At 47.5% G+C, this 144179-nt stretch overlaps 2 protein-coding genes across 10 annotated transcripts in view; one reads left to right on the forward strand and one right to left on the reverse strand.

The window, feature by feature from the left end:
• The first annotated feature begins 14608 nt into the window (after nucleotides 1-14608).
• Nucleotides 14609-94438, forward strand: GAP43 (growth associated protein 43). The gene is made up of 3 exons (XM_037909194.2): nucleotides 14609-14931; nucleotides 59402-60008; nucleotides 93677-94438. The coding sequence occupies exons 1-3, from the start codon at nucleotides 14902-14904 to the stop codon at nucleotides 93763-93765; spliced, it is 726 nt and encodes a 241-aa protein (XP_037765122.1). The 5' UTR covers nucleotides 14609-14901; the 3' UTR covers nucleotides 93766-94438.
• A 32145-nt stretch (nucleotides 94439-126583) lies between these two features.
• LOC102937877 (limbic system associated membrane protein) overlaps nucleotides 126584-144179 on the reverse strand; it is a 1332442-nt gene continuing 1314846 nt past the window's right edge. For 4 of the 9 annotated variants that reach the window (XM_037909177.1, XM_043538686.1, XM_037909173.2 and 1 more), the window contains one exon: nucleotides 126584-126930. In XM_037909177.1, the coding sequence (XP_037765105.1) occupies nucleotides 126725-126930 (206 nt within the window). In that variant the 3' untranslated portion in view covers nucleotides 126584-126724. Of the gene's footprint in view, nucleotides 134116-144179 lie in introns of all 9 variants that reach the window. The other 5 variants (XM_043538691.1, XM_043538689.1, XM_043538690.1 and 2 more) reach the window with 2 other exon arrangements.

A 144179-nucleotide genomic window follows, 5' to 3' on the forward strand; every position in this document is an offset into this window, starting at 1 on the left:
CAGCTTAGTCCACAAGGATAATTTCTAACTAATATTTATAAGATGTGGTTTGCAAGGGAGGGGGCCGATGAATCACCTAGTTGCCCTTTGTAATAAGCCTTGTGCAATTGCTTCTTTGGCTGCTCTTTTTCCTGCCAACTGCCTGCCTTGTAGTGTCTGTTTGCTGCTTGCTTGTCACTCAAAAGGCACCTGTAGATTGGACATAACAGTAAAGTTACTACGCTGGAGAAATAAATAAGTGGCAGCTGCAGTCCTATACTAAATGCATGGCTCGATTCAAACACTGGGGTGCTAGGACCATGACTCTGCCAGAGAAACATGGAGATTTTCTTGAATGGCTGCTATGGAAGCTTGGCTCTGGACTTGGAATTTGCCCAAAGTGGAGGGCATGACTCTGACATTCCAGTCAGGAATGATCAACCTGTAACTTTCTAGCTAGTGGGCGCAAGTACCGCTGCATCCTACTGGGTGGAATCAACATTGTCCAAAAGTGTGTGTTTAGCCTTAATACTGCTACCGCTCAAGGAAATTCTCCTTCAGCTCAGGTGGCAGGGGGCTTGTGCTTTTGTATTAAACTGTTCCATGCTCATGGTGTGCAGAATATTGGTAACCGCAAAGTCCTAGCTTTCATTTAAAAAAAAAAAACCCTGGAAAAAGTGACGACGTAAACCACAGCAGCCTTGCCTTCCTGAGTCTGCAGACACTTGTAATAATAACAGAGAATGTGCCTCATTCATCTCAATGGGGTGTTAACTCTGAAACATAACAATGACTTATTAACATCAATGATTTCACTGACAATTATTTTAGCAGAAATATACAGCTAATACCCTTAGCCCACAAACTCAACCTGCCTCCCATAGCACTTTAAATGTCAAAAGCCGCAGCTGCCAAAATCTCCAGATTTACCCCCTGACAATTTCTATGATATAATTATACCTGATAAAGATTAAAATCTGTGGCACGCTGAAAACTGAATATGTGAGGAAAATGTAAAACCAGCTAAATTTAATGTCAACATCAATAACAGAGGCCATTGGATTGATTGTATTATTCAGTTTTCATATTTAATTATTGATTTTTTAATGTAAATGAAGTTGCCACAGAATCCAAGAATTTTTCTGTAGAACTTAGGTCCAGCTTGTCTCAAAGTATACAGATTCTTGACCACAACTGTGGTTGAGAGATAGTGTTACCATTCAAAATCCTGATTTTTTTTTCCAGTTACTTATAACTTTCTCCCAAAATGCCCTTTCTGGCAGAGATTTTTTTCACATTTGAGCTGAGCCCAAAATCAAATTATCATGGAAAGTTTAATTTAAAACAAATCTGTTAAACTACCTTGGAATTATTTGAATGTGAACAAAATATATGGGTGTGCAGCTGCTAAGGCATTTTTAATAATAATTTAATAACAGCCCATCCTTAAAACTTCAGACTTGGAATGTACATGGCCCTGAATGAGAAACATGAGCTTTACCCCATATGGTTTCAAAATGACCAAGTTATGGATGGTTTAGAAAGCGCTGTCATCATGTAGAGTATGTTTGTCTTAAACATGCAGCAAGATGCAATGTGGATGAGTTGTGATGTATGAAGGGGTGAATGGTGGAAAAAACACACGTAAGTGTGATTCATAATAATGCCATATTTTACGCTTGTTATAGTCCCTTTCAAAGGTAGATAAATATTTCAAAGGTAAATAAATATTATTATCCCCATTTTACAGGTGGAGGAAGAGGAGAGAAATTAAGTTGCCCAAGGTCATAGAATGAGTCATAGAGGCAGTCAGGAATAGATCCCAAATTCAAATGTAATAGAGTTATTTGAAATGACATTGGAAAAGGGCAGAAGTGCTTTCTCAGCTCCATTCAGCACAATTATATACCCTTTAAATAGCAGATACTCCAAGATGAGCCCTGCCATCAACCCTACAACAATAACCCTCTTTTGTCACCAGTGCAGCCGTATATACAGTTTTAAAGCTAATGGCATAACCATATTAGAGATATATGCACTTCCTTGAATGAATGGCTGTTTTCACAGACTCTAGAAGACAGTAGCCAGATGCTTGAACAAGAAAGGCCCTGCTGCTCTGTTCAACCTATCCTGTTACAAGCTATGCAACCTGTTTGGAGTGTCTAAATACTTAGGAATCTGGTACTCTGTAGGATTGTTATTTCTTTGTGCTTGGTGTTGTCTTATCAATTGCTATTCTATTCTCTGGTCACTTTTTAGCCTTTTCTCTTGACAGGGAGGAGGCTAATGTCATCTAAAGATTTTGGCCTTAGTTGGGACTACTATTGAATGAAAAGGCCAGTTCCTCCTTAGCTTTGTGCTGTACGTAACCCTGAGATGATTAGACACAGATGTGTCTTGTCTTTAAAAAAAAAAAAAAAAGGGATTTTTCACATTAAAACATCAAACAAAACCCAAGGAAATTCTATGGAAAAGCCATGTAACTACAACCCTGACCCTGTGACTGGTATAGCTCCAAAATTAGGAAAACTCAGAATTATGTTCCTACAGCAGCTATAGTTCTGAGATCTTGCACATATTCATAACAATGGGATCTTTCATTACATGATCACTCAACACCAGGTAAGCAGATTGTCAAATTCATCATTTTTCACTGAACAATATAATATAATGCAAAGACACAGCACGTTTCTCACCAGTGCTTCACTTTCATGACCATCAGTGGATAGGAGTTGCATAAATTAGGGTGGCAGGACAGACTCATGCAGTGTATTTGGTTGACAATATATGGTTTATTAAAATAAATGTTCACCCCTTCCGCACTGAGACTGAACACACCGGAGAAAATATAAAAAATTTCAAGACTAAGTGTACTTATCCTCTCTGCTGTATAAGCTAAATAAATTCTCTCCTCCTTCTCTCTCTCTCAAGCTATGGAAGATCATTCCACCACCCAAATCCCTTCTGCTGAGCACCAGATTCCTTCTGCCATCACCTGAGTAGGTAGAAAAGTTCATGTCCTCTCTGCTATTGGGCCTCACTTACCTGCTGCATCCCACTGCCTTCTTCACACTGTCTTTCTCCCTCCCTGACCTCAGCTCATACTACGATTTACCTCAACTCCTAGACTGAGTGCACCAGCACCTGTGGGCTGAAGGTCATGCCAGGAGGCTGGGGAAGGCTGGACCTGTTGGGAACATAGGTTGGGGGTGATAGAAGGGTTCTTAGTAGGAATATAGCAGGACTGGTTTCTCACAAGTGTCCCGCTACCATGCACACGTGACAGATGCTAGTTCTGTCACTTAATGCAGTTCTGGAAGGTACCCAAATACTATAGTGATGTGGGCTGTATAAGAACCTGAATAGAATAGAACCTGCTACAAGTCCAGTCACCCAGAAACCATCCCTGCTTCCCAGTGCCTTAACAAACACTTTGGAAACTAGCCAGGCTCCCAGGTATTAAATGTTACACTATCCAAATGGGTAATACTGATCAGCAAGAAACTCAGTACAGATAAACTGTAGATCTGGATCTAAACAGGCCCTTTTTCTGTAACTTTAGATGCACAAACTGGATATTTCTGCATATACACTGTCCCGGACCCTTAAAATTCCATCTGCCCTGCAGGGTTTTTCTAGACCACTGTAGTGACTTTCATTGAATAGCAGCAGGTTCCTGAAAGAACCCTCTAGGATCAGTGTATTATCTCCAGGACCATGTGCTATCATACCCCTGTAAATACAAGGGCACAGTTATAGTGGTGAGGGGGAAAGGGAGGTTTATGGTTCACAGGAAACCTTCACAATGAATTTCCAGACTGAATACAATAAAATGTATTGGTCAAATCCAGACCCATTCATATTTCAAGGGGTTGCAGTTTGACTCTTCCGATCCCCTACAGTTCTGTTTCTGGGATGGATCCAAAGCCACAATGAGACCATTTTCTGCTTCCTGTTGGTAGTCAGCCAAAAAAACTGAAATAAATTGCATGAGATTTTAGCTATATCAAGCCCAAGCCCTAGCCATGGGCCAGCTTCAGATCTGAGCCTGACTTTTAGGCTGAGCAACCCCTCTTGTGCTGGGTTTCTTTGATCCTCCACAACTGTGCCCAAATCTGGAGGACAATGGGTATTCTAAAGGCTATGACAGGAAGTTTGAGGATTCTACTGGGGGGAGTTTCCCCCTTTCCCAAGGAGAAATCCCAACTATCAATGAAGTCAATGGAAAGCACATACCACGTTTGCCTGGGTGATTGATGAACATGGGGCTTACACTCTCTTTGACCTAATATAGGTTAGAAACTGGACAGTTTTTTTCCACAGCAAGAAAGAGTTTATAAAAAGCCCCAACTCCTAATTCTTTCGGAGCTACAGATTTGGCTTGTGCAAACATTCAAGATTTCTTTGCTTGTGAACTTCTTGCTTCTTGCTGCTATCAAACTCCATCAATGCGACCTGCTTTCTCCCCCAGCCTCAGCCATTCCTCTTGATTCACTGGATGGTCATGAAACTTATTAAGTTACATTTAACACTTAAATGTTAAAAACATGGAGTACTCATTGTATGAACTGTCTGGTCAGCAAATCTCAATACCGTTCCTTGAGAAGAGAAGGGAAGGGGAGGGAGGCCTACAGAAAGGCTGCACACTTTAAAGAGGGCAGGACTGTATTAAAGCTTTGCTGGAACCCAAACTCTGATCCACTGCTTCAGTGGAGCTCCACACAGACTCAGAAGCCAGCTTGCAAGATTGAAGGATTAAGACCATAGATTGCAAGGCCCTTGGAGCAGGATCCTATATCAAACGTGCATTGTAAAGTGCCATGCACCCAATTGCACTAACTAGATACATTAATAGTAATAGCTAATGTGACATATGCGGTCTGATTTCTGTTGTGACATTTAACTTCATGATAGACAAGCAGACAAGATTTTAATTTTATTGAAGGATTACGGTTTCTAAGCACTACACTAAGCTGGAATTTAATTATAGTAAACATTTGCATTGTTGAGAATGCTGAGGCTGAATAATAATAAATAATGAGTTGTGAGTTATGTAGGCCATCCCCCATGAGTGTGCTAAAATCTTTCTCCCACCCCCACTATCATGTATTCAGTGCCACACATGTTACAGGAATGTTTTTTGAAAATTTTTAAAAATATTATTGGGACCTTTTCTTGTATCTTTATCCCTGGCACCCGGTGCCTTAGTTGCCAAGAGTAAACTGTACAGGGCTCAGAAGAAGAAAAAAATGATAGCGAATAAATGTAAAACACCTGCAAAAATTACCTAGAATAGTGTAATGGCAACAGGTGTATACTGAGTTGCTGAGTATAAGCAGCCAGCCAGTCATAAATAGCATGGGGTGGGTTACAGCACTCTCCCAATGGGCAGTTAAATCCTTTGCTAACATGAGAAAGTTCCCTGGTTTATTTAAAGGTGTGATTTAAAGCCATTTAGGATTTGTTTACACAGCAGCTGGGAGGAGTAACTCCCAGTGCATGTACCTCCCAGCTACTGTGTAGACAAACCTCGCTTTAAATTGGTGCAAAAACCCACATGGACACTCTTTTTTGTTTGTTTGTTTAAACCAGGATTATTTTAGTTTATTTTAAACCAATCAGGAATAAATTAAAGCTAAACTGCAATAAGGCACTCTTCCATTGAAATAAGGAGGTTCATGCAGGGATTTGCACTGATTTAACTAAATTGGTTTCTAAACTGATTTAAGGTTGTGACACTCCACAGAGGTACGGAGGGCACCTCACTACTACCTGCCCTTAGCACGAGGCAGACTTGTTTGTGCCTGCCGTGGGTCAGCTCCCTGAATCCATCAGCCTCCGGCAACACAAGCACTGCCTTCTAGGTCTCTGAAGGCCTCATGCTCTTTGTGTAGGTGGCAATAGGTACACACAAACCCCCAAGTCCTTGGAATATTCCCTGCAGTGTCAAGCCTGTGATCCACTGAATATGCACAGAGTTACCAGTCAGCTGTTCCCAAAGGAACAGTACACAGCAGCTTATAAGTTTCAGCTTAGGACAGCCCTTTGCTAACATCACAGCACTTAGATATAATTATAGTGAAAACAAGAATACGTTTACTATCAAAGATTCAAGTAACAGTAAGAATATTGGAAACAGATGGCTACAAAAAAGACAAAATCATAAGATGCTTTCCAGAGACTAAACTTAACTAATAGGTTAACCTCCTGTCTAAAGAAGTTTCATCTCACCCAAAGTTCTCTTCAGCATTTTGATCCTAAGCTGTCTGAGACCTCGCTTTCACGAATGTGAACACACTATCTGTTTACTTCCTAGGTGCAAGGGTGTTTTCTTCACCTTCTAGAAATACCTCCAAAGGTCATTGTCTTTACTCATAGACAGGATAACCCCCTATGGCTTATTTTTTCCTGTGTGCCCCTTTCCTGTTGATTTCACATCACTTTGTTAATATTTGACTTGGTATGTGAACAGGCATCCATTGTGCTAACGTACAGTGCTTAATTTACATCCCAGAGAGAGAGAGAGAGAGAGACTCCTCCTACCTCCAGTCTAAGACATGTCACCTTTTGGTAACCAGCTTTTAACTTTATATGTTTAAGAGCATAACTTTCTGGTACAGATACACAGCTCCTTATATAATACCCGTACATATATTTCACAATGATTTTGATGACCAGTGTGTCACCGGCTTTCATTTGAGACCTCACATGGCATTCTTTGGCGGACCAGAATATACATCCAGAATCAGGAAATTCCTGTAACCCCCCTGCACCCCTTTGTCAGTTAGCATTAACAGGTTCTTGGGTCAGAAGGTTGAATCATTGCAACTATCTTGTGTAGAAAATATCTATGTGATCTTTGGCAAGTCACTTGAACCCTTTCCTCTTCAGTTACCCCAGGTACAAAATGAACCTAGGTACACTGGGCCAGATTTGCAAAGGTAAAGAGGCAAATGGATGCCTTGTAGCATTTTCAAATGCACCCGTGCAGGTTAGGCATCTACATACCTTTGCAAATCTGGTTCAATGACTTCATCATGGAATATGACTACAACCTTAAAAAAGAAAGGCTACCATGTATGTCCATAATATATAAATCATGAGATCACCCAGTCCTTCTCTAAGCCAATGTAGCACTAATCACTTCAATATTTTTTCTATTCTAACTTTAAACATCCCAAATGGTGGGGCTTCCAAACCACTTCCCCTGGGGAGACTATTCCTCAGCCTAATACACCTCACTATCAGGACATTTTCCCTCCTATTTAGCCTCAATTTCCCTTTTCTTGGTTTCCTCTCATTTCTCCTAGTTACAGCCTAGTGTATCATGTAACAACCACCAGTAGGTGTCATTGCTGGTGGGATTGAACCAGGACCCCCAAGGGTATGTCTACACTATGAAATTAGGTCGAATTTATAGAAGTCGATTTTTTAGAAAGCAATTTTATACAGTTGATTGTGCGTGTCCCCACTAGGCCCATTAAGTCGGCAGAGTGCATCCACGTCCATAGTACCGAGGCTAGTGTCGACTTCGGAGCATTGCACTGTGGGTAGCTTTCCCACAGTTCCCGCAGTCTCCATCACCCATTGGAATTCTGGGTTAAGCTCTCAATGCCTGATGGGGCAAAAACACTGTCGCAGGTGGTTTTGGGTACATGTCATCAGTCGCCCCTCCCTCCGTGAAAGCAACGGCAGACAATCGTTTCGTGTCTTTTTTCCATGTGGCGCCATACTGCTTTCAGCAGACGGTGCAGTAGGACTGCTAACCGTCATCATCAAACGACTGCTTCCGCTGCCACTCTGCTCTCCTGATGCTATGAATCCATCTCGCAGGTCCTCTATGTGACCGTTGTCATCCACCGCTTCTGCTGGCACTCTGCTCTCCTGCTCTCCTGGTGGTCTCGCAGGGCTGCTTCCTCTGCAAATCTGCTCGTCTGCTCTTGTCTTGCCATACCACGGCAAGCATGTAGCCCGCTCAGCTGTTGTGTCCTGGCAGCAGACGGTGCAGTAGGTCTGCAAAACTGGGCATCCAGACACCGCTTCCCCTGCAACTCTGCTGTCCTGCAGACGCCATACCACGGCAAGCATGGAGCCCGCTCAGATCACCACGGCAGTTATGAGCATTGTAAACACCTCGCACATTATCATGCACTAAATGCAGAACCAGAACCTGCAAAAGCAGGCGAGGAGGCGATGGCAGCACGGTGATGAGAGTGATGAGCACATGGACACAGACTTCTCTCAAAGCATGGGCCCCGGCAATTTGGCCATCCTGGTGGCAATGGGGAAGGCCCATGCCATGGAATGCCGATTCTGGGCCCAGGAAACAAGCACAGACTGGTGGGACCACATAGTGTTGCAGGTGTGGGATGATTCCCAGTGGCTGTGAAACTTACGCATGCATAAGGGCACTTTCATGGAACTTTGTGACTTACTTTCCCTTGCCCTGAAGCGCAAGAATACCAAGATGAGAGCAGCCCTCCTAGTTCACAAGTGAGTGGCGATAGCCCTCTGGAAGCTTGCAACGCCAGACAGCTACTGGTCAGTCGGGAATCAATTTGGAGTGGGCAAATCTACTGTGGGGGCTGCTGTGATCCAAGTAGCCAACACGATCACTGAGCTGCTGCTATCAAGGGTAGTGACTCTGGGAAATGTGCAGGTCATAGTGGATGGCAATAGACGGAACACATATCCCTAACTTGGGACTGGAGCACCAAGGCAGCCAGTACAAAAACTGAAAGGGGTACTTTTCAATGGTGCTGCAATCACTGGTGTATCACAAGGGACGTTTCACCAGCATCAACCTGGGATGGCCAAAAAAGGTACATGACGCTTGCATCTTCAAGAACTCTGGTCTGTGTGAACAGCTGCAGCAAGGGACTTACTTTCCAGGCCAGAAAATAACCGTTGGGGATGTTGAAATGCCTATAGTTACCCTTTGTGACCCAGCCTATCCCTTATGAAGCCATACACAGGCACCCTGGACAGTAGTCAGGCACTGTTCAACTATAGGCTGAGTAAGTGCAGAATGGTGGTAGAATGTGCATTTGGATGTTTAAAAGCGCGCTGGAGCAGTTTACTGACTTGGTTAGACCTCAGCGAAACCAATATTCCCATTGTTATTACTGCTTGCTGTGTGCTCCACAATATCTGTGAGAGTAAGGGAGAGACGTTTATGGCGGGGCGGGAAGTTGAGGCAAATCACCTGGCCACTGATTACGCACAGCCAGACACCAGGGCGGTTAGAAGAGCACAGCAGGGCGCGCTGCGCATCAGAGAAGCTTTCAAAACCAGTTTCATGGCTGACCAGGCTACGGTGTGACAGTTCTGTTTGTTTCTCCTTGTTGAAAACCCGCCCCCTTGGTTCACTCTACTTCCCTGTAAGCCAAACGCGTTCCCCTCCCCACTTCGATCACCACTTGCAGAGGCAATAAAATAATTGTTGTTTCAAATTCATGCATTCTTTATTAATTCATCACACAAATAGGGGGATAACTGCCAAGGTAGCCCGGGAGGGTGGGGGACGAGGAAAGCACCGGGTGGGGTGGGGGAGGAGGGGAGGAGGAAAGGACACGCCACACTGCAGTTCAAAACTTATTGAATGCCAGCCTTCTGTTGCTTGGGCAGTCCTCTGGGGTGGAGGGCCCCCTCTCTCGCGTTCTTGGTCGTCTGGGTGAGGAGGCTATGGAACTTGGGGAGAAGGGCGGTTGATTATACAGGGGCTGCAGTGGCGGTCTGTGCCTTTCCTGCACCTCAACCATACGCTGGAGCGTATCAGTTTGATCCTCCAGTAGCCTCAGCATTGCATCCTGCCTCCTGTCATCATGCTGCCTCCACCTTTCCTCTTGATCCCACCACCACTCCTGTTGCTCCCACCACTTGTCCTCTCGCGCGTCCCTCCTATCCTCGCGTTCATTTTGTGCTTTCTTGGACTCTGCCATTGTCTGCCTCCACACATTCTGCTGGGCTCTTTCAGTTTGGGTGGACTGCATGAGCTCAGAGAACATTTCGTCGTGAGTGCATTTTTTTTGCCTTCTTTCTGCACTAGCCTCTGAGACGGAGATGCTAGTCACAGCATTGAAACATTTGCAGCTGCAGGAGGAAAAAAAGGGAGATTAAAATTGAAAAAGACGTATTGCCCATTTAAAATGAGGGGCTGATGTTTTCGGGTTAACGTGCAGCACAAACCCCACTAACCCCCCCACACACCCAATTCTCTGGGATGATCGCTTCACCCCTCCCCCCACCGCGTGGCTAACAGCGGGCATGATTTCTTTTCAGCTACAGGCAAACAGCCCAGCAGGAATGGCCACCTGAATAAAATTCCCTGAATAAAAGTCCCCTATTTCAACCAGGTGACCATGAATGATCTCACTCTCCTGAGGATAACACAGAGAGATAAAGAACGGATGTTGTTTGAATGCCAGCAAACACCGGGACCACACGCCGCCATGCTTTGTTATGCAATGATTCCAGACTACGTGCTACTGGCTTGGCGTGGTAAAGTGTCCTATCATGGAGGACACAATAAGGCTGCCCTCCCCAGAAACTTTTGCAAAAGGCTTTGGGAGTACCTCCAGGACAGCTTCATTGAGATGTTCCTGGAGGATTTCCGCTCCATCCCCAGACACGTTAACAGACTTTTCCAGTAGCTGTACTGGCCGCAAATGCATCCCAAATATTCAGGGCAAATTAATCATTAAACACGCTTGCTTTTAAACCGTGTATTATATTTACAAAGGTACACTCTCCGGAGGTGCCTTCTCCGCCTTCAAGATCCGGGAGCCCGGGTTGGGAGGGTATGGTCTCCAGGGTGATAAACAGTTCCTGGCTGTCGGGCAGAACGGTTTCTCCGCTTGCCTGATGTGCGCTATTTTCAACCTCCCTCTCCTCATCATCTTCCTCGTCCCCCAAATCCTTATCCCTGTTGCGTGAGACTCGCTTGCAGGAGTCCATGTACAGGTGTGGGGTAGTCGTAGGGGCACCCCCTAGAATTGCATGCAGCTCATCATAGAAGCGGTATGTCTGGGGCTTTGACCCTGAGCGGGTGTTTGCCTCTTGGGTTTTTTGGTAGGCTTGCCTGAGCTCCTTAAGTTTCACACAGCACTGCTGCGGGTCTCTGTGATAGGCTCTGTCCTTCATGCCCTTGGAGATTTTTTCAAATATTTTGGCATTTCATCTTTTGGAACGGAGTTCTGATAGCTCGGATTCATCTCCACATATAGCGATCAGATCCAGTACCTCCTGTTCGGTTCATGCTGGAGCTCCTTTGCGATTCTGGGACTCCCTGGTCACCTCTGCTGATGAGATCTGCATGGTCACCTATGCTGATCAGCTTGCCATGCTGGCCAAACAGGAAATGAAATTCAAAAGTTCACAGGGCTTTTCCTGTCTACCTGGCCAGTGCATCTGAGTTGATAGTGCTGTCCAGAGTGGTCATAATGGAGCACTGTGGGATAGCTCATAGAGGCCAATACGGTCGAATTGCGTCCACACTAATCCAAATTTGACCAGGCAATGTCGATTTCAGCGCTAATCCCCTCATCGGGGAGGAGTACAGAAATCGATTTTAAGAGCCCATTAAGTCGACAAAAATGGCTTTGTTGTGTGGATGGGTGCAGGGTTAAATCAATCTAACGCTGCTAAATTTGACCTAAACTCGTAGTGTAGACCAGGGCTAAAGCTAAAAGCATGAGACTCTTCCACTTCATTTAATGGTTTTAGAGTTTTAGAGTAGCAGCCGTGTTAGTCTGTATCCGCAAAAAGAAAAGGAGTACTTGTGGCACCTTAGAGACTAACAAATTTATTTGAGCATAAGCTTTCATGAGCTACAGCTCATTTCATCAGATGCATGCAGTAGAAAATACAGTGGGGAGATTTTATATACACAGAGAACATGAAACAATGGGTGTTACCATACACACTGTAAGGAGAGTGATCAGGTAAGGTGAGCTAATACCAGCAGGAGAGAAAAAAAACCTTTTGTAGTGGTAATCAAGGTGGGCCATTTCCAGCAGTTGACAGGAACGTGTGAGGAACAGTGTGTGTGGGGGGGAATAAACATGAGGAAATAGTTTTACTTTGTGTAATGACACATCCACTCCCAGTCTTTATTCAAGCCTAAATTAATTGTGTCCAGTTTGCAAATTAATTCCAATTCAGCAGTCTCTCACTGGAGTCTGTTTTTGAAGTTTTTTTTGTTGAAGAATTGCCAATTTTAGGTCTGTAATCGAGTGACCGGAGAGATTGAAGTGTTCTCCGACTGGTTTTTGAATGTTATAATTCTTGACGTCTGATTTGTGTCCATTGATTCTTTTACGTAGAATTTGTCCAGTTTGGCCAATGTACATGGCAAAGGGGCATTGCTGGCACATGATGGCATATATCACATTGGTCGATGTGCAGGTGTAGCCTCTGATAGCGTGGCTGATGTGATTAGGCCCTATGATGGCGTCCCCGAATAGGTATGTGGACACAGTTGGCAACGGGCTTTGTTGCAAGGATAGGTTCCCGGGTTAGTGGTTCTGTTGTGTGGTGTGTGGTTGCTGGTGAGTATTTGCTTCAGGTTGGGGGGCTGTCTGTAAGCAAGGACTGGCCTGTCTCCCAAGATCTGTGAGAGTGATGGGTCGTCCTTTAGGATAGGTTGTAGATCCTTGATGATGCGTTGGAGAGTTTTAGTTGGGGGTTGAAGCTGATGGCTAGTGGCTAGCCATCACCTTCAGCATATCCCTAACTTGGGACTTGGGAATATTCAGATGTGCCTAAGGGGCTTAGGAGCCTAAGTCATGTTGATTGTAACGAGACTTCAGATTTTTAAAGTTATTTAAACCCCAATAGGGATTAGGTGTCTAAATACGTTTTAAAATCTGGCCCTATGTCACTCTTGAAAGGGGAACTTTGACTCCTAAATCACTTAGGCACTTTTGAAAATGTTACCTTACTCCTTCTCTTCTCCCGGATGTGATGTTTTTGGCATGTGCAGCCATAGTGCAGACCTATATCTAATTTGATACCCTCTATCAACCCTTGGCCGGTTTCTGCAGCACCACTTCTCAGGTTTCTTACTTCTCTTAATTGTACATATTTTGGATTCTTTCCCCCGGATGAATTTTTCCAAGCTGAATCTCATTTTGTTATTTAACCCTTCGGTCTCTATGTACTGTTCGTCTGTGTCGGCTGGTGTTTGCAGCTCTTCCCAGTTCAGCATCGTCTGTGAATTTCATTATCATGCTATATTCCCCCCTTCCAGATCACAAACCCAGACCTAACTCTGTACCTGCTGTACCACACAAGAAAGTTCCCCTAAACTACATAAATAGACATAGATAGATAGATAATGTTTGAAAGCCTTTCTATTTACTTTCCTTTTTCCAAAGAAGTCCTACTGGGAACTACAGTGATGTCATAGCAACTGAATATGACTATGAGGGAATCTGCTCTGAGGATATTCCAGTAACCACTTATTATATATATTTAAAAAGTAAAAGCCTTACTTGGCTTGGGGCTACATTCCGCTCTTAGGCTGGTTTACCATAAATCAGAATTAGATCAATGTAATAGCTCAGAAGTAGACTTCAGTGATGTTACTCCCTGATTTATACTGGTGTAACAGAGATCAGAATCTGGCTCTTAGTAAATAAAGGAGGCTTAATCCTAATTTTGTTAGATAGATTATATCTACCTTTTCCTTTCTAGGGTGTTCATCACTGTCATATTTTGGCTGAAATCCATGCATTGCCTAGATTCTCTTTTCCATATTGTCAGACATAGTCACTCTGCTATAAATTCTGAGAAAGCACAACGTTATAGCATCTGATACGTGTGTATTTGGGCGCATGTGTGTGTATGTTAGTGTTTGTGGGTGTGTGAGTGTGCCTGTGTCCCTTATGGCAAGTTTTATAGAAATTAATAAAGAAAAAAATCAATGGGATTCTACAGAAATTATTTAAAAAATAAATAGAGAAAGACAATAGAGAACAACATCCGTTCTATAGGTTGCTTCTAAAACCACCTTATAATAACTCTATGGCAGGAATATAAGTTTCTATTAAATTCCATAGAAACCTGTAGAAAAGTTATGTTCCATTACATTCTATAGGGCATTTCCATCTGGGGCATGTGTGTAGGTATATGTGCATATCTGCCCACGTGTGTATGTGCATATCTGTTTGTGACTGTGCATGTGAGGGGGAAAGGAAAAGATCCACAAACATTCATACATATATTGTTATTCCCCACCTACCACAGCTCACACCTACAGCATGTCACCTGTGCATGAAATGCCATGGAAATAACCCCAGTAGCTGTCTTAACACACAAATCCTCTCTTGGCTGGGGCCCTGTGCTCTCTGCTTTAACTACTCCAGTGTGAATGCGGAAAAAGAGTGGCAGAAAAATGTAAGCCCTCACCCACTTCCCGTTCCCAAGCCCCCACAGACACACCTCACCCCACCCCCTCAACAATCTATAATGTTCCCTTTCCTGCTAGTCTCAGTACAGTGGGAAAGTCGTTGGGTAATTGGGTCCAGATTGGAGATGTTTAAATATTCATGAGGCTGGCAGGGGACTGGGAGGGGGTGGCTGCCTGGATTGTAGTGGGGGGTGGGGTGGGGAGGTGACTAGTCATTGAGAGCTAGTGAACAATTCTGGGAAAGATACAGAGAGAGAGAGAGAGAGAGAGAGAGGGAGGGAGGGGGAGAGGGAGAGGGAGAGACAGCCAGCGTGTGCATGTGTGATGAGCAATAGCTGTGGACCTTACAGTTGCAGCTAACTGCCCTGGTGTGTGTGTGTGTGAGAGAGAGAGAGAGAGAGAGAGAGGGAGGGAGGGAGTGGAGAGGGTGGGGGGGAGAGATAAGAGAGAGAGGAGGAAAAAGGAGAGAGGAGAAGGAAAGAAGAAGAAGGAAGGAAGGGGACAATACAATCATGCTGTGCTGTATGAGAAGAACAAAACAGGTAGAGCTGAAAATTTTATACTTCTTTCTGTGGAGAAATTTGCAGGCTGTTGGATGTGTGTGTATGTGTATGGGGGGGGGGAGGAATTTTTAACTGCTTCTAAGCAGATGTCTTCTGTGCAGTTCTTTAGCATCTTGCAATTGAAGGCTCTTTTCACACCCTTCCTGGTGACTGTCTTTCTAGTGCTGGTGATATGGGGAGAGGGTGGCCTATCTTCATGTTTGGGGAGAAACAAGGATCCCCCTCCCTTTTTTTTTTTAACTGTGGGCAGATGCATTGCATAGGGTTTTCTGTCTCTGATCCTGAGGGTGTGGATGTGGAAGGGGGAGGAGGGAAATGCGATGAGAGGTGGCTCTACCTCAAAGATGGGGGAAGCAATTCTTCATCTTTTGCCACAAAAATAAATAAATAAAAAGATACTCAGTGAACCGTGATCCAGGATCAGGATGCCAGCTCTCTGTTGCTCTTTGCTCTGAGAGATGAAAGCTGCTTTAATGTGTCTGTGCATGTGCTTTTGAGATGGCAAGGGGGACAGGTGCATTTAGTTAAAATAGTGTGAACAAAAATAAACTGGTAATTTCTTTCTTTCCTTTTTTTTTTTTGGTTTTAATAATATCAAGTACAATTAATTAATAGCAAAAGTAATTGGCCATGAAGTCAGGGGGGGAAACCCAGCCCTCTTTGCAATCCCTTTCATAGTACGACCAGTTAGACAACTGTGCACCAGCTGGTAAAGAGACAGAGGACCACGCCTCTATTAGCTCTGAGCTCCGATGGGATGAGAGAGACGAACGGTATGAACCTGTTGGAAACCAGTTCATTCTCTCTACTGGTACCACATGACTTTCCTTGATGGAAGTGGCAAGAGGGGCGAGGAGACAGCGAATTTTCAACAATAAAACATGACAAGCCAAAAATAATAATGAAATAAAAAAGCTGGCTAGCTCATTCTCCCCCCCCCCCCACACCCCTTCCATTTCAAACTGTTCACTTGAAAGCCAAAATCTGCTCTCAGTTACCTCAGTTTAACTCCTTTGACTTCAGTTGGAATCACTCCAGATTTGCACCAAAGTAGTCAGGGCAGGATTTGGCCCTTGGTTCATTTCAAAGGTATTATGACAACTTTCTCTGTAGGGATAATAACAAAGAGGAGGGATTCCTGCTTGTCTTGTAAATCTTGTCTCAGTCTTATAACTACAGAGCTGCTACTGGCACCTCCATTATATATACCTTACAGTGTCTATTACTGCAATACTCTACAGTAATTGCCCAACCCACTGCTGGAAGCTGTAGAGATTTGGACAATTACTGTAGAATACTGTATTTAGTTACAATCAAGATTAAGGTGAATTTCTGTGCCTCAATGTGTGTGCTCCCAAGCCAAGGAGTCGTATTGTAGAATAATTGGAAGCGGCAGGTAAATGGGATAGAAAAAGACCCAGCGTTATATATTTTTCCCTATGCAGATTTCAGATGCTCTGCAATTAATGATACAGTCACTAAAACCTGGAGAAGGGTGGGAGGAGGGACACGTTGCAACCAGCCAGCAGAGCACGTTTAGTCGGCCAATGTGGGATGAAAAGAGAGGAGGAGGAAGGCAGACGGAGAGGCAGAATGACAGAGCAGTGGGTGGAGAGGCACAGCAAATTTTAAAATAAAATAGCAGTCTCTGGGGGTTTTTTTGGAGGCAATAAGCTGGGAAGAGCCACAGGGGGTATTTTCACCATACTTTAATAGGCTGGGTTTTAGCACAAATGGTTAATACCCAATTTTACTCATTCTTTAAATCTTTTTATTATTACGGCATATTTATAAATGTATGATACACAGATTACTAGGTCATGCATATACACCCCTCCAAATTCAGTCACCCACCCAGACACACCCCTTCATCCCCCCATACATTCACACACACACACATCCAACCCTTCCAGCCCCAATACAACCACACACCTCCACACACAGCCAGACACACCCATTCATACTCCTACACCCACACATGCATTCATACATATTCACACACAAAAAATTGCTACAGTGACTACTGTGTAAAACTTTGGAAAGCAGAGCTGATAATAATCATCCAAAAGAAGCTTTAATTTGGATGGGGAAAAAAGACCTGGGTTTTCAGCCTGCTTTCTTCTCTCCCTGCCCCAACCTATCGCAAATGGAAAGAAATCAGATCAGGTTCTTCATAAGGAAACAGGAGCTTCCTTCCAAAATAAAGACAGCTTTCCTCTTTCAGGGCATTTTTCTGGGGAAGCTCCCGTCAGCCTGCCTTTCTGATTGAAAAAGAGCCAAGTGCTGAAATTACAAATACAGATTCAGAGAAATCTCTTTAAATTCACATATATATAATTACAGGGGTGGGGGTGTATATACACACACCTCTAGAGAAAGTGTGCGCACATATACATATATATTTGTGGGTGGAGATGACAGTGGAAAAGAACTAAGTAGCTGACTGACTGCACCTGCAAATGAGAGACCTACATGTCTAAATTCTATCATCTGTACCAACTGATTGCACCTGCAAATTTATACCCATAAAATCTGGAGCTAAACAGATGCAAAATGAGAGACTGGGTTGAAGAACCTTTGAAATTTGCTCTAAAGTTTATTTAATACTAACTATTTGGAAATATACTGTGCTATCTACTGTATCTCTTGATAGCCTAGCATGGATGGATAGATAGATAAATAGGAGAGCATTCCATATACCTACACTAGAATGGGTGGACATTATCGGGGCAAGTGCTCAGTACTAGATTGCATGAATGATTAAATGATAACTCACAAGCCGGTTTCCCACTTGTGGGTGAAATGATTTTCATTCATCGCCAGCCATGTTTTATGGCTTTCCCTCCAGTACTATCCTCTGTTCATCACACTTGTGCCTGTGAGAGACTGCAAAGGTTTGAACCCTGCCACACCCATGAAATGAAAGGCAGGAGGAGGAGGAGGAGGAGGCAGAGACAGTCTGCATTTCTTTCCTCTTCCACATGAGCAGCATGAATAAACAGGGCTGTATCTATAAAGATGCAGTTTAATGCAATTGGAGAGGAAGCAAGCGTTAGGGGACTGTTCCAGCAATTACAGCCAACCAGGTTGGTGTCTGCTCACACTGGGAGCCACAGAGGTGAAGAGGGAGAGGGAAAAAGAGAGAGAGAGAGAGAGGGAGGAATGAACATCAACCTGAGATTTTATTGCTTCAGGATATTAAAATGTCTCAGACCTCATTTAGAATAACTTAATTATGCCGCATGATGCAGATGCTGCAAAACTTGCAAGGCGTGTTCGTACCTTTAAATGCTAGCACAGAAAGAGAGAAGTATTTTTCCTTCTTAGAAAAGCTTCTGAGCCAGGCTGTCAGTTGATGTCAATTGTTGTAGAGCCACTGACTTCAAAGGAGAGATGTTGATTTATACCAGCTGAGGATCTGGCTCTTGTTTCTTTTGGTAACTGATTTTTGCATGTGAGGTTCATTGCTTAAAGTTCTTATGGCTCCTATTTTCCTTCCTTGGATAGTGTCTGCGGGGATTTCTTCTGAAATTAAAGTCTCCACAGAAATACCCGTCCCACTCTTCCCCACCTCATCCTCTGCTGCCTTACTGTGAGAGAAATTGATTTCTCCTAAATCACGTCACGTAACCACTGTGGATGGCACATGTGAGCTACCTTGGGGAATTAATTGCCGGCAGTGCTTCCAGAGGGGAAAATACAGCCATAATGCTTTGTGAGAGGGACACCAGTCTACCTGCCAATCTAAGTTTCCTGACACCACTCACAGGTGCATAGAGGCCGTAACAGAGCAAATAGCATTCAGTCATCCCCCATATTCACAGAGGTCTAGAGGAGCCATGTCACCTCCTTGTCTGAGGTTGAGAGGGTGTGTTCAGCCTGAAGACTCCTGGTCCCTCAAACTGAGAGGGTGTATACAACAGAGGGCTCTTTCAGCCTCATGCTGAAAGGGTCGGAATCATTTGTGAGCTCCTTCAGCCTCAGAACCCGATGGTGGTGCCTGTCCCACACCGAGGCAGGCTATATAACCAGAGGCCTCCCACATCTCCTATGATGAGAAGATGTGACTAACCTGAGGGCAACATCTGCATCACCCTGACAGGGCGTAGTGTGTGTAGGTTACACCCGCATGGCTGCCTCTGGCTTACACTGAGTGCACGTGTGCAACCAGAGTCCTTTCTAAGCCAGGGTCTGCGGAACAGACAGTGTAAAATATGGCGGTTTTGGCTGAGCTGTGCTCAGAAGAGGACCCAAGGTTAAATGTGGTTTTATACCATCTTATTAGAGTAACCTCAGGACTCCTCTAATTGCACAGCTGTCCATGGATCCATGGGGCCATTCCAGGACCTGGAAATAGTCAAACTATGGAGGCATATCAACCATTCTATCTTTCCCCCAGCCCTGCCGCAACATCACCCCGAGATACCCCATGCAGAGGGGTCTCCCAGCCGGCCACAGCTGCAACCTGTAGGCTCCGACTGTCCCATATTGCAAGGGTGTGTATAACCGGTAGGCGCTGCCTACCCTATATTGTGAGGTTGTTTGTAACCTGAGGGCTCTGCCAGCCCCATGCTGCCTGATTCTTTCATTACCTAAGGGCCAAGCTAAGAGGCCATGCAGACACAGTTACCAACTTTTACGCGGTAAATAAGCACCCCGACTTTCACAAGAAGCCAAAAATCAAGCTAATCCCATTTCAAAACAAGGCCAAAACAAGCCAGTCCCTAAGAACCTCAACACTGTATGTGACTAGATTCCCCCAGCGTGCTGTCTGGGACTGGGGTGGGCCTGCTGTGCACCCCTGACTCTCTCTCCCCTTCCCCCTGCTTGCCCCCCTTTGCCCCTGCTTGCTGGGACCCGATCAAAAAAAGAAGCAACAAGCTATAAGCCAAACAAGCAACAAGCTACAAGCCAAAAACTAGCCAACAAGCAACTCACAGGCCAATTAAGCCAAAAACAAGCCCAATTTCTGCGTTTTTTTCCACGGGTTTGGCATGTCTGCATTCAGTGCCTGAGGACTCTGCCTTCCCCATGCTGAAATGGTGTATAAACTGATGATTACTCTGGTCCCAAACTTAGAGAGTATATGTAACCTGAGGCCGCAGCCTGCTCCTTGCTGGCTGGGTCTGCATAACTTGACTAGCAGTCACTTAGTTCATGCTTTCCTCCACACTGTATCCCTCTTTAACTCTACCACTGTCCCCTCCTCCCAGTGAATCCCTGCACTTTACATACCTCTGGCTTCCCTTGCATCCCTCTGGGCTTTATCTCTACCTTACCTGGATTTCAGAATGGGTGATGGATCTGGTCATAGGTCCAGGCTACTGCGGCTGCCACCTCTGCATTAGAGCTTGTTTACTCCGTGCTCAGGGATACCTGGGAGTGCGTTGCCTGGTTCTTCCCTTTTCTGTGAGGTTAAGTATCCTCCCCAGGGGATATTTGTCAGACCGTGCACACTTGGGCACCTCTGAGCAGTGAAGTCCCAGTGTGCATATTCTAATGCAGCAGCTGTAGCCCACGACTCAGCATAGAGGATTCCTGACCTGCTGAGTCTGGCAACTGGATCCATTGTTCTGAAGCCACAGTAGGGAAGGCCTGTGGAGGGCGCTGTGTCAGAATGGAGTGGGGTTTTATTGGAGTACAGTGAAGAAGGATTTGGAAACTGAGGCATATTGTGGGATTAAATTTAATTGAACCCAACATCCAACCCCCTTCACCAGCTATCGTCTAAACTCTGATCCTGAAACCCATCCATATTCATTTCATGTTTTACCCCAGGAGTCCTCCTGAACATCGTGGGAGATTATGTGCACTCTCAGGACTCCTGTGGGCTCATGCTGATAACCACAGAGCTCAGTGGTTAATGTACAGAAATAGGCATCAAGAGAACTGGGTTCAATTCTCAGCCCTGCTGTTTGACTTGAGCCAGGGGCAGGCTGTTTGCCTGTCAGTATCTCTCTGAGAGACAAGGATAATGCTTTCCTACCTCAGAGAAGGCTTTGGAGACTAAATTAGTTAACATTTGTGAAGTGTTTTGAGACCCTGAAATGGAAGGAGCTGTTAACAGGTGAAGGGTTCTGTTCTCCATTCTAGATCGTTTGTGGAGCCCTAAAATATTTATCACCTGCGTGGGTTGCCTGACACAACCCATCTATTGCCCTCTTAATTCAAGGTTTATCAGACTTGTTCTTAGTGTGGGCCACACCTTAAGAGAGCATTGGCATCATGCAGATTTTCCTTCCATTTGCTGTCACACCAACCACCTCCCTTCCCATCTGTGATCATGCAACAGCCATGTAGCAACCTACAGCAATTGCTTGCATGGAAAAACAACATTAAGAAAGTAGTGATGTATTTTTAGCTTCTCGTAGTGCACCAAGGAATTTGTCCTTTTTAAATGAAGTTAAATCACACTGTCTCCTTCTGTTCTTCATTTCATCTCCTCTTTCCATCTGCTCTGCTCCCTGCTCTCCCCCTGCTCTCTTGCACATACTTCCCTGTCATGTGGTCCTCTCTCTTGCCCATGCCTAGTATTCCTCTATTCTGCTTCCCTTCTCCAGTATTCCCTGGGACATTCCTCTCCTAAGGACAGCTGTGGTCACTGATGGCAACTTCTATTTCCTCTCGTCCTCCACTTTACAGCAGCAGCCTGGAGAAAGGCAGCTCAGATAGCTCCTCCGCCTTGTTTCCAGTTGCTTTTACAGGCCTCAGGGTGCCTCTTTGCGAGGGTGCCTATAGAAGCAATTGGAAACAGTTACCTCTCAAGGGGGACAGAGTGCCACGCTATGTGAGTTACACCTCCACGTCTGTATATTCCTGCTGCCAGGCAGGGTGATAGCCTCTCCAACCCCACAATGGTCTCAACAGTTTCCCATGATGATAGAGGGGTAGTAACTGCAGTTTCCCCCCAGTATATCCCTGATGCTGGTATGGACAATATCTGCAGGCTCCCACTAGCATTATCCCTGTGCTGGGGGCGGAGAGGGGAGGACAAATATTCTGAAGCAGTCCCCTATGGCAGGCCAGAGGGTGTGATGCAGAGCAATAACAAGCGCTCTCCCCTCATTTTCCTGCCAAATCTGCTGGGGCCACCTCCACTACTCATCTCACTGTGGTGGTTGCAGAGAGCTCACTTACTCTCTTGTTGGCCTGAGAGGGGTTCTCTTGAGACTATCCTCCCCGTCTAGGGTTCATTGGGCTAGATTCCTAGAAAGGGAAGCGAGGAGATACTTATCTCCTTTCAAATTATAACCAATAAATGTCAGCCCCATTCATTACTCATCTACTTCTGAATTTCCTTGAATTAATTCCAGTGATAATCGCTGTACATCTCTATTTATAGAAAGCCGACAAGTCTCACAATATTGAACCGTCCTCCCTATAAGAGCTGCCTTTCTCTAGAGGCACAACTCTGGTAATTAATAGAATTAACAGGTACTGAGTCAACCCTGCCCCTGCTCTGAATACCCCTTGAATTTGGGGGGTTATTGGATCTAGACCCAAACTCTGCAGCTGGCTTTATTCTTACTCCTCCATAATAGGTTTAAACCAAAACTCTAGGATCAAGATCCCCTGTACTTTGTGGTTTGGGCCTATCATTAGTAATCAGTTGTCTCCAGAATTATTTAGAATTTCTTTTATTCAACTACTTAACAAGGTCCTTATCAATAAGCATCTATCCCTCACTCTGTCTGATTAAATCTAATCCATTTATTGCATGCTCCAGGCATGTTACAAATTCTCAATGCTATAAATACGGCGGCGAGGGAGGGGAGGGGCTCATTGTCCATTGCCCTGCACCACCTGCAGTCATTTACATCAGTGCAATTGGGCATGAAACATTACCATTCTGATCTGACAGCAGAGAATTAGGCCCAGGATCTCTGTTCTTCTCACTTGCTCTTCCATTCTCCCAACTCCCTCTTAAGGAGTAAATTCTTTTTGAATGATGCATTTTTGTCATTTTCCTTTTATTATTTTATTGCTGGAAAGTGGGGCCTAAAGAAATGAGCTTTGCATTTTGCTCCGGTGGCCATCTGATTAGTGGTTACTTTGATCTCTTGCGGAAGTGAGTTCCACAGTTGTGGTCAGCTGCCGAGAAAGCTCTGTTTTTCTGCTCTCGTTAGTTTCACTGGTGAGACTGACTATTCCTTTGTCCCTGATAAACCTGGCTCTTATGGGAGATCACATTCACAGATTGAGAGGTGCTGACATAGGTAGCTCAGACCAGTCCAGGGCAGGGCTTTGAATATGGAAGGAGCTGTTAACAGGTGAAGGGTTCTGTTCTCCATTCTAGATTGTCAGTACTGTAACACTGAACATGCCTTTGTATTCAATAAGGAGACAGTGCAGAGTGGAGCACTGGAATGAAGTGCTCTTGGCAACTTGTTTTGTTCAGTAGATGGCCCTCTGCATTCTGAACCAACTGGAGCTTTTTCAGGGTCAGCATTTTCCTTCCTATTTCATTGCACTGCAGTGCTCAAGCCATAGGTTACAAATGCATGGGTCACAGTAGCCAAGTTGGAATCTGATGGGAAGGGGCAATTTCTAGGTCAGCCAAAGGTGGAAGAGGCTGTTTTGTACAGCCATAGCTATCTGTGTAGGCATTGGCAGTGGGGAGTCCAGAAGAACCCCAAGGCTACATACCAGCTTGAGACTCTAAGAACAGATGTCCACAGCAGAGGATGATGTTTGGTGGAGGCAAGTCCTTTCAAGGCACCATAACAAACCTATAACAAGTTCTAAATGAAGAAGCAACCGGCCCAACCAGAACCATAGGGTCTGATAAAAGAGCATCCCTTTATAGCCATGGGGCAGCCAGATTAACAACTGGAAGAAAATGATCCCCAATTAACTGAAAGAACATAAAAGAAAGAGTGGCTAGGAAAAACTGCCCTCCAGAACAAAAGAAGAGGTGAAAAGTTAAAGATAATCCTGAGGGAATAAGCAGAACATGCACTGTGCCCAAAAGGCTGCCATCAAAGGTTGAATCTGGATAAATAAGAGAGGAAATTCCATTTTATGTGTTAGAACTAGATACATGGCAAAAAGGATCTCCCTATTTCTGTGCCATTGAACCACAGTATGCAGATGAAGAAAGGAAGATAATTATATGTTAGCAACAGTTGAGCCCAAAAAGATTCAAGGAGTTTTGGATCAGAGAACCCCCCTCAAAAAGTGTAGACATAGTCTCTAGATCTTCCTGAACCACATGGCTCTCTAAAACTGGGCTGGTTATCACAAAGAGAATGCACTTTCTTATACGATTTCTTGTGCTTTAGACTGGAGGCCTAGCTGGAAACCTTGTGAAAGGAGCCTGTAACATGGTAACTCAGGGCTTCCTGTCTGGTCAGAACCCAGAAGTGCAGAGGTGGTGCAAAAACAAGTCAAACTAACTTTTTGGAAGTTCTGCCTAAAAAAATTCAGGCTTCAATTTATTATTATTAGTAGTAGTAGTATTTATTATTATTTTATTATTTTATTTACTTTATTTATTACTCCATACATGTGCCTGTTGCTTTACAGGGATTGAGCTCTTTGAAGGGACTTAAGGGAGTCTAAATTGAATGTGAATTGGGCTCCTAACTCCCTTAGGCTCCTTTGAAAATCCTAGCAGAGTACCTGCCAATAAGATCTTACGATCGAGTGAGGAAGCCCTTGCAATCTATAAGAGTTGGGCCATTAACTTCAATGGGGGCAGAATCAGGCCTCAGGGCTTTTCTACACATGGAGCTATTCCTGAATATCTCCATGTGTGGACACTTTTATTCCAGAACAAGAATGTCTTGTTCCTGTTTATCTTAACCCACAATAGTTCTGTCACGAAGGGCCTCATGCGGATCATCCTCCATTGGCTGAATTTCATCCTTGATGATTTGTTGTCTCAAATTCATTACATTTTTGGTTCCAGAAGCTTTGAAGCTTCAGTTCTCTGTAGTTAACCTCTCTCTAGCGACCAAAAGCCTGTCTTCCAGATAGGGGTGTTTGTTGGGGCAGATACGTGGAACTGCATACGGAGATTTCCTTTTGATCATCATGGTGGTGGATTATTATATGGGATTTACCAGCCTGGGAGCTTCCTCGACCTGGCTGATACTTGCTCAGGTTGTTATTTGTAATACTCATTCAGAAATTCCCATTGGAGTTTTGTGCCCCTCTTGGAAGTGACCTGAGATTCTTAATCCCTTTGGCTCATTAGTCGTTTTGCCCATTATAACACCTCACATTGTGCCTCAGCAGTTTCTGGGAACCTTAAACTAAACATACTAAGACACAGTATAAAAGTAAAGAGGCAGCTGCTTCACTGGATACACGCTCATGTGGCTGGGAGTGTCCTCTCTCATGCTCTGGTTCCTGTGTAAAACCTAGAGAGATGTTTCTTCCTCAGTAATTCCAAAATCCTGGCCTAGATGGCGACCTTTACTGAACATCCTAGGTGGGGCTAGCAGCGCTGACTATAGTTAAGGTTGATTAACACTTTCGATTATAAGATCTTGTTTACAAATGCTTTATAATTTTGCCAAAGTTTATGTGTTGGGGCAGAAAATTTCCATGCTGGGTGTCTGCCTCAGGCTGAAATTTTTTTTGTTGTTGTTGTTGAAAATTTCAGTAAAAAATGTTCAGCTGTTTCTGAGAACAAGATTAGAGGACAATGTGTTCTTTTGCCCATGTTAAAAAGTTATTAGACCATTTCTTTGAGAAGTTCTAGCTCCTTTGTGCTTTGTAATGGGGATTTGACATTTTTTCCTGGTGTGTCACACTGAGTCTCAAGAATTTTCTTCTACTCTCCCTATGACAGTATGCTCTCATTTGATCAAGTCACAAGGCTCTGAAACGTGCAGTTTGCACATGCTTAGTAGAGGGTTGTTAGAGGCTGGCTGCTAAAATCTACAAATATATCCTCTACAATGCACATTTTTCCAAGTCCAGGCCTGCAGGGCTTTCCCAGCAATTGCTCCCCCTGCTGGCTGCCAGGAGCTGCTTTGGCACTGTAACTGAGATCAAGGGCAAGATCACTGTCTCTCCTGTGCTTTCAGTGCTCCCTCTGCTGGTGGCCTAGCAGCATGGAAGAGAAGGAGGATACAGCCTAACTGGAATGCAGAGGAGGAAGCCAGGGCAAGCAAGGGAAGCTCTGAGGGGAAAGAGACATGGGCAAGCTAGGGATGCAGCCTGGTGGGAAAGGAACAGAGAAGACTAAGAGCAGGTGGATCAGGGACAGCAGGTGACAGGCTGGGGTGGGGGAAGGGTGGAGATAAAAACATGCAGAAAAGAGGACAGGCAGGAGGGCCAGAAGCAAAACTGTCTGTCTGCACATTCCCTTCCTCAACTTGCATTTGAACCCAGAATTCTTGAGTCCCAGCTTTCTTCTTCTGCCTTCAAATAGTTGTGAAACCCATTGAGAAATTGTGTGTCTCATTCCTCCATGATGGTAGTTCCACACAGAGGATAAGAGCCTATTACTGCTACCAGATCAGGTCACCCTGCTGATGACCCATTGAGATTCAATAGGGTTCCACGTAATGGAATTTCTGTTTAGTCTGGGTTTTTAATATTTAATTAATTACTTAATTGTTTATTTATTTACTGTGGGGAAATTACATACAAAATACTGTGTTAAGGATGGACTGCCCTCCGGAATGAGTCAGAGTTGTGTAGCAGAGGAGGCTGTTGTCTGTAGGACCCCTGCCTCATTTGTTGAAGAAATTAGAAGGTGTGTAATGAATAAGGAAGGGGACTGCAGGAAGGAAAAGAATGGTCTCATGGTTAATGCAGTTGAACACTGCCCTGGAGAACTGGATTCTATGCCTGTCTCTACCATACAGTCAATATGCCTATGCCTGTCTCTACCATACAGTCAATACTCTAGGGCAAATATTTAACCAAATTTTCACAGCTGGCCACTAACTGTGTGTTCCTTATTTTCTGGGTGCCCAACTTGAGGCAGGGATAGCATCCAATTCTCCAGGGTGGCATTTGCACAAAGGGTCCAAATTAAGGTTACACGGAATACCTTAATTCTGGTATTTCCTAACTTTTGAGTGCTTGACTTTGCAACTTTAATGCTCTTTTTAGCATAGCTTTTTGTGCATAATTTCCTAAGTTTTCAATGAAGCAAACAGAAAAATTCCATCATGTGTCATCATATTGACACACACACGCCTCATCAACATGGCTGGAATCTTTAGGTTCGCCACACAAACGTCTGCCACTTGAGACAATGGAGAAACTGAGAGCAGTAGTAGGACCAGCACTAGAGGGGGATGAGACAATTTCAAAGTGGGTTTCACAGATATTTGCTGACAGTAGAGGAATAGTGAGACTCGGGGATTTGGGGTTCAATTTCAGACTCTGGAGGGAAACTCATTCTAGTAGGCACAGACGCTTTTTCCTATTCTCCCCAAGTTTGACCCCTTCTGCCCTGTCCCTTTCCCAGTTCTATATCTATTCCACCACTAGCTCCTTCTCACAGTTCCATTCTCCTCTCCTACCATGGGCGGCGGGTGAACCTCCCCCCTTTGGGGAGGCTAGCTCCCCAGCCCCTTTCTGCCTGAGGCCCCACCCCTACCCTGCCCCTTTCCCCCTCGCCCTCTGGAGCCTTGAGCCCTTCCGCCTCCACGGCCGGAGGAGGTCTGACCGAACTGTCCCGGTCTGCTGGCCAGCCAGAGAACCGACCTGAGCCACGGGCTGGCCTGAACCATCCCCAGCCACTGGCCAGCTTGAGCTCAAAGCTGGCCAGGCTGCTGGCCCGAGCTGAGCCCCTGCTGACTTCAGGGAAGAGGGGGAGTGACGGCGGGGCCCCAGGGCAGAGCATAGACAGGACTACGGCCTGGATTAGGGGAGGCTTAGCCTCCCCTGGACTATTATACCCGCTGCCCATGTTAGTCATTGCTAGTCTCCACTACTCAGGCTTCTGATCCTTGTTTCTGTCTGACTCCCTGTCTCAGCCTGTCCCGTTCCCAGTCTCCCCCACACTCCTACTCCCAGTCTCCTGGACAGCATATCCAGTTCTCCCCCTACTCCTGGCTACTCATCCCCAGTACCCTTGCCCAGCAAGTCCTAGCTCCCTCCTCCACTCCCTGATCTGTCTCTTTCTCTCTCTTCCACCCTCTGGTCTCCAGTCACCGTCCACACCCATGTTTCCCATCCCATCTCTCTACCTGGGTTTCTCATTCTGTCTCACTGTCCTTGCCTTCCCCCAACTACTTATCCCAGTTTCTTTGCCCAGCCAGTCACAGTTCTCCCCTGATCCTCCAACTTCGTGTCAGATCTGTCTCCCCTTCCCACACCTTCTTCTCCCTGCCCCACTGGCTCCCAGTCCCAGTCTCCTCCTTACCCTGCCATTCCCTGTCTCCCCACTCAGATCCCCCTTCCTCCTGACCCACTGGCTAACTGTCTCCCTGTGCCATTTCCATCCCCAGCTCCCCGACCTAGTCTCCCTGCCCACCCAGTCCCAGTCTCGCCTCTTGCCAACCTCCAGCCCTAGTCTTTGCCTCCCAGACTCCTTGTAGCAATCTATTGGCCCTGCAATGCCCTAGGTCTGGCTCTTTCCCCCTACGCATTTGAATCAGATGGCTTTCTGCTCCATGCTGCCTGGGTGTCAGCAATGCGGGGTGTCATTGAGACAAGAGAATAGACAGGCCCCCTGCTCTCAATTCTAGTGTCCAGTCTTACTCTGGCCTGGAGCACCTGGGAGCAATCATTACAGGGGAAGTCGTCCTGAGTCCCCCCATTCTGGTAGCTCTGGCTTGGAGCATGCCCTGTCACTTGGTGGGGATGGTGCATGAGCAATCTGGTCACATGTAGGAGCTGTTTGGTGGTGGAGCTGTATGCTCACCTGCTCTGTGGGGATGGCACATGTGCAGACTGGGCAGTACTAGGAGCTGGGAGATTCTCAAACATGCTCGGTGATGGCAGAATCTTCAAAGATTTTAGCTAGGGTTAAGGAAGTCTCAGCTGAGTATGTGTGAATTGCTATTTTTCAAAGGCTCGTAAGTTGGCCCAATTTGGGCAGTTTGTCACAGGGAAGGCAAAAGGCACGTTCTTGACAGCAAGGCCACCTGCCTGCCAAATTGCAAGTATCTCCTCCAAAGCATGGAGGCATTAGTGCTTTCCAAAGAAAGGGTCACCAGAATTGATCACCAGAATTTTGTTCACGCTATAAAATAATGTTTTCCCCCTAGCCTTGTTCTCGAAAATGTCTGAACTGTTTTGGCTGAAATTGTCCAGAATCATTCAGACTGAGGCAGAGCCCTGACATGGAAATTGCTGGCAAAGCTTCCACTGACTTTAACTGAAATTGGCCAAGTCTCATAACGCTCCTGTGGCGTAGGTCACTAGTATTATCCTCCTTTCAGATGAGGAAACAGAGGCACAGAAAGTTGTGGAATTACTTGCCTAAGGACACTCTCCCTGCCTTTATATCTGGCCCCCATCACATTCGTGTCTGAGGGCCTCGCAAGAATTAAAATAGAAATGACAATAACAGCCTTTTTCCATCCTCCAAGCCCATAGAAGAAATAGTTTGATTAGTGTAAAGGCTGTTTTTGTTTGTTTTTATTTGTTTGCCTGTTTTCTATTTGTGTGTGCTGATGCGTGGGTGGCATTTGTGTGTGAGAGCGTTCATCTGAAGAGCTTACAGAGGGAGGGCTATGGTGGAGAAATGAGAGAGTGGAGAAATCCCTGGCCATTCTTGCTGTAAGGGGAGTGCATTCCACAATCTGGGTCCTGTATAAGCTTTGTGTCCTCCGCGCAGGAGCCTGCCATTTTTGGCTGACAGTTTTATGATTGCCTGGGAACACAGCCAAGGGAGAGGCAATCTCTCAGTGACATGGGTCCGTTCCATGGGAGGATCTGAGGTCAGAGACCTCCAATAGGACTCAAGGGGAAGCCATGGCCGAGAGGAGAGCACCACGGTGGTATTTTCACAGTGACTCATGTTGCTGAGGTGACTGGATGTTGTGTTTTGTACCAACTAGAGTTTTTCCAGAATGTGTTGCTTCCTTCTTAGCTAAAATAAGTTGCAGTAATCAATTGTGGAGGTCATGTATGCCAGTATTGTGGCTCATAAGATGGGGCACAGTTTTCTGGCCAGTCACATGTTTCTTTACCACCACAACTATTTGGCCATCCAGTAACACTGAGGAGCACAAAAGGCTTCAAACCAACTTAACTGTCTGAAGCCAGACACCCTCAGTAGTGGGGGATGAGAAGACATGTTCTTTGAAGCACTTCCCACTGCCTACCAGAAGAGCAGGCTGCTTACCATGTATATGCTGATTTCAGCCAGGTATTCAGAAAGCCGTGAGATGGTTTGATGTAAAGGTGGCGTAGAGCTGGGTGTCATCCACAGAAGAACGTGTACTACCCCATAATGGACCATGATGGAATCTCATAGGGGAAGTTTCTTCCTAGGTTTATACACTTAATGGTTGTCTTGTGCCATGAATGAGGGTTTATACCCCTTACAAGTGTATCCTAGCTCCTATTTTGCAGAGCTCCCATTACAGTGGGTTGAAATTGTGCGTCAAGTTTGCACTCCCCTGGCTAGTAATAGGTTCCAGGCTCCACACCCCATCCCCCCATGTCTTGGTTTGGCTTGGAGACTCCTCCTACTGCCTTTGAGGAGGCAGGAATCACACCAAAATGATGCTCAGTGCAAACACTCCTTTTATCGATAGCAGTCACTTTGGCTGGCAACAGACTGGGTCAGAATCCAAACCGCCCCAGCTGCAGTCTCTGTACAGTGTGAATACAGTGTGCCAAGTCCAGTCTCTGCTGTGTTTGGCATCTGCTGCCGTGGTTCTGGTGGTGGCCTGGACTTCTCTTCAAAAATGTCAGTGTTGGTCAATGATGAGATTAGTCACATGGCTGAAGTCACACAATTGAAGTCACATGCTAGTGCTTCTGACTCACTGATGGAGCTTACCGCCGTGTTTCCCAAAACGTTCAGCAGAAGCCATCTGGACTTGTTTTCTTAGAGTGGCTGTAGTTCACTCTGAGCTACTTAGAGAAAATGTTAGATACTGTTATAACTAGGGGGTCAGACACACTTCATAGTGTGTGTAGACTGATACTTATTGCAGCCCTCCACATTCTCCCGATAGTCTGTGCTTGGTATCGGCTGTGCCCCCCATTCCCTCCTCCTCCCATACCTAGGCCCCTCCTTCTCTCCCCCATACCAGTGGCTCCGTGTGCAATCCATTCCCACTTCCCTCCATGCCCTCCATTCCTTTCCTTTTCAGGAGCTCTGTGTTCCACCATTCCAGGGTCCCCCACTCTCCCCTCTCCAGGGGTTCTATGTGCCTTGTCTCCCATTTCCCCAGTTCCCAAATTCCTGCTCCTTGACAGGGGCTCTGTGTGGCTTCCCTTCTCCCATTCCCTTCCTCCCACTCTTCGACCCATGATAGGGGCTCTGTATATACCCCTATTTCCTCCTTTCCCCACCCCCCACCAGGTTTCCCAATCTTCCCGCATTGCAGGGTCTGTATATGAACCTACCTTACCCCTTACCCCCACTTCCCCTTCCCCTCCCATGCCAGGGGCTCTGTCTGACACCCATTCCCCCTCTTTTCCCCCATGCTAGAAGATCTGTATGCCCATTTCCCCCTCACCCAATACCAGGGTCCCCCAACTTTCCCCACCCACACCAGGGATTCTGTGTGTCCCATTCTCCTGTCCCCTATTCTCCCCCATGTTCCAGGGGCTGTGTGAAGACCCCCTTTTCACCATCCCCTCACTATTATTCTTCTTTCTCTCTGAATGATAAATCATTCAGGGTGTCCACATCTTAAACTATTAGGAGGATGAGCAGAGTTGAGATGGGGTGTTTGTGACATTGCACTCTATATGACTTTATGAAAATATGCTAATGAGTGTGAATATAATGTAACTGGAATATGCTTCATGCAAAAGGTGTCTTGTAAGGTATCATTACAAAGCTTATAATCTAGTGAGTGTGGTCATCCTATTTGTATAAGTGTATCATTCTTTATCTGAAACTAGAAATATGAAATATAACTTTGAGGTCCTATTGTAATTATGCAAAGTGTGGGCCATTAATGGTGGCTTGGAATCTTGATCACTCCCAATAACCAGGACAATGGCTGTAGATGGCTCTGTTTACTTGCAAGCCTTCCTGTGAGTCAGGCTGGGAAGAATGAAGGCTTGGGGTCTCCCAGGACATGTGACCATGTCACCTGATACTGGAATCCATCTTAAACCTGGTGCTTTTCCATTTAGAAGGAGGGGTGGGGACCCAAAGAGACAAAAGGTTCCCGCCTTGTGCCAAAGGGGGTGGAACAAGAACAAAGGGGGCTGGAGTCATGAGAAATCCCCTAGCTACCACCTGAGTTGGAACAAGGACTGTACCAGGGGAAAGGATTGGGCCCAGACTAGAAAGGAGTCTAGTTTGTAAAAGGAGGTTATTGGAACATCTCTGAGGGTGAGATTTATCTGTAATCAGTTTCTTAAAGTATTAGGCTTAGACTTGCATGTTTTTGTTTTATTTTGCTTGGCAACTTATTTTGTTCTGTCTGTTATTACTTGGAACCACTTAAACCCTACTTTTTATATTTAATAAAATCACTTTTTGCTTATTAATTGACCCAGATTAAGTAATTAAGTCCTGAGGAGCAACAGCTGTGCATATCTCTCTATCAGTGTTATAGAGGGCAAACAATTTATGAGTTTACCCTGTATAAGCTTTATACAGAGTAAAACGGATTTATTTGGGGCTTGGACACCATTGGGAACTGGATATCTGGGTGCTGGACACAGGAGCATTTCTTAAGTTGTTTTCAGTTAAGCCTGCAGCTTTTGGGGGATGCGATTCAGACCTGGGTCTGTGTTTGCTGCAGGCTAGCATGTCTGGCTCAAAAAGACAGGGTACTGAAGTCCCAAGCTCCCAGGGAAACGGGTTCAGAGGAGTCTCAGCACATCAGGTGGCAGTTCACAATGGGGTTTCTGTGACCCAACGCATCACAGTGTTGCTATGCTGGAAGGCATTAGTGGGTCCAAACACTTGTTTGATCTATAGACCACTGCAGAGGTGTTTGAAGATGTGGCTGTGCTAATCAGATGGCCGGGGCTCCATCTGCTCCCCATTTCCCCTCCCTCCCCCCCCCCTGGTTTTCCAATTTTTCCCAAATCAGTGATCTGTTCCTTGATGCATAGAACATTCCCTGGAAGTTTGAAATGTATTGGATGCAGCATTCAAAAATTATTACGTTAGATACCGCAATACTTACAAACAGTAAAATGCTGTCAAGTTGGGTATAAAGTCTCACAAGCTCTTTCAATCACTAAGTGTGATCCACCCTGGGAAACCCATATTTGAGATTATAACAGAGTATCCCGTTACTATGGTTTTATATTGGAAGTGGACTGCTCAGGGAATCTTAAGAATACTGTTCTAGTATCAGATCACAAAATGAAGAGGTCTTGGACCAGCAGCAGTCTGAGAAGCAGAGAGAAAAGTATTTTTCCAGAAGATTAAATATTATCAAGGGCTGAAGTTGGACAGGCTGGGTCAGGCCCGGGGACTGCAGCATGGATTCTGAGCAGATGGCCACCTCCCAACTCCAACTCAACAGTTTTGCCCACAGACCTCTGTGCTGCCCCAAACTTAATAAACTTAACTGGTACGGTAACATGTTTATTAGAGCCAAAGGCTGGGGTGTAGGTGGCCCAAAGAGAAGATCTACTGCCAATTTTGGAGGGAAAGTTTCTTCTGCTGTGCTGTTTAAATATAGAAACAGGGAGCCTGCCATTTTAGGATGTGGGGGCCCAGTTACAAAGCGAGTCTGAAGTAGGCTGTTTGGGGCAAACCCGCTCCTGTGCACACCACAGGAGGGTTTACTGTGCCTCAGTGTAGAGGACGATTTGTGGGGAGCACAGAGATAGGCTGGAAGAAGAGTGGCATTAGGCAATCCACAATTACATGGATCCACTGGCTGTTTTCCCCATTAATGGGGAGGACACTGACCATAGAGGCTACAGTAGCCCTTAGGCACTAGTAGCATGGCAGTGCAGCTATGCGTCCACTCCAAACCCTGGAGGGCCTTCTTGGTACACTCTCAGTCTTTCCTTGATGCCAACTACTATGTGCTGTGTCTCCTACTAGGGTTTACCTTGCTGCTCTTTCTGTGCTCTGTGCTATGGTTCGAACCTGTCTCTACTGACAGGGAGACTCACTCTTTGACACTTTCCCTCCCAGGTCTAGTCCCCTAGTCTCCAAAGTCTTGCACATAAGTCCCTGCACCTCAGCCTGCATTCAGAGTACAAGCATGGCCACTGAACCACCAGACTGTAGACCGTCTTCTAGGTACTTGGCTCCAAGCGCTTCCTGGTTTCAGGCACAGCCAAGAGCACCTTCCATCCTGGAATGCACTGAGTACCAAACAGAGGTGCCATACAAACAGACTGCTCTTTGAGAATTAGTTTCTGGGACCTTTGAGCAGGACAGAAATGGCTAGGAGAAACTGATCACAACTGAATGGTTAAGAGAGGCAAGATTTTTAAGGCATTTTGTTTTGAAACAGGAGATAAATTTGGAAATAATGGAAGTAAAATTAGTATTAGATTTAGTTATATGAAGTACAGGCAGGTGCTGTTCAGCGTTCCACCTGCCCTCCCTCAAACCTCTGCCAATGCCCCTCGCTCCTGACCTGCAGCATGGGTGTATTATTCCAATTTTACAAATGGGAAATTGAAGCACAGAGAGATTAAGGTCAAAAGTATCCACGAATTTTGAGTGTCCAATTTGAGATGCCTAGGACCTGAATACTTATTGTTTTATAGCACTTCAGAGCACAACTCCCATAGACTTCAGTTGCAGCTGTGGGCGCTCAGGACTTCTGCAAATCAGACTCCATGGTCTTAAGTCAGGCACCCAGAAAATGAGGAACACACAATTAGTGACCACCTAAGAAAAGTTTGGTTTAGATGACTTGCCCAGCATGACTTAGGAACTCTGCCACAGAGGCAGGGATAGAATTCATTTCTCCAGGGCAACATTCAACTGCCTTAATCATGAAAGCACCATTTCTCTTCCTGCAATCCCTTGCCTCATTCAATACCTTCCAATATAGTCCAGCATGGAGTGTGCTAGTGCACACCTTTCTCCACCATTTCCAAGGGCTCTAATACAGCTGGCAGCTGTTTTATTTCCACCTAAGAGGCCTCCCCTGAGACCTCTCTGAGCTTCTGGTCTTTTACGAGGACCTCATCAGGACCTGGAAACTTGTCTCAGTGACCAGGTCTGTAGTGGCCACCTAGGGGGAGGATCTCCTATCAGAACCCCAGCCACACAACCCCCTTCACCATGTACTTGTGGTGGAGTCCCCCTTGGTGCGCCGGAGGTTGGTCCTTGCTGGTACCACCAGAATCGGAGACTTCCTGGACTACAATCAGAGGAACTAGGTGAACCTGGCAGTGCTTGGCCAGTGAATGGGGTCGTCCAACTCGCCCATCCGCAGTTGTGTGCTCCATGACATGAGGGCAGCCTTGCTTCCTGCTTTGTTTTCTTTCTTTGACCAGCTCCTGCGGGAGAGTGCTCCCTGCCCACCTCTCACCCCATCCCTCTGGAACTCGTCATCGGCCCCTTCCCTACAAGCATCGCTAGCCGCCCCTAAAACACCACCTCCAAACCACTCCCAGAGAACATCTATATGCGCTCGTGCTTCACACCATCCACTTTCTTGTCCTCGTGTCCTGCCCTGACATCAAGTGGTGGGATCTCACCTAAAGAAGGAGAGGAATTGCAGTGGGCCAGTTTATATTCCACACTGGTCCCACAACCCACCGTGGTTATTAGTTGGCAGCTCCTCCATGGGGCCATCAGCATTGCCGTGTGCTGGCCAAACTCCCCCAACACCTGTCCCTTCTGCAGCAAGAGGGAGACTCTGGTGCACATCTATGTAGGGTATGTCAAGTTGCAGCCCCTCTTCTGGCTCCTCCAGAACTTCCTACTGAAGTTTTGGCTGCACTTCTCCTGCACCTCCTCATATTTGCACACACCATCCATGGCCCCACAAAATCTCAAGACCTCCTCATCAGCCTCCTTCTGGCACTGGCTATCATACTAAGATGGGGAAGGTAGGTGGGAGGTCCTCTGTGACTGTGCAGCCTATCTCTGGTCCCTTATCTGATCACGCCTTTGGGCAGAGTTCCTCGGGGTAGTGTCCACTGGCTCCCGCAATGCCTTTGATGAACAGTGGGTACTGTCAGAGGCTCTCTGCTCAGTGTCACCCTCTGGATCCCTCATTATTAACCTTTGTCCTCACTTCTGCTCCCAGTTGTTGTTCCCAGTAATCAGTTGTAGCCTGGCTTAATGGCTCCTCCCCCTTCATTGAAGGGGTGGGCCTTTAGTTCTGGACGCAGGCCTAGACCCGCCTGTTTTAGTACTACAAATAGTACACACCTTCCAGCATCATGGAGTGTGCTGGCACATGCCTTCCTGTGCCACCTCTGAGAGCTCTGATGTGACCGGCAGCTCTTCTATTTCCACCCCTCAACCCTGGCCCTTCAGAACTCATCATTGGACCCCTGCCCCACGAGCCTCCCCACCCACCCTCAACACGCCACCTGAGCCAGCTGCATGACATTCAGCCGTCTGCTCCAAACCACACCCCAACAATGTCTGCACAAGTTCATGCTTCACATCATCCACTTCCTTGTCCTTGTGTCCCAATCTGATACCAAGCGGTGGGTCCTGTTGCCACCTCTGGAGGGTGGGGAGCTCCAGTGGGCCAGTCTGTACTCCACTCTGGTTCCACGACCCAGGGCTATTAGCTGGTGTCTCCGCATGGAGCCATGAGCATGGCCATATATCTGGCATGGTTTGCAGAGTCCATTGACACCTGCCCTTTCTGCAGTGAGACGAATGTGTAGAGTGCACCAGGCTGCAGCCCCTCGTCCAGCTCCTCTAGAACCACTTACTGAGGTTGTGGCTGCACTTCTCCCCACACCAGACCAGACACCAGCCTCCTACAAACCTGATTCATTCCCAGAGCACATCTGTTCTGAGCATTTAATGAGGCAGGGGTCTGTGGACAAAATAGCATGTCGTCATGTAATTAAAGACTGTATCATAATTAGAGCTGGTTGAAAAAACTTCGACGAAAGAGTTTTCTGTCAGAAAATGCAGTTCCATCCTATTCTGACATTTTCTGAATTCCAACATTTTAATTTTTCATTTCAAAACAACTTTTCATTTTGATTTTTTTTAAGTATTATGTACTATAATACAGACAAAAACAAAATGTAATGTTTTGAGGTTGTGAAAACAAAACATTTTGGTTGATCCAAACTATATATATATATACACAAACACACACATATATATATATATGTATATATATATATACACACACACACATATATATATATATATAATATTGGAATTTTCTTTCATGGAGAATTTTGAAATGTTCAGGGTTAGTTCCTAATCGAGTCAAAACCAAACTTCAAAGTCCTGCACAAGATGGAATTTCCATTCTCTCCACAGCTCTGAGCATAATCCATATGCACGAGGGACCCAAATTAAAGTCACACAGGCAACCTTAACTCTGGCATTTCCTAAGTTCTGAGTGCTTCACTTTGCAGCTGTAATAAAGTTCATTTAACCTAGTTTTTGTGTGTGTGTAATTTTCTAGGTATTAAAAAAAAAACAGAAAAAAATCCCAAATTCCATCATGTGGCATCATATTTTCCCACGTGGGTCATCAGCAGGGTTGGAACCTTTAAGACTGTCTACGTGAACACGTAGTTTGTGGCAAACTGGGATGAAAATCTACCCCCTCACTAGCCTGCCAAGCACTAACTCTCCATGTGGATGCCCTAACAGTTCCGCCGTGTGCTTTGATCCACCTCCCTTTGAAGTGAGAGTAGATTAAAGCACACTAAGAAACTGTTAGTCCATGTGAGCAGAGTCTATGTGGACAGTTAGTGAGTGGCAGGCTAGATTCACACTCTAGCTTGCCACGAATTAATTCATATAGACAAGCTCTAAAAGCCAACCCCAATCTGCCACTTGAGCTAATAGCATAACTGATAGCAGTAGTATGTTGTCATCCTCTATGGAGACCAGCAACAATACACCTACTTTGCCAGTGAGTTTCACGGATATTTGCCGACAGCAGAGCAATAGAGAGACTCAGGAATCTGGATTCTATTCGAGGCTCTGGTGGGGAGTGTGTTCTGTTGGGCAGATTCTTCTTCCTGTATTCACAAGCTTGACCCCTTCTTTTCCATCCCCTCCAATCTGCCCCAGTCCTGTCTCTTCCCCACCCCTGGCTCTTTATTCCAGTCCAGTTCTTCTCACCTAGCCAGTCTACACTCCATAGGCATCTCTTTCCATTCCCAGTCTTTCCCAGCATGTCCTGGTCTCCCCCACACTCACAGTCCCAGTCTACTTGCCAAGCCAATTCCAGTTCCCCTCCCTGATGGCTCCTCACCCAATCTCTTTCTCACCCGCTGGCCTCCAGTCAACCCCCTCCGCCCCCCTGCCACACATAGACACCCCGCTCACTATCCCCACTGGTTCCAAATCCCAGTCTCCCTCTCTTAGCTTCTTATCCAATTTCAGCACCTCCCCCATGCCAGGAACTTTGTTCCAGTTTCTTTGTCCAGCCAGTCCAACTTCTCTCCCTGCATCCTGTGTTCTCATCAGATCTGTTTCCCCTCTCCCATCACCACCTTCTCTTTGCCTCACTGTTCCCAGTCTCCTTGCCCAGACAGTTCCAGTTTCCCCCTACCCCAGTTCCTGTTTCCCCCTCCCTCCTGCCTCTACCTGCCTCCAGTCCCAGGCTCACTGACATGCTCCTTGTCCGAATCTGCTCCCTCTGTTCCACCTCCAGGCTCTAGTCCCCTCTGCAATTGAATCAAGAAGCTTTCTCCTCCATGCTGGAGAGGCACCACAGGAGAAACAGGTGCCCTGTTCTCCGTTCCAATGCCCGACACCAGCCCAGCCCACAACCAGTGGTGGATTAGTCACTGGACCAATGGGGTCTGTGCCCAGGGACCTGGCCAATTGGGGGGCTGGGTGGGGGGAGCAGGGCAGGCCCCCACACCCTGACCCTGTTCCCCAGCAGGAGTGCTGGGCAGGCAGAGTGGGGCAAGCACCTGTGCCCCAACCTCTTTTCCTGGCAGAAGTGCGGGGAGTGGGGTGGCAACTGCAGGCAGAAGGGGCGGGAGCCCCCCCCCCACTTGTCCTGGCCTAGGGCTCCACAAAACCATAATCTGCCTTTGCCTGCAACAGCCCAGATCTGCAGTTGCAGGGGAAGTTCTTGTATCCCTGGGCTGGGTCCAGCATGCCCAGTGCAGAAGGAATCTGGGGAATTTAGCTACAAAGTTCTAACAGTTCTCTAATGAGATGTGCATGAACATGTGTGAACTGTGGTTTTTCAGCAGCTTATAATCTGACCACATTTGGACAGATTTTCACAGGAGCTGCAAAAGGCACATCCTTGCCACAAAGGCCACTTCCTCCCACCAAATCTCAAATCCCTTCTCCAAAGCATGGAGGCACTAGAGCTTCTCAAAAGGTCACCGGATTTTTTTTAAGCTGGGCAACATCTTTTCCCTTAACTTCATTCTCAGAAACAGCCCAACACTTTTGGCTGAAAATTTTCCAAATGCATTCAGTCTTGAGCCGGACACCTGGGATGGAAAACTTCAGCCTGAACACTTGAAGTTGGGTAAAGTTATAAGCAACTGATTTATGTCTGTAAAGTACTTTGAGAATCTCAGTTGGAAGAGGGCAGAGCAGTGCAGAGGGTTGTTACATTTTCCTTGTGCCTTCAAATCGACAATGGCTTCTGTAACCAACACAAAAAATAAATGAATGCTCATATTAATTCTACAGGGATCAAATTATTACTTAACTTAAGATATCAACAGGTTTTTTCTCCAGGTTTGCTTTAACTCTTCATAGATACCAGTTATGGTTAGTCAATGTCCAAAACCATTGAGGAAGGTACTTGTTTGAAAGAATGCTAAAAAAGTTTGTGAACACATTCCTTGCTCGCACTGGAACTGATCAAGTGGTACTTGGTGAATTTAGCCCTTTTTCCTGTTTGCTTTCATTATTCATAAGTATTCAGCAAATTGTTTATGCAGACAGATGTCAGGCTATGGGTTCCTTGCAAATTGTTCACTGTTAGTAATATTCACTGTTACTGGTGCTTGGTTCGTGACACTCACATGACATTATTTCTGATTATTGAGTGGATAAGAGAATGGTGGATAAAGAATCGCTAACAGGAAGTAACAAATGGTGCACTTTCCTGTGTGAATTTCCAGACAAATAATCATTTGTGTTAAAATGTATGATACTTATGGGATTGATAAGCATATTCATGAACAAACTGATGGTTATCGAAACATTGGCATACAACTAAATATATATGTCCAGGCAATCATTTGACTAGCTCTACTAATTACTTATTCAATTCAGGTTATTTGTCTGGGAACATATTAGGTATTGTTATTCTCTTGGGTTAACAAAATTGGGTTGGTAAGAACCAGCCTTGTCCTGATGCTACCTCTGAGAGCAGAAGTTAGAGCAGGATTTTCATTTCTGTTTGGAAAGCATCTAGCACATTGTGAGTGCTACCATAATAATGATAACGATAATAGTAATAATACATAAATAAGCCAGGCTGACCTCTGGAGTATGTGAGTGCCTTTTCCTCTGCAAGCTTGTATCCTGCTCATGCAGTTTGTTTTTGTATCTCACACCATCCCATTGGCTTTTCCAGTTGCCATTGCTTGTTTCATTGCTTCATCTCCAGATGTCACCAGGGTAATGTTACCAGGATGTAGTAGTAATAACACCAGTAATAACTCCAACACAGTAAATCATCACAAGTTTGGCCTATCTCACAGTAATCTCCTTCCATCTGGACCTGAAAGCTCAGAGCCATGTGAAAATTAAAGATAAGAGGACCCTGGTGCAAACAGTTAGTCAGACATATTGGAACCTCAGAAAAATGGTTGACTTCCTTCCACCAGATCTTATTTGACCTAGCCTTGTTGAGCCATCCCCGCATTTAATGTCCTCAGAAAGCTCCTTAATGTTCTGAATAGCTTTCAGGAGGCTGGACAGCAGACGAGACACAGGGCAGTCAAACTCAGGACTGTCCTGTGACAGTGAGGAGGGATGGTCATCCACCTTATGAATTCTCTGAAATATTTTCTCTCCAGGTGCTTAGCTAATTTCTTCACCATCTATGTTCACGGTTGCAGCTTCCCTTGCTGCCCTTGAGAGTCAGTTCCACACATTGTTTTTATTTTTAGATACATGGCTAATTATTATTATTATTATTGTAAGTATGGTGTGTTTTGCTATTCATAGAAACTGGGAAGACATTTAGTCATTTCTCAGTAGAACAAATGTGACTTCAGGAACCGAAAAAAGAGCTCTGAGGAGAGGTTACGGTAGCAGGGCATGATCAGTTTGAAGGAGAGAAGACTGATGTGAGAGATGAGGGCTATAGATATATGAAGGGATGTTACCAAGAGGGCGGAGACCAATTGTTCTCACTAGGTACCTAGGACAGAACAAGACAGAACAAGAAGGAATAGACAGGCTTAAGCTGCAGCTGGGTATATTTAGTTCAGCAATGAAATAAGCTGCCACAGGAAGCTGTGGAATCATCATTTCTGGAGAGCCCCAAGATTGAGATGGGATACTCATCTATCAGGGAGGGTTTAAGAGCAATGAAATCAGTCCTGGATGACCCCAAAAAAGAGTCCATTTCAACCCAAACGTATCTACAATAGTTGTTCACTGACTGTACAGTCTGTGGTGTGAGTCAGTTCTTCACTAGTAGTTGCTCCCAGGTTAATTACTGCAGCTTCTAAATAGTGATGTTCTTGTTCACCTCTCTTGGCACTTTCTCTTCGTGGCTGTGTACTGGATCTCAGGTAGAGAAAGACCCTATTTCCAAACCCCACACCTGTGGCTTAGTCAAGATGAAAACTTGCCCCCACTTCCAAAGTATACTAGAAAGAAATGTAAAAAGTTTCATGCATCGTACCTCCCACACCATGCACTTGTTCCATCTGGAGAACCCCCGTGCCTAGTTTCTTCTGCTAACTCAGCATGAGATGCTGGACAAAGCATCCTAAAGGGACTGTTTTGATGGTGCCTATGTACTTCAGTGGTGGGTGGGTTATAAATGCATCAGATGGATCTCTGTCTATCTAATCTATTCGGGAAGAACACATGACAGTAGAACTCACTTTTTGAAGCTACTATAATGCTTGCTGATTGGAGGCTGGACAAAAGCCAGTAGAATTGAGTTTAGGCCTGAGCTGTTCAGAGCCAACTCAAGCCCTGTTTTAATAACAGTTTGGAGGTGGAAGCCCCGTGAGCAAAGAACTGAAAAAGTAGAGAGCAAAGAGGCACTGGGTAGGGAGCTTAGGAGGAACTTCTGGAAGAGTGTAGCAGTGGTAAGAGGTGGGCTGATGTGCACAAGGCCACTGTGAGCCTTAAATGAATATACTTCAGGTCCTTTCACTAGCTCTTTACTTAATGCGTCCCTTTAGATCTGACTTTGCAGAGCCACCAAAGTGTCCTGTCCCAGCATACACTGCAGATCCAGTTAGCATTTTTGGCAGAGCTGTGTGCTCCGTGCAGGAACAGAGTGGGAGCAAGGATGGTTTAAAGCCACATTTGCATTTCCCATATTCCAGGGCCAGCCCTGAGGCTGTTCAAACTCACATTCAACTGACTAGGGCCACAAAGGGTTGTTCCAGCAGCCAAGAATTGACAGAGCTCTGCTGTACTCGGGCCAATCCCCGCTTTCCTCTGGCCATCCCCTCTGCATAAAGGGCTATGAGAGGGGCATGACATAACACTGTCATACTGATTCTCTGCTCTCAGGGATTACCCCTGTAGCAGGTAGCCAGGTTCACCAGTTTCCTGGTCCCTTTAAAGCACTGGAGCAGCATAAACTAAGGAGCAACAGAAAATCAAGCCCTGGTTCTCTTGGGTAACCTGTGATGGATTCTTTAGTGGGGGCATGTTGCTCTATTTTGGCCCTTACAAAGTCCTTATTGGAGACATAGATCTTACAAACACGTCTCCTCTCAGTGATTTCATACCCTGATGCAGTGATAGTCAGGAAAGGGGCTGGAGAGGGCCATCTTGAGTATTGTACTCTACCTTGCCCTGCTACAGCACCTTCCATTTAAGGATCTCAAAGCCCTCCACAAGCATTAAGGAGTCTAGCTTTAGAGTCCCACTATGAGGTAGGATGGGACAGCAGAGGCAGAGAAGAGCAAAGTGACTCTGTCAAGGTCATTCAGGATGTCCATGGCAGAGCCATGAATTAGAGCCTAGGTCTTGTGACTCCAAGTTCATTACCATAACCATGAAACCATTCTCCGTCCTGATTGGTGAATGCTGGGAGGGAGAAACTGGCTGTGTGATCTTAGGGTTTTCAGGTTAAACTGCTGCAGAACGCAGGAGGAGTTAGCAGAATCAGTTTTGTTCTCATCATCCTGGCTCGGTCTCATCTTGGTTCTTTCAGGAAAGTTCTTGAGAACACGGAGCCCTGAATTTACGACTGTGTTCCTCTAGTGTTAATGCAGACACCTGTGGCTAGATCTCGTCATTCCTTTGCCATTAAGTGGAATCTTTAATAACCAGTGTTTGTTTTGTTTCTTTTCTTAATTTTAACCAAAAGCCAGCCTCTGTCATGCGGTGTATGTCTATTCAATTCTATTCTGATAGCTTCTCATACTGCACCAACATCCACAGTATTTGAGTGCCTTTTTCTCTACAGGTTTGTATCCTGCTCAGATGGCTGTTCATATTTTCATCCCATTGGCTTCCCTAGTTGCTGTCATTTGCCTCATTGCCAGACATCACAAAGAGGAATGCCACAAGGATGCGGTTGGTGGGGATGGGAAGGTGCTGAAAGCAGAGGCCCTAGATGCCCCTGTGCTATCTGTCCACTACTAGCAGAGCCAAGGCCGTGTAGGTGAGGTGCTCATTTAGCTTGGGATTTGTGTCTCCCCGTTAGTAAAGGAATGAGAATTGCTGTGCCCTCTCCAAATTGTTTGGGAGCAACTGGCCACTAGGGACCTACAGGCTCTCCAGTGGAAAAAGAGGGCATCGAAATAAATGGAGCTGCACCCACTTACACCAGCCAATGTTGAATTTAGCCCTGACTCTCCAGCAGCACATGTACGCAGCTGCTTCTCAGACGAAAGTCTCCATTTTATTTGCACCACTTTTGGTGCAACAGGTATGTGGGCTCCACTCAGAAACCTTTTCAACTACAGTTCTCCTGTCGGGTGAGCCTTACCCAACAGATTGCAGTCGCGTGTGTCTGCGCATCTTGGGAGCGGGGAGCTTCTCTCTTTGCCACATGATCATGAGATCAGCTAGCAAAGAGCGTAGTCTCCCATTCTGAGCTCCCTTAAAGGGCTGTGCTTTCCAGTGAGAGAGTTATTGCAGCAGCTCTGCCACTGCTGGCGACCAGGAGCCATTATCACTTACAAATCTAATACCCTGGATATCTAGCGTAGATTTTACTCCCATCTTTCCCCCACACTCTGGTGACCAAGCAGAGAGGATATCTGGGGTCTACAGGCCTCCTTCGCTTCCTGGACAGAGTTGAGGGATGGGAAGGTAGCGGGGGCGGGGGGAATATTTTCCCTCCACGTGCAGTTAAAAACATCAGAAGTGTAGGCCGAGAGTGATTTCATAAAAATGGTGGCATATGGGACTCCAGCATCCCGGATGTGCTGCTGCTGGGGAGAAGTCAGATACACCAGAGAGGGTGGTGTCCTGCCCTCCCTGCTCACAGGGACTTCATTCAAGTGCTGTGTTGAGTGAACACCCTTTCTGCCGTCGTGTTTGGAGACCTGCAGGGGAAGCCTTCCACAACCAGAGCAGGTGCTGGGATCTTCTGGGTCAAGCGATGTGCATAAGAGTGTGTGTGAGTGTAGAGCCCGTCTCTGTGTCAGTCCAGGGCCAGCTGGGCACCAGGAGTGAGAGCATGAACCAGGGATGCCAGCTGCCCTATCAGTCCTCAGGAATCTGAACCTAAGCTCTTGAGGCCACTTTGGCACCAGCAAGGCCAGCCCCTAGTCCGCAGGAGCCGGAACCGGTGCCAACTGGGCCAACCAGGCCCCCAGGAGCTAGAAGCTGTGCCAGCTAGGCCAGCCCTGACCAACAGGGAGGCAGGGAGGCAGAGTCTGTGCTCAAAGGGTAAGTCTACACTGCAACCGGGAGCGAGCCTCCCAACCCTGGTAGACAGACTCGTATTAGCTTCACTCAAGCTAGCAAGCTAAAAATAGCTGTGTGGATGTTGCGACTCTGGAGGAGACTTGGGCTAGACACCCAAGCTCAGACCCAGGGTGTCAAGCCTGAGCCACAACATCCACACAGCTACTTTTAGCGTGCTAGCTCGAGCCCCGGTAGTGCAAGTCTGTTTACCCAGGCTGGGAGGCTTGCTCCCACCTGCAATACCCAGAGGCTGCCAAAAGAGCCAGGCAGGCCCCGTAGGGAACTGGAGTCCATATCAAGGGTGCCAGCCAGGTGCCTCAGGGAGCAGGAATCCGTAAGTGCAGGGCCAACAGGATCTGCTGTAGGATTTCAAAGCACATGCACATCAACTTTTCAGAGAAAATGAGGGTGATCTCTTAGTGAATGAAGGGGTTCAGATCTGGGGAAGGGCTATCAGAAGCTAAGCAGGCTTGGACCTTGCCTGTATTTGGATGGGAGATGTGCAGGTTGTACCTAGGGGCTGCAGTGTGTGGGGATGGTGCTCTTCTCTATGAGTCAGTACAGACACCCGTGTCCCAGAGAGGTGCTGGGGCATTGTGCTCTTTCAAAAGAGAAGGGAAATTACGGCACCAGCCACGGGGTATAACTAAAGATCCCACATAAGAAAAGAGATGGTAACCTGGGTGTCCTGGCCAAATCTCAGTTTGAGGAACTACAGGGTGCCTCCTTCAGTTCCCCGAGTAATTTTAATTAGATGCAGTGGTCTTCTTCACTTCCTGTCTGAAACTGTGGTGTAAGGTTGTTATCCATTGTTAAGCAGCTGCTGTGGTTAACCACAGAAGTGGCTGCATTTCAGGCATGGGTGAGGCAGTTTTTGTATCTGTAATGTTTGTAAAGCACTTTGGGATGAAAGGTATTGCAGAAATGTCACCAATTCATTATTATAATTCCCTGTTCCTGAGAGCAGAGAGGAGGGCAGTTATGGATACCACAGTGTTTCTTCCTGCACAATTGCTGTGTCAGAACGAGGTGGTCTTGTTCAGCAGTGCAGTAATGCACAGGAGACACTTGTGTAACCATGAAATTGCTCTCAGCCAGGCTTCAGCTGACACACGAGAAGCATGGTCTGTGTGATGCCCTAGTTGTGTAATAATAATATACTCATGATAATATTTTGCATTTGCAAAGCACTTTTCACCTATAGAGCTCAAGATACTTTACAAAGATAAGTATCACTATATCCGTTTTACAAATGGAGAAACTGAGACACACAGAGGAGAAGAGTCTTGACCGAGGCCCCACCGGGCGTCAGTGGCAGAGCTGGGGATAGTACTCAGGACTCTCACTGCTGCTCTGTCTCCGGGACCACCTTCCTAGTGGTGACTGTCACTGCAGGGGTGCCATGTGTCAGTTTGGCCCATCCTGCTTCAGCCCAGACCCAGAGCGGTACTGACAGTCTTCAGCGAGAGGAGGGAGAAAGGACAAGGATTGAATGGGGAATTTCAATAGATACCTCCCAAGCAAACAAACCTCAACCATTCCCCTTTGCTCCTTTCTGGTATGTTCTCCAAAGATCCCCTGGCACGCTTTGAGCACTGAAAGGGGATAATAAACCTGCTGCTCTGGCCAGTAGTCCCTCCTCTCCCTTTACGGAGCAAGGTCTAACATCTGAGGCCATGGCTACACTAGCAATGTAGCTGTACTGATGTAGCTGCACCACTGTACGATCTCTCGTATAACTGCTCTGTGCCAGGGGGAGAGAGCTCTCCTATGGACAGAATAAAACCACTGCTGCGAGCAGCAATAGCTATGTCGGTGGGAGAAGCTCTCCCACCGACACAGCATTGTCTACGCCTGCGCTTCTCTTGGTGTAAAGTATGTTGCGCTGAGGTGTGTTTTTTCCACACCCCTGAGAGACAGAAGTTATACCAACAAAAGTGGTAATGTAGACATGGCCTGAGACCGTGTGAGAGCTCCTACTGAGCATGCAATGGCTGCAACATATTCCTGCACTCTCCCAGCACTCCTTTTATCTAGCTCATTGCAGTCCCTTCGGGATAACCTGGAATAGAAAAGGTTTTATAGATGCTCTAAGTTCGCGTGACTGGGCAGCAGGCTGCCTTCTTTTCCTCTCCCCTGTCTTCCAAAAAGAGAGCCCCATGACTGTCTAGTGCAGTTTGCGACCCATATCTATTGTCTGAAGTGGGGAAGGGAAGGGAGCAGCAATGCCCAAAGCTGCCACACATTAACACATCAGTAGCCAAATCAATATCCTTCCTGACAAGGCTAATCCCCCGGAGGGGCACTGCCGCCAGCCACGCTTGCAGGAATAACCCTGCCGTTGCTGGGGAAATGCTCACATGGGGGTCCCTGCAACCAGTGCATTGCAGATGGCGTTCAGGGCTCAGTGCAGCGAGACTGGGCCTGCCATGGAAAGAGCAGCAAGTGGTGCCTGAGTTGTGGCAGCAATAGTCTTCTGTTCACACAGGTCTGCTTCTGCTGGACCCGTCCAGCTATTCCCTCTCCTCCTTTTCATGGCATCGCTCTCTCTCTCATACATGTCAGAAAAGCATCAGTTACTCTTTTATCTGTCTGTCTCTCGCTCGAGGTCTCTCCATGTGCCTTTCTCAACCTGCCTCTTCCTCTTCTTTCCTTGTTTGTTTCCCATTCTGACTCTTGATTTTGGCCAGTTTCGCTCTCTCCATCCCTGTCTCTCCTTTTCTCATCTAATTGTTGTCTCTCGTTCCTTTGTTCCTGCCCTTCTCTCTTTCCTTCTTCTTTCATCTCACTTCTTATCTTCTTCCCCTGCAGCTCCCCCTTTTCATTTCTCTCTCCCCCTCTTCCCTGTCCAGCTGCCCCGGGTCCCTGCTCTGTCCCTTGCTGTTTTCAGCCTCGGTGACTCTAATCCTCTTTCAGTCTCAGCTTTGCTCCTGGCGGCTTCTCCAGACAGAAGGCAGAAAGGGTGTGGCACCTGTCTGTGTCTGTGCTGGGAGGGGAGACTCTCCCCCAGGCAGCGGCGGTGGCTGGCGCTGCGGCAGGAGCAGAGAACCAGCTGCATTGGCGGAGCCTGCTCTCTAGCTGTTTCCCAAACCACTGGGAATTAATCCGCGCCTCGCTTTCCCTAATTGCTTGGGATGTTTGTTTGATTTTAACGAACCTGTAAACGCTTTGTGGGAAGATAATTGCCCCTATTTCCAATTATATAAATTAAAAAATAATAATAATAGAGCAAATACAGCCCCATGCTCATACAGCCAAGTGTGGGAGATGCTGGGAGCTGCTCAGCTCCCTCTGATCACTAGGCTGAACAGTGGCATCTCACTGTCTGCAGTGGGCATCCGAGTAAGTTCAGGGTTAACAGGCAGTTTAAAAAGAGGATTGAGGAACCAGATGGTTGGCTGCAGGCCTTTCCTCTCCAGAGCCGTGAATGCAGTGGTACATTCAGAGAGAGGGGAATGGGCGAAAGCAAGTGGGACGGAAATTGCTTCCTTCTTTAAAAAGAGTTCCGGAGAGGTCACAACACCTTGGCCTTCGTGGAAGCTCAGTGACTGGCTGCACCATATCTGAAGGAAGCATTAGTCATAGATTAGCACCTGGCCTCTGGCCCCTGGCCTTGGCTGGAGCTGGAAGCAGGGACGGCCAGATCTCATGGGGACAGTAGTTCTGAACTGCTGGAAATGAGAATCACCCAATCGCAATGTTTGTGTGGAGCCTCCATAGTGAGACCCAAAACTAGATAAAGTCATCGAATTTTGAGTTTCCTTACAAAAGTAAAATGCAGGCTAGAATTGCCAGAGTCTGCAAGGATTTATGGTTCGGGGGTTATTAATAATAATCATTTATATTGTGACAGCAACAAAGGGCCTGAATGCACTAAGAACTATACAAACACATAGGAGAGCACAGTCTCTGCTCTGAAGCACTGGGAACTCTATAGGCCCAAGTCACAGCGTTTGGATCTGGCTCTGAATTTCCCCAAAGTTTAGTGGTCTCAAGATCCAGGATTTGGTCAGAGCCTATCTTCAGGTGAAGTCATCTGAAATTCCATTGATCACTCAGCTTGTGAGGGGAAGGGCACAAAGTACATTTAGGATTCCCGGCATCCAGTGAGCTGGCCTTCCTCAATGCAGGACCGTTTGAGGCAATTTAAGACAGGCAGCCACGCTAAGCAAGATGCTGGCTGAGGGCACTGCCTCTCTGGTGTTCAATCCCTTCCTTGTTCGGCCACCAAATTGTTTTCAGTTGCATATTGCAAATGCACAAATGGACAAGATAGGTGAGGTAATATCTTTTATTGGACCAACTTCTGTTGGTGAGAGAGAGAGATGCTTTCAAACGTACACAGGGCTCTTCTTCAAGTCTGCCCACAGGATCATGCACACTTTCTCCTTGGGCATTTTACGCCATTGCACCAGGAGACCGTTCTCTGATACAACCCATTCTATTCTGTCCGATGTGAGGGTGCAAGTGTCCCATAGTGAGCATATGCGATTTCTTGGGCATTCTAACAGCCACTGTCCTGTGTTTTATCCAATAGGGAGCATGCACAGTCTCTGGTATTGGCAGTACTTTTAATAAGGTCAGGAAAGCCGGTTGGAAAATGGAAACAACAACACAGGAAACTTTGATGAAAATGAAAACAAACAAAAAATGTTTCATTTAAATTTTCAGTGGAAAATTTCAATCTTTTCATCGAAAATCGAATTTTTTTTGGCCAAATAAAAAAAAAATCCAGCCCAAAACTGCTGTAAATTGAAATATTTCCAGCCAAAAACTGAAAAGAGTTCAGGTTTTTGGTTTTCCAGCAAAAAAATAAAAATTTTCAAAGAAAGGAGTCACTTTCAATGAACATTTTTGTTTATCTGGAAACCCAATTTTCTGTCAAAAACAGTGTCAAAGGAAAATTTTCATCTAGCCTTGACAATCAGTTAGCCCTGACAATCAGGCATATTTAGGATCCTTTCTTCACTTACCCAGCGAGACTCTAGGGTTCTTGACATGGGAGGATATAACATTTGACTGCCATATTAACAGAAAGACTCACAAACTGAAAGGAGTTCAGAGGAGAGAAACAAAATAGATGAGGGGGTTGGAGGGACTGATTTGGGAGTGATTAAGACGCTAAATATGTCTAGCTGGAGTCAGTAATGGACAGAGGAGAGAACATGATAATCTACAAATGTTAAAGGAGTGTGAACACTTCTATCTGTCTATCAGGGTTGCCCACCTTCCCGGATTGGCCGGGAGTCTCCCGGAATCGGCCTCAATCTCCTGGTGACTATTAAAGGCAATCTGGGAGATTTTAATAGGTCAAAGTCCGGTTAGCAGCGCAGCGGGCCTAAGTCAGGCTCCCTACCTGCTCTGGCTCCGTGCGGCTCCTGGAAGCAGCTGTCATGTTCAGATTCTAGGCACAGGGGCGGCCAGGGGGTCTCTGTGTGCTGTCCCTGCCCCGAGCAGTGGCTCCGCAGCTCCCATTGGCCAGGAACCACGGCCAATGGGAGCTGTTGGGGAGGTGCCTTCAGGCAGGGCAGCACACAGAGCCACCTAGCTGCCCCAGTGCCGGTAGCTTCTCGGAGTCACCCAACGGTAAGCGCCACCTGGCCAGAACCTCCACCCTGCACTCCCTCCCACACCCAACCCCTCTGCCTCAGCCCTGAGTCCCTTCCTGCACCCAAACTCCCTCTCAGAGCCCATACCCTGCACCCTTTCCTGCACCCCAACCCCCTGCCTCAGCCCTGAGCCCTCTCGCACCCAAACTCCCTCCCAGAGCCCGCAACCCATACCCTTTCCTGCACCCCAACCCTCTACCTCAGGCTCAGCCCGGAGCGCCCTCCCACACTCCGAACCCCTCGGCCCCACCTAGCTTGACCAGACAGCAAGTGTGAAAAATCGGGACGGGGGTGGGGGGTAATAGGCGCCTATATAAGAAAAAGCCCCAAATATCAGGACTGTCCCTATAAAATTGGTACATCTGGTCACCCTAGCCCCACCCCCCAGCCCAGAGCCCACACCCCCTTCCCCACCCCAACCACCTGCCCCAGCCCGGTGAAAGTGGATGAGGGTGGGGGAGAGCGAGCGATGAAGGGAGGCCGGATGGAGTGGGGGCGGGGCCTTGAAGAAGGGGCGGGATATGGGGTGTGGCCTCGGGGGAGGGACGGGAAATGGGGTGGGGCAAGATTGTTTGGGTTTGTGCGATTAGACAGCTGGCAAGCCTACTATCTATCTATCTATCTATCTATCTATCTATCTATCTATCTATCTATCTATCTATCTATCTATCACTAACACACTCCATTCTGGGCACCAGAAAAGAGAGGAAGAACGTTCTGACCATGAGATCCATTCGGCTGTAGAATAGTCTCCCAGGGGAAGGGATGGAAGCCTCATTGGTTGGGGCATGTGAGGCTAGATGGGACACCATCATGTTAAAAATACAACAGAGAACTATCGGTCACTGGCCCAGGGGGAGGTGAGCTAGATGAACTAACAGACCTTTTCCCTCTCTAAATTATGTTTTGACCATAATAGCAATACTCACTCTGGAAAAAGGAATCGTTCTCGTTTCCACACACTGCAGACAGGTTGAGCAGGGAGGGGCAATCCTCTATCCTGGTGTCTTCACACCATTTAACTGGGTTAAGCAAAGCTGTTCTCGGTGCTAAATTGCTTCCTCACTTCAGAAGGCGTGAAAGTCTTTTCTATCTCTCATGCATTCACGCTTCGCTCCTTCTGCAGAGACAGCTGGTGCAGTCTTTTCTCATGTGCTTCTGTCCTCAGCTGCTGGGTCTCAGACAAATTATCTTGCTTTTCCCATAACACAGCTCCTTCCTTTCTGCCCTTATGCTCAGGCGCCAGCTCATCTACCTTTTGGGGCACCACTAATGCCTCCCCCCTATTGGCCTGCAACTCATTGAGTCCCTTTGTCCTTCAAGTCAGAGGTCAGGAGGAATGTGTTTGGCTCCCAAGAGGAAAGGAAGATGGAGAGTTGGGAAGGAAACCAGAGTGAATAGGTATGTGAGAGTTATGGACTTTCCCAGTGGCTGAACAAGAATGGGAAGGAAATGAAGGAGCAATGGCTGACTTGACTACAAACAACAAAGACAAAGGAAAATCACTCACTTTGAGGGAGAGTCCCTAATGGCACCAAGGCCTACCTTACTGTGTGCTCTAGTCAGGAGTAGGACACATGGAAAACTCCTGGGGAGCTGCCATCAGGAGCCAGATAGAATGAGGAAGATTCCCCATTCACATTAGGGCTCTTTACATTTGGCACGGGAAAGAGGGTATGGAGGAGGGGAGGCTAAAGTGAGAGACACCCTCTCCCAACTTGCAGAAGGGATGCTGACACCATCGGCCCTCTGCCACCCTTGCCATGGGTACAGCTTCTGGTCCATTTAATGTGTGTTGATTTCTCTTCTGGTAATACTTGAAAACTTAATAAACCCAGAACTTCTGGGTAATACACCCTGAATCCAGGGACCAGGGAGCTAGGAACCCTAGCTGTAATGCATACAGTCCAAAGACAAAAAGGAAAGGAAAGGAAAGGGAGAGTAATGTTTCCAGGTGTGTGATGGAGTTGTCTCTGGGAGTGACAGGTAGGAAAACAGTCCCTTGCAAGCCAGTGTGGGGTAGAGGAGACTCTAGTAGGAGAGGTAGAGAGGTGACCCCTCCCGGTGTGCCTCAGGTGTGCCTGGTATGGGGCAGAGGCGGTTCTGGAGTGTCACAAAATGGAGCAGAGGCAAATCAGCCAATGCTCTTAAAAAATGGAGCGATGTGCTACCTGTCACATACCTCCTTCAGTGGCAGGCTGTGGGGCCTTTAAATGGGGCTGGAAGGTCTGGTGGTACCTTCTCCATCCCTAGCAATAATCTTCCCCCTCTACAAGTTTTTGGCCAAGTCAGCTCTGTGAGCAAGAGGGGAAACCTTACTGGGGTCAAGGGCCAATGTATTTTGCATGCCTGGAATTCTTCAGGCTGCTGGCTATTTCCAGCTGATAGACACTCCTCCTATGTTGGGATAATTTATCTTCTTGCCTCCTGCTCCCTAGCTACCTCTGAGAGGGAAACTCTGACAGGAGCTGCCTGCCTGAAAAGGGAAGCCTATCATTTCAGTTTGGGGTGTGTCAGACAGAGGCAGACAGAGATGCGGAACAAGATCATGTCTCTGTTCAGAAGACAGACTCTGCGCTGTGTAGATAGAGACAAGGCAGCTTAGCTGTGTGCTTCACGAAGAACTTTCAAAATCCTGCACACTGTATTCATGCCAAAGTCCCATTGTCTTCAATGACTATCAATGGACCAGTCAGTATTTCTGACTTTTCCATCACGGTAATGTCTAGGGTTCAGGTTAGGGTTAGAGAACACCTGCTGATGATGTCAGTGCATAATTTGCACATTTGGTTAGTTTCCACATTGTTTAAATATGTCTACTACTAAACAGAATTCACTTTATACGTAAGCATGTGTACAGTACCTAGCACTGTGGGACCTTGATTCCTGATTGGAGCATCTAGGCACTGTCACGGTACAAATAATAATTATTATAATTATTATTAATAATAACAGTAAATAAGAAGCCATGAAAATAGCACTCGAATATCACGAATGTGGACAGACAGAAAGAGAGAGAGATTTCCCTTTTCCACTGGATTCCTCAGAACCATGTACATGTCCTGGAAGGACTGACTCACCTCTTCATTCTTCCAAGGAAGATAAATTGTGTTCCAGGCCATTCACTGTATATGGGTTATTTCTGACCCAACCTTCATAAGTAAGGTATTGGTTGCAGTGGGTGTAAAACTCAATGATGAAGCTCCAATGCTTCTTTTCCTGACAGCAGAGGTTTTCCTTGGCCAAAATGCCTCCCTGCCCCAGTGGTATATGCAGTGTGACACATGCACTAGTTAGCAGCTGTGTTCCACCCCAGAAGTGGCTGCATTCCAACAGCGCTGCACATACATGGTTTGTGAAGTACTTTGGCATGCTCCAGGAGGAAAGTGATATGGAAATGTAACGTTATTCCTCAGTGGCTTCCGGGGTAGATGCTATAGAAATGCAACACTTATTAGTGAGTGGCTCTAGCGATATTACAAATCACAAGAGCCGTGTTTGAACCACTGTACTCCTGAGCCTGAAGTGGTCTAATTATTATTATTATTATTGGATTCCCCTCCCCACACACTGACCTGAAATCCCTCCCATGCTTTACCTCCTCCCACTCTCTGCCAAAGACCTCCTTTCATTTCACATATGAAATGATACCAAAAGCACGTCTGTGTAACACAATTTGCAGCGGTGGACTTTTCATATCTGAGAGCAAATCAAGGCAATGGGGAAATGATGTCATCACAGCAGGGCTAAGAGTGTGATGTCATCTTGACAGCAGTTCGCTTTAAGTGCTGTCGAGGCAGGCCAGGCTCTGAACTAGAGTTCTCTTTCTAGCCACAGGACAGATACAGCATGGTCAGCAGCGAAGCAAGCCCTGCAAAATAAACCTCAATCACTGACCTGGAGGGACTCTCCTCTGAGGGGGCGAGAGGAGAGGTCAATCTCCATGACCTTGGCTAGGACTGCTGATAAGGGAGACAATTAATGTAATTGCATTAGTGGGGGTCACATATTGTAAATAACTGGTTAATAGAGCTGGGCAAGTATCGGATAAACACATGGCATACGCTACCTTCTGTGTGTGTGATGATGATGATCTGGGAGTGCCTGGGGTGGGAAAGGGCAAGTGGAATGGTGGGAAAGGGATTCAGTACTCCATGCAGGGCCCATGTAATATGGTGGTCAGAGGACAGAAGTGGGGAGCACATTAATTAACCCTTTCCTCTTTGTGTGTCCCTTTTGTCTGAGGACGGATGATTCTATCACCTTTTCTGATGAGTGTGGGAGCAGCTGGATGCTGGGGGCTAGATCCTTAACTGTGTTGTGGTTATGTTCGATGCAGCTGGCCTTAAGCCACCCCAGTATCCATTCCCCTGATACTGGGCTGTCAGGGAGTTGACATGGTTCCTAGTCTTGACACAGCCTGGAGCGGTCACACACAGAGACCTCTCCATCGGCTGGAACACTGTGTGGTGCCTTTGTGCTTTCCTGTCCCTAGTGTGCCTGTGTGGGGATGAGATGGCTCAACGCCAGCTGAGGTTTTTCCCAGACTGTTTGAGGAAGCTTTAAAACCCCTTTGCGCCCAATGGGAGGCTTACATAGGGCTGAAAGGTATGACACTAGGTATCTAATAACACACGGACACAGGCAGCTTTGCAAATGCAGGCACTAGTTTGATGCTCACAGCAGCTGATATAACATGTTAACAGGCTCATAGACTCCATGGTCCTGTTCACACCATGTCACCTGGCAGGCTGGCCTTACCGCTCGCTGAAAGTTTGCAGCGCTGTAGCACCTTGCACCTGAGGCACTTAATGCGCTCTGGAAACATTAGTAAATGTAGATTCACCCTCTCCCAACACAATGGGCATAACTGTACCCATTCAATAGATTTTTGGGGCATAGTCACACCCCATGGTCACTCTCATATTGATTGGACATGGTCAGCCCTTATGGTCACTCTGAGTGATATAGGTGTGGTCACACCCTATGCAAACTCTCACATGTTCACGGGAGCATCTTCTGTCCCCTGGCTCACTCTCACGTATGGATGTGGGCGTGGTCACTCCCCATGCTCACTTACTTCTATCTGAGTATGGTCACCCCCATGCTCATTCTCTAACCCTGGTGTAGTGTGGTCACGCCCTATGCAAACTCTTACATCTTCCATCCCTTGGCTCACTCTCACATATGGATGTGGGCGTGGTCAGTCCCCATGCTCACTTGCACTCACTGATGTGGGTGTGGTCACCCTCACACATTGATGTAAGCACAGTCCATCCCCTCACTGACTCTCACATAGATGTGGGCGTGGAAGTCCCCCAGCTCGCTCACATGCGGTGGGCGTGGGTTACTCCCCAGACTCACTTGTTGCTGTGGGTGTGGTCAGACCGTGCTCAAGTTAGTGTGCGAGTGGTTACGCCAAATGCTCACTCTCACACATTGATATGAACATGCTTACTCCTGCTCACAAACTGATGTGGGTGTGGTGAGTCCCCACACTATTCTTACACATGGATGGGGGTTGGGGTCAGTCCCCTCACTCACTCTGACGTATATGTGGGTGTGGTCAGTCTGCATGCTCTCTCATTGACTTAGCTGTGGATGTGGTCGCTCCCCATGCTCACTCGCATACACTGATGTGGGTATGGTTGCTCCCAACCTTCACCGTCATATTGATGTGGCATGGCCTTCCCAGGCACACTCTCACTGAGGTGGGTGCGATCAGTCCGCATTCGCACTCACCTTGGTGTCAGCATGGTTACTCCCCATGTTCACTCTCACACACTGGCACCGGTCTAGTCACCCAGTGCTTACCATCACACGTTGATGTGGGTGTGGTCATTTCCCACATTCATGTTCACTACTCAGTGTGGGCATGGTCAGTCCTAGCCTCATTCTCACATTAATGTGGACATGGTTAGAGCCCTGTGGGGATACAAAATTTGTATCTGCATCCGATCTGTGATCTGCAAAAATGGTCTGTGAATGTCCACAACTGCATCTGCTCATATTGGTGTGGGTGTGGTCCATCCCCATGCTCACTAGTACACAGTGTGGGTGTGGACCTTCCCCATGCTCACGTGCACATGTTGGTGCAGGTGCAGTTACTTCCCACACTCACTCTGGCCTGGTTTACACCTAAAACTTAGAGAGACAAGGTGGGTGAGGTATCTTTTTATTGGACCAACTGCTGTTGGTGAGAGAGAAAAGCTGTGTGTGACTTGAAAGCTTGTTTCTCTCACCAATAGAAGTTGGTCCAATGAAAAATAATATCTAAGTCATGTCAGTTCCAGGTGATCTAAAACTTAAGTCAACCTAGCTGCATCGCTCAGGGCTGTGAAAAAATTATGTCCGGTGCAATGTAGTTAGGTTGACCTAACCCACTCCTGTAGATGCAGGAGTTGATGGTTGATGTACGAATGTGCAGCTGTAGGGGTTTGTGGTGTGGACATATGCTCTGACACAGTGATGTTATATGGGCAGTCCTCACATTTATTCGCTCACAATTGATGTGGGTGTGGTCACTCCTCATGCTCACTCTCACATTGATGGGGATAACGTTGATGTATGTGCTCAGGCTGTGCTCACTGTCACATATTCATGTGGGCGTGGCCACACCCCATACTCACTCTCACACATTCATGTAGGTGCAATTTGTCTGCATGCTCATTCTCATGCACTGATGTACCTTTCTGTTGACCTAGCTCCATCTACACTGGGGTTTAGGTCGGCACAGGTGGCCCTCATGGATGTGGAATTTTCACACCTCTGAGCTCTGTAGCTATGTCGACCTAAGCTTTAAGTGTAGCCCAGGTCCTGGTGTTTGAAGACGTGTGTTGACAGTGTAGAGGCCATTGCATTACCAGTTTCCCTCTCCTCTTTAATAGCTCTTTTGATAACTATTGGATTGGAATATTGATGGAAAAGTATCCCCTTGTCAATATGCAGTTGAGCTGTTACCTACTCAAGTGCTGGTAAATTATCAATAGAAGTACAGTACATATCATAGAGTGAAATGAGCCATTAAAGGGTAAAATCTACCCTGGTGCATGAGACCAGCATGAGGACTGTATGGCATTGTATTGCTTCTTAAGACTTCAACATAGGAATTACGACATAAGTGGTGTATGTGGCCCTCTGCTCAGGGGGAATTAATAGAGATACCAATTATCTTGTAACACTGGATGAATTATCACTATCTACTTATTTTCCTTTCAATGAACCTGGCTTTGAAAGCACAAGCAGATGAGAATGGGGGCAAGAGAGGGTGGTTGTAGATGGGGTATTTGCGAGGCATATATTGTGTGAGCGGGCGTATTTGTGTGTCTGTGTGTCATCTGTGGTGGAGCATCCCACAGTATAACCCTTCAGTGGGATTCCCCCAGGGCAAAAGACACCAGTGACACTGAACTCAACAGTGCTAGCACCAAGGCCTTACACAACGCTACCCTGAAAGCAGTGTGGGTTGTTTTTTTAGGGTGGAGGGGTGGTGGATTTGAAGAGTCAGTAAAAATAAATAGAGCATGAACATTTCTAAACCGATAGCAAATATCTGGTAAATATCACAAATTAACAGGGGGGAAAAAATCACATGAAATTAAAGAGAGGCAAACAAGTTAGCTCAGGTCCTCCGCTGCAGCCAAAGAGCACTCGGCACCGCTGATGGGCTGAAAAAGTGGCTTTGAATCACCTTTGCATAACTCCAGGGGACACTCTTGTGGCCAGGTATTGTCAGGGTGTCGGGATATCCCTACCCCGCTTTTTCCCTGGCCATGCCCCTGTGCTTAGGTCAGAAGGAGTGGTTCTGGAGCCATGGCAGGTGTTGTATATCGCGCTAGTCACTGCATTTTTATCAACAAGGTTTTTCAATGGAAAAAAATGACTTTTTGAACAATACACAGCGATTTACATGTTTTGATTTCCCAGTGAAATGATTCAAAATAAGAAAAAAATCAGTTTGAATCCAATTGAGTCTAAACAAAAAAAGGTTTTTCTTCTCCATCTGAAAAAACCCCAAATAAATTAGGAAACCCTCGCTAAAAGGTGCTTCACATCAAATCAAAATTCTTTTTATTGGTTTCAAATCAGTTCCAAACAAACGTTTGTTTCAAATCATTCCATCAAACAATGGGGACGTCTTGGGGGAAAATGTCAAGGGAAATGCAAGTTTATTTCACTGGCTATTTTCCACAGAAAAGAATTCAACATTTTTGCGCAGCCTTAGCTGGATACCACTGAAGAAGCTTCCTGTGTAGGGGAGAACCTCGTGAGCCCGAATCCACCATGTTAAAACAACTTTGTTCTGGGGTCTGGTGTGAAGTTGCTAAATTGAAGGACAGGATCTGGCTTGCTGTACAAAGGGAATATGCAAAATAACACCCCCCCACACACCCCCACATATAAACAACAGTTTGGTAGTTTTGCCACATTGCTGCCACATGAGGATAAGGGTGCTGCTCTAGCATGTGCTCTACTCTTGATAGGCCTTGCCCAGCCTAGTGAAGGGGAGTGAGATGCCATCAATGAAACGAGCTTTCACTGCATGTGGGAAATTCTTTATCTGACTCCTTTCCTCTCTCCCCACCCTTTCTCCTTAAAGGTTGAAAAAAATGATGATGTTGACCAAAAGATTGAGCAAGATGGCATCAAACCAGAAGATAAAGCTCATAAGGCAGCCACCAAAATCCAGGCCAGCTTCCGCGGACACATAACAAGGAAAAAGCTCAAGGGGGAGAAGAAGGGAGATATCCAAGCGGCCGATGCTGAGGCTGCTGAGAAGAAGGAAGAGGCCCCGTCTGATGGTGTGGCAGAGAACAAAGAGGGCGACGCTCCTGCTGCCACAGAAGCTGCTCCGTCTGACAGCGCCCCGCCTGCAGAGGGCAGCAAAGATGGCAGCGCTCCCTCGGAGGAGAAGCAGGGGGAAGGCACTGCTGACGCTGGCTCAGAGCAGCCAGCCCCGCAGGCAGCCACTCCTGCCTCCTCCTCAGAGGAGAAGCCCACTCCCACTGCCACTGAAACGGAAAGTGCCACTAAAGCTTCCACTGATAACTCGCCGTCCTTGAAGGCTGACGAAGCCCAAGACAAAGAGGAGCCTAAACAAGCCGATGTGCCTGCTGCTGTCACCACCACTGCTGCAGAGGATGCTACTGCCAAGGCAACAGCGCAAACGGAGACGGCGGAGAGCAGCCAAACCGAAGAGAAGACAGGTAAGTGGATGTCAGGGAGCAGGGCTCTCTAAATGGCCGGGGAGGAGACGGACTCCAGTGTAGGGAATCTTTTTAGTGTAACAAGAGTCTGAATCCAGATCTATGGTGAAAGCAGCCTGTGAAGGGATTTTTTTTAACCTCATTTACCTTGGTCCTGCCCAGAGACAACCCCCTGAATTCATATCCTCAACTTTGAGTCTTTTAGGGCCTGGTTCTCCACTGTTTTGCCCTTTGTGTCAACATTTACACCTGTGCAAAGTGGGTGTAAAATGCCATCACTGATGTGAGCAACCAGACAATATTGATTTGGTAAAATTTTACACCCACTCTGCACTCACTTGGCACAGGTGTAACATCCCTTTCATTTGGATGTTATCATCCCCTTTAATAGTGAGGACATACATGCACCAGCTCCACTGTAATGACCAGAAGTAAGTAATTTATTACAGCAGATATTGATTTGATTATTTTCACCTATTTTGTTCGCCAGTTGTCAGTGAACTGTTTACAATATTCTTGCATCTAATCCAGAGGTGGGCAAACTACGGCCCGCGGGCCAGACCATACTGCCCGGCCCTTGAGCTCCCGGCTGGGGAACCTAGTACCTGCCCCCTCTCCTGCTGTCCCCCCTCCTTGCACATGCTGGGCGGTGGGGCTGCGAGCTCCTGCCAGGCAGAGTGGCTGCAAAAGCCGCCAGCCTGCCCCAGTGCTCTAGTGAGCGGCTGTGTGGCTGGCTCTGGCCGGGCGGCGCGGCTGCCAGTCCTAGTGCTCTGAGCAGCATGGTAAGGGGGTGGAGAGCAGGGTGGTTGGATTAAGGGGCAGGGGGGTTCCAGGGGGCAGTCAGAGGACAGGGAGCAGTGGGCAGTTGGATAGGAGTGGGAGTCCTGGGGGGCCTGTCAGGGGGTGGGGGTGTGGATAGGGGTCGGGGCAGACAGGGGACAGGGAGCAGTGGGGGGTTGGATAGGGGGTGGGGTCCCGGGAGGGGGTGGTCAGGGACAAGGAGCAGGCTGGGGGGACTGGATGGGTCAGAGGTTCTGAGGGGGGCAGTCAGGGGGCGGGAAGTGGTAGCGGGCAGGGCCCAGGCTGTTTGGGGAGGCACAGCCTTCCCTACCCAGCCCTCCATACAGTTTCAGAACCCTGATGTGGCCCTCGGGCCAAAAAGTTTGCCCACCCCTGATCTAATCGGTATTCTAAATTATTTGCAAATTTCTTCAGTAAATGTTTCTTGGCCTGCAGATCAATGGAACTGTGATCATTACAACTGAATATACAATTTGCAGTTCATGGTCTAACACAAGTAAATAGCTTAGCTTGCCAACACAGAGTGAGTTGTAAATTTCACCATTGAATATACACTTTTTTAAATTAGCTTTCAGTGAATATTTGAATATTCATGCACAACATTTGCTTTTTATTCATATTCATTTGATATTCTTGCTAGCGAAACTCAAGCTCTCGAGTATTTTCAGAAACCAAAGGCAGAAGGTTTGTGACCATGGACAAATCAAAATTCCCATTGGAATGCTAACGAATATTGGTAACAAAATCTCCTTTCCCACTATTTGATCAGCTTTGCCAGTCACAAACTCACACAACTGGTGTGTCCGAGCATCACAGAAGTTAGAGAGTGGGAAAAAAGATACAATATGTCTTTTTATCCATTTCCCTGACGTGGGATTGTTCCCTGCAATATGTGTTTAGGCATGGCAGAATTTGATTTTTATTTTTTTTATAATTTTGACGGCCAATATCCATGTTTATTTGTAAGCCTTTTTCAATTTTTATTAATTTAAATGTTCACAGTTGTGGGAAATTATGTGTGTGTGTGTGTGGGGGGGTCAGATAATTATTTGATGATGGTAGATACTGAGATTCAAAACGTTAAGGCTTTATAACCATTAAAACACTAATTGTCAATATCACATGCCAAAATATACAAAGCAAAGAGCCTTAAATCGAACTTTAAGTTCTCAAGTGGCATTTTGCTTATTCTGCCTATCTGTCATATTTTATGATTATTGATGGAAATATTTTTTCATCTCTTTGTTTGCATAAGGTGAAATCGACGTTTTCTAATCCTTCCAAGTCTAAATACGTTCCACAGTACTTTGCCTAGTCTAGTTGCGAAGGGCTTTCACTACAATAGGGCTACCTCAAGGGAGCTTCCAGCGTTTCCTAGCTCTCATGGCTAGGAAATGTTCCCTGATACATAGCCTACATTTTTCTTTTCCTAATTGCATCCTATCACTCCCCGGTGTCCCTCTAAACAATGCTTCCCCTTCCTTGGCGTTTACTCCCTTCCTAGACTCAGAGACAGTGACCATGTCCCTCCAGTCATCGTTTAGTTATGCATTATCCTGCCAACTCCCAGCAGTGCTGTGGAGGCTTGGTCATCCATGAAAGAATGAGGACTACTAAAACATCTGTCACTCCAGCACTCTGCCAGTCCAGGGACCGATCTCTCCAGCTTTTCTCAAAATCTCCTCTTTCAGCTCTATCAGGCTGTTTCTCCCTGAAGACATTCTCTTGGCTTTCAAAGTTCATCTTTTATCATGTCTGTGGTTGAAGACTAGCACAGACCTATGCAGTGTGAGGCTGCCAAAAATAAATAAATCAAACTGGCTACTGGCCAGCATCATTGGTTGGCTCATTGCTGTGGCACGCTTGGCTGCTACTCCTGATGAAGCGTAAGTGCAGGTCATTCTACATTTGTGTGGTGTTATTCATTTGGGTAGAATTTTGCTACACTTGTCACGTCATCTATGGGTATGTTCCTGGGGTACCACTAGCAGTGGATGAGGACATCTGACCTACATCCTTGGGAGATCGTTTGCCTCTGCATCTGAGTGAAAGAAAGAAAAGGAGGGACAGAATGAATGAATGAATGAGTTAATCAATTAACCAAATAGCATTACCTCTAGTGCTTAAAATTAAACATTTCTGCAGTGGACTGGAAGTAGGGCAGCTCCTCCAGAATAGTATTTACTCCACTAACACACTCATCATCCCCCAACTGTTCAACCCTAGATACTCTATTAATCTTGTCTTTTAGGTAACTGCTTTGGAAACTGACTTTAACCAAGCAATCCTGTGTCCGGTATTAATTTACTTGGTGCCTCAGGGCTCGATATTTATTATAAAGCACCTTCTAAATAATTCTGATTAGGGCTGCTGGACCATGAAGCAAAGATGTGGGGTTCTATCCAGGATAAAGCATGAATGAGACACAGGGCCAAATTCAGAGGCTGATCTAAGTTAGAATCCTAGTTGCTCTCCTAGACCCCTTCACACCCATTTCCCTGTGAGTAGATTTATGTTGATGTCACTTACAAGCTGAGGAGCTGGGAGAAGATGTAAGTTAAGATAGGAGGTGGCCTACTTAAATTTACACTTCCTCACACTCTCCTGTTTGTTGCTTTTCTTGCCACATTCCTGGCTTCTGGCCCATTAAAAAGTCTGTCCTACTCAGTGGGACAAAGTCAGGAGGGAAGTGTGAGGAGTATGTACGTTACATATTGGTAAGGAGGTGCATGTCTAAGGCCTAGTCTATACTACAAAGTTAGGTCAACATAAGTCGCCTTGCATTCACCTATATGTGCATGTGTCTGCACTCAGATTTGTCTCCCGGTGATGTAAGTGCCTGTTACAGCGACGCAGTAAAACCGCTTCCTCAAACCGCATGGAACCATTGTCAATCTAGTGAGGTCAATGCGGTGCAAGTGTAGACACCTGTGTCGACCCTAACAGTCCTCCATAATGCCCAATTCCTTGAGACAGTGATCGCTTTGGTCACAATTTTAAACTCCGCTGTCCAAGGGTCATAGAGACCAGAAGCCACCCACTACCCTCACCCATTAAAGCCCCCTGCATATTTCTGAAGTGCCTTTTCCTGATTGCCCACCTCGTAAGCACAGCAACCGGCTCACCTTTGTTGAGTGCAACAGGTGCCCAACGAAACCATGCTGGCTCCATGCACACTGAGAGATACTGGATGCGCTCTTGCCTGGCCTACACTGGGAGTACTGGATCTCCTGGGCCTGTTGGGAGAAGAGGCTGTAAAGCACAACTATGGACCACCCATACAAATGTGGACATCTATGAGCAGAATGCAGGGGGATACAGGAAAAGGGGTACAACAGGGATCAGCAGAAGGAATTTTGCCAGGGATACCACAAGGCCAGGGAATGCAATAGATCTGGTGCTGCACTGCAGACCTGTTGCTTCTACAATGAACTGCATGCCGTACTTGGCAGAGACTCCACGGGCACCCAGCAGAACACTGTGGAACCTCGGAGAAGCCCAAGACAGTGACCGCTGCTGTGAAGAGTGAGGAGGAGGAGGAGGAGGAGGGAGATGTGGCTGGGAACTCCAGCCTTGCTGGGAACCCGGAGCCGTTTGAAATTCTGCCACACTGTAGCCAGTCCCGCCAAGCAAGTGCGGGTGAGCCTGATGAAGGGGACGGGAACTCAGGTAAGTGTGTGCATGCATTTTTCCTTAAAATGTTGACATTTAAAGAGGGCGCCCGGCCCATCCCCAAGTTACTAAGACACAGGTATCTACTTTTCATTGTTTTACTCGTATGAAAAGAGGTAGCGGTACAATAAACAGAGGTAGAGTTGGCATCTACTTTTCGTACCCCTATTGGACTAGGTGGCAGGGTGAGTGTGTTCATGCGGAGCTCTTTGTTTAGGTATATAGGCATGTCTCTTAGATCCTCCTAAGAGGTCTCCATGAAACTTGCATGGAGGTACTTTGCAATCCTCTCCTGAAGGTTTCTAGGGATGGCAGCCTTATTTCGTCCTCCGTGATAGGACACGTTCCCACGCCACTCCGCAGTGAGTTCAGCTGGCACCACTGCAGTACACAGGCTAGCAGCATACAGACCCAGGCAGCTTAGGGATGCCAGCAGCAACTGTGTTCTCTGTGCCTTTGTGACCATCAGGAGTAAGATACCAGCTGTGGAAAATGGTGCCAATATCCAGTGCCATTGTCTTATACTCATGCCCACGGAATAGGGACTGAAATGTTATAGCTTCATGCAACAGAAAATCCGTCCCCATGTCCATCGCCCCTGGTGGGCCACACTCACTCTGGCTGGGGCTGGAGAGCCGTGCTGTGCAGAGGAGCTCCAAAGCTGAAGTGTCAATAAGTATTTGTCATTAAAAGTGTTTGTGGGAATCAGGGAAGGGTTTTTTGAAATTTATCTTTCCCTTTCCCATGTGGCTGTAAATCCAATGGTACATCTGTCTGTTTTTATCAGCAGCTTCTGGCACGGCGGCCCCGAGGGAGGCCCCCGCCACACCCGCCGAATGCCTGGCCCTGATGAGCAGGAAAAAGAAGAGGACTAAGGAGAACACGTTCAGCAAGTTCCTGCAAGCGGTGCTGCATCAGCCCATGAGCCTGGAAGGTCAATATGACTGACGGTCTGGAGAAAGACAGAGAGGAAAGGAAAAAGGTCCAGGAGTCTCAAGAGGTGTAAGAGCAGGAAATGCACCAGGACATAATGAGTCTTTTCAGGCAGCAAACCCAAACGCTGCAGACCTGACTGACCTACAGCTCCCAAAATCCTGGACTCTCCACTTTTGCAGTCCTTGGAGAACTCCACTGTCGCTGCTCCCTAACTGCCCAACATACCACGGGGCATCATGGGCCACATCATTATCCCTACTCCACTCCACTCCAGAATACAGCAAGGAAACCCACAGCTTCACACACACTGACCTGTGAGCACCACAACTGGTGTATGCGTAGCTGCAATGGACTACATTTATTTACTCACAGGACATAAACATTTATTTCCTTTATATTTCTAATGTTTCACCCCATTAAGTTATGTTGAAAATTTGTATAACATTGCCTATGGTTTCTTTGCCCACGGATTTTCTGCACTGTTTTTTTTCCACTCAATAAAGTTCAATTTTGGGACAACCAAATTATCTTTATTAACTCACAACACACGTTGCAGAATTCATGGTGGCACTCAAAGCAAACAGCACTTGTAAATGCACCCCAAGCACCACAGAATTCATGGCTTAAGGAAAACACCCTGTCACATTTATTAATATACAGTAAGCACTACACAATTCTTAGCAGCACGCAAAGCTCCAGGCCCAGAGAACACTCTGGCAGAGAATACTACTGTGGCTAATAGTTAAAGTGCTCTTTCAAAGCCTCCCACAACCACATAGCTCCAAGTTGGGCTCTTGTAATAGCCCTTGGGTCTGGCTGTTCAAAGTCAGCAGGCAGTCACTCCACCTCCACACTGGTGGCAGCTTTTCCCCCTTTGACTCACAGATCTTTTTTTGGTGCTGCAGAGGTGGCCAGTGTACAGCTTCTTGAGCTGTGGAGCAAGGGGGTAGGCTGGCTCCCCAAGAATCACTATTGGCATTTCAGTATCACCAAAGGTAATCTGCCAGTTGGAAAAGAATGTCCCTAATTGCAGCTTTCGGAACAGTCCTGTGTTCTTAAAGATGCGAGCATCATGCACCTTCTCTGCCTGAGCAACACTGATGTAGGTGAAGTGTCCCCAGTGATCCACTAGTGCTCACATAACCACAGAAGTAGCCCTTTCTGTCGATGTACTTTGTGGCAAGGTGCTCTGTTGCCAAAATAGAGAGATACATCGATTGCCCCACCGCAGTTGGAGAACTCTATTGCTGCAAATCCATCCGCTATTTCCTGCACACTGCAGAGAGTCACAGTCCTGCATAGCAGGAGACGATTAATGGGCCCCATGCGTTTGTATGACAGTGGCACCCACTGTGGATTTTTCAATGCCAAAATTATTTCCCACTGACCAGTAACAATCTGGCGTTGCAAGCTTCCAGAGTGCGACTGACACTTGCTTCACCACTGTCAATGCAGCTCTCATTCTGGTGTCCCTGAGCTGTAGGGTAGGCCATGCTCAGCACACAGATCCAGGAATGTGACTTTTTGCATCTGAAAGTTCGGCAGCCAATGCTCGTCAAACCCAAACCTGCATTATGATGCTATCCCACCAGTGAATGCTCATTTCTCAAGCCCAGAAGCAGTTCTCCACCAGCTGCAGCTGCTCTGTGAACACCACCACCAACCTTGAATGGGTTTTCGCTATGTCCCGCTGCAAATGGTCCTTGAAGAAATCCTCATGTTCCTGGTTGTTGCATTACTTCCTGAGGATCTGCAGATACAGCAGACTCATGCCTTGTGTATTTGCAACATTCAGGAGAATAGTGCAGAGCTCTGTGGGCACCATGATTCTCTCAGAGATGGCAGAGATCGAAAAGTGCTACATGGGATTGTGGGATTGTTTTAAAAAAGCTTAAAAACTAAGGGATGGAGAAAATTGTATGCTGAGAATTTGACCTCTATCTCCCAGAGATCTCTGGGCAAGTTATTACTATACCACAAAACATTGCAAAAATGTCCCAAAATGTATTATGCTGGATGGCAGCGCATGGCATGCTGGGATACCTACCCATCATCTACCACACTTTGCATCAACACACGCCCTTCTGGTGAGTACACACTTCACTGACACAAGCAGCCAAGTATGCTTATGTCCGGGTGACATAAAACCTGTGGCGTCTGCATACCAACGTAATGTGTGTCAACCAAAGTTTGTAGTGTGGACATGGACTAAGTAAGTGAGCCATATGCTACTCTCAGTTGCATGGGTTTAAATCTGTAGTGTCTCCACTGAAGTCAGTAGATTTACTCCAGATTTAGACAGGTGGAAAGAGAGATCAGACTCCAGTCTGTTTGGTCCGAGGGAGTCTACGATAGCTGGTGTAACATTCACATGGTAGGGTGCAGGAGAAGGTGTGAGTCACACCAGTTTAGACTCCCTTTTGTCTTTCCTAGATTGTCTTGAACTCACCTCTGAATTTGGCTCACCCTCACACCAAAAGCACTCTTAGAACATCAGGTAAGAATACAGTGAAGCACAGAAATCTCAACTAGTAAATGTACCTAAGGAAGCAAATTGATCTTCCTTTGTACAGAAATGAAGAATGCTCTCCTGCTTGGTGAAATAGCCTTAAAATGGAGCAGTCTCCCTGCTGCAATGGAATAATCAGTCAGCCTACAATCACTTTACAAGTCTGGCAGGTCTGCAGTTCCCAGAGGGCTCTACACCCCTGCACCTCTGCACACTGGCAGTCACCACTTCCACTCACTTCCTTAGAGAATGTAAGTCTCCAGAGGCACTTTTCAAGATGTAAAAGCTTTGTTTTGAGTTGTATCAGAATACTGACCCAGGGACAACCCGGGGAGCGTTGCCTATATAAAGATTTGCCTATGGGAAGCACTGTCTATTGTAATGTACTTGCTAGTGTGTATGGTCTGATCTACACTGGAGGATTAGAGTGTGTAACCGAAGTGTTAGCATTGGTCTATGCATTACTGGCGTGATACAGAGCACCTTTACTAGCATACTTATTTCAATTGCACTTACCGCTGCATCTACCCAAAGCAGCACAGGAAAGTGATGCAAGCACATTTCCCCCCGGGAAACGGTGGTGTAATTGTAACTTGCAAGCTAGTTTGCCAGAACTTCTTGTCTACTGCCGTGCTCTATCGGTACGAGCGAAGCACAAACATTAGCGTTGCTCATAGCATGCCTCAGCGCTATAAAGCCTGAGCCTGATTTCCTGTTGCACTGTAGTCTCCTTCTTAGCATATGCGCAATGTGCCTCAGGTGGCATGTGACCAGGATTCATCACCAGATTTGGTTTGCTGGTTGGATCATTAGCTTCCCCGGCTTGGCCCGGGCACTGTAGTCCTTTGCTTCAGTGCACAATGGGTGTAAAATGCTTATGAACACATTTTGCACTGGTGCAAATGACAACACAAGGTGCAGAACAAGGGAGCATCAGACACCACATCTTCAGAAGGTTTGTAGAAGATAGGTGGATAGACGCTTGGTGTACTAGGAGCTAATATGCAGCATACCACAATTTTTCAGAGTACATGAGCCCTATGTGGCCCCCACTTCTCCTTTATAGGATGGAGCATCCTACCTGCTCCAGTGTGTGCCCTAAAACTATCACTGAATGAGGTTCTCCTTAAGCAATGTGTGTTGCAGTTGTATGTTTGGAGCAGAAAGACCTGAGTTCAAGCCCTGCTTATATTCATGGTAATAACTGTGTTTAGTAATAACTATATGGGATCTGGCTATGGAACAATCTGCCCAATGAGATCAAGTGAATCAAGAGCCTAGCTATAGTTGAGAAAGCCTTTCCACTGTGATGCTCACAATTCAAGCAACCCCCTTTTATTCCTACCAAACAAAAACAAAACAAAAACCCCTAGCCCAGGCAGAGTATTGACCCCCAAAAGGGAAAAATGCCAGAGACTCCACAAAGTTCACTACGTACTTCACTATTGCTATCGATTTTAAATGGAAGGCACTCATATACTAAGGTGATGGTTGGCAATATAAAATCAATGCTAGACAGATAGAGTGATCACCGTGAAGTGTAGCTAGCTGCTGCGAGCTGTACAGTCATGGCCACGCAGGGCACTGCAGTCATGGATTCTCTGTATACCATGAGCTGCTAGGCTGAACGTTGCAGCTGAACACGAAGCATATCAAGTATCAGTTGGGATTTATTAGTCAAAGGAGCAAATCCAAGAGAGCCGTCAGGGTTAAGCAGCTCTGCACTTCGTGCTGCAATTTCTTTAAGGGGAAAGCCCTAATTCCTCCATAAAATGATAGGCTTAGGCAAATTCCACCCAGTCAGTGTGATCAGATTATCTGAACAGTCCTTGAGTGCTTTGTAATTGCTGCAATTAGAGTCAAGAAAAATTAGTGGCACTACAGTGATCCCTTCCAATCCATGCAGCAGCCCCATGGACTTGGCTAAGGTGGACCTATGCACTCTGAAATTATGTGGCCATGCAAATGGCTGCATAGGAACATAGGAATTGCCAGCCTGCATTACAGCCAAAATCCATCATGTCCAGTATCCAGCCTTTAACAGTGGCTAGTACCAGATGCTTCAAAGGAAGGTGTAAGAACCCCACAGCAGGCAGATGTGGGTCACTCTGACCCCTATATTAGGGCTCATCCTGATCTCTGATAGCTAGACATTGGTTTAAACCGTGAAGCAGGAGGTTAATATCCCTTTGAACACTTCTGCTATTATGATAACTCAGGATATTCTTGATAGCCATATAACTATAAGTCCCTTTCTGAATCTTGCTTAATTCTTGGCCTCAACACCTTCCTGTGGCAGTGAGTTCCACAGTTTAATCACACGTTGTGTGAAATTTGCCACACTTTAATTACATTGCCTCCTTGTTCTTGTATTATAAGACAGGGATAACAGAAGCTCCAATCTACCATCTCATTTTTATCATGTTCCCTCTTATTCATCTCCTTTCTAACAGAAACAGTCCCAGTCTTTTCATATAAGAGCTTTTTCGGGTTCTTGATCATTCTGGTAATTCTTCACTAAGCACTCTCCAGTCCAGCCTTTTTGAGATGGGGTGACCAGCACTGCACATAGTGTTCCAGAGGAGGCTGCATCACAGATTTATGTAATGGCATTTTCATATCTTCTATATTGCTCTCCATCCTATTCCATGTGCATCCTAACATCTTGTTTGCTTTGTTGACTGCAGCTGCTCATTGTGCTGAGGTCTTTATTGAGCTCTCTATAGTGATGTCCAGGTCCCATTCCTGACTTGATCTTTCTCCCTTTTGTAAAAATGCTGCATAAATCTTGTATTGAGCCATATGATTGGCTGTAGAGTGGGCCAGTGGCTAAAGAGGCCACAAAATGTAGACTGGAGCAGGATGCTTTCGGAGCAGTTGGTTGCAGTGCTGAGTCCTGCTGGGGCACAGCGCCTGCTCTTGTGGAGAATCAGAGCTCTGCAGGAAAAGCACTTATTTGGCTCTGGCGCTCCCAAGATGCTCAGCAAAGTAGTTCCTTCCTGCATTCCTTAGGAGCTTTGCCAAAGTGAAACAAAAGCAGGCTGGCCCCAATTCTGTACTCCATAGGACCTCTATAGCTAGGGACATTCCTGCCCTCTGGAATTCCAAAACTCCACAAGAACAGGGTCTCGCTCTCCTTCTCTGGATTTTAGAACTGCTTCAGGGCAGGCACCTCTTCCAACAAGCTCCACCCACCCAGTTCAGTTTTATCAACTCTTCAGCCACAGCCTCCTTCTGCGGACGAGCCCTTGCGCCAGGGTCAACTCTGAGAAGAAACCTTCCTTGGGCTGCTGCTGTGCATCTCTCACGGAAGAACAGGAGCTTCAAGTTAACTTGTGAGAATAAGTTGGATGGTGGAGGCTTGTAGGCTGTGCTAGGCTGTTCTCTGAAGGCTTGGCTGGTTTGTGGCAACAGGCTGCTGGTGAAGGTGGTCTCTCCACCATGCTGGGACTTTCTACCTAATTCCATGGGCCTTGCTGTATAATTCTGAGGGGCCTTGCCACATAATATAGATCTAATGCACTTCACAATACAAGGGGTCTTGGCTTTAGCCTTTTCTTCCTGTGTCCTTAGACACTTCATTCAATCCATGGGACACTTGGATGGGTTGTCAGCTGAGTTCCTAGCATTCAGTAGCCCATATTGTACAGCTGTCACCTGTAGGGCTGCATGCAAAGGCAGAGAGCTATGGAAGCCTGGACTGGGATAAAGAGCTAAAGGAAAAGGCTGTTTTTTTAACCCTGGCAACAATATGACTCAAAGCGTTCATGTAAAACAGTTATCAGTGATCACACTTAACTACTGGTCATGGTACCACACAGCTTCCATCCAACCTTTTAGCTAACAGTAAATGTCTCCTTTTCATCATGAAGGAGAGCAACAGGCATGAAGAGCAAGAGATGGAGGTGAGGGGATGTTAGTGAGGATGACTGGATGTGACCCTGACCCGGGTGGAGCTATAATACTTGCTGAAGAAATAAGAAGTCCCTCTTGCATTTGAAAGACATGTGCTATCTCGTGCAACGCTGTATAGCTACAGAAGGCCATATAGACACAGTGCTGAAAAAGGTGTGAGCAGCCAGGACCTGTCGATACTAGAGTTCTCAACACTGCTGACCCCAGTGTTGTTGTAGCCCTGTTGACCCCAAGATACTTGAGAAACAAGGTAGTTGAGGTAATATCTTTTATTACACCAACTTCTGCTGAAGCCCCGAAGAAGGGCTCTGTGTAACTTGTAAGTTGTTCTCTTCTATCAACAGAAGCTGGTCCAATAAAAGATATTACCTCAACCACCTTGTTTCCGTAGGATGACTTGACAGAAGAGCCATATATCTTGATACAAGGTCTTAGGATCTGATTCTGGACTCCTGCCCTTATTTAGTCATTTACAGCTGTACAAAGTGACATTCTTCCTTTGCACTAGTGTAAATAATGACACTAGAGGCAAGCCAATGGAGAATCAGGCCCATGTTACACTTTGCCATCCTACCACAGTACGTTCCCCTCTGGTAAGTTCATGGGAGTCTAAGGGAGTCTATGGGCTTGATTGTCCTACACCCTCTCGTGAAAGATTTGTATGTTTCTTCCCCCATCTAAATGTTGACATCATGAATTCTAATGTGTGGCATGATATAAGTTAGCCCACTTTGGAAGACACTGGCTTTCTGCCTTCCCTTTCTGTTGGAGGAGACAAGAGGCCAGTTTTAGCTCTTTCAAAGCCCTTCAGACACCTGGCTGTTTTCTGATGCATGTTCTATTTGGCTTGGTGTTGGCCATTCAGATGAAGAATGAAGGTCAAAGGGGGAATAAACCACAGCTGACCCTATGATAACAACACTGTATGTGTGTGTTGGGATCTGTTTTGTTGTGGGGGAGGCATGTTTTCAGAGATGTGTTTTGGGGAGGAGGTTGCATGCACTGCAGTTTTTCTGTGTTTTGGAACATCTGTGTGGGTTTTTTGGGTATATGTTATTAAATCCCAACATGAATTGGAGCAGCAGCTGCACAGAGAAACAATTTAGATGTCACCATGGAAACTGCTAGATTGAATCATTTCAAGGATACCCTCCATTCCCATCCTTTTCCATTGGATCCTCTCCCATTTGGCTACACTTTGGTCCCTCTGTTTCAGTTGGAATCTACCACTGCTCCACAGAGATGCCAGGGACTGCACTGCAACATGGGGAGATGATCAACGTGGATTCCATGAGCTGTTGACCCACTGTAATAGAAATGACTTTCCTTCATTTGAAATCAGCTCTCATTTTCTCAACTTTTATAAACCCCACTACAACATTTTATGGCCCACAACACTGTAGTAACACTTATTGCTAAAGCCTTTTGAACCATTATGGTAACATTTCTTTTATACGCATTGCAGTCACGGGTCATGTTTGGCCACTCACTGTGGCCCTGATCCCAATAGTCACGATTATTCATGATGACAACACATTACTTACTATTAATTATTAATAATATATCACACTTCTTTCACACAACGCTCTCAAAGCTATTTACAAACACTCCCCCGTTGAAAAAAAGCCATGTCTGGGGCGGTACATAGCAGTTGTTCGGTAGTAACTTGCCTCGCTATACAACCTTTTGGGAAAAGAAGTAAAGAATATAAGATCCAGTTTAAACCGCAGAGGAATTTAAGGAAGCAACCAAATTGGAATTTTGCCAGTGTTGACCCCCTTGCTGAGAAAAGTGCCATAGAACCTTTAGAGACTACTGGTTGTACAGCTCATTGAAAGATGGCGCCTGCAGCAGACACGGTGTGCCTTAACATGATGGGGGCACATTGGTTAAGTACCAACTCACAGAGAACAGTGTCCCTAACTGAATCAGCTGCAGCACTTAGTTGTTCTTTGGAGAGCTCCATCCAAGTTCTGATATTTAGTGAAATACCATAATATATGGTCTTTCTGGTCAACGAGAAGCTCTTTAACCTGCCAAGACCTGAATTTAGACTTGCATTGCAACATAGGATGCTCTTATTAACACCTATGGTGGGCCATGGAGTTCCTTGAGTTCCTGGCACTGTTTTAGGAGCCAGACTGTAGCACAGTTTAAAAACTGAACTCTTAATTCAGTTCAAGCAGGTAAGTAAGGAGGCAACTGATGTTCAACTATTTTAAAAGGTATTTATTTGTAAATTCTTTGGGCCAGGTTCTCGGCTGGCTTCAGCGGAGCCACTCTGATGTAAACCAATTGAGGGGGCTGGCCCTTTGTCTGCATGTATATTCCGTTGATCCTTTGCGATATTAGGGCCCATCCTACATCATTTGCGCACTGCAAGCTCAAACGGCAATATCAAAATAAAAATTGTTACCAGGTACGTAGCACTTTGCAGCTGTAGCTCTCAAAGCACTTATGGGGAAGAGTAAGGATCATTATCTCCACTTCAGAACTGGAGACACTGAGGCACAGAGAGGTGAAATGGCTTGTTCGTTGCCAAACAGTATTTCAATGACAGAACCATGATTACAATCCAGCTCTCCTGATGCTCAGTCCAGTGCCCTGCCCACTGAGACCTGTGGCCTCCCTAGGTGGAATGCCCATCAATTGTAATAGAAATTCTGCATGCATGGCATTTGCAGGACCTGGAGTACAATACGAATTTTGGGTGAACAATGGACCCTTAAATTGCTTAAGCAGTTTTAATACACGCATTTAAATTCATCTTAATTGATGATCCTTTGTGGTAGCTGCAGCTATCAGCTCCACCTTCTCTTCACATTCTGGCCAATGGACCATTGGATGGCTAGAGAGTGATCAGAGTTCAACTAGGGATGGCAGATGAGAAGGGGTGGCTCCAAATTTCTCAAACTTAAAATATCAGGGGTTTTGTGAAATGAGTGTGTGTGGGGGGGTCTCTGTCTAGTTCTCAGTGGAGTGAGGTCCACGTCACAAAACCCACCACCACTGTCACCCTTTGTGGGCAGTCTCAGCGGGGCAGCCAGAGAGCATGGGCCATGCAGATTGAACCCCACTCTTGCCCATAGAGGGCACTCTTCTAGGGCAAGGGTGAGGCCCAATGCCAGGGCAGCATGAAGAAAGACATATCACTGCTGTAGGGTTGCCAGGTGTCCAGTTTTGGCCTGGTCGAAAAGGGATCCTGGTGGCTCCGGTCAGCATGGCTAAAGCACCATTAAAAATCCGGTCGGCAGTGCAGTGGGGCTAAGGCAGGTTCCCTACCTGCTGTGGCTCTGCGCGGCTCCTGGAAGCAGCGGCATCTTCCCCCCTCCAGCTCCTACATGTAGGGGCAGCCAGGGGGCTCCGCATGCTGCCCTCGCCCCAAGTGCTGACTCTGCAGCTTCCATTGGCTGGAAATCTCGGCTATTGGGAGCTGCCGGGATGGCGCTTCAAATGAGGCAGTGAGCAGAGACGCCTGGCTGCACCTCCACACAGGAGCTGGACGGGGGACATGCTGCTACTTCCAGGAGCAGCTTGAGGTAAGCCCCGCCCATAGTCTGTACCCCTGACCCCCTCCCATGTCCCAACCCCCTGCCCCAGCTCTGATCCCTCTCCTGCCCTCTGAACCCCTTGATCTAAGCCTGGAGCATCCTCCTACACCCCAAACCCCTCATCCCCAGCCCTTACCCGCCACACCCCCAGCTGGAGCCCTCACCTCCTGCACCCCAACCCCCTGCCCCAGCCCAGAGCTCCCTGTGCACTCCAAACCCCTCAGCCCCAGCCCCACACCAGAGCCCACACCCCCAACCGGAGCCGTCAACCCATCCTGCACTCCAACTACCTGAGCCAGCCCAATGAAAATGAGTGAGTGACGGTGGGGAGAGTGAGCAACAGAGGCGGGGGAGGGGATGGAGTGAGAGGGGGCAGGGCCTTGGAGGAGGGGTGTGGCGGGGGGTGGGGCAAGGGTCTTTGGTGTTGTGCGAGTAGAAAGTTGGCAACCCTACACTGCTGCCAGTACAGCAACTGTTCTTTGGATAAACAGCAGACTTCAGTCTCAAGGGGCTTCAGCTCCCCACTTGTCATGGCACTCAACAGATACACAATGTGAAAGAAAACGTTTCTTTGTGTCTCGAGCTAGAAACCTTTTTCAGGTCTGCAGCCAAACAACTGTGAGAAAGATGGATGGAATCACTGATTTTTACCATAGGGACTAAAGGGAAAGTAATAGCCAATCCTGAGTGATGGAGAAGACAACCCTACCACCCTTTTCTCTACCAAATCTCCTTTCCACACTTGTGCTTGTAAAAAATGAGCAAAGGGGCCAGCCTAGCTGGGGAGTGACAGAGGGATGGGCTACCACATGGAAATTCTGTGTGACATTCACCCAGCCCGGCTGGCTTGTGGTGGAGACATGTAGCCTGTATAAAATGCACCTGTCTGTATATTCAGGGACTTACACTACATGGACCTGTTGTATAGTCTTGCCTGCAGTGTCCCTTATGGAAGACACAGGACAAAGTTGTAATGAATTGAAAGGAGACTTGTTACCAAAGCTGCTGGACACAGATAGACCCTGTGGTTCTGTCTGGCTCTGTAGTTCCTTGAATGACTAACGCAACCTGTGCTGACCAGTGTCACCGCACAGGGTCTACTAAATCCTAGCGGGGATAAAGCAGTCATGGGAGGAACTGTTAGTGCACTATATCACTCATTGTTAATGAAAAAAAAAAAAAAACTTGTTTCCTTCACTAGCCAAAAGGACTGGTGCTGTAGTCAGGTCCTGGTGTCAGGAAGCAGCACTGATAAGACAGATGGCTATTCCATGGGATCGCTACATTTCTAGTGCCTATGTGCCCGAAAATCCAGGGAAGCCTACAGGAACCTTGAAAGAGTGAGACATATGGGAAGATCAGTAGGCAACTGCTTAGGGGATTTCTGCTGTGGTCAGTCACCAATCCTGAACTGCTTGCTCATTCAGGTTTCTGTTTCCATGCAACTGTGGGTCCCCAATGCCTATCAGAAGCCTTTGGGTCATTTCCTGTAAATCACTGCTGTAGCCAGAGCCCAGAAGTCTGGAACCTCAAGTCACCCACCACACTCTGACCAGTGGAGACAAAGACAGTACTTGGGAGGAGGAAATGACGCCATAAGTGGCTGAGCGGCCACTGGGCTGAAGGGAAGAAATGAGCAGGGACCAATTAGGTGAAGACAGTCAATCACACATTTTCCTAGCTTGGTAATGCAATCTAGGGCCTGCCCTGATAGAGTCACTGCTGCAAAGGATGACTGGGTTTCTGTAATTGCTTTTTCCTTGACTAGGGAAAGAGGCAGTTTCAAGGTCAACCAGCTGAGGGCTATTGTCGTACTGTGTGCACATCTGGGCTATTTTTCCATAGGAGAAACAGGGAGACCTTAATCTTCACTACTAACAATCTTCTGGGCCTTGTTGGTCACCCTCCAAACATAGATCAGCCACTTACCTCTTTAAGGATTCTAGGCAGCATAATCCAGAAATTATTTCCTGTGCTAAGAAATACAGGTAGTTTCACAGGTAGTTTCCATCCAGCCCTTAGAGGAGGAGGAGTTTATTATAATGCTACAGGGCTTCCTGTTCCAGGCTTGGCTGTGGGAACACACACTCCTTATCTTGATTTCCCTCTCACACGAGTGTCACAACACTGCAGCTCTACTGACTTCAGTGCAGTTACTCCTGATTTACCCCAGTGTGAGAGGAGAATCGGACCCAGCATGCATTCCGGTGCCCAGTTCCGCTCGCTGATAATGTTAATTTTAGAGTCTGTCCATCAACTTTAGCAGCAAGGAGCACCTCCATTGGGCTATGTCTCCTTGTTGGACTCTTCATTTGGGTTGCTTGGGGCATTGCATCCTAGGCCCTACCTAGATCAAGCCTCCCAGCGTTAGCAGAGCTCAGTTGCGTTGTTATGCAGACTCACGCCACAGCTAGTAAGAGAATTACACCAGTGCCCTCTGCTGTCCAGAGATCTGCACTGCACTGGGCAACAATGGCGAAGCCTTGTGTTTTTCAATGTGTGGGCTGATTGGGTAATTAAAGAGCTGGACTTGCCATTGCACTCTGGTCATCTAGAGCTGTTTTTACAGCCGCCTAGTCAGGGATGGTCGCTCATTGAGCCTGAATTCATTAACCGAATAATTGAAGTCTTATTGTAAAAAGCCTGTCAGCCAATTAAAACAAGGCAGCTATTGAAAGGCAGCTGCCCCTTATTTGCTGGGTGCAGCATTCAGAAAGTTCAGAGGGTGGAAAGTTCTTCCTGCAGGGTACAAACTGTGAGAGGTGGTTTTAAAAATGCCCAGATTCTAATTCAAATTGGAATTCTTTATGCCACTGGCAGCCATCTTGATGGAAAAGAATGCCAGTGCAAACATTGGTTAGGCCTCATGTGGAAGACTTTTCAGACAGGCCTCCCTCCTGCTTTGTCATTCCTACTCTGTCCTATACCCTAGAGTCCCAGTTGCCAGGCCCCAGCTGCAGTCATCTACACTAGTGTAAAGTGATTGCTGAGCAAGTGTAACATGCACTCATAGATTCATAGCATGTGAGACCCAGAAGAGACCATTAGATCAGCTAATCTGACTTCCTGCATAACACAGGGCACAGACTGTCCTTCAGTTACCCTTTCCCTGGGCCCGATAATTTGTGTTGGAGGTGTAAAAGATAGGCAGCTGAGAATCAGTCCCAGAGGGTACAAACTGGGGATGGTGTCAACTCACTTTTCTGAGACACAAACTGTAGTAAAGTGGTCGTGATAGATTTAACTGGGTTACCTAGAGTATTGTGGGATGGAGCCATGCTCCATTCATGTTTAGAGCAGATCTAATTCCTAGAGAATATCTAGGTTGGAGGCTACCCCTGGTTTCCATGGCAATCTGGCTTAGCGGAAGGCTTGCAGGTTTCGTGAATCCCCAATTTATGAGCCTTGTAGAGTGTATATTAATGGACACTGGGCAGTGAGGTGGATCATGAATGGTATGCATCCGTTGGACTGGGGGAGGGGAGGTGGGCATGGGGTTGTATAGTAAGGCTGAAGCAATTTGTTCTTTTGTCAATCGGAGATGAGGGAGGAGTGGTGTATGTGTGTGGGGCAAAGGGAAAGGAGCTCTCATCAGTTCAGAAGGCACTGGAAGAATTTCCAGAGCTTTTTGCTGCCAAGAGGGAGCACCCTTTTCCCCATATCCAGTTGGGGAGAGGAGCACATGCAAGGCCTGTGTCCCATGTTGTGGTGACAAGGCTTATCTATTATGACAAGGAGGAAGTTGTACCCAGAGCTGGATTGACCCAGTGAGAGCACATAGACCCTACGATTTTGTGCACTCCCCTCCTGTTCTTAAAGCTTTTACCCTGGCTCTGCTATCAGTGGGTTAGAGCGCTCCCACTGGTGCTACCGCCTCTTTTTAAAGTCAGCCTTGGCTCTCCTCAGCTAGCCTTTCTTGACCCACAGCCTGCCTCGTCACCTTCACACAACTAGCACACAGCTACAGACCCTCCCATAGGAGCTGCAGCAGGTAAACAGGCACCTGAGGATCCTATATGTCTACGTAGCTTTCATCACAGCTCCCCCACACCGGCTTGGCCTCTCCAAAACAGTGCCCCTAAAACTGCTGTACCCTCAGCCTCATGAGCTTGTTGGCTAAGATAGACCTGCTTGGACAGCCAAACTCCTTATGCACTTGACTAATTTCCATGGTAAGCACATTGTGGTCTCTTCTGGGCCTTTCAGTTCCTTATAATATCAAGCCTTCTCTAATTTCTTTACTGCATCTTCTTCCTGGATGACAGGCTGAAGAAAATTGGGCACTTCAACCACTGCTCTGCCTTGACACAAGTTCCCACACACATCTCCCAGAGCATCTTCTAGAGATGGAAGGATCCCCAGAAATAGGGCAGAGATACGTTGCACAGAGGGGCACTGCTACATGGGATGGGGACATCTTTTCTAATGTGTGTGCCAACAGCAGCTTCCTACCACTGTCAAATGTCACATTCCACAGTTGGAAGAAAACCTGCGTATTCAAGCTGTTCACACATCAAAGTATTTCTCAGAAGGAGTAGGACGAGCAGGTTTTACGGTTTGTAGGATACCTAGCAAGATCTTAGGGAAGAGTAAGAGATCAGAAAATAGGTTGTGAATCACCTTTCCTTCAGGTCCCCCTGCTTGGGAGCCAATCAGGTCATGACTTGCCATACCCCCCTGTCCTGGTGCTAGTTCTGAAAAAGTGGGCCATTAGCAAGCTTGCCCAACCTCAGGGTTTGGCCTATGACAGGGCTTTTGTGGAATTTCTCAGGCTCTAAATCCCTCTCTGGACTTTTGGTTCTGCAGCGGCTGTTGCTGCAAAGGCCATGGCTACTACAACAGTGAAAATAAGACTGAGGTCAGGATGGATGGTCTAATGGGTAAGGTAGTGGACTGAGGAGACATGGGTTCAATTTCTGGTTCTGTCATAAACTTCCTATGTAACCTTGGCCAAGTTACTCAATGTTGTGCCTCCATTCCCCATCTGTAAAATGGGGCTAATGGCACTTGCTCACACCCCAGGGTTGTTGTTTGGAATAGATCAGAGAAATGGGTACTATCTGGGGAGGTCATAATGCAGGCACCACAAAGGTCAGAGTTCATTTTAAGTGTGTGTGTGTGTGTGTGTGTGTGTTATATATGTGTATGTTATATAAAACATACCAAAAAACTATATTAAAATTAAGGTTCCAAATCAAGCAGCTGAAAATTAGGAAATGCCAGTATTACAGTTGCCTGTGGTACTGTGGAAAAACATCCTCAGGGGACTGGCTGGGTCAGGAACGTGATTAATGGGAGCCTTTACCACTTTAAATCCAGCTCAGAGAGTGGCCAAAAGTTGTTGGCTGCTTTTCCCCCCGTAGACAGTGGATATAGCAGGGGATTGGGAGTTGGATCAGATCTTGTGGGTACTATTCCAGTTTTGCCACTAACACGATGGATGACCTTGTCAAGTAATTTCTTCTTTCCATTCCTCAATTTCTCCATTGTAAAATGGGGATAATGATACTTTTAAACCTCACAGAGGTGGCTGTGAGAATTAATGTCTGTAAAATGCTTTGAGATTTTCAAAATGATTGAGGAGGGAAAAATTCCCCCTATCGCTCATGCCACAATCCACTACTACAAGATTAGCCTCCATCTGAAACACCCGTTTAAGGACCATTGTGCAAATGTTCTCAGTACAGCAAAACATGCCTGGCCCTCAGGATCTGGAGAACAGGAACACCAGGACCTTCAAAGGATCTCAAACCCCATTACCCCACACCCTCCAAACCTCACTATCAGTGGGTTGAGGAAACATCTGTCACAGTTTAGGGCATGATTCCCCCTCCATGGTCCAGCAAGGGTACCCAAGCTAGGCTCCTGCCTTCACAGCCGTCAGATCTCTTTGGTGGAGACCTGCATCTCTCTCCCTTCTGATTAGGGTTTTTCCAGGCTGCACAGTTCCCTGTCTATGCTGTGACATTCCCAGCAAGCCAGACAGCATAAACTGGCCTTTGTCTCTGCTGTGCTTTCTCCTCTGAGGCTATGAACAATTGTCCACCATTATAAATTATCACACAACTCTTTCTAAGCAAGCACATTTATTCTTAAGGTGAAAGCATTACAGAGAAAACATATTAAAACAATAAAAGAATTTACACACATGCTAGCAAGCTTACCAGAGATCACCACAACTCCAACAAGAGCTCTGGTAAGTGATCAGTCCTTCACACCCACAGAGGGGTTCTTCTGTGATTACAATTTCATAACAGCTTTTGCTCAGAGCAAGAACACACATGAATAAGTCAGTATGTCCTTTATACAACTTGGGTCTTTGATATTCAGATTCCAGGAACTGGTAATCAGCAGACAATGGTTCTCTCCTCGGGGCGTAGCTGCAAATGGTTGGGTCCAGAGGTGGAAACTTACATTCACCTTCCCCCAGGTATTTCCTAGAAAACACACTTAACTTTTGTTTATCCAAAAAGTTCCTTGTTGTTTAAAACAGTCATTTGAAGCTGAATTCATTCCCAAGGTTTGCATTGACCATGTTTTCCCCTCAAAGAAGTTACGTCCAATCCCACAATAATAAATAAACTTTGCATTCAGTACAATGGACTCCAAAGATACTTAAACTTGGTTCAATAAGGTTTTTCAAGGATATTGCAGGAAATTGCTCAAACTGTCACAACATCCCCTGAGAACACCATGCACTTAGAAAAAACTCAAAAACCATGCACTGGAAGGAAGCCCACTGCTTGACTGGTAACACAATTAATGGAGAAGAAGAAAATAAGAACCTGAAACTCCTGATGCTGAATGCAAAGTCACCCATCAACAGAACCAGCACCATCCAAGATCTCCTTTTGGATGAAGGACCTGGCCTTGCTGGCATCACTGGGACATGGTTCAATGCCACCTGCAACCCTACACTAGCGTAGCTTGTCCCCACACTTGGACACACACAGGACACTCCATATGTCAAAAACTAAGACAGACCCCAGAATGCACCAGGAACAGCAAAGAAGAAGTACAACAACAGTCCTGTTGCCCTCCAGCCTAGGATGCAGAAGACGTTCCAGTCTGGAAACAGAAACACTTGAGTGCATCTATATGGTCTGTGAGGCAAAGGACAAGAGGAACCTAGGACTCCTAGTAGGGTACAGGCCTCCAGTTGGAAACCCTGTCAACTTACTGGAGGAACTTGCAGAACTCTTGACCAGCAGAGTACTGGAATCCCCCAGATTCCTTGTCCTCAGTGATCTCATCCTCCACATAGACAGGGCTACTGATACAACTGTATTTTATCTCACGGCTTATATGGGATTCTGCTAGGCAGTCTCTGGATCCACACATGCAACCGCACATACGCTGGACATTATCTTCAGCCTAGGACTGGATATTGGAGAGGTCACCAACATACCACTCTCTTGTCTCATCACTGCCTCCTCCAAGCAGAGATCAGAGCCTTCCCTCCTTCCTGCCAGGACAGTGAGCAACCAAAGCTGGTTCACCAGCTCCTGCCCCCAAAGACTCATGAACTACCTTGGTTTTCATCTCACCCTAGAAGAACAAGACACCCAACTACAAGGCCAAGGTGCCAATGAGTTAGTACAGCAATACAATCACCTGCTGTCCACTACCACTGGCCACAAGCCATCCACTCCCTCCAACAATGACCGTATGGCCACGGACACAGGTAAAATCTCCATGCTCATACTGATAGATCTCTCTGCAGCTTCGATACAGCGTACAACAAGGAGTAGAGAGGTTATTTTACCTCGATATTTGGCACTGGTATGACCTCTGCTGGAATACTGTGTGCAGTTCTGGTGCCCACAATTCAAGAAGGATATTGATAAATTGGAGAGGGTTCAGAGAAGAGCCACAAAAATGATTAAAGGATTTTTTTAAAAGAAGCCTTATGGAGATAAGCTAAATAGATGGAGCTCTTTGAGTCTAACAAAGATAGGGTTAATGGGTGACTTGATTACATTTAATAAATATCTAAATGGGGAACAAATATTTAATAATGGGCTCTTCAATCTAGCAAACAAAGTGACTGGAAGTTGAAGCTAGACAAATTCAGACTGGAAATAAGGCTTATTATTTTAACAGTGAGAGTAATTAGAACAATTAACCAAGGGTTGTGGTGGATCCTCCATCACTGACAATTTGTAAATCATTTAAAGACTGGATGTTTTTCTAAAAGATCTGCTCTAGGAATTATTGTGGGGAAGTTCTATGGCCTGTGTTTAGACAGGAGATCAGACTAGGTGATCCTTCTGGACTTCGAATCTATTACTCTAGGTACTGCTACAAACACCTATGTGACATAACAGGGGTAGATGGCCCAGCACTAGAATAGCTCCAACAGAACTCAGAGTAAAGATGAATAGCTGCTTCTCCTTTACAATATCTACATGAGTCCACTGGGAGAGATGTGAGATGCCATGGGCTTGGCTGCGAACAGCATGCCAATGCCATTAAGCTGCATATCTCATTCTCTACTGATGCTACTAGAATGTCTACAGGAAATGAGCTATTGGCTAAAGACCAAGTGGCTCATGCAGAACCCATGCAAGACTGAAGAGATGCTGACTGGAAGGGAAAACACTTTGACAAGCTTGTCAATACCTTGTCTCCACCTTTCGCTGAAGGCACACAGCCCCCATTCATCAAAGTGGCATGAAGCCTCTGGGTCTTGTTTGACTCCTCACTAAGTTTGGCTGATCAGGTAGCACCAGTATCTAAAAATGCCTCGTCCCTCTTACCGCTAGCTAGGAAACATCATCCCTTTTTGTACAAGGACCTGGACACACTGATCCATGTGTTTGTCATCTCCAGGCTGTATTTCTGACACTCATTGTACCTGAAGCTGAAGCTGAAGATGGTGCGCCAGCACTAGCTGGTTCAGAATGCAGCTGCCCACCTTCTCCATGGCTCAGGCCTTGGTGAGCACACCAGGCCTGTGCTAAAGCCCCTCCCCTGGCACCCAGTCATTTCCCAAAGCCACTGTATGGCCTTGGTCCTAATTTTCAAAGCAATTAATTGATCAAGCCCCAGGTGCATCAAAGATTGAATTCCAGTCTATGAGCTACCCCCAACAGCTCTGCTCCTTTTGAGAACTGCATTGTCCCAGAGCCCAGAATGAAGCATATGAGAACTGGGGATACAGCATCTGGCTATGGAATAGCATGGGGGAAGCTCGCTGGCTGCTCTCCATGCTGCACTTTTTCTATGGATAGGGTCCTTTAGCCTGAACCAGGGCTGCCAGGCTGCCCTCTTGCACAAGCGCTACAGTCACTTAAAAAAAAAGAGAGAGAGAGAGAGAGAGAGAGAGAGAGAGAGAGAAAGAGAGAAGAAAGTACTTTAGATACACCCACCCACAGATATATGCTGCAGCAGGTTCATTCAGCACGGCTATGTGGCTGTGTGTGCCATGGGCGGGGGAGCCTCTTCTGTGACAACACAGTAAATTGAGCTAATACCCATCCCTTGGCATCTGCAGCCCTTGCCAGCTGATGTATATTTTTATAGTACTTTCAGATCTACTGAATGAAGCTCCATGAACCTCCAGTCTGATTCCCTCAGTGAGGTGGTTCAGTATCATTATGCCTGTTCTATGTGGGGTGCAAACTGTACTTGCACCTTCAGACCATGCTACCTTGGTCATGCTCTGTGGGACAAATGCTTCCTCGGCATAAGTGCACTGAAAGCAGCAGTGTTACAGCCAGATGACAGTGGCCCACTCTGCAGCTGCACAAGGTTTCTGTTCCTCAATCGTTCTTCTTACTTGAAAGATGCTCCCCTACCGCTTTCCAAGACAGTAAGCCACCAGGCCTCCCCTTCCAAGTACCATATACAGCATCCCTGAAACAAGCCTCATTGCTGATTTTGCTGCTGCACCAAATGAGGAAGGTGCTACCTTCCCAGAGGCTGCAGTTGCCTATGGGAAATGGTGTGAGGGGAGACTCTCCATTGAGGGGGGGGGGGGGCTGCTGCCTGTAAAGCAATTCCCTGGTGGGTGTGAATGGCTCAGTTCTGGCACCTGTTTCAGGGCAGAATGCGTTGGTTTGCCGAGGGCGAGCGAACATACTGACAACACAGAGCAGTAAATAGGAGTGAAAAAGCAACCTGCCAGCAATAGCTTAGCCAGTGCCCCTCAGCTGTTGGGTGTAGTGCCATATATGTGCATGTGGGAGGGATGGCAGTGGAGGGAATGAGGGGAGTCAGTTCTTCCCTTGCCCAAGGAAGCAGAGTGTTTGTAAATGTGGTTGTATCAGGATTAACGCCACACATTCACAAAGAGCATCTCTCCTTTTTCCCCTCCCCTTCCCCTCTCCTGATCTCTCTGGAGAGATTCCCCTCAGCCAAAGTTGGAGGGTTTCCATGGCAACCAGGCAGCTGGTGTCTAGACACTGTGAGAGATGCCTTGCAATTGAGCTGCAATTCTAGGCCTACCCCCCCCCTTCCTTTCCATGTACTGCACACGTGAATGTCCAACGGTGGAATGGAGTTTCCTTTCCACAGGCTGTGGGGTGTGTGGGGAGAATCCCAAAGCCACCTTCTCCTCAGCTTGAGGAAACAAGAAGGCAGCTGCTGCAACAGAGACAGATCTGACTGTCCTCTGAGGATTTAGCTGGGTCAGAAAATGTGAAGCAGCGGACAATCTGGTCTGCTAGGACCAACAGCATTGTCCCTTTCTTCTCCCTGCCCAGCTCAGAGTCTCGGCTGATATGGGGCTGAACACAACACGGAGAGGAGAATCAGGATTGGGAGACCCAAAGTGGAATGACTATTAGTGATATGTGATTGATTGCTACCTTCCCTGAAGACTTGACCTTCCCCTTCCCTCCCCATCTCTGCCCTGGGACTCCCTCCCCCAGCATGCTCCATGACCTCCTTACCTGTGAAAGCTTCTAAGAGCCAATTCAGGGAGCCGCAATTTTCTACTCCCCCATCCACTCCTCTCTGATGTCTTCCGGGCTATCTGGGCACCACTGCCATCTGCTGCTGCATGTGCCAGGGGATGGAGACCCCCTTGTGTGATCACTAAGGATGCTCTGAGCTCACTGGCTGTCTGATGTCACCAGGCTCCCTGCATGGAGGGGAACTCACAATACTCCAGAGGGGAGCCTGAGCCAAGATGGAACTGCAGAGGACGCGGTGGAGAGCTACCAGCCCCACACACCTTTCCCCCTCATTTATAAGTGTGAAGTTACAAGAAAGGAATAGTATGAGTAAACAGGTAGTTTTTATACATCATCAAGAATTATACTTACGTACATCTGTTTATAGGAAAGGAGCCCTCTATACAATGGACAGACACTTCCCCCCAAAAAGCTGCTTTATTGTTCCCTTTCAACTGAGAAGGTGCTGTGGGCCAGCATATCAGACAATTGTGAAGAATAGCAGGAAACACTCTCCATGGAGAGAGACCCATGATAGATTCTGTTTCCACTCTCACCAGTATTGAACAGGCCTACAAAGGTCACTTAGTGAAGCAGACTGGGCCTTCACAGGGATAGTGGTTTCCATGGAGCTCTTAACCTGCTACGTGATGTATGAGGCGTTTCAGTGGAGGGGGACTGGGCCAAGGATGCATTTTAGACAGAGATGGGGAAGGGAGAATGGTATCTGCAGTGGCTCTGAGCCTGAAATGGATTCCATTTCAACAGTCTCAGACTTACCATACTCTGCCTGGAATCAGCTTCTGAGTGGCTGGATCGATGGATGGATGGATTTGGGTAGATGGATCCAAGCTGAGAAGTTCAGCTCTGGATCCAAACATCATCACAGCTTGGAGTGGCTGAGATCCTGGGTTTTGACTGGGGCCCATCTCTAATGCAGAGCTTCCAAAATTCTGAAAAAATATAATTTAAATAGAGCTGCCTCTGGGGTGGAACATGGCTGCCGATAGCAGTGCAGTACGACCCTGAACAACATTTGAGAGCAGTGAAGGACTCCAGGAGGGGGAAAGGTAGACCACCATTGTGGTTCCCAGAGGCTGGGGCCAGAGCAGAGGTAAAGGTGAATGCAGGCTGGTTGGATGTGGAATACTGTAATATAAGGAATGAGACAATAGTTTCTGAGCGAGGAGCATGAGCAGTAATTCTGAAAACCGTGGAAAAGCGACTAAGGCAAAATCCCTGAGTCGGCTGTATTGAACTGAAAAGTGTTTGTGTAACTTCTTTTCTCTTGGTGTTGTCTGTGGCAATTTAAAGATCTGTAAGATAACAGAAAGGAAAAACAAAACAAAACCAAAGCCACCAGCCACAAAAAAATGATCATTGGAGAGGTTACTACTACTATGGTCACGTGCTGAGGTCTGCTCCAATTTAATTAATCTTGGCAAGTCAAATGGAGCTGGGCAGGTCCCAAGAGGCAACGTTTACCCAGAAATCCACTCAACCTAATTTCACTAATGTAGGGCAGTGGAGGGACTTGGAGCGGGGCCTGCAAGCTCAGCCATTAGAATGTGGCGTAGGCGAAAGCAGCTGGAAGTGCCACCATCCAATGAAACTGCTGCCTGCCTGCCTGCCTAGTTCAGCTTTCTAGCAACTGTAGCTGCTTATGTTCAAAGCGCTCACTTGCCAGTGGGGTTCTCAGACACAGTTCTCACCCCTTCCAGGAGATAAATGGAGCACTGAAAGGCAGGAGATTTTTCTGAGTTCATTTCAGCAGGGCTCCGTAATTCAGTTCCATGCCTTACGCTACCTAGCACAAAACGTGGAGGGTCTAATCCAGAGAGGCGATGAGCACTTACCACTGCCAGCTGAAGTTAATAGGGATGTAGGTTCTCAGCCCCTCTCAGAATCAGGCCCAAAGTCCACGCCAGGAGGGCACAGAAATATACTTCAGCTTCAATCTACCAAACAACTCCATAGTTTAATATCGGTGCAAATGTACCGTGTCAATTTAATGCCTCATGCGAGGGCTCTGAGGTGGCCTGGTGGGTTTCTGAACCAGGTTTTCTCCTCCAGAATCCAGGATTAAAATGAGAGTGGTTGCATCTCAGCTGAATCTTGAGTCTGACATTTGTCCCTATCCCAGAATCACCACACATATGGGAATAATTCAAAAAGGCCACTCCTTCTTTGTCCTCCCTTGCTTTATTTTTTTGCATATTCCAAGCCCCTTCAGCTTCATGTCACTGCCCTTCCTGTTTCTTCTCAATCTCCTGGTGACTCCTATTCCATGTTCTGACATACCCCAGGGCCTCTCCTCTCATTTTCTGGGTTCTGGGGCTCCATTTGCTGTCTGTACATAGCCAGCCTCTCCTGCTCCAGCTGATGGCCTCTCCTGCCACATCTCTAGCTATCTGAGCTTCTCCTGCTCTAGCTCCATGTATCTCAGACTCACCAGCCTGTTTCAAAATAAACCAATGCCTCTTCCTTGTTCCAACTCCACCCACAAAAATGGAGAGGTGGGGTTATGGGAGAAGGTCTCACAATGACAATGCACTGAATCTTAGCAAACCTGGCAGGAGCAGGTGTGGCAGCTTCTGCGAGGGTGGAAAGTTGGCCATCCAAAAGGAGCTGCATCTGGTGCATTTCAATTTTGAAAAAGAGAAGGAAAATGTTGGCTGAATGGGCCTGATTCTCCCTTGCCTTGCATCTTGTATCACTATTTATGCCTATACAATGAGAGTACAACATGGGTGTCAAATGCCACCGCCTGTGTTGCTGACAGGCAAATTACACATCCACACTGCACCAATGTAAAGGACAACCCAAGGTGCAAGGGAGTGGAGAATTAGGCCCAATATCAAGAAAAGCCTTCTGACAAGTGACAGCTAATAGAGAACTGTCTAGTAGTCTCCTAAGGAAAGGGGTGGAAGCTCCTTTGTGTGGGACATTTAAAGGTAGACTGGAGAATCCCTGGAGAACACATATCCAGGAACAAGCTTGCACTAGCGAGAGAGGCTATTTTACATACTTTTAGGAGTCAGATCCTAAGCTGGTACAAATTAGAACTGAAATCAATGGAGCTACATCAAATTACACCAGCTGAGGATCTGTCCCTAGGTCTTTTCCAGCTTTGATGTCTAGGATTCTGTGATGTTGCATTTCTGTGCTTTGAACCTGTTTTGCACACAATTGTATATCTTTGTGCTGTCACCTGTGATTGAACCTCATTGCTGACCAGTAGGTTCTGATTTTTCACTGTCTTCAAATTCAGTGAGGCACTGCCACAGCTGTTAAGCAAAAAACACATCCCAGCAGCCGGGGCACATGTGCTCAGAACACTTCCCCTCCCAGATGCTCCCTGCTCAGATCCAAGCAAGAGAGAGACAGATAACTGAATCTTGCTTGCTAACACTCTTCATGGAGCAGGTTTCTCATTTATTTATGTGAATTCAGTGTTGGTAAAAGGTACCTGGTACTGCCCTGGTGACTGAAGCCTTGATCCCCTTGTCCAACTGAGCTGTGCTTGGTGCAGGGCCCGAGTGGGTGACAAAGGTGGCTTTATGTCACTTTTGTGGCTTCCTGATTCCAGACTGGGCCAGGTCAGTCCCAGTATAAGTTAGAGCAGTCATGAGGCCAGGCTGTCAATAAAGTCCCTATGGCTCTGCCTATGACCCTGGTACTGGGTGAAGTGAAGTGGGGATAGTGTTGAGCCACCACCCGAGTTCCATGCCACCTGAGGATTCCCCTATGCCAGGAGTATGCCGGGAGTCAGATCTGCCAGCTTTTCAGCCCCTTTGTCCCACTAGAGCAGGGGTGGGAAAACTACGGCCCACGGGCTGGATCTGGCCTGCCAGCTGTTTTAAGCCAGCCCTCGAGCTCCCGCTGGGGAGCAGGGTCTGGGGCTTGCCCAGTTCTGGTACTCCAGCCAGGGCGCAGGGTCGGGGGCCGCTCCACGCGACTCCTGGAAGCTGAGGCATGGCCCTCCTCTGGCTCCTACGTGCTCCAATGGCCCCTTACGGCGCTCCAATGGGAGCTGCAAGGGCGGTGTCTGTGGATGGGGCAGCGCGCAGAGCTGCCAGGCCGCGTCTCCGCATGGGAGCCGGAAAAGGGACATGCTGCTGCTTCCGGGTGGTGCTTGAGGTAAGCGCCACCCGGAGCCTGCACCTCTGAGCCTCTCTCTGTTCCCCTACCCCCTGCCCCAGCCCTGATCCCCGTCCTGCCCTCTGAACACCTTGGTCCCAGCCCAAAGCACCCTCCTACACCCCAAACTCCTCATCCCCAGCCCCACCCCAGAGCCTGCACCCCTAGCCAGAGCCCTCACCCCCCCACATCCCACTCCCCCACCCCAGAGCCCACACCCCCAACCAGAGCCCTCACCCCCTCCTGCACCCGAACCCCAATTTTGTGAGTATTCTTGCCCCGCCATACAATTTATATTCCCAGATGTGGCCCTCGTGTCAAAAAGTTTGCCCACCCCTGCACTAGAGCAATGCAAAGGGGCCATAGTGTGGCAGAACATTGTGCCCTGAAGCTTTCTGTTTATCCACTGAGCAAGATTAGCACAAGGCAGCATTAGTGTGAGCTTCCATGCACTGCTCTGAGCCTGCCAGTACCCCACATTTAGATTCTGGTATTGCATTTCTTGACCACGCAAAACTGTGAATGAAGCCCATAGGTGTTTTAAGTGACCCCTAAGGCTTCAGGACCAGGACCTTAATTGCTAATGTAAGTAGAGAGGTGTTATAGCCTAGCGGACTGAGCATGGGGATTGACACGAATTCTAAACCAAGCTCTGATACTGTGCAGCCTGAACTAGTCATGTGAACCATTCTGTGCCTCAGTTTCCCCATCTCTGTAAAACTGAGTTAATTTTTACTTACCTCTCTGGGGAATTGATTAAGTTAATGTTGGCACAGCACTATATAAGTTTTCACTGTACATAAGTCCAATGCAGAACAAAATTCCAGGGGTAGTTATGTTGTTTGAACTGGTTCACCCACCCCTAGCTTTGAGTGTGTGCATGCATGCATGCTTCATTCACCCATCCTGTGTATGCTTGTAAGAAAATCTGTAGATGGCTTTGTTTCAGGAGGCTCAGATGAGCCCTTGCAGAGTCTACACCACTAGCAGATAAAGATATTCTTGTGGCTAAAACTCACCTCTAGGTGTTAGCAATCCTGGGTTCTATTTCCCTTTCCCATTGTGTGACCATGGGAAAATCACAGCTTTACTTTGTGCTGCTGTTTCTCCATCATAAAACCCTCAGGTAGCCAGCACTAGAGATGAGTGTGTGTGCGGGGGGGACGGACCCCACCAATGTAAAATTGTTGTAGCTGCAAGAAAGTTTAGTAAAACCATTAAAATCACTTGACCTGTTTGGGCTCCCCAACACTGCGTGCATCCCATTTAAATCAGCAGCCTATTTCACTCCCCGTTGATGGTTGCAGTTGTACTAATTAATGCAAGAGAGGCCTTGCGAAGCTGTTGGATTTTGTTGCTTAGGAGCAGGAGAAAGCAAACATGTATGTGCTTCTGCTGGCTGGAAGTCTGCAGCCCCAGGGACTTAGGCAGGGTTACTGGGCCAAGGTGCTGCCCAGCAGATATTTTTGGGGGGAACTATTACAGTAGGAACTCATTGTGACACCTGGGTTGGGGGTTCAAGCAACGTAAGTGCAATAAAAGCACTTAATTGGCACACGAGGCAGGGGGTTTGCACACATTTTAAAAGGTATCCTTAGGGACATAGGGTTAGGGAAGGTATTTAAAAGAGCTAGGTTAAGGGGTCTTGGCTGTTTGCCAAGGTTGGTAGTAAAAGCATGTCTGCCATCTGATGGCACTGAATAGCTTAGCAAAACCATCCAATTCCTATGACTATCCACATGCCAAGAGGCATCCTCATTGATGCTCGGCAAGGAGTCCTAGTCCAGTGCAAGAACTGAATGGGCTACATGTGACCAAACTCCCCTTCACAGGATAGTCACTGCATTTCAGTGCTGAGGCACATCAGTGGGGCCAGAGGCGGGAGAGGAGAGGGTTTGCCCTGCCACTGCCCTTTCTGTGCTTCTTACACTGCTAAACCAAGCACTTTAGCTTGCAGCGGTGTCAATTCACTACCTTTCACCAGCATTACACTGATATGAATGTTTTTAAAGAAACATAACCAACCCTATACACACTGAGGGACAGTCCTGAAGTCAACCATTAGGACAAGTGGTCCTGATTCTCCACTCCATTGTGTCTTGTGTGGTCAGTTACCGCTGTGCAAAGCAGACCAGATTCTCCAGTGCATTATGGCAGCTTTGTGTCACAAACCACAAAAGTGCAGAGTTCGCTTTATAGCCCCAGCGAGCCCCTAGGCTCAGACAAGATGCCTGGGTTTCAGGGATGCTTTAGCAACAGTTCAGTCAGGTCCCATACTGCAGGTGAATAGGCTGGATGGAATGGATGGGTCCATTCCAACTCAAATCATACCACTTCCATCTACTTTGTCCCCTCCATTCCCCCCAGCCCCCGGCCCACTTCCTGATCTCTTGTCTAATACGTGTCTAGAATGTCACTGGTTAAAGTATTTTACTTTAACATTTCATGTGAACTGAGGGCTGGTAAAAGTTGTCTGATGGTCTTGGAGTATGACGGCCTCCAGCCACAGAACTGGCACAGCTCCAGGCAGATGTATCCTTATGGAAAAGACCTGGAGGAGGGATTAGAGAATAAGAACCCTTCTATAACTTCTTATAGCATTTAATAGAAAACTAGCGCCCTGCTGTAGAATTCTGTACTTTTTTAAAAAAACCATAGATATAGGTTCCTGTTTGCTATTCAATTCTATAGGGTTCTCGAATAATTTCTGCAGAACTCTATCATATGTATAGAGAACCTTGGCCTCATCCCTATAAAAATCTATAGGACTTTTCCATGTGGATAATGTACACTTCCAAACACTTAGGAGTGAGTGAAGAGTGAACCTATTTAAGAGTAGACTGGGGAAAAAACATTAGCTAATGTATAGAAGGAAACAACCTGCAACTGGCTCTAGGGGTAGGGCAGGGATTTAGGATGAACTAGGTGATCTAACAGGTGTGTTGCCTCTCTACAATTGTATTTGTATGGTTGAATCACTCCTTTAGCCTTTCTGTTCTGGCTCCCTAATTCAGAAGGTTAATTAATCATGGTGTTGGTTTGTGGGAAGCATATACCTGTCCACTAAGACCTGGACAATATAAATTCATTTCACACAGTCACCCACACGTGTGCCAGATAAGAACTGTCAGATTTTGGCCCATTTGGGAACAAGGACTTGGAGTCATTCAGGCCCCCTGCAACAAGCATGTAAAAAGTACACTATAGCTCAGGCAACTAACCCTCACCTCTCTCTTTCCCCACTAGATGCTGTAGAAGAAACCAAACCTACTGAAAGTGCCCAGCAGGAAGAGGTGAAAGAAGACGAGAACAAGGCGGACCAAGAAAATGCCTGAACATTAAGAAATGACTCCCCACTGCCCCTCCCTCCCTCCCCCTTTCCTGTATCCTTCTTTCCGTGCCCACCCTAATCTTGATTCCCACCTCCTGCTCGCCCCTGTGGGCCTGTCCGTCCCTCCCCCATCCCACTTAAACCCTTTTTCTCTCTGTGTGGCAAACATTTAAAGAAAAAAAAGCAAAAAAAAAAAAAAAAGCAGGAAAAATCCCAGTCGAACAGTGTGGCTTAAACATTTCTTTGTTTCTTGGTGTTGTTATGGCGAGTTGTTTGGTAATGATGATGATCCAATCATTTTGGGAAAATTCTTGCACTGTATCAGAGTTCTTTGATCTGGCGCGTGCGTGTGTTTGTCTGCCCGCCGCGAGCGCTCTCTCTCTCTCCCCTCCGCCCTCCCTCTCTGTTCCAAGTGTGTGTGCAATGTTCCGTTCATCTGAGGAGTCCAGACTTACCGATTTAAAAACGAAAAAAAATTCTTTTTCTTCCTTTTTCAATGTGATGGAATGAACTAAAGAGAACAAAAAAAAAAACAAACAAACAAACGAAGGAAAATTAACCCCCCCGTTTGTTTTCAAAAATAAAGCAAAATGTGCCAATTAGCTTCACGCGTGGCTCCAGGCTCCTTTTTCAAACTGAACGACGATGATAATAATAAATGAGAATAATGATCATGATACCACTGTCTTGCGTTTGTATCGCGCCTTCTGTCCTGATGGAGCTTGTAGGGAGACTCTTGCTGTGGCCAACATGTCTTCTGCTCTAGCCAACACAACACAGCAGGAGAGTGGAAATGCCATCAGAAACTACTGAGGGTATTTCAGGAAGGCAGGTTGGTATTAGGTTGGATTTTGACTTGGGCATCAGGGTTAATGTGCTGGCTCCTGCATAAAACACACCAAAAATACCCCCGACCTACTATGGGACCCTTAGGGTTTGATCATGACAGTCACTCAACACCTCACGGTGAAGACTTTAGGATAGCTCAGGAGCGGCCTGGAGGCTCTCAGCTCGATCCTCAGTGGTGACTGCTTAAGAAAGAAATCTGTAAAAAGAAAAGGAGTACTTGTGGCACCTTAGAGACTAACCAGTTTATTTGAGCATGAGCTTTCGTGAGCTACAGCTCACTTCATCGGATGCATAGCATATCGTGGAAACTGCAGAAGACATTATATACACACAGAGACCATGAAACAAAACTTCCTCCCACCTCACTCCCCCGCTGGCAACAGCTTATCTAAAGTGATCCTCAAGTAGAGCCATTTCCAGCACAAATCCAGGTTTTCTCACCCTTTCCCCCCCCCCCCCCCCACACACATACAAATTCACTCTCCTGCTGGCAACAGCCCATCCCCCTTTGAAACCCCTCTTTATAATGCGCATGATAATCAAGGTGGGTCACCTCCAGCACTAATCCAGGTTTTCTCACCCCCCCCCACACACCCCCCTTTTCCAAAAACCACACACACAAACTCATTCTCCTGCTGGCAACAGCTCATCTTACAATGTGCACAGCAATAATCCAAGTTTAACCAGAGCGTCTTGGGGGGGGGTTTGCAGGAAAAAAAACAAGGGGAGACAGGCTACCTTGCATAATGACTTAGCCACTCCCAGTCTCTATTCAAGCCCAAATTAATAGTATCCAATTTGCAAATGAATTCCAATTCAGCAGTTTCTCGCTGGAGTCTGGATTTGAAGTTTTTTTGCTTTAAGATAGCGACCCTCATGTCTGTGATTGCGTGACCAGAGAGATTGAAGTGTTCTCCGACTGGTTTATGAATGTTATAATTCTTGACATCTGAGTTGTGTCCATTTATTCTTTTACGTAGAGACTGTCCAGTTTGACCAATGTACATGGCAGAGGGGCATTGCTGGCACATGATGGCATATATCACATTGGTGGATGTGCAGGTGAACGAGCCTCTGATAGTGTGGCTGATGTTGTTAGGCTCTGTGTTTGACTAGGAATTGACAATGTGCTCCCTCAGCAGGCCCGGTGCCATTAAAAGGAGGTGTCACCCCACAGCTCGTCCCCAAAGGAGCAGCTCTGGGGTGAGCCAGCAGCGCTCACCGGCTGCTCTCCCTTCTTGGTGCAGTAGCTCCCCTGCTGCATTGTAGAGGAGGGAGGGGAGAGTAGCTCTAGCTGGTCCATGGCCTGATTCGCTGCTGGGCCCCTGGGACTGCCTGAGCCTAGGGCAGTAGTTCCAATATTTATCAGGGCCTCTTGACTTTTTAGAAATAATATGTCTGGGGGACTAGGTTGGACACCACTCACAGAGACAGGCTGCTCGGTGACCGTGTGGCCAGGGCTAGAATTGGTGAGATAGCAGCCATCCAATATTACCAAGAAAGGGAAAGGCAGCGTATTTTTCAAATAAAGGGCTGCACTTTTTCAGCCCCAGCTCTAATCAGGGCCTAGGTTTATGGTCTCATCTCCAGCAGCACAGTGCATCCTAGCAGCCGGCTAAGGGACTGTTTTGGCACAGACCCAGAAGCGAGAGGCACCACCTCCTGAGTCACCAGTGCCACTTCCTGCCCTGGGTTTTCCTTGGCGATCACCAGCTGCGTACTCCTTCGGGCCAGCCTTTCTTAATGGATGAGATCTGACAGGCTCATCGCCCCAAGCAGCGTGGGTGTCAGTATCTGCTGTTCTCTTTATGAGTTGTAAGAGAGAACAATTTAAATGTGTCACTGAAACATCTTTTTACAGCCCCTTCTGTAAAAGCTCTTTTAAGACTGTAGTAACGCTTCAGAGTGGTGCGCTTTCATTGTCCTGATTATTGTCACCGGCTCCCCCATCAGCTCTTACTGTGGCTTCTTGGCAACACTAGATAACCATGGTGCCCCCTTATTGTGTAATATTGCCCTTGACAGGAGATGGAATAACTGGCCTCACAGCTGTAACACCAAAAGAAAGGCTCCATCTGGCTGTGGATACTCTGCTACCCACAGTACACGTGCCACTGGCTGCCTCATGCAGTGACAGAAGCAACGGCTTCAGAAGAATGGCTCACCGCTCCTCTTCTGTTTGTTACAAAGAAGGAACGCATGTCCCTTCACCGTCTTTTCCTATAACCCTGAGGTAAACCCAGTGGTGAGCTGGAGCTGGTTCGCACCAGTTCGCTAGAACCGATTGTTAAATTTAGAAGCCCTTTTAGAATTAGTTGTTCCACGAGGGACAACCGGTTCTAAAAGGGCTTCTAAATTTAACTGGCCAAAAGTGATGCCTTAGGTGCCGACTCCATGGGTGCTCCAGCCCTGGAGCACCCAAGGGGAAAGTTTGGTGGGTGCAGAGCACCCACCGGCAGCTCCCCGCCCCACCCCCGGCCCCAGCTCACCGCCGCTCTGCCTCCTCCCCTGAATGCGCCGCCCTGCTCCGCTTCTTCGCCCCCTCCGCTTCCCGCGAATCAGCTGTTCGCACGGGAAGCCGGGGCAGGCTGAGAAGCAAGCTGTGGCTTCCTGCTCAGGCCCAGGGAGGCGGAGGTGAGCTGGGGCAGGGGGGCGCAAGGAGGGCCGCCCGTGCCGCAGCAGGTAACCTGGGGGGGGGCACGCAGGGGTACCGCTCCCCACCCCAGCTCACCTCCGCCACCCTCGGCCTGAGCGGGAAGCTGCCGTCTGCTTCTCAGTCCTCCCTGACTTCCCGCTGAACAGCTGATTCGCAGGAAGCCGGGGGTGGGGGCGCGGAGAAGCAGAGTGGGGCGGTGGGTTCAGGGGAGGAGGCGGAGTGGAGGTGATCTGGGGCTGGGCGCGTGGTGGGGAGCTGTCGGTGGGTGCTCTGCGCCCACCAATTTTCCCCATGGGTGCTCCAGCCCCGGAGCACCCAGGGAGTTGGTGCCTAAGGCGCCACTTTTGATGTGATCAGTGGGGGAGTGGCCGCTCCCCCGCTCCCTCCCTAGCTACGCTCCTCCGCCCCTAGGAGCCAGAGGGACCTGCCGGATGCTTCCTGGGAGCTGCCCCAGGTAAGCACCACTGAGACTCCCCACCTCGCCCCCCGGCAGGTCCCTCCGGCTCTTAGGGGTGGGGTGGGCACCCACTACGGTGGCCCACGAAACCCACCTGCCCAATTCTGGGGGCAGTCAGGGGACAGGGGAGGAGGGTGGACAGGGCAGGGGTCCTGGGGGGGCATCAAGGAACGTGGGGGGTTTGGATGGGGCAGGAGTCCTGGGGGGCGGGGGTGGGCAACGACCCCCTCGTGGGGTGAGGAGGGATCCCATTGTTAAGATTTTGGCAGCTCATCACTAGGTAAACCCAAACTCTAATACACCTATTTTAAAACAATGAACCCAGGAATAATGATAATGTAAACAACCCATCAGACAGAGAACTTCTTATAAATAAAAGACACGAGCTTAAAAAAGGTGGGTTGGGAAGAGGGCTAGGCACTTTAAAAAAAAGGAAAGGAAAACTTCATTCTCAACTCCTCCCCTATGTACAGAAGACCTGCCGTTCTGTTTTGCCACACTAAAGGTTTATCTACACGTAGAGCTGGAAGGTACACCTCCAGGTATCTTTTTCCTAAAGCGAGAGCAGAGCTAGAGTGTGTATGTCTCCTCCAGCTAGCACTTACACCTTTGGCTTGAAGTGTAGATATACCCTAAGAGATTTCATGACTTCAGGAATGATTTCTCTTCTTACATGCACTGCTGTAAATCAGGAATCACTGGACTGAAATCAATGGTGTTACACTGGTGTGAGAGAAGAATTACGACTCCTGAGGTATGCCTGCACTGTGATTAAAAAAACACCAGCAGCACTGAGGTTCAGAGCTCAGGTCAGCTGACTCAAACTCGCAGGACTCAGGCAGCAGGGCTAAAAATTGCAGTGTAGACATTTGGGCTCGGGCTGCAGCCCGCGCTTTGAAACCCTCCGAGTGCGGAGCGCTAAACCAACAAGATGCCAGTTTAGATTTGGTATTGGTAAGTAGCGAGGCCCTCATGAAAGAATTGGTTGTAGGGGATAACCTTAATCGGAGTGATCATGAGCAAATTAAGTTTAAACTAACTGGAAGGGTAAACAAAAATAGATCTGCAATTAGGGTCATGATTTCAAAAGGGCAAAGTTTAAAAAATTACGGGAATTAGTTAGGGAAGTAGACTGGATTGAAGAACTCAAGGATCTGAATGTGGCAGAGGCTTGGAATTACTTTAAGTCAAAGTTGCAGAAATTATCTGAAGCCTGTATCCCAACCAAGGGAAAAAAATTCATATGGAAATATTTCAGAGCAAGCTGGATGAGCAAGCATCTCAAACAGGTGACTAAAAGAAAGCAGAAAGTCTGTAAGCGATGGGATTGATCAGCAGGGAAAGCTACTTTTTGGAGGTCAGAAAGTACGGGGTAACGTGAGATTTGCAAAGGGAATTAAGACCAATAGTAAAAGGTTCTATAGCCATATAAACAAAAAGAAAAGAAGGAAAGAAGAAGTGGGACTACTAAAGCACTGAGTATGGGGAGGTGATTAAAGATAATGTAGGCTCAGTCCAACACCTAAATGAAAACTTTCCCTCAGTTTTTAATGAGGCTATTGAAGAGCTTAGAGGTAGTGGCAGGGTGCCTGATGGCAATGAGGATATGGAGGTAGAAATTACCACATCCGAGGTGTATGTCAAACTCAAACAGATTAATGAGACTTAATTGGACGGGGGGAAGATGATAATCTCCATCCAAGGATTTTAAAGGAACTGGCACATGAAACTGCAAGCCCAAGAGTAAGGATTTTTTACTGAATCTGTAAACTTGTGGGGGAGAGGAGAGGTCATACCCTATGACAGGAGAATTGCTAATATAGTTCCTGTTTTTAAGACAGGGGAAAAAATGTGATCCAGGAAACTACAGGCCTGTTAGTTTGATCTCAATTGTATGCAAGGTCTTGGAACTAATTTTAAAGAGAAAATAGTTAAGGACATAGAGGTAAATGATAATTGGGATAAAAAAAAGCTGGGGACTCATCAGTTGAAAGTGACAGAGGAGGAGAAAAACTCCAGTGCACTGGTCGATCACAGGATGACTATGAGCTGACAATGTGACGTGGCTGTGAAAAAGGCTAATGCGGTCTTGAGATGCATCAGGCGAGGTATTTCCAGTAGAGACAGGGAAGTGTTAGCACCATTATGCAAGGCACTGGTGAAACCTCATCTGGAATAATGTGTGCAATTCTGGTCTCCCATCTTTAAGAAAGATTAATTCAAACTGGAGCAGGTGCAGTGAATGGCTACTAGGATAAACCAAGGAATGGAAAACCTACCTTATGAGAGGAGACCCAAAGAGCTTGGTTTGTTTAGCTTAACCAAAAGAAGGCTGAGGGGAGATATGATTGCTCTCTATAAATACATCAGAGGGATAAATACCAGGGAGGGAGACAAGTTATTTAAGTTAAGCGCCAATGTGGACACAAGAATAAATGGATATAAATTGGCCATCACCAAGTTTAGTCTTGAAATTGGATGAAGGTTTCTAACCACCAGAGGAGTGAAGTTCTGGAACAGCCTTCCAAGGAAAGCAGTGGGGGTAAAAAAACCTAACTGTCTTCAAGACGGAGCCTGATATGTTTGTGGAGAGGATGGTATGATGAGACTCCCTACGCTGGCATGTAAAAACAACAAGGAGTCCGGTGGCACCTTAAAGACTGGCATGTAGCTGATCTGCGACTGATAGCAGCTAGTATCTCCAACAGCCAGGGGTGGGACACTAGATGGGGAGGGCTCTGAGTTACTACATGGAATTCTTTCCTAGATGTCTGGTTGATGGGCCTTGTCCACATGCTCAGGGTCTAAGTGACCGCTGTATTTGGTTTCAGGAAGGAATTTTCTCCCTGGTCAAACTGGCAGAGACCCTGGGGGTTTTCATCTTCCTCTGCAGCATGGAGCATGGATCACTTGCTGGGGTAAATGGTGGATTCTCTGTAACCTGAAATCTTTAAATCATGATTTAAGGACTTCAGTAACTCAGCCCGAGGTTAGGGGTCTATTACAGAAGTGAGTGGGTGAGGTTCTCTGGACTGCAATGTGCAGGGGTTCAGACTAGATGATCATGATGGTCCCTTCTGATCCTAAAATGTATTAGAGGCTATTGACAAATTTCACCCACGCTTACTCCCCATCCATTTTTCAGGTATTACTCTGGTCATATGTGAAACCCTCCATTATTAGATATTTTATTAAAACTTCTCTGTAGAGTGATATGTGGAGAAAGGGCTAAGGTCAAGATTTGCAGGAAAGATTAGTGATCTGGGGAACCTGGATTTTGGACCATCCGAAAGAGGCCCAATTTGCAGAAGTATTTTCTGCAAACCAGGCCCATTTGAGATCTCTCAAGTTGGGCATGCAAAACTCACTAGCCTCTTTTAAAAATCCCAGCCTGAGTCTTACTTTTCTTGATGCAGAAGGCTGTAGTAGGGTAATTGCCTTGTCACTATCTTAGTATTTATACTCATTTCTATTCCTAAAGAACAAAACTCACCCCTGCACAAAGGACCCACACAAGGGTTATGCATCACCAAAGCCTTGTTTTGAACAGTGACACTGACAGTAATGCAGTGGTGCCTGAGGGCCTGAAGGAGACACATACAGCCTGTATAGGGTATAGAACTGTGATGTATCTCCTTGCTACTACAAAAGAACCTGACTATTAGAATGGCCTATTTCCAAAGCTCTGATGTGAGGCCCTGGGCAGAGTCCCTCACCAATTGTGCTTGGTGTTAGGAATCTGTCCTTCCTCAGCGATCCATTGTTCACACATGTCCTGGATAGTGTCCTAAGGCTAAAAGCTTCAGAACTTAGCAGAGAATGTTCCAGAGAAGTGAGAATCATACTGATGTCTGTATTGGAAAAATTGGTCCAAATAAAATCTCTTTTTGGTAGATATGCAATTATTTGCTCCCAGAGCCCAAGGTTATCCGCTGAGGCGATCTCCCCTTCCTTTATAATAGCTCTCCATTTTATGTAGCCCCAGAAAGGTATGTTCCTCTCAGCCTGGAAAGAGTCAACGTCTTCTGTTGTGGATATAAATCAGACTGCTCTTTTCTGGTTATTCTAGCTCTAGACAAGGTCCTATAGTGACACAGACAATACAGACATCTCTAATAAAGAATGCAAACTCAGGCCTCCTGGTATGTATTTATGAGGTGTTAGAAGGCAATTCTGAATGATGTTATTTATTTTTTATTTGTATTACAATAGTGCCTTGAGGACCCAACCAAGATCAGGACCTCACTGTGCTAGGCACTCGACACACAGGTAGTGAGAGACAGCACTGGCCCCAAAGGGCTAATGGCCTGGGAAGTTACACATAAATGCACACATCTTCTGAAGCTTAGCTGAGTCCTGGAAACCGGTGCCTGCAGAATCTCCAGGAAAAATGTCATGGCTGGGATGTTGTTAAAAAAAAGGACAACCTCAACAGCAATTTGCTTGGGTCCATTTGACAACTTCCATCCCTCACACTGAACAGCATTAAAGAAAACAAAACCACACACACACACATTTTAAGGAAAACATAAAGTGAACGACTCATTTATACTGCATTAAAGACAGCAAGGCAAAATAAGCATCTGGAAAGTTCATTTTTCCCCTTGCGTTCCCAGGCTGAATTCCTTATGTGTCCTGAATACAAATGAAAAGCTCAGAGTTCCTCTGGGAAATCCCTGATGCTTCTGAGCTTGGAGGATTTTTCAGTGCCTGAGAGGTCCCAGAAAGTTCTTTCCTTCAGCCTAACCCTACTGACCAGGGCAACAAAATGTAAAGACAGAAGAGGCTTCTAAACAACTTGTGCTATGTGGCTACATCTAATGTTGCATCGTGTCTGTCACTGACTTGAGAGCCTATCTGCAATAATATTTTCAATTCATCTCACATTTTCATCCCAAGGCACTTTACAACCACTTTTCAGGATTCACTACACCCATCTCTGAAATGAAGCAGCTGTTAACAGGGCCCAGCAATGTTACACAAAGGTTAGGGACAGGAACTGAAGAACACTCTATCCAGCATGGAACTGTCTGGGGAATGTAGAGAGAGAGAATGTAACATGGAGCCTCATGTGGAATCTGGAGGAATTGCCAGACTTAAAACTACAACCAGATTAATAGATCAGCATATTCTTGAATGCAGTCATTCTTCCCAAAGAACGCCTGCAGATAATTCATGGTCTGTAGCTTGTTTGCAAACAGTGTGTTGCAAGTATTTGGTACGGAAAATTCAAAGTGGCTTAGCTAAGACTAGATCGGATACAACAGTGGTTTTCAAACCGCAGGTCGCAACCCAATACTGTTCAGCCAGTAAAAGTCCCGTCGGCGGTGCTGCCCAGCTAAGGCAGGCTAGTGCCTACCTGTTCTGATACTGCGCTGCGCCCCGGAAGCAGCCAATGGGAGATGGGGTGGGGGGCAGTGCCTGCGGGTGAGAACCGGGCAGAGCTGTTTGCGCGCCTCCGCCTAGGAGCCAGACCTGCTGCTGGCTGCTTCTGGGGCGCAGTGCAGTCCGGGGTGCCAGGACAAGCAGGAAGCCTGCCCCTGCTCCCCCACTGCACTGCTGACCAGGAGCCTTCCAAGTTAAGCCCATGCCCCAACCCCGCACCCCAGCCCCCTGCCCCAGCCATGAGCCTCCCCCAAATCCAGAGCCCCCTCCTAGACCCCAAATCCCTCATCCCTGGCCCCACCCCAGAGCCTGCACCCCCAGCCCAGAGCCCTGACCCCCTCCCACACCCTGAAGCTCTCATTCCCAGCCCCACCCCTCAGCCCTCACCCCCCCATCCCAACCCTCTGCCCCAGCCCTGAGCCCCTCCCACTCTCCAAACCCCTCTGCCTCAGCTCCGTTGGGTTGCGGGCAGCAACAATTTTCTTCAACTGGGCCCCCCGAAAAAAGTTTAAAAACCACTGGGATACAGTGCTGCCCCAGCACTATACACATGCCACACAGAAGCCTTAAAGGGACAGCCAAGGACTCTCCCTGAGAGAGGGGAAACCTTGGATGGCATAGAGCTCTCTGCCACTTATTCATCCCCTCCTAACCTACCCCAGGTTCATAAAATCATCGCCTAAACGCTTATATGGCTGTGGGCCTATCATACCCTCTTTACCCCTTCAGTTTTCCTCCTGCAGCAGAGTTTGGTTGGTAGCTTCGTATGGTCTGGCAAGGCAAGTGGTTTGGCAATGAATGTGCCACACCTATTGCCCTACTGATGTCACCTGCAAGAGCTCATCATGCCCAATGATGTCACTCAGCGCTTCAGTGCTGAACTTGCTGCCACTGACTTGGCATTTATTATGAAGTGTCCTGTAGGCAACAGTTCTCCACGGGCTCCTGATCTGCTACACTTTGCTCTGTTGTATTATTTTACGCCTGCAAATGACTTACATCATCACGACATCAAGATTGGCAGAGGCTACTGTCTTATAAAGATGAACAGAAATGCCTTTAACAACCATAAAAAAGGAAGACTGCAAAGATCAAAATCACATATGCAAAGGAAACTACTCCCTTGCGTTATTGATTACACTTTAGTTAATTAGACATGAAGATCCATTTTCAAATGATTTTGCCTCCCTTTTTTAATTTCATTTTGCACAAACAAGTGAGCATAAATGAGCCACAAAGAGAAGAGCAAAGTATGAGATCCTCACACGCTGCTGGATGATCTTGCATGCTAAGCAGGGGACTTTGAGCTAGATTCAACTCTTGGCTCTCTCATGGATCTTCTGTATGACATCAGGAAAGAACCTTGTCTGTAAAATGGGGAAAATGACACTTCCTTTCTTCCAGCCTGCAAGCATTTGGGGCGGGGCCTGTCTCTTACTTTTTGTTTGAACGGCACTTAGCAAAATGGGGCCCCAGTTCTAGCTGGGACTTCTAGCGGCTACCATCATGCAAGTATTAATAAAAGCCTTTTAGCTTTTGAAATGGGTGGAGCAAGGTGCCATTTTTAGACAAAGACTTTCCAGGGCAGAACCAGACCTGAACGTGATGTGTTTAATCAGAAAACGGATGGAATTGGAAACTCTATGGCAGATCCCACAGGCCACCGATACTGCTCTGCCTCCTTTCTTTCTGTTCAAATATTAAACCACTTTCTCACATTTCATAGGGGTGCACTTGATTAATACACCCAAGTTTCTCCCCCAATGACTCGGGTTCACATCTAGCTGAGGTCAGAAAAGGTCAGTTTGCTAGTCCCTGTCATCTGCCAGCACCAAAATGCTATATGTTACCAGTGGAGGCTAGGCCATGATGGGCGAGGGGAGGCGAAGGCAGGGGGCATGAAGCCAATCCCAGAGATAGGGGGATAGAGCAGGCAGGGAGGGCAGGCGGCAGGGCCTGCCTGAGAGGCACCAGGGGCAGAGTGGGCATGGTGGGCAGGGTCTGCTTTCTGTTTCAATGGTCTCTGTGCAAACCTAAAAGTGTTGGGGGAAAGATATGCAATGGCAAAGTGGTCCTATGGTGCTGGGTTTGCTATCTACTGTCAGAAGTTAACAGCCATGTCTACTGAGTCTCTGCAAGCGAAACACTGTGAATTGAAGAGTAGGGGTGCTTTGAGAAGCGCAGGACTGGAACAACAGAGGGGGCTGTAGGGCAGGCTTGAGGAGCACGGGCAGAGCCGTGTGGGGAACTGAGGACTGGAATAGCAGGGGGGCTGCAGCTCAGGACTGAGGGGCATTGGCAGAGCTGTGTGGGGAACTGAGGACTGGAATGGCAGGGAGTGGGGGCTGTAGATCACAAGCGAGGTGTAGTAGCAGAGCAGTGTAGGGGAAGCAGGATCACTCACAATTTACAACCACCTTTGAAAATTCCACAAAATTTCTTGTCATCATAAAAAGACTTTCCCCTGACAACGGATCTATTACTCCCCTTACAGCAATATTGTGAATCCTTGAATCATACAGGAAAGCTCATATCCCAAAGCCTAGCGCTAGATGGCTAAGAGCAGGCCTGCATGAACTCAGACACTTACCAGTTCCCTATAAAACTCCTAAGGGCTTTTTGCTGCGTTTCGTGTCTGGGGATGGAGATGGAGAGAGAGAGAGAGATTGGTGGCTAGATACAGAGATGGGAAGGAGGCTGATGTGTCATATATCAGCAGTGTCCATAACACCATGGGGGTGGGGGATGTTTGCAGATGGGGGGGTAGTTTTTCCAAACAGTCATTAGACAGCAGCAGTGCTGAACTGTTTTACACAGTCTGCCTCTGCAGCCCTTGCTGATAGAGAGACCATTAATAAGGCTTTCCAGCTTGTCACTGCCACGCTGAAGTCTTTGAAAGCTGTGCTCCTCTGGATCCATTAGAGGGAAGAGCTGTATCTGCTGAAACATACGAGTCTGTCAGGCACTGTCTGCTTGCCACTCGGAAAGCCACGACTTCTGTGGTAGTTTGATGCCGAAAGACGTGTCTGAGTGGTTGTGGTGGGGTCGGAGGGATTGCTGGAAAGGGCAGCTGAGGTAGGATGGTTGAAGAGGGCTCACTACGTGGTGAGGAAGGGGTGACAAGGTGGGATGGCAGGACTGCAGAGGGGCTGTTGGTGTACAGTGTTGGGGGAGCAGTTGGGGTTGTGGGGAGAAGGTTGAGCAGAGGTTATGGGAAGGGATGTTGGGTGGTTGGGGGTTTGGGGAAGGAAGTATTGGGAGGGGTTGGGTGGGGCGTTACTGGGAAGGGTATTGGATTTGTTGGGGAGCACAGTTGTTAGGGAGGGGTGCTGAGGATAGGATGGCCGGAGGAGTTGGTGGGCTGGGAATGGTGTTAGGGGAAGGCGGAGTTGAGGTGTGGCTGGTAGGGCATGATGGCTTCTGCGTGGTAACACCACCTGGAGACTCATTTGGGTCCTGTTGTTTGGATTCCTGAAATCTTCCCAATGCTGCTGGAGTTTCTCATTATCCACCCTCCAGCTCCACTGACAGAGACTGAACAGGATTTAATGGAGTCCCCTGACTTTTGCCTTTGAAATATTCATGGGCCTCTCATGGTGCATTTCATGCTCACCACCTCCTCCTCCATTAGAGAAGCAAGATGCACAGAGAGGAAAGTGGGCTCGAGAGGAGCTGGGGAGACTGATAAAGGGACCTGCTGCTGCTCTGAGCAGCTGAATCAGAAACTGTTGGGGAATGGTCCATTCCGGGTGCCATTCCACATCCGCTTCTTCTCTCAGTCTAGCAGGGGCTTACATCAGATCAGGAGAGTGATCTGAACTTACCCCAGGGAGGTGATTAATACAAGGAGAAAGGAAGGAAACTAACTGAGCAGAAATGTCTATCTGAAGTTACTACCTGCCCACCCCTTCCTACATCTGTCTATTTGCCATCACCATTCGCAAGGTGCTGCCATGCTAGTATCTAGGACAGGAATGGGCAAACTTTTTGGCCTGAGGGCCGCATCGGGTTTCTGAAATTGTATGGAGGGCCGGTTAGGGGAGGCTATGCCTCCCCAAACAGCCAGGCATGGCCCGGCCCCCACCCCCTATCCGACCCCCCCCTGCTTCTCGCCCCCTGACGGCCCCCCCCGGGACTCCTGCCCCATCCAACCCCCCCTGTTCCCTGACAGGCCTCCGGGGACCCCTGCCCCATCCACCCCCGCTGCTCTCGGTCCCCTGACCGCCCCCGGACTCCCCACCCCTAATTGCCCCCCCACCCCATCCAACCCACCCCCCCCGACTGTACCCCCGGGACCCCTGCCCCATCCAACCACTCCTTCTCCCTGGCCGCCCCTGGATCCCTCGCCCCTAACTGCCCCCCACCATCCCAACCAACCCTTCCTCTCCTTCCTGAGTGCCCCCCCGGGACCTCTGCCCCCATTCAACCCCCCTGTTCCCCGCCTTCTGACTGCCCCGACCCCTATCCACACCCCTGACCACCCCCCGAACACCCCTGCCCTCTATCCAATCCCCGCCTCTCCCTGCCTCCTTACTGCACTGCCTGGAGCACCAGTGACTGCCAGTGCGGCTGCACCAGGAGGGGCAGCCACGCTGCGCAGCACAGAGCACTGGGTCAGGCTGGGCTCTGCAGCCCCGCTGCCCAGAGCATTGCGCCGGCGGCGAGGTGAGGCTGCGAGGGAGGGAGGCAGCGGGGAAGGAGCCGGGGCGAGCCTCCCGGGCCAGGAGCTCAGGGGCTGGGCAGGACGGTCCCACTGGCCGGATGTGGCCCACGGGCCCTAGTTTGCCCACCTCTGATCTAGGAACTGCACAATGGTTCTATAAGCCAGTAGGAACTGCCCTGAAGCAAATAATTTACTCCACTGCTCATTCGCCTCAGTCTCCCCCTTGCTGCCACGCTAAAGTTTTGGGAGATGCACCGTGAGTGAGGGCAGCGCCTTTTGCAGCACAGCAGCCCAAACGCCAGACTGGAATGCTAAGAGGGGGAGCTTGCACAGGTTATGAATGACAGCACTTTGTACTTCCTCTCTGTCTTTGGCATTATTAATAACACCTAGCTATAATGTAGTGATTTTCATCAGCAGGTCTGATAGCACTTTACAAAGGAGGTCAGTATCATTATTCCCATTTTACAATGGGGGAAACTGAGTCACAGAGCGGCGACATGAGTTGCCCAAGGTCACCTGGCTGACCCGTGACAGAGCTGGGAACTGGACCCACGTCTGCTGAGTCCCAGTCCAGTGCTAGGATGGAATCCAGACGCTATGCTTGGGCTATGGGAGATGGAGCATTGGAGGGGGAAGACCGTTCAGCAGCTGCTAATGTCATGCTCGGGTCTTAAAATAGACAATATGCTGAGGTCATGAATGACACCATCCATAGCAATGCAGAATGCCATACTGAGCATGTAGGTAGATGAAGTGTCTACAGTACCTTTCACTGCAAAGTGCCTCTGAGGGCCATGCTGGGGTGTCTGGAGACAAATACATGTCCACATTAAACAAATAGCACCTCCCAGCAGCACACTGCCTTCTAAGACTATGGTAGGTATGGTTGGGACTTGAGCATATCGGTATCATGATATCAAATGGGCCACTCTGCAATGTGTGATCATCCACCAAACCCGCCCACTGAACTGGGAATCTATCTAACTAAATAACAGCTATGCCTGGATCAAAGCTCCAGATGCAAACTCCCAGAACTTTGGGAGGGACTTTCAGAGCTTCAGCCAAACTTTCCCCACCCAACTTGCTCATTAATATTGTGACATAAAGGCTTGCTCACGACTCCATTGACTTCTAGAGTCAGATCCAATCCACACTGAAGAACATAGGCTTCTTCCTATGATTGACAGTGGGGAGATCGTAGAGACCAGAGATTGCTGACATTTATTTTTCCTTTGGGCCCAGCCCCTTTCGCTCCACATGACATTCCTTTGCTCCATGTATTCCTGAAGCCCAATTCCTTGCCCTGAGCATGATGTAGGATAAAAAACAAAAACAAAAAACCAACAGCCCCATTTATGCTTAATCTGAAAATATTCATCAGGCTTCCCCACACACGCATGTGCCCCAGGAATCAAATGTTTATGAACATGTTTGCCGAATGTGCAGCATCGATGTGGAATTGTTATCGAGGAGCCCACAATCAGCCTAATTACCAGGTATTCATCACCCACCCACAGGCTCTTCCGAGGCAGCTCTGTGCGGCATGCCAATGAATGAATTTGCCTGATTCTATCCTGCTGCCAGCCAGCTTCGAAGATCAAGAGCTCAGTCTCTCGCTTTCTATTTTTCAGGGCGAGAGGGGGAAAAAGGTTTACAGAGTGGAAGCCGCACAGCAGCAGAGATACCGACTGAGAGCAGCGGGAGTATGATCTCTAATGTCCTGTGAATGCCTCCTCTAAGCAGACACTGATCTCTGTTTGCTTTCTCTGATCTCTGTTCACTTCCCTACCATGCTCCCGGAGCAGATAAAGACAACGCTGCTTCTGAACAAGCCAGAAGTTTGGAAGGTTTGAAATCCATATTTGAATTTTGCAACTGGCTCCTATCATCATAATGGGCTGAACCAAATCCCTGGATCCAAAATTGTGAGGTGTGTGGCTATCAAACTGTGATGCCTTTTGTCTTCTGTGCCCTACACCTTCACATGCACAGCCACTCTGCTGGTGTGAGACATGTTGTTCTCAGAGGGGCTGCAGCCTGTTACAGTGCATTCACACATACTGCGCCCTCTCTTGGAGACCTGACTTTTGTTCTTTCTTGCTTTGTCATTTCTTTTCTCTCAAATAAAAATAGCGTTGGACGGAAAACCAATGGGTTGGTTTTTGCTGATGGAAGTGTTACAAAGCACACCGGGGCTAGATCCTGGGTTGGCATAAATTAGTATAGCTCAGCTGCAATTAGTGTAGCTTTGCGAGTTGCATCTGCTGAGGATCTGGCCCCTCTCTGGGAAAATTCGGTTCCAGATCTGTTTCCAGAATATGCGCTCAGGGTATGACACATATAATCACCTGTGTGCCCTGTAGTGTAGCGTGCTGTTCCTTCTGTTAGAGCTTAGTACAGGACTTGGCACCATATTGAGACAGGGGGCTACCAGTTTGCATCCTGTAACCTTTCTCCTTTGCATTTGGTGCAAGTGCTGAATCTTGCATACAGTCCCTCATCAAGTCTTCTTGTCTGAAACATCTGGCAGGGGAATTAAGCTGCTTGTGAAAGGAATCAGCCAATAAGCCTGGCTAAAGTTGATCCCACAGTAGTGCACGGTAGGTGCTGCACAAGCTTCCCTTACACAGTTCTGTTAACAGTCATACAGCACCTCAAACTCGAACTCCTTCACGTCTTACTCTTCCAGTCCTGCCCCCTTTTCTCTCTCATACAGCTGCCAATGTCCCACACTTCTGCCCTGCATCCCTTTGCTACTCCAATCCTGGGCTCCCCACACAGCTCTGCCAATGCCCCTCACTCCTGCCCTGCAGCCCCCCTGTGATTCCAGCCCTGGGCTCCCCATACAGCTCTGCTAATGCCCCTTAGTCCTGCCCTGCAGCATCTCCTGCTATTCCAGGGACGGGCTGCCCCCACAGCTCTGCCAGTGTGTGGTCCTCAACCCAGACAATTAGGTCTATAGTACCATTCGTTACTGCAGGCTTCACCACTTGTGAGCAGGTGGCTAATCTTGTAAGTGTGTGTGATGGACTTGTGATGCGTGGCCGTCTGTCCCTGGGGAATTGCATGAGACTACCTTGTTTCACTTGTGACCTAGCATCCTTGAACCAACATCTCCAGAGAAGAAATATACTGTGTACTAATCCACGCTGACTTTGAATTCCCTATACATTTCCCAGTCTGACCTGTACTCAAAATTTGTATGCCATGACCAGACACACAACACACTCTTCCAGGATGCTGACCGTTATCTAAAGTAGTGCTATGTATCCCACAGTTTCTGAGGCTCTCCACTGCTCACCAGAACTTCCTGAAACCTCTTTGGTCTAGGATTCACACTGGGAATGGCAAGAGAACATGGTCTTTCATTCGATTCCCATTAATCTGGATGGTGGCCCCTACTCAATAGCCCCTGACACTTTCGCAGTGTATTGTGGGGAGAAGGGGGTGTGCACGCTACTCACCAATAGCCCCACTCATGTTTCCCTACTCAGTATATTTGATAAGATGATTCATACTGCTGCTTCCCCTAGTCCTTTCTCCCTGGTAGATCTAATGTATATGTGTGTGCCTTCAGCTTGATAAGGGGTGGGGGGTTTCATACCAATAGCTCCCCTCGTCTCCTTTGGGTTATCTAATAGCAGAGTTCAAAGCAATGGTCTTTCAACATGCTGCACAGATCAAAGGCCTTTAAAATGTCCAGGGTTACATTTATCTCGTCATTGGTTGCCTGGCTGAGCTGTGACAGCAAGAAGCCCAGGACCAGAAAACCCATTTCTCACTCTACTGTGCTCTGCATTAATGCCATAAAATCCCATTAGTGCACTCTGAGGCTTTATTTCAGTACAGACAATAGTGTCAGAATCAGCCTGCAATGGCCAATCAGCTTGCAATAGAGAAATGATATGACCAACAGGTCCATGCAAAACCAGGAAAAAGCTCATGAATACACACACACAGTGTGTGATTATTATACAGACAGACACCAACCTCATCAGGCCCCCACAAAACCCAGCTACCTCCCTTACACCCAACTGGCTCAAGTGCTCACCCAAGACATGGGAAACACAAGTTCAAATCCCCCGCTCTGCATCATTTAGAACAGGGACGTGAATCCAAGTCTTCCATCTATGAGAGGAGTACTCAAACCACAAGACTATAGGGTATTCTGGGGTCGGGGCTCTCTCAAGCTTTGCGCTTCAAGCAGTTCTATTTTGTATGAAAAACAAACATTCACCGGTGCAGGGACTGGAACCCAGGTCAGTGCACTAACCACTAGGCTAGGAAGCCATTCTCACTCCGGCCCTCATCTTGGGTGAGTGGGCTAACCACCAGACTATTCTGTATAAGGGGGAGGGGACACAATCACCCCAAACTCTTCAGCTGTGTCTTATGCAAGACTTGATGCCTCTGAGAACCCTGACTGGATCAAGTCCTCCAGGCAAGATAAGCAGAGAAACACCTTGTCTGAGAATCCCACTGGGGCTTAGGGGCCGAGCAGCTGGGATGCATCAGGACTTAGTGGCATTGCTGGTACCCAGCAGTAGAAATGTAGGTGCCACGCAGACTTTGCTGGTGGAAACATAGATGTCGAGGGACTTTAGACACCTACGGGTTAGCCGGCTGCTGAGCAGGAGTTTGGTCTGAATATCTGGGCACCTAACTCCCTTTGTGGATATAGCCCTTAGAGATTTGCCCAATGTCAGATAGGAAGACTGTGGCACAGCAGGGAATTGCACCCAGGTCTTTTGAGTCCCAGGAGGTCAGAGGTCAGTGAGTATTCTGTGCTGAGGTGCTTATTTTGTGGGAGAAAATATAACGAACTGTTAAAAACCCATTAAAAATATATACCATAAATAAGAATATCTTCTCAAAAATGTCTCTTTCATGATGCCTTTTCCCCCTACCAGCTCTGTCTCTCTCACACCCTTTCCCTTGCCCCCAAATAAACAAATCTTTTATAACTGCAAACAGAGCCCAAACCGCCGACAGGTGAGCTAAGCCCTCTTCTTAGTCTACCCTTCTTAGCCCAGGAAGATCTCCTATAAAACAGAGCAGATGTTCTCTCAGTTCCTTTGGCTCACAGATTAGCTGCTCTAACAGCTGTTCTTCATATAAAGCCTTTGAACTCACAGCTCGCTACCTCCCCCTCCGTATGCCATCCCCTGGGTCAAAGGGAGGATCTCTAAGAGAACACTAATCCTATAGTGCTGCAGAATTTGGGATGTGTGGCAGCCAGAGCGAACCTGGGGGTGGTCTGTGTCCCGCCACCTCAATAAAAGATTCCCCTTATGTTTGTTACAGTCCAGTTCTGTCTCCTGCTAGAAGGGAAAAAAATTAATTCTCCTTTAGCTCATTGGGGCACAGAGGCAGAGATCCTCAGCTCCATGTCTTGTAAGAAAAGGGGCAAATTACTTCACCTAAGTAATCGCTGAGGCACTAGCCGCACATTCCTCTCCCCTAACAAAATCCAAGGGAACCCAAACAGCCCAGTGAGTTCCCGCCCCATTCCAGCACAACACAGGGGGAAGGTGACTGGGAGCCCATGGGATGTTCTGCATACTGTACATATATGACTCACTGCTCTGTGTGTGCTCTGTCTCTCACTCTGTGCCTGGTCCATAGAGGATGCGAGACTGAGACGTCACCAGAAGGTGGCTCTTTAGCTCAAGCTCTGCAGATTTAAGCTTCTAACTCTGGAAGTCCCTGGTTCAGTCCCTGGATTGGCCAACATGGTGGATGACACACACATATATGGTTGGCTGTGGATTCTTTTTACATCTTACCTCCTCCCCCTTGTCCTCTTTCCTACCCCATCACACAAGATGATGTAATATAGCTTTGCTACATAACATCAGCACCCAGGGCAACCTGCAACCATCAAAACCGGTGGGGTCCCCTTTCTATTTTGCCCTACAATAACCTTCCTGTATTCTGCATTGGCCACATCAAGGTCTGCTCGCTTTCACATATTCTGGCCAGCAAGCACTTACTCATTAACGGTGGTTTTTTTAGTTTTTCATATAAATGCTCTACATTTATAAACCAAAGCGTGGCTGTGAAGCTGATCAGATAAGGGGGAGAACGAGAGCTGGCCACCAACATGAATAGAAATATATTATGCTCTTTAAATAGCATGATTCCATTTTGGTAGTGATATTAATGTGAAGTTTGAGCTAAGTTTGCCTCTACACCCCTCTCTTTCTCTCCCTCTCTAACACCTTCTCTATTTATAAAACATTTCTAGTCTACTGCTTTAGTTCTGATTTATTTTTCATGTTTAAAAATATACTTTGTCTTAATTTTTTAAATAAAACAAACACAGGCAACTAGTTGCAGAAAACTATGTTAAGGTTGAGATTTGAACTGAGAGAGAAGTATAGAGGTAAGCATAACTTGTATGTCGTTCATTACATGATCCCACCATATCAGAAAAGATGCCATAATATTCAGCAAATGATAGTACGTCGTGGAAAGGCAAAGTCTCTGCTTTAATCGTGAGCGCCACATCCACAGTATTTTGTATTAATGCACACTGTATGCTGTATGGTATGCGATCTTGTAATGCAAGGCACAAGGCTTTGTAATGCATGAGTGCAAGGGGGAAGACAGAATTAAGTTTCTGGTGAGTACCTTCATTGGGAATTTCCTGTCCTGTCCCTCATCTGTGTAACATCTCCACTCCTCACATGGCATTCCTGCAATTTTTCCACTAGATAATGCCTATGTCTTTCTGTGTGAGAGAGAGGGTGTTCTCTGTGTGTGTGGGTGCTGTATGTCTGCGTATAGGCCCTTTGGCTGTGTGGGTGCCTCTGCTTGAGACCGTGTGGATTTGCATGGATGGCCTTTGAGTTTAGGTGCACCTGTGCGCCCACAAGAGGGGAGGCAGGAGCTTTCCTACGCATATGTGCCTCTTTGTGATTGTATGCGTGGTTGTGTCCATCTTGCCATCTTCTTGGTGATCCGAAGGGAATGTGACTAGAGAGGTGCTGAAGAAAGGGTGAGAGGAGAGACTAAAGGAGGGATGGCTGGAAAGGAGTGGAGCTCACTCTCTTTTTCCATCCCAAATGGGTCTGAAGCTCACAAGTGAGCGCCTTGTCTGGGTTGGCAGAAATCACAGTCGCTGGTCTCACTGGAAGGCCGCCTTGCCTTTGCCATTAAGCCTCACTGGGACCTGAAATCATTTGCTCTCCCCTGCTCTTTTAGCTCTGTCTTCCCTGCCTTGAAACCTGTTCAGCCAGCAGCCCATCAGGCACAGGGAAACAGACATGGAGAGGAGCAGACTCCATTCCCCAAAATGTATCCTTTCTCCTTCCCCTTCTTTAAATTTTTAAGAAACAACAGGCCTCATTCTCTGTTACCCTCCACTTGGCACCTCTGTGTGGTGGGTGTACAACAGTACTGAATCAGAAGGGCAGCATTGTAAATGGGTGTAAAAAGATGACAGAAGGTGCCAGGAAACAGAATCAGGTCTGACGTTTCCCTCTCCCTCTTCTTTCGCCTATTGCGAATCCAACCCATTGAGCTGTCTCCCCCTTCTGGCATGTCCTGCAGCTGCTTTCAAAGGACATTGTTCTATGGTTCAGCTGCAGCAAGATGGGAGGTTCCTGGCTTCATACATAATGAATGAGAGCCAAACTGCTCACATGTGCTCATCAAAGACAGCCTGTGTGAGAGAGAGGGAGGTGGGGACAGTACAGTATGCTGGAGCAAGAGAGAGAGAACAACAGAAGCCTTATGAGCATGTTAGGGAGGATGTAGTGTTAATGTCTGTAAAGCAAATAGGAGCTTTAAAGCAGCGAGGAGAGCGAGGGGTGTACACATATGTACGTGTGCATGTAAGAGAGAGAGAAAGATGGTCTCATTGCAAACCATTTATTGAATGACCTTAGCTCCTTTTTCAATTCACAAATGACCTGCAACCAGACTTTGATTTTGACTAATTTGCTCGTTATTTGAAATTACTAAACAAACTGGTTTCTGTGAACATATTTCAGCTGTTGGCTAGCCTAGTGGTTAAGGCACTCACCCAAGACCCAGGTTTCAGGCCCGGCTCCAGTGACTAGTGAAATATTTATTACAAAATGGAATTGCTTCAATAGGAGAGACTGAAAGGGATCCACTCCAAAACAGCCTATATAGCCCAGCCAGTACACTCATCTGGAAGGTGCGAGACCTAGGTTCCAGGCCCTGCTCTAAATCAGGCATGGGGGGATTTGAACCTGGGACTCCCACACCTTAGATGAGAGCTCTGGTCATTGAGTATGAGGGGGCACCACTATCACAGTTGCTTTTTGTGGAGATTAGGTGTGATCTGAGAACACCCACTAGTTCGGGCTCTATAGATGAGATGGCAGGGAAATGCCTAGTTTGTGAAACTCGCTGCAGCTTAGGCATGACTAAGCAATGAGCAATTTGGGGACATCAGGAGCTAGGTGGCTGTGTGCATGCCCACTGGCAGAAATTTAGGCACCTAGGGGACTTTACCAGTGGAAACTTAGGTGCCTAGAGAAAGTGCCTAAATTCATGTGAACACTTGTGTGATGACAGATTCTGTTCACAAGGGCACCTGGGACTTTCTTTTGCTAAGAGCATTCTTGAAAACAAGAGTTCTTTCATGCTGATGTGAATAAAAAAGGATCACATCAAAGCGAATTCACACCTCACCTGTTTGATCTGAGTAAGTGCTTTCCCAGCTGTAGTGATTATGTGAGAGAGAGAGAGAGAGAGAGAAAGGGGAGCGAGAGATGGGAGGGTGCACAGAGAGGGACTGTAAGAGTGCATTGGGCTCCATGGGAGATAAAGTTTCATTGCTGTGGAGTTAATTTCCAGAGCTTTTCATTGCAGTTTTGTCTCTTTCAGTGCCTCTTGAATCAAGTTTCCATTTGTCTGTCTTGCGCTGGTTTTATCTCATCGAGTGGATCATTAGAGGCACAAAGTGCCTCAGCTGTAATTTTTCCTCCCTCCGGACAGCCTCCTTAGTGCTTCTTGGTTTGTTAACTCCATGATCACTCAGCTGCAATCAGCCCCCATTACTCTGATCTGGATGTCTCAGAATGACCCTCCCCTCCCTTCCTTTCCCCTCCCCATTGGCATGGATGGCAGGGGTTCTGGATCCTGACCCGTGTCTACGAACAGCAGCAAATGCTTACTCCCAGACGTCTATAGCCCATTCCCAGTTACATTTAATCTCTGTGTTTTTTTCTTACACCCATCTCAATGTCATATCTAGAGGGACACAAAAGCACAGCAGAAAGGACTTCCCACAGTGCTGTGCCTCAACAACAAAGCAAGGATCCTTCCCCCGACTCTTATGTCCCCAAACTTTGGGAGTGTCTGGGTTTTGCTATGAGCTGTGAAGTCTGAATCCAGATTCAGGTCCAGATCCAGATCTGAAGTGCCAAGTTTGGAGATGTTTGGAGCCAGGCGTTAGATTTGGGCCCTGCTCTGCTTTCCCAAGGTCTGAGGGGGGTTGGATGTGCCTGGAGTAGATATAAAAACAAAAGGTCTCATACAGCACTGCATTCTTCCAGTATGTCTCAGTTACACTGGCATAAAACTGGAGAAACACAGCGGTGACTCAGATCCAATGTGTTTTGCTGTTTAGAAACAAGGGGCCAGATTCTCAGCTAGTGTAAACTGGCATAGCTCCACTGACTTCAACACTGCTCTGCCAATGTACACAGTGTCTCATCCCAGAATTTCTCTTGAGACACGAATAGTCTGATTAGCTTTAACTCCACCATGCGTTGAGGTCTACAGCAAATGTAGAACGAATATGAAAGCATTAGGTGCTGCTTTATTCTTCTGCTAATCCTTGTCTTGGAAATCAGCTGTCAAATAGGACAGAAGTTTGGAACAGGTGAACTGAGTCAGCTGTGCTCCTGAAGACAAGTCTGGTAAAGCAGATATCGTCTGGGCAAACAATGTGGTGCTTCAGGGAGGGAATGAGGTGCACTGGAAGGGATTTGTGGGGAAGCTTGCACAGACTATAGAAGCTTCTCTGCACAGCTGCCACTACCCCTCACTCCTGATCTACAGCCCCCCTGCTATTCCACCCCTGGGCTCCCCACACAGCTCTGACAATGCCCCTCACTTCCGCCCTGCAGCCCCCCCGGCTATTGCTGTCCTAGGCAGAGCTTTGTGTGTGGAGCCCATGCCCCTCAATCCTTCCCTGTACCTTGCCCTTTCTGACAAGGCTGAATTGTGAAATGTTTGTCAGGAAAATTTATTTGCAGTGTTCCCGGCATCTTTGGTCATGATCCCCCTCAAACTCATTTATAGTTGCAGCTAAGCTACCTGTGTTCCTAGAGCTCCAGTGGGAAAATGTCACAGGCATAATCTCCTCAACCATCTTGACCCCTTCCCTACGTTTCAGAGGTTCTGGGTTAAAATGAATACTGCTAATTTAAATACTCATTTGATGATATTACTACACCGATGATAATGGTTTCCTATGTACTTTTCCCAGTGAGAATAAGAGACATAGAATCATAGAATATTAGGGTTGGAAGGGACCTCAGGAGGTCATCTAGTCCAACCCCCTGCTCAAAGCAGGACCAATCCCCAACTAAATCATCCCAGCCAGGGCTTTGTCAAGCTGGGCCTTAAAACCTCGAAGGAAGGAGATTCCACCACCTCCCTAGGTAACTTATTCCAGGGCTTCAGCACCCTCTTAGTGAAATAGTTTTTCCTAATATCCAACCTCGACCTCCCCCACGGCAACTTGAGACCATTGCTCCTTGATCTGTCATCTGGTACCACTGAGAACAGTCTAGATCCATCCCCTTTGGAACCCCCTTTCAGTAGTAAATCTTCTCATAGATACAGGATGCGCTACGTGGTAGTAAATGCAGTAATTAATGCTAATGAGTCTGCTGTTAGCAAGTAGTATTATTGGTGTTATACTCACGCCTCACCAAATGCAGAGTCTCAGTTTGTTAAACAGATGCCAGTGTTAACGGCCAAATTCTCTTCCCATAGATAAGTTCGCATTAGTTAAATGTACCATTAAAAATAACCATTTAAAATGTCAATGAAAACAGAGTCTGCGCCTGCCAGGGTTTTTCTGGCCTCCCTTTTATTACTACTGAACTTTTCAGTGGTGGTGGGGCAGTGAGGCTGATTTTAAGTGCATTTTGATAATGCACACAAAAATGGAGAATTGGCAGCACTAGCTAAATCCAGAGACGGTGCGCGAAAGCCTGCATGTTTCATTCACACAGCTCTGCCTATGCCCCTCACTCCTGCCCTGCTGCAGGCCCCCCTGCTATTCCAGTGCTGAGGTGAAAGTACCAATTCTTACCTCATTTCCGGAGCCCGCCCTGACAGCTGTGGCATTGCACCTCAATCTTGACTTGCAATTTTATTGGTTTCATTTAGACCTTTTCCCTTCTTCTCCAGGGATTAACCACAAAATGATCATGATTCCTCCCAATTTGTTCATTAAGTCTGTTTTCCTGCTGTGTTAACTTAAGCTGTGTCCCACTCCTAGCTGCCATTCCAGGGCAGCACACACAGACCCAGACCCACCCACACTGAGCAGGAGAAGTGCTCAGGGCTCCAGTGGATGAGGTTATCGGAAAGACTCATTTCTGATCTGAGCAGGTGATGACAAAGGCTGCTGTCCCACAGATACCATCATGCCCCCGCTAACTGTATAGCACCCCAGCCAAGCAATTTGCAAACAGACTGTAACGATATGCTGCAAAGGAACCGTTGTCTTTTTGGGACACGTACCTGGGCAGGAACATGAATATGCAGAATGCGCTGTGGTCTCTTGGCTATTCACCAGGGCAGGATGCAGAAGCTTTCACTGTCAGGTTCCTCTCTGGGTAACTCATTGTGGCAGGGGTCTACAAACGAAAGAGTTGCTGCTACCGATGTTGATGACCAAAGTAACATGGGACAAGGTATTCCTGAGAGTAAAGCGGGGGACGAGTTCCCCAAAAGAGAATATGCCTACTGCCAGGGATGATGGGGGAGAAGACGACACTGCTTCTAGCCCAGAGGTGGGCAAACTACGGCCTGCCGGCCACATCCAGCCTGTGGGACTGTCCTGGCTGTGGGACAGTCCTGCCTGGCCCCTCCCCTGCTGTTCCCCCTCCCCCACAGCCTCAGCACGCTGCACCGCCAGTGTGCTCTGGCCCACCACTCCTGCCGGGCAGTGTGGCGGGCTCCTGCATGGTAAGGGGGTGGGGAGCCCCAGGGGGCAGTCAGGGGACAGGAAGCAGTTGGATGGGGCAGAAGTTCGGGGGGTGGTGGCGGTCAGGGAACAGGGGGGCTGGATAGGTGTGGGAGTCCCAGGGGGCCTGTTAGGGGGCGGGGGTGTGGATAGCAGGCGGGGCAGTCAGGGACAGGGAGAAGGGGCAGTTGGATAGGGGGTGGGGTCCCGGGGGGCAGTTAGGGGCGGGGGTACCGGGAGGGGGCACTCAGGGGACAAGGAGCGGGGGGTGGTTGGATGGAACCGGGGGCTCTGAGGGGGGGCAGTCAGGGGGTGGGAAGTGGGAGGGGGTGGATAGGGAGTGGGGTCCAGACTGTTTGGGGAGACACAGCCTTCCCTACCCGGTCCTCCATATAGTTTTGCAACCCTGATGTGGCCCTCGGGCCAAAAAGTTTGCCTACCCCTGGTCTAGCAGAATAAGAGGCCACTGGGGGCAATATGGGTGCTAGAGATTCATCCAGTGCTGTGTTTAGCGACCTCAATGGCACCAAAGGGTACAGCACCTGGTAAACAGCATAAGCTGAAATCACGTGTAGGGAAATATTTTCCGCTTAACCGCCGTGGTGAAATCCACGTGGCTTGTCTGTTATGTCAGCAGATGTTAGCTACAGATTTTGGCCTGGCGGGGTGGGTGCCATGTCTCTGCAGACCCACATCCAGCATAAGGGTGGGCATATTTACACAAACCAGGGTGAGCAGCAGCACGGTGGGGGCCAGGAGCCAGCTCCAGCTCCAGCACCACATCCATTCTAGGGCACGCTTTGCTGAGTAAGCAGCATGCTCCCCATTTCCCACCGGAGGGCCGACGTCAGACCGACCCAGCGGTCCCTTTCTGAGAGCTCTGAGACGGGTTCACAGCATCTCCCTGTGCCCCCGTCCCCAGCAACCCATAACTGAAAGCTGCCTGTGCAGACACTAGTGCATCCAATCAGGGTGGAAGGTCAGGGCTTTTGGGAGCTCGCAGCTGCTGCTGATCCATGGTGGCAACTGCCAAACTCTTCTTTGACGCCCCTTCCCCGGCCGCAAAATTTGCCAGGCAGTGACCAGTTCAGGAGAGCAGGCCCCTGTGTGGGAGTGGTAGGAGTGTGCACCTGGAGCAGCAATCAAACCACTCATGATGTCGGCTCGGACCAGCTTTCAGCACAGCCACGGAGAGCAGCTTTGAGAAGCTACGTGTTTCCCTCAGTATACAGGAGGAGTGATGTGCTAGCAGGGAAGGGAGGTATCCTGCCTTGCAGCTCAGGTTGCAGCAGTTTCTCTGCGCTGATAGGAAAGTGGCCAGTGCTCTGCAGCCAGAAAAAAAAAACACCCTTACACCGTACATTGCATTCTCCGAGAGCCTTGGTCACAGCAGGAACCTCCCTGCCACCTGGGGAAGCAGGAGGTGGGAAAGCTCCGATCTCCACAGGATGTATGAGCAGCTGGCTGCTCTACAGGGTTTCTGTCTGCATGGCTCAGGCCCAGGCAGACAGCAGCCTAAGCCCTGCAACAGCAGAATGGCCACTAACCTGTCTCCCTGATGCCCTCTGGTGATACCATCAGGATTGTGAGTGTTTCCCGGCCTCTCCTGCTCCATTTCTCTTAGCCTGGGGTAGGCCTGTTGAGAGAAATTTGGGGCCCCAGCAGCTCCTGTTTTCTGGGGCCTCACCCCCCCCCCTCCCATTTCACCCCAGTTACAGAAGTTTTGGGCCCACCCCAAGCTCAGGGCCCCGGTACATTCCTCCCCCCACCTTCCCTCCATCCTCTCATCAGCCCTATCTTGGCCCTTCCTGCTCTACCTTCCAGGTCCCGGGCCCCAGGGCCTGTTCTAGGGGAGGGCAAGCAGGGCTGTTGCCCTGGGCACCAACTTCCAGGGGGCGTTGTTCTAGTGCACCACTTGGCTTTCTTAGACTCTTCTCCACTGCGATTGGCTGGCCTTTTGGGGGCGGTGGTGGTGGTGGTGGGGGGTATCGGTCCCTCGTGGGGGTTGTATGCCAAAAACATTTTCCGTCCTGGCTGGCAAAATAGCTAGACCTGCTCCTGCTGCCCCCCCGCCCCCTTCAAGGTCCATTTATTTCCTAGCATCATGGGCTCTCTTTTTCCAGCTCCCTCCTCCTTCTGGTCCATAACCTACATGTTCCTGCTCCCATTCCCCAGCACCAGACCCCTTTTCCTTCAAGTTCTAGACCCCTCTCCTCAGATTTCCCATGTGCTAATTTTTCCTTCCCGACTGACCAGTTTCCCTCCTGCCCCGTGTCCATTTCTCCGTTTCCTGGACCCTCCTACTCTATTTTCCTGAATCCAGCCCAATCCTTCTTACTCTGCTTCCCTCCACCCCCTGCTGTGTCCCCATCTCCTCCCTTCTGCTCTGTTTCCATGTAGGCCTTGGGTCTTCTGGCCATATTTTCAGGACACATCTCTGTGTGTCACCCAGTCCTAGCTCCTCGTACTCCACTGGCCTTTCTCCCACCCCCTCCTGTTTTCTCCCCAGGTCCTGACCTCTCATGCAACATTTGCTTGTTTCCATGCTTCTCCCTCTCTTGCTCCATTGCCTGTTGTCCCATCCTTTCCTACTCTGTTCCTGTTCCCAGCTCCTACTTTTTCTATGCATAACCTGACCCCCCCACCCCTTTCCTGGGTACCTTCCTGCTCTCTTTTGCCATGTATGACCACTATCTCCCCATCCCCCAGACTCTTCTGCTCCAGTTCCCTTTGCCCTGGTCCCCCAGCCTCCCTTCTTTTTACCAGCCCACCCAGCTGCTTTTTTGCTTCCACTTCCAGGCTCCTCCCACTCTGCTGCACCCATCCTTCCCCTACCCTCTTGAACCAGCTCCCTTTCCTCTCTAGGCCCTGCTGCTGTGTCTCTCTGTGTTCAGAACTCTCTTGCCCCAAGCCCTTTGTATGACCCCACCCAGCTCCATTTTCCTTTGTCCCAGGGAGGAGGAGGGGGATGAGATTAGCTCTAAAGTCATGAGGGTTTTTTTAAATAATGACAGGTTTCAGAGTAACAGCTGTGTTAGTCTGTATTCACAAAAAGAAAAGGAGTACTTGTGGCACCTTAGAGACTAACCAATTTATTTGAGCATGAGCTTTCGTGAGCTACAGCTCACTTCATCGGGCATCCGATGCTCAAATAAATTGCTTAGTCTCTAAGGTGCCACAAGTACTCCTTTTTTAAATAATGTTTTTCTGAGCTGGCTGATGTTTGAATCCCCTGCTGCCATGTGTGTGTGTGTGAGAGAGAATTAGTGTTGCTGACTTACAGTGAGAAATGGGATTTTGGCCACACTGCCCAGACATCAGTGAACCTAGGGCTCCAGGCCCCACATCCACAACTCTGCACCCCTAGCCCCAAATCAAACAATGGTGTGCCCCCAGTTCTCATGTGTGCCCGAGCCACACAATTCTGCATCTCCTCTTACTCTCCCCCAGTGCAACCTCTGCAGCTCCTGGGGGGTCTTCACTCACCTTGCCCAGGCCTGGGGGGAGCAACTGCAAGGGTGAACTCCTCCCCCTTCCCCTCCCAGCCCTGGTGTTGCACAACTTGCAAGGATGGGAAGAGCACAGAGCAGACTGACCCATTGCACACAGGAGGGGTGGGGAGAACCACACAGACTGACCCTTTGTTCACAGAGGTGAGGAGGAGGAGCACGGAGCAGACTGGTCCATTGTTCAGGAGTAGGGGAAAGCACGCAGACTGATCCATTGTTCACAGGAGGGGTGGGGAAGAGTGTAGACCAACCCATTGTTACAGGGGCGGGGGGAAGAGCACAGACTGACCCATTGTTCACAAATAGGGTTGCCAATCCTCCAGGATTTTCCTGGAGACTCCAGAAATTAAAGATTAATCTTTAATTCAAGATTATGTCAAGTGATGGAACCTCCAGGAATACCTCCAACCAAAATTGGCAACCGTATTCACAAGAGGGGAGGGGCAGGAGCACAGCCTGACCCATTGTGGAGGGGAGGACACATACCCCTGCTAGCTCTGATTGAGTGAGGAGGTCAAAAATAGAAATGATGGTGCGATGGGCTGGCTGCCCCAAGTATAAATCTGTCTGAACCCCTAGGGCCAGACTTGAGGGAGGCAAGCCCATCTGGCTGCCCATAGCGCTGGGGCTGCCAAGCTATTTTTAGCACACTAGTTTGCTCAGCGGCAGCACCGGTATGACTACCTGAGCTGGAAATTACTTCTTCTCCAGCTGCAGTGCAAACATACCTTAAGTGCGCTTTTCATTCTGCTCCAGCCCTGTCTGCGCTGGACTCCTCTGTGTCTATGAGTAACTTCCCCACAGGAGTTCTTCCCCATCCCTCCCTGGAGGTGGCTGTTCTGTGCCGAGTCGCTAGGGTGACCAGGTGGCCAGTTTTAGACCGGAACACCCGGTCAACAAGGGATCATGGCAGCTCCGGTTAGCACTGCTGACCAGGTGACTGCATGCTGACTGTCTGGTTGGCGGCACCCTGTGCAGTGGGGCTGGTAGCCTCCCTCCTGGCCTCCATGCCGCGCAGCTCCTGGGAAGCAGCTGGCATGTCCCCCGCTCCAGCCCCTACATGTAGGGGCAGCCAGGGGGCTCCACACGCTGCCACCACCCCAAGTGCCACCCCCGCAGTTGCCATTGGCCGGGAACCACAGCCAATGGGAGCTGCGGGGGCAGCGCCTGCGGACAGGGCAGCACGTGGAGCCGCCTGGCTGTGGCTCTGCATAGGAGCCGGAGGAGGGACATGCCGCTGCTTCCCGGAGCTGCTTGATGTAAGTGTCGCCTGGAGCTTGCATCCCTTAGCCCCCCTGCAGCCCAACCCCCTGCCCCAGCCCTGATCCCCCTCCCAACCTCTCAACCCCTCGATCCCAGCCCGGAGCATCCTCCTGCTCCCAAAAGCCCTCATCCCTGGCCCCACACCAGGGCACCCCCAGCCAGAGCCCTCACCCCCTCGCATCCCAACCCACTGCCTCAGCCTGGAGTCCTGTCCCGCATTCTGAACTCCTTATTTCTGGCCCCACCCCGGAACCCGCACCCCCAGCCAGAATTCTTACGTCCCCCCGCACCCCAGCCCCCTGAACCAGCCTGGTGAAAATGAGCGAGTGAGTGTGGGGCGAGCGAGCGACAGAGGAAGAGGGGGATGGAGTGAGTGGGGGGAGGGGCCTCGGACATGGGTTGGGGCGGGGCAGAGACGGGATCTCAGAGGAGGGTGGGGCAGGAGCAGGGCAAGGGTGTTCGGTTTTGTGCGAGTAGAAAGTTGGCACCCCCACGAGTCGCACGTCACAAGGGGCCATTTGCAAAATTCAAATTAAATGAATCCATTTGCTGCGGGATCTCAGAAAGCCCCTTGCAGGCTGCAAGACTGAGCAAATACCCTCATTAACTCTGCTGCAGAGGGCAGGGCCCAGCATACTGCCCACTGAATTCCACAGAGATCCTCTCCTGCAGAGCCCCCCTCCCCCAACGACAACAACTTGGTTGCTGGCATAGAAGGGGAAGAGGCATGGAAACATTCAGTGTCCCAGGTGGGAGAAGAGGGGAAAGTTGGCATACTGAATCCCATTTGGGACAAAATGCTGGATGGAAAGTCTTAAGAACTGGTTGAGACAGTGTGCATACCCGTCTTTGTGGTTAACACAGGATATTATCCTGATCTCACTGTAAGTTTTGTCCATCTGCATCAGTGGGAGCAAGATCTAGCCCTGCAGACCCTTATGAGTGTAGACTTTGGACACAGCTCTCTCTGTGCTCCACAACAGCATGTTGAAAAATCCCTGGGTAGTTTGCGTAGGGGATCCCACACATTCCCTGTGCCTTTCACTGCAAATCCATGGCCATTAAGGATTTCATAGTTATCACAGTGCTGCAAGCCATAGCCATGTGGAACTTCAGTGCAACAGTCAGTTCCTTTGGCATTGGCTGCTCTTACAGCTTGAGCTAGAGGATAATCTCATAGATTCATAGATATTTAGGTCAGAAGGGACCATTAGGATCATCTAGTCTGACCTCCTGCACAACGCAGGCCACAGAATTTCACCCACCACTCCTGTGAAAAACCTCTCACCTATGTCTGAGCTATTGAAGTCCTCAAATCGTGGTTTAAAGACTTCTCTCTTTGTATAGCAAACTTCTCAAACATATGCTGCATCCCTCTCTAGAGGCTTGTTCACATAGAGAATAATCTGCTACTGCTACCCCGCTCCCGGAGTTATTCCTTTAGTTCATGGGGTCTGTGCCAGGCTGAAACCTTGCTGCCAGCCCTGTGGTGGTGGTGGTGGCGGGAGGTCATCACATCAAGGTCAAAGATGTATGAATTAACAGTTCTCATTCCATCCAATAGAGGGCACTAGTTGTGTATATCCACCGGCCATTTCGGTACAAAAGCATGGCACCAGGTGTAGACTTGGGAGAGGAAACACTTCCTTACTACACACCTGGATTCCTTCATAAGACGATGTGAAGGAAATGAGCAATATGTGAAGGCCTGACCAAAATGTCTTCTTGTGGAAGGGCTGAGAGTGAGGTTAAACTCTCCCCAGCTCCACTCCCCCAAATGCCCATGAATCCTCGGTCATTGCCCCAAATTTCCTTCCAGACTTGCTACTTCTACATGGCCTGGAAAATGTGTGAAAAATGAAGTTTACTAAGTTAATGCCATGGGCTCAAAACTATGTGTGAGGGGAAGGGAAGGGAAATTAAGGTGCATTTCTTCCTTTTCACGTTTATTTAGTTTTTGTTTGTGTTTTTTTTTTGTTTGTTTTTTTTTAAGATCACAGAAGAGCAGAGCATTCATACATGTAAAGAAACAGAAACAAGATAACAGAAGTTAAATACATTGAGGAAAGAAAAAAGAAAAAGCTTTTTGTTGGTGTCAGGTTTTGTTTTGTTTTTTTCCTTCTTCTTCTTCTTTTTCTTCTTTTTTTTTTTAACACACACACACTTGCGCATTTAAAGTTTTCTTCCACAGAGCTAGTATCTGAAAACAAACCAATGGCAAAAAATAAAATGGCCGTGTTCTTGTTTCATTAAAGAGACGTTCAGCTCATGTCTACGGTGCTGGGGAAAAATATATATAAAGATATAGAGATATATATATATATTTATATGTATATAACACTGTTAATGAGAAGAGTTCTAACCACCCCACTGTGTAGCAAGAAGAAGGGACACTGGACCTCCTCCCTAAGGCTTGGAGGATGAAACTTAGCTCCAGCTGAGGAAACTGAAAGGTTTGGGGGCAGCTGGTGGAGCCAATTTTTACTCTCCCCTCCCCCCGCACCCTTTCCTTGTTTGTAGAAAGTCACCACAAACCATGCAGCTGATGGCTTTCTATAGACAAATTGCTAAAAGCAAATTGAGAAGTGTGTGTCATGTTGCATGTGTCACCGGGGGTCTGGGAAAGGAGAGTGGTGTGGTGGCTGTGTGAGGGATTTTTGGAGGAAGGTGGCATGTGTGTGTTGTAGGGATATCGGGAGGCATGATTATCTGTGTGACTGAAAAAGGGAGCAAATGAAATAACTTCAGAGCTGGAAGACACTCCTCAGCTGGGAAGTTCTCTCCTTGTGGATAGTTTCCTAGGTGGTCTTGCTCCTTGCGGCCTGCGAATACTAGATGTAGACACACACACATACTCACATTCCATAAGAGGTGCTAGGCATTCTTAGAGGGAAGTAAAGGGTTTGACTGAGGACAGATAGCAGGGCTCAGTTCAATCCCTCTGTTTTCACAGATATGCTGAGATGTTGATGGATGGGGCCCCAATTAGGGTATCACAACGCACGTTCCCCACGGGGCTCGGGAAGTCAGCTGAAGATATACACAAATTGGGGAGAGGTAGTTCCCTGCCCCGCCTGGAGACTTCCTTTGTTGGATAGGCCTTTGCCCCCTAATGTGCTCCCCAAACAGCCTTGTCATGAAGTCAGCCCCACCACCAGCTCTGTAATCCTGTCCTGACTGTTGAGCACCCTCCCTTCCTCTACTGTCTCGTGTACTCCTTAAAGGTTTGCACGACCTTTTGGTGGCACTAGCTAAGCTGAACCTGCAATGAGGTTCCTGGGCTAATTTAGAGGGGATGTCCTCTTTTCCTTGCTCTTTTCAGGGTGGCTGGCTTGCCATACAGGTGCCTCCCCAAGCCATGCCTGGATAGGGGATTTTGCTGGCATCCTTACCAAGCTGATTTCCTCCCCGCTGAGCTAGTGAGATAGGAAAACAAGTGAACACCTGAGATTAGGCCTTTGGGGAAAACAACCCCCATAGAAACCATGCTGAGGTGTCACACTGTAAGATGTAGGTGGGAAGGGAACTTTCCCCAGCATGTTAAATAGAGGGGAACAGGGGGATGGTTCAACAGTTGGACACACCCCTTAATGTCCAGAGGAGTCATGCAGCTAACTCTCCGAGGCACCACACTGGAAATATACCCCTTTGAAACGATGCTGAGAGCCAATGGTCTTCCTCATTGATGTGCCTGGGAATTCTGTGCATAGATTGCGAACAGCACATGGCCCTAACTTTTTTATTAACGACATAGCCTGGGAGACCATCTCCTAGTTTAATTCTCTCTTCCTGCCCCCACCACTCTGCTCCTCATGGGAGAGGTCTCTTTTCACAGTCTTTTCTGTGCACTTGTGAAAAATGAAATAAGCTTTTGCCACCCGCAGGAGGGAGACTTAGAACTTCCAGCTCTGCCTCACCTCCCCAAGACTGTATTCCATGGCACCATTTGGTGTGGTTCGCTGTGTGATGTCAAGCACCATGAGATTTCGGCCATGGGTCGGTGGGGTTGGAGCAGAGGACATGGATTGTACTATTAGACTTGGGAGAGGAAACACTTCCTTACTACACACCTGGATTCCTTCATAAGACGATGTGAAGGAAATGAGCAATATATGAAGGCCTGACCAAAATGTCTTCTTGTGGAAGGGCTGAGAGTGAGGTTAAACTCTCCCCAGCTCCACTCCCCCAAATGCCCATGAATCCTCGGTCATTGCCCCAAATTTCCTTCCAGACTTGCTACTTCTACATGGCCTGGAAAATGTGTGAAAAATGAAGTTTACTAAGTTAATGCCATGGGCTCAGTTTTGAAACAAGGGCACCTTAATTGGATGCTCAGAAAGGTACGTAGGTGCATGGACTGAATGCATCTGTATCTGAAGTCCAATCTGAGCATTGAAATAGGGGTGGGTAGGTGGGTGGACTTCTGAACATTCTGTGATTGACTCTTGGTCTGGCATGGGAGAAAATTGGCTTTTGCCCTGATTCCTGAACAGTAAATGCGATGTAAAGGGGTGTAAACTCAGGCTGTAAATTAGTTTACACAAAGAACCAAAAAACCTTGTTAATGTCACCGTTAACATGACCCTGATGGTAACCCTGGTCCACACAACTTTGTTGGTGGAGACAGCAGGGGTCTACATTGCTACTCTACGTGTCTGGAAGTTGTGGTCTGGAAAAGGCTCATAATGCTGAGACACCTGCGTTAACTGGAGATTTTCACGTCCACCTTCCCAGCATTTCACAGCCATGCATCGCTTCATTCTTCACCCAGCCAGACACATACAGACAACACGCTGCAATCATGTATGGCGTTCAGGTGGCCCCAGAGGGCTGCGTTCACACCGTTCATTTCCTTTCAGAAAGTTGCCCCCCCCGCCCCCGCCCACTGGTAACCTGAAAAGGGTTAGAAGTCTGCGAGCCAGTGGGGGGGCCATATATTAAATCGAAGCGTTTGTTCCGCTGCTTGGACATTAGGGGCCATCTCATGTCACTCTCGTATATTTACAAACTCGTGGAAGAAATACAATCTCTTTTTTTTTTTAATACCACTAAATGTTAAACCTCCATCAATCAAACACAATTACACCTACGCTCTCAAGGACCTGGTCTCCCATTCCAAATCCCACTGAGGGGCAGGGCAGCAAACACGTGAGCGGATTTTGAGGAGGGGGGAAAGGGGGCCAGAGAAGCAGGGCCATTGGGGGTGGCCTCAGGAGAAAGGCTCTGCACTGGTGGATATGTCTTTTCAACGTAATTATCCACAGGGCTGAAGAAATGATCAAGGAAAATGCCTTTTCCCTTCTTCACTATGGCCCTGATCTTGGGAGGCGTTGTGCAACCCTCATTGACTTCAATGGAAATGGTGAGTGCTCAGGACCTCTCAGGAGATGCTCAGCAACTTGCAGGATTGGCTCTGTTAAAAAATTAAATAAGTATTCCCCCACCCCAGCTCTCAAGTTAAAGGGACAGACACTGTCAAGAGTGGAGATCCCAGAAGCAAACAAAATAGCTGTAATACTATGCACTTGCATCATGCCCAGGGGTGCTGGAGGTACAGCGGCTTCCCCGAGTTTGAAGTGGTTTCCACCATATCCAGTGTTCACCGTTTGGTTCAATGGCTCCCCACGCACCCACTATACAAACTGTTCCAACGCTACTGATCATGCCTTTCAGCAGCTGTATTGCAGAGTGAATCTCATTACCCCCAGAGTTCCTACACTGTGTCCTGCTGAGAAAAGCTGGGACTGCAATGTCTGTGAGCTCCCCAGAGCCAGCGCCCCAGCCCCATTTTACAGAGGAGAAACTGAGGCACAGACTCACTCAAAGAGTCAGGGGCACAGTCAGGAGTAGAACCCAGGAGTCCTAACTGGCAGACCTCAGCTCTAACCACTAGACAGAATGGTTCCTCCCAACCATCTTTGTCTTTTTCTGTTCCAAAAGTCTGGGATTTTTGTTGTTGTTGTTGTGTGTGGTTTTTTTCCCCAAAACAAAAGCTTCAGTGCTCTTTTTTCTACAAACATTTAAAACAATTCACTGCCAGGAGCCCAGTACTTGTGAGGACCCATACAATAACAAACCGGTGTGTACAGCTCAGCACTCCTGAGCAATCCTACACTGATGAAACAATGTGTTCAGCCCAGTCCTCATAAACAACCCTGGACGTTCTCCCTACAGTAACAAATCAGGGCGGGCAGCCCACCACCTCTGAGCAACCCTACAATATCAAATGAGCCAATATGTGGGAGATGGTGCATAGTCCATCCCCCAAGTGCAATATCTGCTGCTGGACTTGTAGAATCACTCCCCTCCCTACAGCAAAACCCATCAGACTCAGAAAGAATCACCAGCAGGGGCTAGAGGGCTCCTGTCCTAAGAGACTCTGCAGGGCTCATGGGTCAGTAGGTCACCTACAGGTTAAGGCCCAGATTCTCAATGGTATTTAGGTGCCTAATGCCCAGCGAGTTCAACGGGAGCCAGGCGCCTAAATACCTCTGAAGGTCTGTGCCTCGTTGTCTGGCCCCACTGGATTCAGTCCCACCGGGAGAGGTCACAACGCCTAGCCCCTTGCACCAGAGGACAAAAGCTGAGCCCTCACTCTGGGTCACTGAATGATTTCAAACCCCTCCCAAGCAGTGATGGTGTCATATCTGTTATCAGGGCCCACACACACATATTCTGGGGTGTGATTTTTGTGGGGATTATTCTCCAGTATCCCAAAACACAGCAGAGCTCACCTTGAACTGAGCACATACCTTGAGGGATGGGGGAAAACCCCCTTCCCTTGACTGGTGACATCCTGCAGGCCCGTTTCTCTGCTCTCCTCCCCTAAAAGACACTCAAAGACTAATATTTATCTGCAGGTCTTATTGGCTGCGAGACGCCAGGCTGCCTCTTTAATTGATTGTCTGTCTCTGCCCCAAAACTGCCTCGCTCAGCAGAAAAGAGGCCGTGCTGTAGAGCTGCTTGATCAAGGTAAGCGCTGCCGTGTTGAGCCGGCACTGAATAATAGGGAGCCTCTTGCAGATTTCGTCTCAGCTGAGTAAAGGGAAGGACTGAAACACAAAACAGAATTAACTCATTGCTTTCTGGTGATCAGTCTCCCCTTTCATAAGCCTGCTCAAGCCAGAGAGATTTCCGTCCTACCTCCGCTAAGTTTTTACAGCAAATTCCAGGCAGATCTGAATTGTATTTATTTGTGGGGGGTGGGGTGGAAAGAAGCGAATTTTTACTGCTTAGGAAATTGGAGTAGGACACAGTAAAGGCCACTGCGCAGCTCCTAAATCCTGACCCACAGCACCGCTGCTAAACCAGTTCCAGAGGCTCTGCTGAAAAAGAGAAGGGACTGGCAGTCCCAACACATCCTCTGCTGTGGACACCCAGATCATGGCACTTGTGACCCTAGGCGTATTTAAACACAGGTTGCCAGAAACAAACACTGGTGCATTAACCCAGCTGTCCCCTTTCACAGATGATCAGTACAGCCAATGGGATATGTGAAGCTCTTCAGATTTGCACGTGTCCCATTGCTTACATCACATCCTGCAGGACCTGTTGTTGAAATGGCAGATTCCAACAGATAGGTAGCATTTCAGTAACTCTGTTTCAAGTGACCTACTCTGAGATCCACCACCTCTTCTCCAGCAGGTGTCACTAGAGTTTCTTTCATCAACTACCTCCTCCTCTGACCATCCAGAGGGCAAGGATGTCTAGAAACAACCTTAGGAACCTTGACGTGTTACATATCGGTCAATAAAATACTCCTCCCCATACTGTGTAACCCCTTGTAACTCTCTTCAGTGCGCCACCCAAAGCTTCTTTCTTGTATGCCAAGAATTTTGACCCCAGCTTTTTTACAGTCCCAGGTTCTGGCCACTTTCTGAACCAATCTGAATTTTCTTTAAAGCATAAAATTAAAGAAGCTCCGTCTAGGTATTTTCATGGTGGCCGAGAAAGACATTTACAGGTTTGCTTTGATTGTAACAAGGAGGTCAGAGGGACAAAAGGTTCATTTCTATAGCAATACTGAACGGTTATGGATTACCATTTGGAGGCTTTTCTGTTAAGAGATATTTAATGGCCATGCCATACCTACAGGTGGAGAAGATCAGTGAAGCCCAAGTTATCTCACTGATTTACCTCTCTTCCCAAACCCCCCAGGAGTGGGTACTGGAGCAGTGCTCTTGAAGTGCTGCCATCTATGGTCCTACGGATCAGTCACATTGATTTTCTACCTGTTTGGACATACACACAACCACAGACATGAAGCAGGAGCCACTATTCTGATGCACTACAGCTGAGTGCCAGCCGGGTGGGGTTGATCAGAGAACGGTTAAAAAAGTATGGAGATTGACGCTTCCAACAATACGGCCAGGAGGATGTCAAGGCAAAAGCCAGCTGGGGGACAGGGTCCCATCTGAACCAGTGCCACAGCTGACGTGCTCCCCGCCCCCCACATCTGCTCAAGTGATCTCTCAGCACCATGTCTCACACTTACGGTGCAGAACTTTATCTACAGCATGATGAGCTTATGTACATATGGACCATTCTCTTTGCATGCTTTAGAGAGAGAGACACACACACACACAGACACACACGGGAGACAGAGACACCCGGCCAAATACAGGGGGAGAAGAGGAGAATAAAAACAGTGTGTTTGTAGCATAGTCAACATAGCTTGAGCTCAGGGCAGAGAGGGAGGTATTGGAGGAGAAGGGACATAAGGGAGGGGGCCAACGAGGGTGCAAGGGATGGGAGGGAGGAGGCGTGGGGTTTCTTCGTGGGACACCAGTATGCAAAAGGGATCTGGATTACTGCTTTCCAAAAGTCTGAACTGGTGGAGAGTCAGCTCACCAAGTGGCCAAGGGAATCAAGGGGTTAAGTGGCTATAAACATCACAGCAAAGACCTTCTCTTTCAGAAGACGAAAGAAAGAGGACTAAGGAAAGAAGGGGGAAAACAAGAAATCTGGTTGGTTGGGTGTTTTTTTTACATCTCGGCGTCTTTGGCACAACGCGGTCCCCACCCAGCACCCCGTTCTCTCCTGCGCTCCGCGTCACTTCCCGGGTGGTCGATGGCTTGACAGACGTCTTGTCATAATTCGGAATAAATGTTGCTGATTCGTCTTCGCTGTAATTCCCCCCCCCCTTTGCTCCTGAACACATAAAAGTTGTGAAAGAACCAGTCCTCTCTCTCTCCCCCTCTTTTTCTCGCTCTGTCTCCTGTATGACGCGCTTTGTTTTGTGTGTTGTTATTGTTGCTGTTGTTGTTGGGTTTTTTAATTTGATTTTATTAACATTTGCTAAGTAGGCAGAGCAGGGACACTGCCAGCAGCCACAGTGGTACGGCCAAACTCATTGAACCGTTGTCTACTCTCCCTGTGCCAGGTCCTGTAGGGAGAGAGTGGGAAGGAAGAGAAAAGAGGAAAGGGTTATTTACAGCGGGGAAGAAACAGTCAGCAAGAAACATGTCGATGGCCTTCAAAAGCACTGACTCACTGCTTCTGTGAGCGCCACACAGCCAGTGCTCCCACGCCATTCCCTACAGAGCCTCCTGCTGGGACAGGCTGGGATTGGAGGGGAGCTTCCTCATAGAGACCTTGTTTGCCAGAGTTCCTACAGTGTGTCCTGCTGAGGAAAGCTGGGACTGCAGTGTCTGAGCTCCCCAGAGCCAGCGCCCCTGCCCCATTCCCTCCTGCACCGCCTGCTGGGAGAGGCTGGTACTGGAGTAGCTGTGAGGTTTCCCACGTCCAGCACCATTCCTTACAATGCCACCTGCCGGAAGAGGTTGGGCCTGTTGGAGAGCCGCTGTGAGCTCCTCAGCAAACAAGCTGTTATATCCTCCTCTAGCTTTCGCTAGCGATGGCAACATGGCTGTTCTTTTCACCTGCCTCCTTGTGGTGGCCCTTGAATGCCAGAACTTGTTATAATTCTGCACATTGATGATGTCTGTTTGCAGCCAAATGCCGGCTCCTCAGGGGCCGATTCATCACAGCGCTCCAATCAATGAAACATGGAACCAATCAGCGAATGCCTTCAGTCCCAGGGGAGGCGCCGTAATTATTCGTTTGTTAATCGGGAGGAGGAACAATTTCCATGGAACTGTTATGACCCTGTGGTGCTGCACCTATAGGAAAGGGGGAAGGGAGTCCCAGCAAAGCTTTGATTTTCACAGGGGTGGGGAATGAAGTCGACAAGCTTGGCACTGCAGCAAGAAATAATGCAGAATTGCTACTGGAATATTGCATCCCAACACAAGTGACATCTCATTCATCCTCCCATTTGTGGCTCTCATTCCTGAACTGCTTTTAAGGCAGAGATTAAGCTTGACATTCTCCCTGCAGGCCCAGACAGTGGTAGCTTGTTATACCATGGTGTGTGTGATAAGTCAGCACCTGCCCATGCTTGTGTGTGGTTGTGCAGGAACAGTGGGATGTATATATGGGGCGTGTGTTTGTATAGGCAGGTGTATGGTGCATGGGGGAGAATCAGGCTGTCTAAGAAGACATATCTCATTACAGCAGAGAGAACTGTTTATTGTGAAAAATATCCTTTACAGGACAGTCTGAGAATTTAATAGGGATGGAACCACTAGAGTTCTACAGAAATTGCCTGGAAAACCTATAAAATGTAACAGAGAATGAGAATCTATAGGAGTTTTTGAGCCATGCTACAGAATTGTATAGCAGGGATATAATTCTCTATTCAAGTCTATATGATGCTTAAGAGAAACACAAATCAGATGTCAGGAATTATAACATTCAAAAACCAGTCGGAGAACACTTCAATCTCTCTGGTCACTCGATTACAGACCTAAAGGTTGCAATTCTTCAACAAAAAAACTTCAAAAACAGACTCCAACGAGAGACTGCTGAATTGGAATTAATTTGCAAACTGGACACCATTACATTGGGCTTGAATAAAGACTGGGAGTGGTTGAGTCATTACACAAAGTAAAACTATTTCCCCACGTTTATTCCCCCCCCCCCCCGCTCCCAAGTGTTCCTCAGACGTTCTTGTCAACTGCTGGAAATGGCCCACCTTGATTATCACTACAAAAAGTTTTTTTCTCTCCTGCTGGTAATAGCTCACCTTACCTGATCACTCTTGTTATAGTTTGTATGGTAACACCCATTGTTTCATGTTCTCTATGTATATAAATCTCCCCACTGTATTTTCCACTGAATGCATCTGATGAAGTGAGCTGTAGCCCATGAAAGCTTATGCTCAAATAAATGTGCTAGTCTCTAAGGTGCCACTAGTACTCCTTTTCTTTTTGCGGATACAGACTAACACGGCTGCTACTCGGAAACCCGATAGAGAGGTTCTCATTATTCATGCAATTCTGTAGCCTTTTCCCAGATGAGATTGGTTACTATCATGGCTCTTTGTTTAGTCATCCAGCTGTTAGTGAACTGATCCCATTTTTTTCATTATTAGGAAGTTTATGTCGAATCATGTGGACCGTATCATTTTCAGCCTATGGGATGCTTCTTCAGCTATTCACCATGCATCTAGTGAAGCTGGTCACCTAAGTCACATGGTACTGTTTCTGCACTCTGGCTGAGTGCCAGAAACTTTTTAAACAAGGGAAGGCTCAAGAGTGAATTGTGCACTTACCCCATACAAATCCTGAGACCAATCATTGCTGAACTTTTGAGAGCATTTGCAGCCAACGGTTGACTGAACAGTCATGAATAATAAATAATCTGACCCCACAAATCACAGTGAATGCACCAGGGGGCTTTTATTCACAAAAATGTCTGTGAGGCAGGCTTTTTATTATTCAGTTATAATATGCAACTATGTGATTATGGGCACAGAGATCTGCATTTGTGCATGCACATTATCGATGTATAGTATGCATGTGTGAGGCTATGCAGGTCTGTGTGTGTGTGTTCATGAAGGTGTGTGTTCACACATACCAGTGCATAGATTTGTGCTAGTGTTCCATGCACCATGGATTGATGTGCAGTATTTATAGGTAGGCCAGTACAGATATGTGTGTGTGTGTGTGTGTGTGTGTGTGTGTGCTGGTGATTGCACACATACCAGTGTGTGAAGGTGTGTGTGCCCCCATGGATTGATATACCTTATGTATCTGTGAGCCTGTGAAGATGTGTGTTTTCTGGTGACTTCATTCGTATCAGTGCATAGATGTGTGTATATGTGTGTGTGGGTGCATGCGCCCCTTCCCCCATGGAATGGTGTACAGTATGCATTGTGAGTCTCTATAGTGGTGTGTGTGTGTGTGTGTGTGTGTGTGACTGCTCACATAACAGTGTCTGTGTAGATACCAATGGGTAGATATGTAACACACGCATGTCATGATATGAGTCTCCATGCAGGCATGAGTGGATATGTACGAGTGTGTTTGATGTGCTTTCCAACGGCGTGGTCTGTAATGAAGTTAGAGTAGTAGCTGCCTGTCCAAGAGTGGTACAGGGCTTCCAGGAGCAGCAGCCCGGGTCACGTCTCAGGTGTGTCAGACAGACTGGCCTGTTCCATCTTCATCATCTCCCATCCAGGGCTCTGTTACAAGCCTCATCCCAAAAAGCGGCCAGAGAGGGATGAGCCGGGGGACTACAGAAAGAAAACGAGAGCTTGGGAGGAGGCACCTGGGCCTGGGAGCCCCTGGGAGGGGATGCAGGGTGGTGAGTCTGGGAGGAACTATGGCTGTGCCAGCTCACACTCATGCTCAGCAGCATCAGTGAGTATGAGGTTGTGTGATGAAGACTGTGTATTCCAGTGGGCATGCACGGCCATCTCTGTGGATGAGCAAGTGCGTGCAGTTGTGTGAGTCCTGTGAAATTGTGTGCAACTACTCGAGTCTTTGTAGGTGACAGCGGGGTGGGTGTGTAGTCATGACAGTCTGTCTATGTGTAGCTGGAGTGCAGTAGTCATATGCAGTCCTATCAGTGTCTGTGTGCAGCAATGAATCTGCATGCAGTTGTGTTCATGTCCACAGTGGGCCCGTGTGTCGTTGTGCGGCTGTCTGCAGTGAGTCTGTGTGTAGTTGTGTGGCTGTCTGCGCAGTGGGTCCGTGTGTAATTGTGTTGTCTGCCGTGATCTGTGTGTAGCCATATTGGTCTGCAGGGGGCCTGTGTGTAGGTGTGTGGATGTCTCCAATGGGTTTGTACGTAGTTGTATTGGCCTGCAGTGGGTCTGTGTGGATGTATATAGTAGGTCTGTGTGGAGTTGTATTGGTCTATAGTAGGTCTGTGTGTAATTGTGTGTGGATGTCTGCTGTGGGTCTGTGTGTAGCTATGTTGGTCTGCAGTGGGTCCGTGTGTAGCTATGCTATTGTCTGCCATGGGTCTGTGCATAGCTGTGCTGTTTGTTGTCTGCCATGGTCTGTGTGTAGCTGTATTGGGCTGCAGTGGGTCTGCGTGTAGTTGTGTGGATGTCTGCGCCCATCCACAGCAGGAATCACTGGAGACTAAGTGTAGAGGCCATGCCTCCTTTTCCCCAGTCATGGCGCCCACACGGAGGAGACCCCAGGTAGCTGGTTAAGCTGGCTGCTAGGCTGTTTGGAGCCACTGCTGCAGTTCAAAGCAGCCCCAGCCTGCGTGTAGCTCCGGCAAACACTGTGCGCAGCTCTATTTAATCTCTGTGTGCCACTGATAGCGCTCGTTGAAAATTTTTCGTTGAAGAATTCCTCAACAAAATGTCTGTTTTCGTGGAAATGTTTTCGATTTCATCAAAGAAATGGAAACGCCAAAACTCCGTGAAAAATTTAAATGAAGATGAAACTCTTTTGCTTTAATTGAAATTTTTGCATTAAATAAAACAGATTTCCCAACCAGCCCTAGCAGTCGTATAGGCACAGGTTGCTGTGACTATGTGGAGTTGTGTCAAGCTCTGTGTAAAGGCACTTGTGTGGTTTTGCATACGTGGGACACAATCACTTCCGAGTCCAAGTCCAGTCACATTGGGATCCAGTTTGGATCTTCAGTTGAACAGATCAGACCACCCGTCTAGCCCCATCCCACCTTTCCTGGCTTGCCACATTCCTCCACTCAACTTTAATGGACTGTATTCACTCCTGAGCCCTGTCTGAAGAGATCCATAGGATCAGCTCTTCCCCCTCCAGTCCCTGTTTTACAGGACAGCTGCCAACCTTCTCTAAGGTGTCCCTTTGCCTCCCATTCCATCTAAGACCGGATGGATTCCGAGCTGAGGAAGCTGGTGGCAGGTCATCAAATTCCTGACTGCGTACAGAGGCAGGGCCCAACACAAACCCACAAATCTGAGTAGCCCCCAAACTTTCTGGGGGACTGAGATTCAAATCCAGAGCCCAGCTTTCCAGGTGACCCCTGCTGCAAGAAAGGGTTTGAGCTATGGGGTGTTCACTGTCTGGATCTAGATCCAGGTTTTACTGCTCTACTCTTAACCCCTCATCCATGCTCCCTGAATGCCACCAGCACCTACCATGCCCAAGTGACTTCATTCCAGGAAAACAGATGGCCAAGTCCCTGGGAAGGGAGAGGCAGCGAAGGAAGGCCAGTGGGATGCTGCATGTTCTTGTTGGGTAGAGGGAACCACACCCAGGCATGAAGCAAATACGAGCCATTTCTATGAGGGCTCCACTTCAAGTACAGAGAGGCTGATGCTATAGTCTTTGGCTCCACCTGCTGCCCACTGTTACCCACTACAGCAAGACCCAGCTGACTATAAAGATTACACCTCTGTCAATGTAGGCTGTTCCAAACACTTTTGTGGGTATATTTGTGGGCTCCCTCTGCTCATCATTAAATCCCTCCTTATTTTAGATCCACACCTCTTGCTGTTACAGTACATACAGTTTCATCTTGTCTCTGAGTAATTTCACCTGCTCAAGAAGCTGAAGACCTGCTTGCACTGGCTACACCCAAATATCAAGTAGTTAGGTTCTATGCAAATTTCACGTCTGTCCTTCAGCCCACCAATGATTCCTCATTATGCCAATGAGCCCCAGTGTTGCACCCAGGGACCAACTTGTATCCCTGGGCTCCCCACACAGCTCTGCCAAGGCCTCTCAATCCTGACCTACGTTAACACTCCCTCCCCCCCCCCCCCGGCGCTATTCCAATCCTCAGAAGATAGACAACAGGTGCTGAATTGTGTGAAGGGTCTTTTTTCTGGGAATACATGCACAAAATGAATGATGAGAGCTGATCACCAGACTCCTACCACTTGTATCATCTCAAATAGATTTTAGTGAAGGATTCCAGAAGCAAAAAGCCATTGCACTAATCAACTTGCAGCTTATATCTCTTCAAGAATCAGTGTACACTCATTTGTCTGTCTGACACCAGAGATTAGCTCTTGCTACCAAAATTGTATTACAAACCAAATCTTAAATACCTGAGTTCACAGATGACGTTTGGGCTCACCCTTTCTACCCAACTCAGAAGTGTCTGCTTTAAATGTCTACAGAGGTGCTTGGTTTACAGCAACTGGTACCTCTTTCATTTCCAACTCCCCATCCTTGGCCTAGAACCTGTGTTCTGTGACAGTGGTTTGCACGCTGACATCCTGCTTTACACTTTCTCCCTTGTTATTTGGTGGCACAGTTGAGTTCATGACCATTCATCATATGTGAAAGGTGTTTCTTTCAGTTTAGCCAGGGAAGAAAACTGGGTTTCAGATGAAAGATTAATGGGAACATTTGGGGAATTTGCCAAGTAACCTTGACAGTTCACCCAAGGGGCTGAAAAGCTTGAGAGAATAGGAGCAAGTGAACTGGAAGTGGGAGAAACAGAGTGGAAAAGGGCCACAATGTTTGCACGTCTCCTAAACTGTGCCTATATTTGCAGCTTTGCACCTGGCTCTACTCTGCAAAGTGACTCTGTTACAATGCATCAACAGGCTGCATGTTTCCTATCGCTCAGTGACTCCAAAGCAAATGAGTCACTTTACAAATTAAAAGCTGGTTTAGCTAACTTCACCCTCAGCGAGGGTGATCAGCTGTCCCAATTGTATTGTGACAGTCCCCATATTCAGGGCTTTGTTTTATGTAGGCGCCTATTACCTCCTCCTCCCGTCCTGATTGTTCACACTATCTGATCACCCTACCCTCAGTGTGGGACTTGAGAATCTAGCTGGACTCTTTCCTTCTCATTCATCAGCACTGATAAAGGCCCTGCCAGCTAGATTCTGCCTTCCAGAAAACCCGGGTGATGCCATTGTTTTCAGAGGGTTTGCACAGACCTAATCGATGGATACGTAGGCCCGGATTCTCAAAGATATTTAGGCTCCTAGCTGCACCTCTAGGTGTCTAAATCCACCATTGTAGGCACCACTGACATGTTCAAAACCTGCTCCCAGCTGCTCCCTAGCTCTGCAGGTTCCTAAGTCCTCTAGGCACATAAGTTTCCATCAGTTGGCAGCCAACGAGCAGCTCAGAGCCATCGCTCCAGCCAAAGCCCCAGCATCTCCAAAGCAGGATTTTCAAACTAGGTGGGAGACGCCCATCTCAACAGTAAAATGAACAGGAGTACTTGTGGCACCTGAGAGACTAACAAATTTATTAGAGCATAAGCTTTCACGGGCTACAGCCCACTTCATCGGATGCATGGAATGGAACATATAGTAAGAAGATACATGTATGCATACAGAGAAGGTGGAAGTTGCCATACAAACTGTGAGAGGCTAATTAGTTAAGATGAGCTATTATCAGCAGGAGAAAAAAAAACTTTTGTAGTGATAATCAAGATGGCCCATTTAGACAGTTGACAAGAAGGTGTGAGGATACTTAACTTAGGGAAAGAGATTCAATCTGTGTAATGACCCAGTCACTTCCAGTCCCTATTCAAACCCAGGTTAATGGTATCTAGTTTGCATATTAATTCAAGCTCAGCAGTTTCTCTTTGGAGTCTGGTTTTGAAGCTTTTCTGTTGCAAAATTGCCACCCTTAAATCTTTTACTGAGTGGCCAGAGAGGTTCAAGTGTTCTCCTACCGGTTTTTACTCAGTAAAAGATTTAAGGGTGACAATATATATGTCTTCTTACTACATGTTCCATTCTATGCATCCGATGAAGTGAGCTGTAGCCCACAAAAGCTTATGCTCTAATAAATTTGTTAGTCTCTAAGGTGCCACAAGTCCTCCTGTTCTTTTTGCGGATACAGACTAACATGGCTGCTACTCTGAAACTTATCTCAACAGTGGGTCCCGAGCCCCCTGCCTAACACTTGCCACCTATAAGCCCTGCAGATGGAGGGCTTGAGGCAGATCAATGGTGGGGAGCGGGGACAGCATAATGCCTACACAAAAGACAGCCAAGGGGTCACAGAAAAATGGCTGGCGAGCATCACAAAAGTATCAAGTGTGTGCAGGAGACTGAGAGTTTGGGCTGCTGGGGCATGGGCTACCTAAGCCGCTGACCTGGTGCAGGTGCCTCATTCCAGGACAGGGTTCGCGGCTGAGACTCCTGAGCAGAGGGAGGTGCCTATGTCTGGCCTGTCAGTCAGGTGCACCTGGTCAACTACTTAGGGGCCTACACCTCGCTCCTCTTTCTGTCCCACCCCTCAGCATTTCCTGCTGGCTGGCTTAGGCAGCTCACCACTCAGCCTGTTGGCTTCTGAGGATCTCTTAGCCACCTGACACTCTGCATGCCTTGCCTGAGGCCCAGAGCCTCAAGTGCACTTAGGCATCGATCTCCCATTGAAATGAATGGGAGTTTGTACCTGCAGGCACCCCCGTATTTGCCCCCACACACCATTGTAATAATCTTTGTACAACAGATGCCTTAGGGGGTATCATTTGAAAATTAACAATGCCTGGACCAATTTCTGGTGTGCTGTATGTACACAATGTCTAGTAAGAGTTTTGGCTACATGCTGGAATGATGACTTAAATGTGTTCAAGCCAGGCACATCACGGGGATTTGATAAACAGGCCTGCTTAGACAAAGGAATGTATATTTGAGTCAGGCAAAGACAATGAAGGGCTATTTATACATGTTAGGTAAACTAAGCTAATAAGCAAACAAGTGGGGGAAGAAAGAGCATGGAGCTTCCTTCGCCACCAGACTCCATGTCGCTTTCCTCACAACTTGAATAAACTTTACTTTGAGGAGTACCCCTCAGGAGAATCCATCGCAAAGGTGCATTGGACTATAGAAGAGAGGGGCAAGGAAACCCCCCATTATTTATCTTTCACCTAAGAAGACAAAGGTACCAAACCTTTGACTTTGTGGGACAGAGCCTGACCCAGGGATTCGGTCAGCCATCTAGATGGAAATGTGGTGAGGATTTTACCGTGACCCATGTCTAGCTAGTTATGTTTTAGGTATTAGAAAGAGTTTTTATCTTTATTTCTCTTGTAACCATTTCTGACTTTAAGCCTTATGGTTGTACTCACTTAAAATATCTCTCTTTGTCATTAAATATACTTGTTTTATTTTAAGTGGATTATTTGATTATTCCAGTTAAAGTAACAAACTGAAGGATATTGACTCCTTAAAGGAGCAACAAACTTGAACATTCCTCGGATTGTTCCAGAACAGGGCTGAACATTTCAAAACACATTTTTGGGAAAACGTGGGGCTGGGGAGAGTGTGGAGTCACCTTACCAATTGTTAGCCAAGGCTGGTGGAGGCCAGTGGAAGGCTGTGGTATTGCAGGAATGCTCCAAGATCCAAAATGTTGCACCACGGCTGCCAAGTACATAGACATAGAGGGCATGCTTGTGACTGACTGTGGGTGTCCCAGGCAGAGAGCCACAGTGGCAAGGCATTGTGAGGCATTCGGGGTTACAGGGTAAGAGGTGACATCGCTCTTCATTGTATCCCAGAATGTCACAGAGTTAGGCACCTAAATATCTTGGTGGATCAGGTCCTGCACACCTGACTCAGGGCTGCGGATTCCAGAAGGCAGTAGGCCCCCTAGGGATTAGGCACTGCAATGCTGAGTGCCACAATGCCTAAGTACCTTTGTTGGAGCTGGACCTTAGTGAAAAATTCTGTTGATGACCACATGGAATAGACCCTCAGCTCCTTTTTTGCTGAGCTGTGTTGGCTTTCCAGGGTTAACAATCAAAATATTCAAAACACCACCAATGTACTTCATCCTGCTCTGCAGCACCCCTTTGCTATTCCAGTCTGGGGCTCCCCACACAACTCTGCCAATGCCCTTGATCCCGATCTGTGACAGCCCCAGTTACTGCAAACATGGGCTGCGCTGCAACAGAAATTACCAGATGGTGCCAAAATTCATGACATATTTTTGATGAGTATCACCAAACTCATGTCACTTGTGACCTAGAAACCATCAGTTCCCGCATTTTTCCCCATGTATTTATGAAGGGCCATTGTGTCCTGTAGCCTGGATTAGCCAGGAACATGGCATGGCAAAGTGAGACATTAGTTCTTTATGTTGCTGGGCCAGCTATGTTTCTTTGGGCTTAGCTTTTGACAAGACACTATATAGAGTCTGTCCCTCAGGCATTGCTCTTGGCTGCCTAACCTCTGGA

The sequence above is a fragment of the Chelonia mydas genome, chromosome 1 (assembly GCF_015237465.2).
Source record: "Chelonia mydas isolate rCheMyd1 chromosome 1, rCheMyd1.pri.v2, whole genome shotgun sequence".
Taxonomy (NCBI): domain Eukaryota; kingdom Metazoa; phylum Chordata; order Testudines; family Cheloniidae; genus Chelonia; species Chelonia mydas.

Coding starts and splice junctions, on each gene's coding strand:
- GAP43 (XM_037909194.2), top strand. CDS start 14,902: ATGCTGTGCTGTATGAGAAGAACAAAACAG. Junction 14,932..59,401: donor GTATGAGAAGAACAAAACAG/GTAGAGCTGAAA, acceptor TTCTCCTTAAAG/GTTGAAAAAAATGATGATGT. Junction 60,009..93,676: donor CCAAACCGAAGAGAAGACAG/GTAAGTGGATGT, acceptor TTTCCCCACTAG/ATGCTGTAGAAGAAACCAAA.